Source organism: Triticum aestivum, chromosome 7B (assembly GCF_018294505.1).
Source record: "Triticum aestivum cultivar Chinese Spring chromosome 7B, IWGSC CS RefSeq v2.1, whole genome shotgun sequence".
In the NCBI taxonomy this organism is placed as follows: domain Eukaryota; kingdom Viridiplantae; phylum Streptophyta; class Magnoliopsida; order Poales; family Poaceae; genus Triticum; species Triticum aestivum.
In genome coordinates this window covers 727,377,465-727,521,643 of record NC_057813.1, presented here as the reverse complement: position 1 = coordinate 727,521,643, position 144,179 = coordinate 727,377,465, and the positions used below count along the sequence as shown (strand labels likewise).

The following is a 144,179-nucleotide window of genomic DNA, read 5'->3' as shown; positions in this document are numbered from 1 at the left end:
CAAACTCTACCGGGAAGCAGTTGCAGCAGCTGCCGCTAGGGCACTTGCTCCTGCTGCTGGAATCCCGGGAGGGAAGAAGACCGGCGAGACCTCTCACACCCACTCCGGCAAGTGCACCTCTCCGGAGTGCTGTGCTCTCATCGAGGACGTGCCAGAGAGCTCCACCGGCAAGAGCAAGAAGTCCAAAGCTGCACCACTAGAGACCAAGAAGGTATCCGTCAGAGAGGACATCACGGGAGGGGCTTTCACCATAAGCTCCACCCTCGACAACAAATAGGAAGGCGATCTCATCACTTTCCTGTGGGCAAATGTCAATGTGTTTGCGTGGCAAGCATCCGACATCCCCGCCGTTCCCAGGGAAGTGATTGAGCACCATCTTGCTGTCTGTCCTCATGCGCAGCCCGTCAAGCAGAAGGTCAGGAAGCAAGCTCTGGAGAGGCAAGAGTTCATCATGGAAGAGATCAGGAAGCTAGAGGCGGCAGGCTTGGTAAGAGGGGTACTCCATTCGACGTGGTAGGCCAATCCGGTGGTGGTGCGCAAGGCAAAAGGGAAATGGAGGCTGTGTATTGACTACACAAATATCAATAAGGCTTGTCCAAAAGATCCTTTTCCGTTGCCGCGCATCGACCAAATTGTTGGCACCATGGTCGGATGCAACCTGCTATCATCCTTGACGCCTACTCAGGCTACCACCAAATTTTCATGACAAGAGAAGATGAGAGAAGACATTATTCATCACCCCATGTGGTACGTATTGCTTTTTACGGATGCCTTTCGGGTTGAAGAGTGCTAGCTCGACCTTTGCAAGAGCAGTCCAAATTGGTTTTGAGCCCCAGCTACATAGAAATATGGAAGCTTATATGGATGACATAGTGGTCAAAACCAAGGACAAGGCGACACTTGTGCAAGATTTGGAAGAGACGTTTGCAAATTTGCGCAAGATCAACCTCAAGTTGAACCCTGAGAAGTGTGTCTTCGGTGTCCTGTCTGGCAAGCTTCTCGGGTTCTTTGTGTTGCAGCATGGGATTAAGGCCAACCCAGACAAGATCAAGGCCATCGAGCAGATTGAGGCACCTAAGCGGATCAAGGATGCACGTCGGCTCACTGGCTGCGTTGCCGCCATGAGCAGATTCATCTCCAAGTCCGCTGAGTGTGCCCTTCCCTTTTTCAAGATCTTGAAGAAGGCGGGCCCAATGGAGTGGACCCCGAAAGCAGAGGCAGCGCTGCAGGATTTGAAGAAATACCTCTCCTCCATCCCAGTGTTAGTTGCGCCCAAACCACAAGAGTCGTTGGTGCTGTATTTGGCAGCAACAAATCAAGTGGTTAGCACCGCACTGGTGGCGCAGAGGTAGATCGACGAAGAGGCAGCGACAATGGCAGAGTTGACGGATGGCGAGCCAGAACCCCCCTGGCAAGGTCTGGTCCCGGCAAGGCTGAGCCCCCGGCAAGATCTGATACCAGTGCGACAGGGCCCAAGCAACTAGGTGAAGTGGTGCAAGAGAAGAAGATGATGCAGCTCCCAGTTTACTTCGTCAGCTCCCTCTTGCATGGGGTTAGGTCGAAGTACTCCGGTGTGCAGAAATTGCTCTTCGGCCTCCTTATGGCCTCGAGGAAGATGCATCATTACTTCCAAGCACACGAGATCACCGTCATCACCCGCCTCCCGTTGCAACGGATACTGCATAACCCAGATGCAACGGGGAGGATTGTGGAATGGGCCTTGGAGCTGTCAAGCTTTGGGTTGAAGGTCGAAAGCACCTCGACGATTCAGAGCAATGTTTTGGTGGAGTTCATTGCCGAATGGACCTCGACGCCTGATGAAGAAATCCAGGAGACCACTCTCCCCGGCAAGGAAATGAGTCGCAATTGGATTATGTACTTTGACGGGGCTTTTTCGCTACAAGGCACCAGTGCTAGTGTGCTGCTTGTCGCACCCACCGGAGAGCACCTCAAGTACGTGATCCAAATGCAATTTCCCAGGGAGATGTCAATGAACAACACTGCTGAGTATGAGGGATTGCTTGCCGGTCTCAGGATCGCAGCAGACCTCGGGGTCAAAAAGCTCATTATCAAGGGCGATCCGCAACTTGTGGTCAGGCAGATCAACAAGGATTATCAAAGCTCGTTGATGGAAGCTTATGTGGATGAAGTGAGAAAACTGTAGGAGCGCTTTGACGGTATACAGGCAGAGCATGTCCTCCGAATGGAGAACGACATCGCCGACTACCTGTTGAAGCACGCCGCCCTCAAGCTACCTGTGGAACCAGGTACTTTTGTGCTTCGGTTAACTCAACCATCTGTTGAACCATCAACAGAGTAGAACAAGCGGAGGAAGTTAGGCCCCGACAAGTACTTCCCTGCTAAGCTCCCTGGAGCCGCCGGCGAAGATATTGCCGTGGATGCCGAGCCTGCCATGGGACAACCGACTCTGGCGGGGCGCCAAGCCCTTGCCGTGGAGGCAACCATTCCTGCGGCAGAGGAAATGCCTTTGGTCCTTGCCGTCGAGCCACAGGCTCCAGCATGGGCGCAGCATATCGTCTAGTTCCTCCAAACAGGGGAGCTTCCTGAGGAGCAGGAACAAGCAGAAAAAGTAGCCTGCCAGTCTGCCCTGTACCAGTTCGTTGACAATGTTCTGTACAGAAAAAGACCAAATGGAGTGAAATTGAAGTGCATCCCCCGGGAGGAAGGACTGGAGCTGTTGGCGAAGATACATGGAGGCATATGTGGCTCCCACATAGTGTCAAGGGCGCTTGCCGGCAAGGCTTTCCGGCAAGGTTTCTTCTGGCCCACTTCCCTCCAGGATGCGACGACACTAGTAACCAAGTGTGAAGCGTGCTAGTTCCATTAGAAGAAGCTTCATCAGCCAGCTCAAGCCTTGTAGACAATCCCTCTCTCCTGACCATTCTCGGTCTGGGGGCTCAACATACTGGGCCCTTTTCCCCGCGCCGTCGGGGCTTTGAGTACTTGTACCTTGCAATCGACAAGTTCACAAAGTGGCCGGAGGTGGAAGTAGTGAGGAAGATGACCGCACAGTCAGCCGTCAAATTCTTCAAGGGGCTAGTCTGCCTCTTTGGTGTGCCGAACAGAGTCATCACTGACAGCGGCACGCAGTTCACAAGACACACCTTCATGCAATACATTGGAGACCTCGGCAGCAAGGTCTGTTTTGCTTCCGTGGCACACCCACGGAGCAACGGCCAAGCAGAGAGGGCAGATGCTGAAGTGTTGCGTGGCCTGAGGATGAAGACTTTTGACAGGCTGCACAAGAGCGGAAGGCGCTGGATTGATGAGTTGCCGGCGGTCTTTGGTCGATCAGAACGACGCCAAATCGAGCCACTGGCGAGACACCCTTTGCCCTGGTATACGGGGCAGAAGCAGTTCTCCCCACAGAACTCATATACGGGTCACCTCGAGTGCTCGCTTATGATGAGCTTGAGCAAGAGCGACTGCGGCAAGATGATGCGGCGCTCCTCGAGGAAGATCGTCTTCGGGCGGCTATGAGAGCAGCACGCTACCAGCAAGCCTTGCGCCTCTACCATACCCGCAAGGTTCATGCCCGAAGCTTTGAAGAAGGCGACCTTGTTCTTCGGCACGTTCAATCGGCCAAGAATTCCAACAAGTTGATGCCGAAGTGGGAAGGCCCTTATCGGGTAACACGAGTCACCAGGCCCGGTGCAGTCCGCCTGGAAACCGAAGATGCCATTCTTGTGAGCAACTCCTGGAACATCGAGCATCTTCACAAGTTTTACTCATAAGGCGCGGCTGCCAGGCCCCCCGGCAAGCCACTTTTTGTACAAGCCTTGCCGACAAGGCATGTAACCCTTTGTACAAAGCCAGGCGTAGACCCTGAGCATAAATAAACGAAGCGCTGGCGCCCTAAGTTATAGCATGCAAGCTAGGATAAGTCTCTCCCTCGGTTAGGGTTGATAGTGCTTAGCGGCGACTAACCCCTAGCATGGAGGTCGAGTTTGCGTCTCTCTGTTCCTTTCCGTCTTCTTTGGTCCGCAGGGTACATGGATATTTCTGCCGAGCTATGTGGGAGAAAGAGAACAAGTCGGCGCTCCGGCCCCGACAAGCCAAGTTTGCCAGGGGCTAAAAACACGAGGGTCCACCCACGGCGAGGTAGGGTTGCCGGGGGCTGTGGGTTCAGATAAGTTTTCTTATCCCCTGTTATGAATTTCCGTATGAAATTGGGACGTATGAAGCCTCGTTTTATTCCAAGGCTGCCGTGCTCCCTTCATTCCTGCCACCCGAGAACCTCTTCTTGGTTCGGAATTTGGTTGTAGCCGCGGCGGCAAGGAAGCAAGCGTAGGGCCCACCCCTACTTCGCCCCTGCCTCCGCCAAAGGCGTGAGCATGGCCAAATGAAGTAGGGGAGCGGCAAGGCCTACTTCCGGGCAATGATGTTTATTTTAAAAATAACAACGATTTGTTCCTTGGTATGAGCTTTGCTCACACACCCAAGACCCGGCAAGCACCCTTTTTCATTAATATGTTCCATACAGGTACAGTTCATACGGAATGTAAACATGAGCAAGGGGATTACAAGTTTTAAATCAAACTAAGGCCCGTAGGCTTAGAAGCTAAAAAAAGATAAGGTGCCCATAATCCCTTTCTTGTCCCTCTCCTCAGGAAACGGAATAAGAAGGCAAGAGGGCAAAAGGAGTGCCTAGGCGTGGTACGAGCGGTAGAAGGCACCAAGAGAACATGTCGGTGGCCGCCCGAGGGAGGGCAGGTGATGATGGTGTCGGGGGAAGAGCTGGAAGATGAGGCATCGGTCCGTCAATACACTACTAAGGCGTCGGTGCCATCTTACTCCGACTTGACGGCCCGCCACCCGCCTTCTTCGCCTTCTCCGGCCTCCCCGCGCTAGCCGCCCAAGGAGGCGACCCCGAGAAGTTCAAGGAGCCGGCCCCACCGGGAGAAGGGGCATGCTGCAGATGCTGCTGCTACCGACACCGCCCTGGGACGGCGGGTCCGGCACCTAGTCGGACCCGTCATCCTCTCGCCTGCTACCCTCGTCGTCGCTGCCGCTGTCCTCCTCGTCACTCTCGCTCGAGGAAGAGTCTTCGTCATCAGAGGAGCTCTCCACGCAGCACTTCAGGCGAATCCCGAAGTCTCCAAAGACCTTGACGGAGAGGAGGCCATTCTCCATTAATTTGAAATAGAGAATGAGCCCCGCCATCAGCCTGTAGATGCGAGCGAAGGTTTTCCGTCCGCGAAAGAGATACATGACATGAGGAGCTGGGAAATCAACATTGGCCCATGTGCCGCTATTTCCACAGCCCCTCATATGCAATCTCATCGCTTGCGGCAGATCGAGATCCATCTCCTGAGCGAATGGGGTAGGGAGGCGAAGGTGACGACGTGTCGGCCGGTGCAGCTTGATGAAGAACTCGCAGGGCTGATCCCTGACGTGGCCCTCCATTGAGAGAGGGACCACCGGCGGAGGCGAGGCCGACGCGCTGCCCTGTCCTCCTCTTACCCGAGCGCCACGGCGGCCTCGGCCGCGCCCCTCCCCTTCTCTTCACAGCCGGCTCCGCCTCCACGGGCTCTTAGGGAGGAGGGACGCATTGTTGAGCGGAGACCCTCCCCGCTGTCAGGACCCCGATTCCAAGTCACATCGATCTAGCTGGTAACACCTCATATCATTTTGCGGCCTCACGCACAGTATTCCCACGGGTCTCGCCTTACCATGGCCCGGGACCGTTTGCGCCTTTTCGCTCACGTATATGATAGTGTCGCTAGCATCCATATGACAGAGAACCCGGGCCGACATGGCTAGTCGTGAACCCAAAGCGGCACTAACCCATGGGGACAGGCATACATGAATCAACCTCGAGCATGTCGGTCAGCAGCGTGTGAATCCGGGCTGTAGCACTGGGCTAACAGGACTCCGGGAACCCGGGCTGTAGCAGGCTAGGCAGGACTCCGGATGTCACCGCGTGACATTTCCCTGAAAGGACAGACACAAGAACGAAGTGAAACACATGCCGACCAGTCAAGTGTCCTGAGCAGTAGTGCTGGGCTAGCAGGACTAAGGTGAACCGGGCTGTAGCGGACTACTATGGCTCATGAAGCACTAGACTACATTTCCCCATATGAGAGGCTGCCAAGGATAAACAACTAGATTGTCGGATCCCACACATACCAAGCATTTCAAGCATACACACAATATGCCCGATATGTGTGAATACAACATGGCATCACAACATAACTCTATGACTCAAGTATTTCTTCATTAGGCTCCGAGGAGCGAGATATTACCAACATGGGTCTCATGACCCAACATTCAGAGCATACAAATCAAACACATGCGGAAGCTTAACATGTCTGAGTACAGACATCTACAAATGAAAAAGGCTGAGAAGCCTGATCCTGCCGAGGGCACAAGATCGTAGCTGAGGTATCAAGCTAAACGTCGAAGTCTACGCGGAACTACTAGCGAGACTGACGTGTCTCTGCAAAAACATAAAATAGGCAAACGTGAGTACAAATGTACTCAGCAAGACTTACATCAGAACTAACTACATATGCATCATTATCAACAAAGGGGTGGTGGGGTTTAACTCCAGCAAGCCAGCTTTGACTCGGTGGCTATCCTAAACTACGACTGCAAGTAACTCTTTTGAGGTGGCGCACACGACTCCACATATTCACCATATCAATACACCACTATGGATCCGCTCCCATCTCCCTACGAGAACGCCATCCATAGCACTCACGTTTATCTTGCGCATTTTAGAGTATCCACTTTCACTTGTCTATGAACTGTACAGGCAACCCAGAAGTCCTTTACCGCAGACACGGCTATTCGAATAGATGATGTTAACCCTGCAGGGGTGTACTTCATCACACACGCTCTCACCACTTACCGCCGTTTACACAACATGTACTCGACAACCTTCAAGCAGAAGCCCAACGTGGGTGTCGGCCACAGCCTACCTAAACACTCAAGACTCTAGTCTAGGTTTATCGCCTATTCAGGTTCCATCCGCAGGGAGTCCGGCCGAGGTTTCCACATACGGCCCCGAACGATGTGTGCAGGGTTCCCGAGATACCAAACGGGCATTCGGTACACCGGGCCACGGTGTATCTACCGCATCATAGCCCACCCCTAGGGTCAGCGCTACGCACGCCTCCAACACATATCCTACAAACACCAGAAACTAGTTGCAACTCCTAAACAGAGAACAAGGGTGGTTAAGAAGCCGAGAGGGTCCATTGGTTTCGAGCCCAATGCGTGGTAGTAACTGTTTCATGGATCACAAACACAGAACTCAGTTCCTGAGGACGGCTGCAATGATACAACCCACCATGTACTCCTACATGGCCTCTCACCGCTACCTTTACCAAATCGTGTTCACACACTTAGCTCATACACAGTAGGACATGTTCACACACCTCTGATTCATCCTCGATGAATCAGACCTGACTCAACTCTAAGCAGTAGCAGGCATGACAAACAAGCATGTATGAGTAGGCACATCAGGGCTCAAACAACTCCTACTCATGCTAGTGGGTTTCATCTATTTACTATGGCAATGACAGGTCATGCAGAGGATAAAGGGTTCAACTACCGCAGCAAGTAACAGATGATTCGTTGTTGTCCTAATGCAGTAAAAGAGAGCAGGAGCGAGAGAGTGGGATTGTATCGGAATGAACAAGGGGGTTTTGCTTGCCTAGCACTTCTGAAGATATTATAGTTCTTCATTGGTGTCATCGAACTCATCGCCGAAACATCGTGTACTAAGAGGGGACAAATACTGGCAAACAAGGGAGAACACAATCAATGCAATGTACAATATGATGCATGATCATGACATGGCAATATGAATGTGTTTTGGGCTAATGCAAGCTAGAACAGATTGAGATGAGTCCATTTGAACCAAAGATTCAAATGCAAACCCATTTTAAGAGGTCATATTAGTGCATTACCTTGTTTCACCTAAACAGAAAGGTTAAATTGTTCTAACATGCATGAAAATGGTACAGATGGATAGATTGCATTTTTCTGATCATTTTTCATATATAATTTGTTTGATTTGGAGCTACGGTTGATTTTCTATGAATTCTAGAAGTTTTGGGCATTTTCTGGAATTTCCTGTAAAAGAATAAATCCAGAAAATACATATTGCGCCAGCATGACATCACCCTGATGTCAGCAGGTCAACTGGGCGCCTCCAGGTCAAGCCTGACCAGTCTGGTCCACTGGTCAGTGACTGGGGCTGGTTAGTGACACTGCCAGGTGGGTCCGGTCAACGCCCACGTTAGCAAATTCAACATGACATGTGGGGCCAGTCAACATCCACATCAGCACGGTCAAAGCTGACGCGTGGGGCCACTGTGGTTATGAATTAATCTAAACAGAGATAAAACTGGGTTTGATTAGGGCATGGGCCCGTGTGTCAGTGAGCCTGGGTGGGTTAGTGGCGTCATTAGTCGCTAATGCTGACGCCACGTCAGTTCGCCAGCGTTTAGCCGCCGGTGACCGAAACCGTGGCGGAGATCTTCGGAAATCACCGTCAGGCGATGGTCCGATGCGCGGTTGGGCTTGCCCGACTCCTGGGAGTGCGCCGCATCCGGTGGTGCAAGTGGCTGGACGCGGGGAGGCCGGAAACGACACCAGCGAGTAGCTGGGCGGCGGCCGGAGCTGTGGCTTGACGCGGGTGGCGCTACGGTGCATGAGAAGGGGAGGTGTTCGTGTCTACGGGCACGTGAGGCCATTCTGAGCTTGGTGGCGTGCTCAAGTGGAAGCTCCAGTGGCTAAAGCCACGGCGGCGACATGGCCGGCGGAGCCGAGCTCACGGCTCTGGCGGTGACAGCGGCTAGAGGACAGGCTAGAGGAGGAGAGCAAGGGGGAATTGGAGAGGAGCTCACAGTGGAGCTAGCAGAGGCGACGGCGAGGTCGGAGAAGCGTTGTGGCCGGGGAATCGACGACGGCGGCCTTCGGTGCCCGTGGAAGAAGAAGGCGATGGAGCCGACGTTGCAGATCGTCCGGGCTCGTGGGACTGGTTGTAGAGGTGCGCCGCAGCGAGGCGGTGCTCGTGGGCTAGCTAGCTGGGCGTGGGGATGTCGCTGTCCGCGGTGGTGCTCGTCAGCGTTCTCAGATGCAAACCGGAAGAGAACGAGGGAGAGAGACAGAGGAGGGGGATGGGCGCGGGAAGAGTCGAGAAGGAGCCAGGGGGTGCGTGGCGTCGTCTGGGGTCGCTCAGGGTGTCGGCGGAAGCAGGAGGTGGCCGGCGCGGGGTGGCCACGCGCCTCTCTCCTTCTGGCGAGGGAGGAAGACGACAGGGAGGAGGCGGTCGTGGGCTGGGCCGGCCAGCTGCGGTGCTGGGCCGGTTGGTTGTGCCAGGTAAGTTAGGTATGCCTCTACTCCTTTTTAATTTTTCTCCTGTTTTGTTTAATTCACTTCCATTTTCGACTGTTTCTAAATAAAACAAATTCAAAAACAGTGACAAAATTCCCCTGAACATTTTATTTAGCACAATGGGATTATACCAAAGCACATAAAATTGTTTCAGTTATTTGAACATATATTCAGTATATATTTGAATATAAGTTCAAATTCAAAAATGGTATTGATTTAAATACAAAGTCCCAAGATAATTCCTTAAAAATGTTCCTAAATTTTGGTTTGATATATAGCTCTTGCCAAAATTCTCAAACATTGCCAAAGGACATCTTGGAACAAAGAATGAGATTTCTAGGGTTCTTTGCCCTTCTTTTAATTAAGTTTTTGAGGCTTCCAAAATTCCTCAATTCAAGTTTTCAGAAATTTAGACATGATGCATGGGTGCAAAGCCACTATTTACAAACATTATTCTAGGGCTGTGACAACTCACCCCGTAAACAAGAATCTCGTCCTGAGATTCAAGACGTGAGGTAAGAAGACAGAGAGACACAAGCTAATACAACCTTCACCATCCAGGTTGCATCTCATAAGAACGTTGATGCGATCACCATCTTTGTCTCGACGTCTAGCTCTGAGAACTCCAGCTATCATGACAACGAGAGGAAAGGGAGAACTCTAGAAGGATCGATCTTCTCGAAGATCGGATAACCGACGATCAACTCACGGAATGAGACATTGAACATTTCTCGAGTTGAGACATGAAACATACATCCAGAGGGATGGAGTGTAACAGATGACGAAGGTTCACTATGTAGACACAATTCCACACTTAAGAAGGTGGTGAACGGTTGTCAACGTAGCGAGGAGTTGAGTTGCCATGATACCATAACGAGACATCTTAAGGAAGGTGACTCGCATAAATATTCCCTTAAGTGGCAAAAAGAATTACTTTTGATTCGGAGATCATTGAAACTCTTAATACCAGCCTAAGGCAATCACAATCAATCGTTTGGCGGAGTTCAAAGGAATGGCATATCCGGATTCGAATGGATGATGTGGACTACCTTGTTGAAGACAACGCGATGGATGATTTTGCTTATCATCGGAAATGGATGGGACCCATGGTAGGACCACTTTTGAAGATGATCCTAAAAAGCAATTACTGAGAGGGCAGCCCATGGGCATTGGCACAATGGCGGTGCAAGCTAGGAACAAAATGCAACTGTTGGGAATGTTCCAACCATCATATCTGCCTGAGATTCAGATCCGATTGGTGATAGGATACTTCAGACTCAGCATGTCCGAAAAGAAAGGTTGCAACACAAATCGATGAGATGACGTTGCGAGATTCTCGGAATATGAACTACGATAGCAAGCTCCAAAACATGAGCTGGTTCTGCTACATACATGTGAGCATGTTGTCCAAGACAAGAATGGCCACATAGTAGTCTCATAATAAAACACTATCGAGTTCTGGTCGGGAACCATCATCAAGGATTTCAAAGTCTTTACGCAAGTCCATGGATTAGATCCCAAGCATAGACTTCTTTTCCTTGAACAAGTCAATCAGTGGCTTGGTGTGCTAGGGAATACATATGGAGTGGATGTAATTAATCTACCAAACCATAGAATACATTCGCACATGCATAATTGACTTGGGATGGTACCAGAGGAAATAAAAACCATCTTACTCGAACTCACGGCGGCAACTTGCACCAAATGCACATGAATTCGAGGAGGTCACTTCTTCCATCCAAGCATAAGCTTCATGAACGGAACACGAAGGCATTGCTTACAAAGTTTTCAACACTAGGTTGATGTTCAACATGAATCATAGGGGAGACAAAATGCTGCTGATGGGCTCAATAGCAACTCATCAGAATTTCCATATCACTGGACTTCCACCATCATGTGAACACGGTAATGGCATTGGTCAGACCCAAAAGATATAATGGTGTATGCTCAAGGGATCAACCACGAGTAAGACAACATTACTAACATCGCTGGTTCTGATTTGACTTGATGATAGCCCATACTCAAGTCAAAGTTTTGGCAGGACAACAGATCCAACAACTGATCATGAGGACCAATTGGTGAAGGTATCATCTTTCTTCAACACACACACAAAAAGATATCCCTTAAAATGAACTAAGTCAGACAAGCTTTTATCTTCCAACTCTCCAAGTTGTTGTTTGGCTTAACCAACTAGCTCAGGGCATCCCACACAGATTCTTGGAGAATGGGTGGTTTGGAGGAAAACCAACATGATCACGAGCTCAACATAACAGTCAGGGAACAACCTGGTAATACTTCCGAGAAGATATTCGGAAAATCACGAACCACCGGTATGTTACTAAGCTCGAGAACAACCTTGTTTTTCAGGGCAAGGTGATATGATCAAAAGAGCGAGGGATTGTCACAATCCTAACTCATTGATCGAAGAGTGCACTGGAAATAAGGACTAGGTAGCACGATCAATCTTAGGACGATGACTTAATATCCAACACGCTAAGAATGAGGATATTGTCCATTAACTACCAAGCAACGAGGTTGCTAGGAGTATCGATTTCACACATCACCGTTCACTTGTCGGCATTCTGTTACAACAACACGGGACCGAGGAATGAACGATGATGGCGAGAGTACCACTGCATCAAGAATTCATAAGAGAAGGTGCAATTCTCATGACGTTCCTGACATAAAGTGGGTAATACTTCAGGATAGAACAGAATCAAAAGCTTGATTGCATTTGATCTACGGATTACAACTGCTTTAACCCAATCCTGGATATGGATAAGGTACTGGAGTTTGTTTCTCCCAGTCATTCCGGAATAGAATGGCTTGACGGACCACAAGAATAATAGGCATCGATGACGAATGCATGCATACTCTTGATTACCAATTGATAGATGGAGGTCAGAAAACAACTAAAGAGGGACAACTCAAAGGAACATATGTTTTTCTGAGTTGTGGAGGCATAGATTAGTATGTCGAGCGAAGCTCAACATTTCATCCGGATAACCCATGCGGAAAGGGTAGAACTGGCAGATTCACAATTATGAATGGAGAATTCCTCAAGAGTACTCTGATTGTGATCCCTCGGTTCAACGAGGAACTTCTGCCATAAGCGGTTCATAGTATTTGGAAGGAGGAAATACCACGGACCTCGAGGACTATCGCAAAGTTACTAATATACTAAAGGAACTAGCAAACACTATCAACAGGAGGTAAGTTGGGTGAATCTCCGGTTCAAGAACCCAGGAATAGAATACCTACTAACTAATAACATCACAGGATGCTTTCGAGAATGCTGGCCAGAATCATCACACGGGGAACACAGAACATGGCTAGATTGCTAGGTGACTCCCTAAAACACCTAGGTTCATAATAATAGATCCAACATATATGCCGAGGCAAGGAGTACCTCAGCAGACGATTAGTGTGCTTATTCTGACCAAAAGGACACCGTGAACATGAAGGAAGAATTTGCAAATGCATCAGATAGTTTAGAAACCTGGGATGACTCGGATAGCATAACGGCTGTAAATGCTCAAAATGATTTGAGACATCCTGCAAAAATGGTGGCATAACCGCTCAGAAGCACAATATCAAGGTTCCGAGACCAACTATGAACACACAGAAGTGGTGGAAACTGAACTGAGATTTGAAACCAACAATCCTATAAGTCTATGGATTAGTAACACGCCAACCTAATAGAAAGATGAGAAGCCTAGTTCTTAATCCCCGTAGAAGAGAAGAGCTTGACTCAGATCAGAAGGCCATGAGGTATAAGGAGTAAAAAGAGCCTTACGTACCCTTCCCCAATCAATTCCCTTACATAACTAAAGCATTTCTAGACACAACTTCGACCGGTTTGGCTTGGTAATCCTACAGGCAGTCAGGCTCTGATACCAAAGCTGTCAGGACCCCGATTCCAAGTCACATTGATCTAGCTGGTAACACCTCATATCACTTTGTGGCCTCACGCACGGTATTCCCACGGGTGTCGCCTTACCATGGCCCGGGACCGTTTGCGCCTTTTGGCTCACGTATATGATAGTGTCGCTAGCATCCATATGACAGAGAACCCGGGCCGACATGGCTAGTCGTGAACCCAAAGCGGCACTAACCCATGGGGACAAGTACATGAATCAACCTCGAGCATGTCGGTCAGCAGCGTGTGAATCCAGGCTGTAGCACTGGGCTAACAGGACTCTGGGAACCCGGGCTGTAGCAGGCTAGGCAGGACCCCGGATGTCACCGCGTGACATTTCCCTGAAGGGACAGACAGAGGAACGAAGTGAAACACATGCCGGCCAGTAAAATGTCCTGAGCAGTAGTGCTGGGCTAGCAGGACTCCGGTGAACCGGGCTGTAGCGGACTACCATGGCTCATGAAGCACTAGACTACATTTCCCCATATGAGAGGCTGCCAAGGATAAACAACTAGATTGTCGGATCCCACACATACCAAGCATTTCAAACATACACACAATATGCTCGATATGTGCGAATACAACATGGCATCACAACATAAATCTATGACTCAAGTATTTATTCATTAGGCTCCGAGGAGCGAGATATTACCAACATGGGTCTCATGACCCAACATTCAGAGCATACAAATCAAACACATGCGGAAGCTTAACATGTTTGAGTACAGACATCTACAAATGAAAAAGGCTGAGAAGCCTGATCCTGCCGAGGGCACAAGATCGTAGCTGAGGTATCAAGCTAAACGTCGAAGTCCACGCGGAACTAGTAGAGAGACTGACGTCTCTCTGCAAAAACATAAAATAGGCAAACGTGAGTACAAATGTACTCAGCAAGACTTACATCAGAACTAACTACATATGCATCATTATCAACAAAGGGGTGGTGGGGTTTAACTGCAGCAAGCCAGCTTTGACTCGGTGGCTATCCTAAACTAGGACTGCAAGTAACTCTTTTGAGGTGGTGCACACGACTCCACATATTCACCATATCAATACACCACTATGGATCCGCTCCCGTCTCCCTACGAGAACGCCATCCATAGCACTCACGCTTATCTTGCGCATTTTAGAGTATCCACTTTCACTTTTCTATGAATTGTACAGGCAACCCAGAAGTCCTTTACCGCGGACACGGCTATTCGAATAGATGATGTTAACCCTGCAGGGGTGTACTTCATCACACACGCTCTCACCACTTACCGCCGTTTACACGACATGTAGTCGGCAACCTTCAAGCGGAAGCCCAACGTGGGTGTCGGCCACAGCCTACCTAAACATTCAAGACTCTAGTCCAGGTTTATCGCCTATTCAGGTTCCATCCGCAGGGAGTCCGGCCGAGGTTTCCACATACGGCCCCGAACGATGTGTGCAGGGTTCCCGAGATACCAAACGGCCATTCGGTACACCGGGCCACGGTGTATCTACCGCATCATAGCCCACCCCTAGGGTCAGCGCTACGCACGGCCTCCAACACATATCCTACAAACACCAGAAACTAGTTGCAACCCCTGGACAGAGAACAAGGGTGGTTAAGAAGCCGAGAAGGTCCATTGGTTTCGGGCCCAATGCGTGGTAGTAACTGTTTCATGGATCACAAACACAGAACTCAGTTCCTGAGGACGGCTGCAATGAGACAACCCACCATGTACTCCTACATGACCTCTCGCCGCTACCTTTACCAAATCGTGTTCACACACTTAGCTCACACACAGTAGGACATGTTCACACACCTCTGATTCATCCTCAATGAATCAGACCTGACTCAACTCTAAGCAGTAGCAGGCATCACAAATAAGCATGTATGAGTAGGCACATCAGGGCTCAAATAACTCCTACTCATGCTAGTGGGTTTCATCTATTTACTGTGGCAATGACAGGTCATGTAGAGGATAAAGGGTTCAACTACCGAAGCAAGTAACAGATGATTCGTTGTTGTCCTAATGCAGTAAAAGAGAGAAGGAGCGAGAGAGTGGGATTGTATCGGAATGAACAAGGGGGTTTTGCTTGCCTAGGACTTCTGAAGATATTATAGTTCTTCATTGGTGTCATCGAACTCATCGCCGAAACGTCGTGTACTGAGAGGGGACAAATATCGGCAAACAAGGGAGAACACAATCAATGCAATGTACAATATGATGCATGATCATGACATGGCAATATGAATGTGTTTTGGGCTAATGCAAGCTAGAACAGATTGAGATGAGTCCATTTGAACCAAAGATTCAAATGCAAACCCATTTTAAGAGGTCATATTAGTGCATTACCTTGTTTCACCTAAACATCAAGGTTAAATTGTTCTGACATGCATGAAAATGGTACAGATGGATAGATTGCATTTTTCTGATCATTTTTCATATATAATTTGTTTGATTTGGAGCTACGGTTGATTTTCTATGAATTTTAAGAGTTTTGGGCATTTTCTGGAATTTCCTGTCAAAGAATAAATCCAGAAAATACATATTGCGCCAGCATGACATCACCCTGATGTCAGCAGGTCAACTGGGCGCCTCTAGGTCAAACCTGACCAGTGGGGTCCACTGGTTAGTGACTCGGGCTGGTTAGTGACACTGCCAGGTGGGTCCGGTCAACACCCACGTCAGCAAAGTCAACATGACATGTGGGGCCAGTCAACATCCATGTCAGCATGGTCAAAACTGACGCGTGGGGCCACTGTGGTTATGAATTAATCTAAACAGAGATAAAACTGGGTTTGATTAGGGCATGAGCCCGTGTGTCAGTGAGCCTGGGGTGGGTTAGTGGCGTCATTAGTCGCTAATGCTGACGCCACGTCAGCTCGCTGGCGTTTAGCCGCCGGTGACTGAAACCGTGGCGGAGATCTTCGGAAGTCACCGTCAGGCGATGGTTCGACGCACGGTTGGGCTTGCCCGACTCCTGGGAGTGCGCCACGTCCGGTGGTGCAAGTGGCTGGACGCGGGGAGGCCGGAAATGACACCAGCGAGTAGCTGGGCGGTGGCCGGAGCTGTGGCTTGGCGCGGGTGGCGCTACGATGCATGGGAAGGGGAGGTGTTCGTATCTACGGGCACGTGAGGCCATTCTGAGCTTGGTGGCGTGCTCAGGTGGAAGCTCCAGTGGCTAAAGCCACGGCGGCGACATGGCCGGCGGAGCCGAGCTCACGGCTCTGGCGGTGACAGCGGCTAGAGGACAGGCTAGAGGAGGAGAGCAAGGGGGAATTGGAGAGGAGCTCACAGTGGAGCTAGCAGAGGCGACGGCGATGTCGGAGAAGCGTTGTGGCCGGCGAATCGACGACGGCGGCCTTCGGTGCCCGTGGAAGAAGAAGGCGATGGAGCAGACGTTGCAGAGCGTCCGGGCTTGTGGGACTGGTTGTAGAGGTGCGCCGCAGCGAGGCGGAGCTCGTGGGCTAGCTAGATGGGCGTGGGGATGTCGGTGTCCGCGGTGGTGCTCGTCGCCGTTCTCAGATGCAAACGGGGAGAGAACGAGGGAGAGAGACAGAGGAGGGGGATGGGCGCGGGAAGAGCCGAGAAGGAGCCAGGGGGTGCGTGGCGTCGTCTGGGGTCACCCAGGGTGTCGGCGGAAGCAGGAGGTGGCCGGTGCGGGGCGGCCACGCACCTTCGTCCTTCTGGCGAGGGAGGAAGACGACAGGGAGGAGGCGGTCGTGGGCTGGGCCGGCCAGCTGCGGTGCTGGGCCGGTTGTTGGCGCCAGGTAAGTTAGGTAGGCCTCTGCTCCTTTTTAATTTTTCTTCTATTTTGTTTAATTTACTTCCTTTTGCCACTGTTTCTAAATAAAACAAATTCAAAAACAGTGACAAAATTCCCCTGAACATTTTATTTAGCACAATGGGATTATACCAAAGCACATAGAATTGTTTCAGTTATTTGAACATATATTCAGTATATATTTGAATATAAGTTCAAATTCAAAAATAGTATTGATTTAAATTCAAAGTCCCAAAATATTCCTTAAAAATGTTCCTAAATTTTGGTTTGATATATAGCTCTTGCCAAAATTCTCAAACATTGCCAAAGGACATCTGGGAACAAAGAATGAGATTTCTAGGGTTCTTTGCCCTTCTTTTAATTAAGTTTTTGAGGCTTTCAAAATTCCTCAATTCAAGTTTTCAGAAATTTAGACATGATGCATGGGTGCAAAGCCACTATTTACAAACATTATTCTAGGGCTGTGACAGCCGCCACCGTCGAAGCATCAGCGCGCCCTCTCGCCATGGCAGAAGGGAGGAAGAAGCAAGGATGGGGAGAGGCGGATGGCCAAGAACTTAGAGGTGCCATATATCGTTCTAAGTATTGAGTTGTAATCCTTGAGTTGTAAGTAAATAAAAGTGTGATGATCTTCATTATTAGAGCATTGTCCCAAGTGAGGAAAGGATGATGGAGACTATGATTCCCCCACAAGTCGGGATGAGACTCCGGTCGAAAATTAAAAAAAAGAGAGAGAAAGGCCATAAAAAAGGGAGAAAGGCCATAAAAAAAGGAAAGGCCCAAAAAAATGAGAGAGAAAGAGAGAAGGGACAATGCTCCAATCCTTAGTAGCACCATGATCTTCATGATAGAGAGTCTCCTATGTTGTCACTTTCATATACTAGTGGGAATTTTTCATTACAGAACTTGGCTTGTATATTCCAATGATGGGCCTCCTCAAAATGCCCTAGGTCTTCGTGAGCAAGCAAGTTGGATGCACATCCACTTAGTTTCTTTTGTTGAGCTTTCATACACTTATAGCTCTAGTGCATCCGTTGCATGGCAATCCCTACTCACTCAAATTGATATCTATTAATGGGCATCTCCATAGCCCATTGATACGCCTAGCTGATGTGAGACTATCTTCTCCTTTTTGTCTTCTCCACAACCACCATTCTATTCCACATATAGTGATATGTCCATGGCTCACGCTCATGTATTGTGTGAAAGTTGAAAAAGTTTGAGAACATAAAAGTATGAGACAATTTATTGGCTTGTCGTCGGGGTTGTGCATGATAAAATATTTTGTGTGATAAAGATAGAGAATAGCCAGACTATATGATTTTGTAGGGATAACTTTCTTTGGCCATGTTATTTTGAGAAGACATGATTACTTTGCTAGTATGCTTGAAGTATTATTACTCTTATGTCAATATTAAACTTTTATCTTGAATCATTTGGATCTGAACATTCATGCCACAATAAAGAAAATTACATTGAGAAATATGCTAGGTAGCATTCCACATAAAAAAATTCTGTTTTTATCATTTACCTACTCGAGGACGAGCAGGAATTAAGCTTGGGGATGCTTGATACGTCTCCAACGTATCTATAATTTTTTATTGTTCCATGCTATTATATTACTTGTTTTGGATGTTTATGGGCTTTACTATACACTTTTATATTATTATTGGGACTAACCTGTTAACCGGAGGCCCAGCCCAAATTGCTGTTTTCTTGCCTATTTCAGTGTTTCAAAGAAAAGGAATATCAAACGGAGTCCAAATGGAATGAAACCTTCAGGAGAGTTACTTTTGGAACGGAAGCAATCCAGGAGACTTGGATAAGACGTCAGGGCAGCTTCGAGGTGGCCACGAGGCAGGGAGGCGCGCCCTACCCCCCTGGGCGCGCCCCCCACCTTCATGGGCCCCTTGTGGCTCCCCTGATCGACATCTTTCACCTATATATATCCATATACCCTAAAAACATCGGGGAGCACAATAGATCAGGAGTTCCACCACTGCAAGCCTCTCTAGCCACCAAAAACCAATCGGGACCCTGTTTTGGCACCCTGCTGGAGGGGGGATCCCTCACCGGTGGCCATCTTCATCATCCCGGCGCTCTCCATGATGAGGAGGGAGTAGTTCACCCTCGGGGATGAGGGTATGTACGAGTAGCTATGTGTTGATCTTTCTCTCTCGTGTTCTTGATTTGTCACGATCTTGATGTATCGCGAGCTTTGCTATTATAGTTGGATCTTATGGTGTTTCTCCCCCTCTACTCTCTTGTAATGCATTGACTTTACCCTTTGAAGTTATCTTACCGGATTGAGTCTTTAAGTGTTGGAAATATGCCCTAGAGGCAATAATAAATTAGTTATTATTATATTTCCTTGTTCATGATAATCGTTTATTATCCATGCTATAATTGTATCGATAGGAAACTCAGATACATGTGTGGGTACATAGACAACACCATGTCCCTAGTAAGCCTCTAGTTGACTAGCTCGTTAATCAATAGATGGTTACGGTTTCCTGACCATGGACATTGGATGCCATTGATAACGGGATCACATCATTAGGAGAATGATGTGATGGACAAGACCCAATCCTAAGCCTAGCACAGATCGTGTAGTTCGTATGCTAAAGCTTTTCTAAATGTCAAGTATCATTTCCTTAGACCATGAGATTGTGCAACTCCCGGATACCGTAGGAATGATTTGGGTGTACCAAACGTCACAACGTAAATGGGTGGCTATAAAGGTGCATTACAGGTATCTCTAAAAGTGTCTGTTGGGTTGGCACGAATCGAGACTGGGATTTGTCACTCCGTGTGACGGAGAGGTATCTCTGGGCCCACTCGGTAGGACATCATCATAATGTGCACAATGTGACCAAGGGGTTGATCATGGGATGATGTGTTACGGGACGAGTAAAGAGACTTGCCGGTAACGAGATTGAACAAGGTATCGGGATACCGACGATCGAATCTCGGGCAAGTACAATGCCGCTAGACAAAGGGAATTGTATACGGGATCGATTGAGTCGTTGACATTGTGGTTCATCCGATGAGATCATCGTGGAACATGTGGGAGTCAACATGGGTATCCAGATCCCTCTGTTGGTTATTGACCGGAGAACGTCTCGGTCATGTCTGCATGGTTCCCGAACCCGTAGGTCTACACACTTAAGGTTCGATGACGCTAGGGTTATAAAGGAAGTTTGTATGTGGTTACCGAATGTTGTTCGGAGTCCCGGATGAGATCCCGGACGTCACGAGGAGTTCCGGAATGGTCCGGAGGTAAAGATTTATATATAGGAAGTCTTATTTTGGTCGCCGGAAAAGTTTCGCACATTATCGGTATTGTACCGGGAGTGCCGAAAGAGGTCCGGGGGTCCACCGGGGGGTCCACCTGCCCCGGGGGGCACATGGGCTGTAGGGGGTGCGCCTTGGCCCATATGGGCCAAGGGCACCAGCCCCAAGAGGCCCATGCGCCAAGGAGACTTGGGGAGGGAAGAGTCCAAAGGGGGGAAGGCACCTCCGAGGTGCCTTGGGGAGGATGGACTCCTGCCCCCTCTTGGCCGCACCCCTTCCTTGGAGGAAGGGGCAAGGCTGCGCCCTCCCCCCCGCTCTCTTGCACCTATATAAAGGGAGGGGAGGGAGGGGAAGCCACACCTGAGTCCCTGGTGCCTCCCTCCCTCCCGTGACACCTCCTCCTCTCTCGCAGGTGCTTGGCGAAGCCCTGCAGGATTGCCACGCTCCTCCACCACCACCACGCCGTTGTGCTGCTGCTGGATGGAGTCTTCCTCAACCTCTCCCTCTCTCCTTGCTGGATCAAGACATGGGAGACGTCACCGGGCTGTACGTGTGTTGAAGGCGGAGGTGCCGTCCGTTCGGCACTAGGATCATCGGTGATTTGAATCACGACGAGTACGACTCCATCAACCCCGTTCACTTGAACGCTTCCGCTTAGCGATCTACAAGGGTATGTAGATGCACTCTCCTTCCCCTCGTTGCTGGTTTCTCCATAGATAGATCTTGGTGACACGTAGGAAAATTTTGAATTTCTGCTACGTTCCCAACAGTGGCATCATGAGCTAGGTCTATTGCGTAGATTCTTTGCACGAGTAGAACACAAACTAGTTGTGGGCGTTGATTTTGTTCAATATGCTTACCGTTACTAGTCCAATATTGTTTCGACGGTATTGTGGGATGAAGCGGCCCGGACCGACCTTACACGTACTCTTACGTGAGACAGGTTCCAGCGACTGACATGCACTTGGTGCATAAGGTGGCTAGCGGGTGCCAGTCTCTCCCACTTTAGTCGGATCGGATGCGATGAAAAGGGTCCTTATGAAGGGTAAATAGCAATTGACATATCACGTTGTGGTTTTGCGTAGGTAAGAAACGTTCTTGCTAGAAACCCATAGCAGCCACGTAAAACATGCAAACAACAATTAGAGGACGTCTAACTTGTTTTTGCAGGGTATGCTATGTGATGTGATATGGCCAAGATGAATGTGATGAATGATATGTGATGTATGAGATTGATCATGTTCTTGTAATAGGAATCACGACTTGCATGTCGATGAGTATGACAACCGGCAGGAGCCATAGGAGTTGTCTTTATTTATTGTATGACCTGCATGTCATTAAACAACGCCATGTAATTACTTTACTTTATTGCTAACCGGTAGCCATAGTAGTAGAAGTAATAGTTGGCGAGACAACCTCATGAAGACACGATGATGGAGATCATGATGATGGATATCATGGTGTCATGCCGGTGACGATGATGATCATGGAGCCCCGAAGATGGAGATCAAAAGGAGCAAAATGATATTGGCCATATCATGTCACTATTTGATTGCATGTGATGTTTATCATGTTTATGCATCTTATTTGCTTAGAACGACGGTAGTAAATAATATGATCCCTCATTAAAATTTCAATAAGGTGTTCCCCCTAACTGTGCACCGTTGCGAAAGTTCGTCGTTTCGAAGCACCACGTGATGATCGGGTGTGATAGATTCTTACGTTCACATACAACGGGTGTAAGCTAGATTTACACATGCAGAACACTTAGGTTAGCTTGATGAGCCTAGCATGTACAGACATGGCCTCGGAACACAAGAGACCGAAAGGTCGAGCATGAGTCGTATAGTAGATACGATCGACATGAAGATGTTCACCGATGATGACTAGTCCGTCTCACGTGATGATCGGACATGACCTAGTTGACTCGGATCATGTAATCACTTAGATGACTAGAGGGATGTCTATCTGAGTGGGAGTTCATGAGATGAACTTAATTATCCTGAACATAGTCAAAAGATCTTTGCAAATTATGTCGTAAGCTCGCGCTTTAGTTCCACTGTTTAGATATGTTCCTAGAAGAATATAGTTGAAAGTTGATAGTAGCGATTATGCGGACAGTAGAAAGCTTATGTCCTTAATGCACCGCTCAGTGTGCTGAACCCCAAACGTCGTTTGTGGATGTTACGAACATCGGACATACACGTTTTGATAACTACGTGATAGTTCAGTTAAACGGTTTAGTGTTGAGGCACCAAAGACGTTTTTTCAAAACGTCGCGGAACATATGAGATGTTTCGAGGGATGAAATTGGGATTTCAGGCTCGTGCCCACGTCAAGAGGTATAAGACCTCCGATGATTTTCTTAGCCTGCAAACTAAGGGAGAAAAGCTCAATCATTGAGCTTGTGCTCAGATTGTCTGAGTGCAACAATCACTTGAATCGAGTGGGAGTTGATCTTCCAGATGAGATAGTGATGTTTCTCCAAAGTCATTGCCACCAAGATGCTAGAGCTTCGTGATGAACTATAACATGTCAGGGATAGATATGATGATCCTTGAGGTATTCACGATGTTTGACACCGCGATAGTATAAATCAAGAAGGAGCATCAATTGTTGATGGTTGGTGAAACCACTAGTTTCAAGAAGGGCAAGGGCAAGAAGGGACACTTCATGAAACGGCAAATCAGTTGCTGCTCCAGTGAAGAAACCCAAGGTTGAACCCAAACCCGAGACTAAGTGCTTCTGTAATAAGGGGAACAGCCACTGGAGCAGAATTACCCTAGATACTTGGTACATAAGAAGGCTGGCAAGGTCGATAGAAGTATATTGGATATACATTATGTTAATGTGTACTTTACTAGTACTCCTAGTAGCACCAGGGTATTAGATACCGGTTCGGTTGCTAAGTGTTAGTAACTCGAAACAAAAGCTACGGAATAAACGGAGACTAACTAAAGGTGAGCTGACGATACGTGTTGGAAGTGGTTCCAAGGTTGATATTATCAAGCATGGCATGCTCCCTCTACCATCGAGATTGGTGTTAAACCTAAATAATTGTTATTTGGTGTTTGCGTTGAGCATAGACATGATTGGATTATGTCTGTCGCAATACGGTTATTCATTTAAGGAGAATAATGGTTACTCTGTTAATTTGAATAATACCTTCAATGGTCTAGCACCTAAAAGGAATGGTTTATTGAATCTCGATCGTAGTGATACACATTTTCATGCCAAAAGATATAAGATAGTAATGATAGTACCACGTACTTGTGGCACTGCCATGTAAGTCATATTGGTATAAACCGCATGAAGAAGCTCCATGTTGATGGATCTTTGGACTCACTCATTTTTGAAAAGTTTGAGACATGCAAACCATGTCTATTGGTGTATACGCATGAAGAAACTCCATGCAGATGGATCGTTTGGACTCACTTGATTTTGAATCACTTGAGATATGCAAATCATACCACATGGGCAAGATGACTAAAAAGCCTCGGTTTCAGTAAGATGGAACAAGGTAGCAACCTGTTGGAAGTAACACATTTTGACGTGTGCAGTCCAATGACTGCTGAGGCATGCAGTGAATATCGTTATGTTCTGACTTCACAGATGATTCGAGTAGATGTTGAGTATATTTACTTGATGAAACACAAAGCCTGAATTATTGAATGGTTCAAGTAATTTCAGAGTGAAGTTAAAGATCATTGTGACAAGAGGATAAAATGTCTATGATATGATCATAGAGATGAGTATCTGAGTTACGAGCTTTGGCACGCAATTAAGACACCATGGAAATTGTTTCACAATTAATACTGCCTGGAACACCATAGTGTGATGGTGTGTCCGAACGTCATAGTTGCACCCTATTGGATATGGTGCGTACCATGGTGTCTCTTATCGAATTACCACTATCGTTCATGGGTTAGGCATTAGAGACAACCGCACTCACTTTAATAGGGCACCACGTAATTCCGTTGAGACGACACCGTTTGAACTATGGTTTGGAGAAACCTAAGTTGTCGTTTCTTAAAGGTTTGGGGCTGCGGCGCTTATGTGAAAAAGTTTCAGGTTGATAAGCTCGAACCCAAAGCGGATAAAATGCATCTTCATAGGACACCCAAAACGATTGGGTATACCTCCTAATTCAGATCCAAAAGCAATAGGGATTGTTTCTAGAAATGGGTCCTTTCTCGAGGAAAACTTTCTCTTGAAAGAATTGAGTGGGAGGATGGTGGAGACTTGATGAGGTTATTGAACCATCACTTCAACCAGTGTGTAGCAGGGCACAGAAGTTGTTCATGTGGCACCTACACCAATTGAAGTGGAAGCTGATGATAGTGATCATGATGCTTCGGATCAAGTCACTACTGAACCTCGTAGGACGACAAGGACGCGTACTGTTTCGGAGTGGTACGGTGATCCTGTCTTGAATGTCATGTTGCTAGACAACAATGAACCTACGAGCTATGGAGAAGCAATGGTGGGCCCATATTCCAACAAATGGTTAGAAGCCATGAAATCCGAGATAGGATCCATGTATCAGAACAAAGCATGGACTTTGGTGGACTTGCCCGTTGATCGGCAAGCCATTGAGATAAATGGATCTTTAAGAAGAAGACGAACATGGAAGGTAATGTCACCGTCTATGAAGCTCGACTTGTGGCAAAGATTTTTTCACAAGTTCAAGGAGTTGACTACGATGAGATTTTCTCATCCGTAGCGATGCTTAAGTCCGTCGGAATCATGTTAGCATTAGCTGCATTTATGAAATCTGGCAGATGGATGTCAAAACGAGTTTCCTTACCAGTCTTCGTAAGGAAAGGTTGTATGTGATACAATCAGAAAGTTTTTTGTCGATCCTAAGGATGCTAAAAACTATGCTGGCTCCAGCGATCCTTCTAAGGACTGGAGTAAGCATCTCGGAGTTGGAATGTGCGCTTTGATGAGATGATCAAAGATTTTGGGTTTATACAAAAGTTTATGAGAAACTTGTATTTCCAAAGAAGTGAGTGGGAGCACTATGGAATTTCTGATGAGTATATGTTGTTGACATATTGTTGATCAGAAATGATGTAGAATTTCTGGAAAGCATATAGGGTTGTTTGAAAAGTGTTTTTCAATGGAAAACCTGGATTAGGCTACTTGAACATTGAGCATCAAGATCTATGAGGATAGATCAAAAAAACGCTAAATGATACTTTCAAATGAGCACATACCTTGACATGATCTTGAAGGTGTTCAAGATGGATTAGTCAAAGAAGGAGTTCTTGCCTGAGCTATAAGGTATGAAGTTGAGAGTTAAAGCTCGACCACGGCAGAAGAGAGAGAAAGGACGAAGGTCGTCCCCTATGCTTCAGACGTAGGCTCTATAGTATGCTATGCTGTGTACCGCACCGGAAGTGTGCCTTGCCATGAGTCAGTCAAGGGGTACAAGAATGATCCAGGAATGGGGATCATTGGACAGCGGTCAAAATTGTCCTTGGAGTAAATAAGGACATGTTTCTCGATTATGGAGGTGATAAAGAGTTCGGCGTAAAGTGTTACGTCGATGCAAGCTTTGACACCTATCCGAATGACTCTGAGTAGCAAACCGGATACGTATAGTGGAGCAACCATTTGGAATAGTTTCAAATGGAGCGTGGAAGCAGCATTTATAATATGACCTAGAAATTTGCAAAGCACACACGGATCTGAAAGGTTCACATCCGTTGACTAAAACCTCTCTCACAAGCAAAACATGATCAAACCCCAGAACTCATTCAGTCTTAATCACATGATGATGTGAACTAGTAAACTCTTTGGATGTTGGTCACATGGCGATGTGATCTGTGAGTGTTAATCACATGGCGATGTGAACTAGATTATTGACTCTAGTGCAAGTGGGAGACTGTTGGAAATATGCCCTAAAGGCAATAATAAATTAGTTATTATTATATTTCCTTGTTCATGATAATCATTTATTATCCATGCTATAATTGTATTGATAGGAAACTCAGATACATGTGTGGGTACATAGACAACACCATATCCCTAGTAAGCCTCTAGTTGACTAGCTCGTTAGTCAATAGATGGTTATGGTTTCCTGACCATGGACATTGGATGTCATTGATAACGGGATCACATCATTAGGAGAATGATGTGATGGACAAGACCCAATCCTAAGCCTAGCACAGATCGTGTAGTTCGTATGCTAAAGCTTTTCTAAATGTCAAGTATCATTTCCTTAGACCATGAGATTGTGCAACTCCCGGATACCGTAGGAATGATTTGGGTGTACCAAGCGTCACAACGTAACTGGGTGGCTATAAAGGTGCATTACAGGTATCTCCGAAAGTGTCTGTTGGGTTGGCACGAATCGAGACTGGGATTTGTCACTCCCTGTGACGGAGAGGTATCTCTGGGCCCACTCGGTAGGACATCTTCATAATGTGCACAATGTGACCAAGGGGTTGATCACGGGATGATGTGTTACGGGACGAGTAAAGAGACTTGCCGGTAACGAGATTGAACAAGGTATCGGGATACCGACGATCGAATCTCGGGCAAGTACAATGCCGCTAGACAAAGGGAATTGTATACGGGATCGATTGAGTCCTTGACATTGTGGTTCATCCGATGAGATCATCGTGGAACATGTGGGAGTCAACATGGGTATCCAGATCCCGCTGTTGGTTATTGACAGGAGAACGTCTCGGTCATGTCTGCATGGTTCCCGAACCCGTAGGGTCTACACACTTAAGGTTCGATGACTCTAGGGTTATAAAGGAAGTTTGTATGTGGTTACCGAATGTTGTTCGGAGTCCCGGATGAGATCCCGGACGTCACGAGGAGTTCCGGAATGGTCCGGAGGTAAAGATTTATATATAGGAAGTCTTATTTTGGTTGCCGGAAAAGTTTCGCGCATTATCGGTATTGTACCGGGAGTGCCGAAATGGGTCCGGGGGTCCACCGGGGGGGGGGGTCCACCTTCCCCGGGGAGCCACATGGGCTGTAGGGGGTGCGCCTTGGCCCATATGGGCCAAGGGCACCAGCCCCAAGAGGCCCATGCGCCAAGGAGACTTGGGGAGGGAAGAGTCCAAAGGGGGGAAGGCACCTCCGAGGTGCCTTGGGGAGGATGGACTCCTCCCCCCCTCTTGGCCGCACCCCTTCCTTGGAGGAAGGGGCAAGGCTGCGCCCTCCCCCCTCTCTTGCACCTATATAAAGGGAGGGGAGGGAGGGGAAGCCACACCTGAGTCCCTGGCGCCTCCCTTCCTCCCGTGACACCTCGTCCTCTCCCGCAGGTGCTTGGCGAAGCCCTGCAGGATTGCCACGCTCCTCCACCACCACCACGCCGTTGTGCTGCTGCTGGATGGAGTCTTCCTCAACCTCTCCCTCTCTCCTTGCTGGATCAAGGCATGGGAGACGTCACCGGGCTGTACGTGTGTTGAACGCGGAGGTGCCGTCCGTTCGGCACTAGGATCATCGGTGATTTGAATCACGACGAGTACGACTCCATCAACCCCGTTCACTTGAACGCTTTTGCTTAGCGATCTACAAGGGTATGTAGATGCACTCTCCTTCCCCTCGTTGCTGGTTTCTCCATAGATATATCTTGGTGACACGTAGGAAAATTTTGAATTTCTACTACGTTCCCAACATTAAGGATTTGAGAACACTTGATGTATGTCTTGCATGTGCTTATCTATGGTGACAATGGGATATTCATGTGATCTACTTGATGTACGTTCTGGTGATCAACTTGCGGGTTCAGTGACCTTGTGAACTTATGCATAGGGGTTGTCACACGTTTTCGTCTTGACTCTTCGGTAGAAACTTTGGGGCACTGTTTGAATTTCTTTGTGTTGGTTGAATAGATGAATCTGAGATTGTGTGATGCATATCGTATAATCATGCCCACGGATACTTGAGGTGACATTGGAGTATCTAGGTGACATTAGGCTTTTGGTTTATTTGTGTCTTAAGGTGTTATTCTAGTACGAACTCTATGATAGATTGAACGGAAAGAATAGCTAGCTTCTTGTTATTTTACTATGGACTCTTGAATAGATCGATCAGAAAGGATAACTTTGAGGTGATTTCGTACCCTACAATAATCTCTTCGTTTGTTCTCCACTATTAGTTACTTTGTAGACACTCTTTGTTGCATGTTGAGGGATAGTTATATGATCCAGTTATGTTATTATTGTTGATAGAACTTGCACTAGTGAAAGTATGAACCCTAGGCCTTGTTTCCTAGCATTGCAATACCGTTTACGCTCACTTTTATCGCTTGTTACCTTGCTGTTTTTATATTTTCAGATTACAAAAACCTATATCTACCATCCATATTGCACTTGTATCACCATCTCTTCGCCGAACTAGTGCACCTATACAATTTACCGTTGTATTGGGTGTGTTGGGGACACAAGAGACTCTTTGTTATTTGGTTGCAGGGTTGTTTGAGAGAGACCATCTTCATCCTACGCCTCCCACGGATTGATAAACCTTAGGTCATCCACTTGAGGGAAATTTGCTACTGTCCTACAAACATCTGCACTTGGAGGCCCAACAACGTCTACAAGAAGAAGGTTGTGTAGTAGACATCACTCCTCTCTCAACCCGGAACAGTAAAATCAGTGAAACGAACAATAACAAAATAAACCGAAAAGCAGGCTTCAAGGATGAATTTATGGTCCAAGCAGGCTTCAATGATGAATTTGATGCGTATGTGTGTATGATCTTGAGGACTTAGTATCAGATAAGTGCCGACAATACTATTACCTCACTAATTCCTTTGTGCGGAAGTTTGAATTTTCATCTAAGTGCAACACTCACACTGTTATATTTGACCTCTATGATAAATCATATACCATGGACCTTGAAGATTTTAATACTGCTTGCAAAATCCCATAGCGGGGCATCTTTAGTGAACCTCACAAATCTGAATATAATGATTTCGTTGCTAGCATACTGTGGGAGAAACTAGAAATATCACACAAGCTACCATAGGGAGCATTCATTTTCCTGCCATACATTACTTTGCTCTCTTTATAGGTAGATGCATTAACGGTAAGCACGAGTATAGCCACATTTGCGTTCCAGATCTTAGTGTCCTCAAGAGTGTGGTATTAGGTGATAAGCAATATAACTTGGGGGCCATTGTTGCACGGAGGTTACATCATAATGTAAAGTTGGAGATTTATTTGGTGGGATTTATGCAACTCGTTTAGCTGACTATCTTGGTGTATCCATAAGAGAAAATGATATTGAGTTGCCACCTGCTTTCCTAGATTATAATGGTATGGTTCGTTACCAGTTTGTTGAGAGGAACGATCAGTCCCTCCAGTACCGACTAATCTTTGACAGATGGTGTGCTATCATTATTACCCTTTCTGCTCCTGCCTTCTTTAACTTTCAGGCAAATGGGAGATATGTTATAACCAGAGAGGAGGCAAACAAGTATGAGAGATCAGCGGAGGCCGCTTGTCTCCAGGAAGCAGCTCGTCAGGCGGCAGCTGCCGCAGCACAGTACGACCCCAACTATGATGTCGGGTATCATCCGGGCCAGTGGTGGCCTTAGACCAACTTAGGCCAAAAGCCTAAGCTTGGGGGAGTATGTATTTCTCACCGACATTACATTCATGTTCACACACTCATTCTAGTTATCAGTGTTCATACTTTTTCATTGTATTATCCATGCTAGTTTATTTTATTTTCCTGCTTTCTTCTTTTGTGTTTGAAAAACTTTGAGAAAAACTAAAAAAATTAGTTGTAGCTTCTAGCTAGTTTACTTTCCATGCTTGTAGCAGTAGTAGTAAAGAAAACCCAAAAATATTTCTCATTCTTCTTTTGCTTGTTGGGAGCTTTGCCGTGTAAATAGTTTTTCTCGTTCTTTGAAATTCTTTTCTTTTCTTTGGGGGCCGAGAGGAGAAGACCACAGTGAATGTTGAGTGGCTCTTATATGCATTATTGTTGATCTAATAAAGAGCCCATATTACCTTCTCTTCTCCTTTGAATAAATGTTTGCAGATTCCAACATAATCCAATGCACATGCACTATTATTATTATCCACACCATTTGATCGTGCAAGTGAAAGGCAATAATGACAATATATGATGAAATGATTGAGACGAGGAAAAGCTGGTATGAACTCGACCTATCTTGTTTTCGTAAATATGATTAGTTCATCATTCCTGATTCAGCCTATTATGAATGAAACATGTTTGCAATGACCATTAGAGATTATAGTTACTCATTCCATGCTTAATTAGCTAGGAGTTTATAATGGTTTACCTTGCGCGCCAATATGCTATTAAAATGGTTGTGATGTAGTATGATAGGATGGAATCCTCCTATGAATGATTCGAGTGGCTTGACTTGGCACATGTTCACGCATGTAGTTGAAACAAAATCATCATAGCCTCCACGATATTTATGTTCACTGTGATTTATATCCTACTCATGCTTGCACTCATTGTTGGTTAAACCTAAATGTCGGTGTCAAAACCGGCGGATCTCGGGTAGGGGGTCCCGAACTGTGCGTCTAGGTGGATGGTAACAGGAGACAAGGGACACGATGTTTTTACCCAGGTTCGGGCCCTCTCGATGGAGGTAAAACCCTACTCCTGCTTGATTAATATTGATGACATGGGTAGTACAAGAGTAGATCTACCACGAGATCAGAGAGGCTAAACCCTAGAAGCTAGCCTATGGTATGATTGTTGTTCGTCCTACGGACTAAAACCCTCCGGTTTATATAGACACCGGATAGGGTTAGGGTTACACAGAGTCGGTTACATCGGTAGGAAATCTACATATCTGTATCACCAAGCTTGCCTTCCACGCCAAGGAAAGTCCCATTCGGACACGGTACGAAGTCTTCAATCTTGTATCTTCATAGTCTAGGAGTCCGGCCAAAGATGATAGTTAGGCTATCCGGACACCCCCTAGTCCAGGACTCCCTCAGTAGCCCCTGAACCAGGCTTCAATGACGACGAGTCCGGCGCGCATATTGTCTTCAGCATTGCAAGGCGGGTTCCTCCTCCGAATACTTCATAGAAGATTTTGAACACAAGGACAGTGTCCGGCTCTGCAAAATAATGTCCACATAACACCGTAGAGAGAATAATATTTACACAAAATCAATCTGCTGACGTATTCCGCAGCGTGCCATCACGACACGGCCAAGTCTTCGTTCGAATCGTTTTTACTGTACCACCTTAGCGCGTTTAGCGAGGCGGTTTCCTTGGCACGTCTTGTCAAAGCAGAGATCGTGTCCCCCTTATTCCGGGATTCTCATCAATACAGATGTGGGTAACCCAACCGCACCATTGATTACGACGCTTGGGAGATAAGCGAGTTTTACCAGGCTGGTGGGGGCGCTTAGTTGCGTCCGTCCATATAAGGGGATAAGGATCCACCTTTTCACCTACGCCTTCTTCCTCCTTTGCTTATCCATTCCTGCGCACTCGAGCTCCAGCGCCCAAGTCCGCACATCCTTCCTCGACCTTCTCCAGCCATGTCCGGAGCGGGAGGCAAGTGGATGGCCTCCTCCGTCACAGAGGGGCACATCGAAAGGCTGCGGGAGGCCGGATACTTGTCCGGCGACATCGCGTGTCGGCTCCCCAACAAGGGGCAGCTCATCCCCACCCCCAGGCCCCATGAGAGGGTGGTGTTCCTCACCCACTTCCTCCACGGACTAGGTTTTCCACTTCACCCATTTGTCCGGGGGCTCATGTTTTACTACGGCCTGGATTTCCACGATCTGGCCCCAAACTTCATCCTCAATATCTCGACGTTTATCGTCGTGTGCGAGGCCTTCCTCTGCATCCAGCCCCACTTCGGTTTATGGTTGAAGACCTTTAGCATCAAGCCGAAGATAGTGGGCGGCCGACAGGCAGAGTGCGGAGGTGCCATGGCGGGCAGGATGCCCAACGTTACATGGTTTGAGGGCTCCTTCGTGGAGACCATAAAGGGGTTCCAATCGGGGTGGTTCTACATCACCGAGCCGCGCGACTCCAAATGGGCGGCGGCCCCTGACTTCAGATCTGGCTCCCCCACACGGCTCACATCATGGAAAGAGACGGGCCTGACGTGGGGTGATTCGGAAGAGCTGACCGGACTCAAAACCTGTGTCCAAAACCTGGTGGACAAGAAGCTCAAGCTTGTCAACGTAGTCCAGGTTATGCTCATCCGCCGGATTCTCCCATGCCAGCAACGTGCCTTCAATTTTTGGGAGTTTGATCCGGCACAGCACCGGACCTTGAGCCGGCTCTTCGACACTACGTACGAAGATGCCTGTAAGGTGCTGTTCAAGGGCGCCGAAGCTCCCGCATCCGCTACCGAAGATCGCGGATTCAGCTCGCTGCATCAAGCCAGCGAGGTAAGTTATTTTACCCTTTATGGGATTCTTGTTTCATAGTTTGACTCTATGCGGGATCTAAAACTCCCTAACCTTTGACAGGACTGGCTGGAGACGTCCGGACAGATTAATTGTCCGGCTCCTTTGCCAGAAGAACCTGCGGACGCCCGCTTGACGGGGCTGCTGGTTCCGGCACCTCACGTGGTGACGGAGAAGAAGGCCAAGAAGGAGGCCACGGGAACTCGAAGGAGCTCCCGGCACCAGGTGCTGTTAGATTCTGAAGCAGAATCCTCTCCTGAGAACGAGGAGCAGGAAAAAGAAGCCTCTCCCCCAGGGGGGGAAGAGAAGAAAAGGAAGGCCGCCCCGACTGGGGAGGCCGGAGGGTCCAAGAAGGGAAGAACCCTTCCTCCGGACGTCTCCACCAACGCCAACGACGGCGAGGAGGAGTGGCCCTCGAGGGCCAAGCCCCTGGCGAGATCGTAAGTGTCCGGATACCCATGGTTTTTTTATTCATTGCATAGTGTTCTCTAATGCCGAACAATCATGCAGCCCACCCAAGGGCGAGCTCGCCGCTTCATCGAGCGGGTCCCTGAATTCGTCCGACGTGGAGAGCACTTCTCTTTCGGCCGCCTCCTCGCCTCACTCCGCCGACGACGCCGAGGTGGGGCCCCAAGGGGGGCCTGGTCAAGAGGAGGTGGCGCAGGAGGCACCACAAGGCAGCCTCCCGGACTCCAGGCGCGAGGGGAGCGAGACCCCCAGGGGCTCTAAGCCCGACCCTTGTCCAGACTCCATACCGGAACCTTCAGCGGTTCCGAAGTCCGGCAAGCGGCCCCTTCGTAAGAAGGGTAAGACGCCGGTGTCCTCCGTCCAACCGGAGGCATCGGATAGCTTTCTGGAGGCGCTTAAGAGCGCCTCCATCGAGGAGGAGCACCACACTGTTATGAGTGCGGTGATCCAGAAAGTTCGGTCCGCCAAGAGCGGGCTGACCGAAGCCTGTACCAGCCTTCTAACAGGCTTTGAGGTAAGTTTAGAATATGTAAAAATATTACTGCATAGACAGTAGCCCCTGATGCTTAGTTCGGTGTTCGGATAGAAAAGCCGGACTGAGGATCTAAAAAGATATACGCAGGAGTCTAACATAAATATGTCAATATGGGAATGCAGGCTGCGCTGCTGACCTCTGCCGCACTGACTGCAGAGGTCAATGCATTGAAGCAGAACCTCGAGCGGTCCGAGAACGAGCTCGGCCTTGCCAAGAAGCAGCTCGAGGACAAGGAAGGTAAGTAATACCTTATTAAAGTAATACCTTATAGAAAGGAGTTGGTTGCAAAAAAGACAGGAATAACATGGGTATTGTAGAGGCCACGAACGAGGTGGCGACCCTAAAGGAAGCAGTGTCCAAGGCCGAAAGCAAAGCGGTCGCGGAGCGCACCAAGCGAGAGAAGCAAGAGGCGCGGGTGGCGGAGGTGTGGCAAGAGCTCCAGGCTCTCGTGGAAAAACACGAGAGTTTGGAGCGTGACTCGAAGACCCGAGAGTCCGAGCTTGCCTCGGCTCTTGAGAGTGCCAAGGCCGCAACCCAGAAAGCCCTCCAGGAGATTGAAGCGATGAGGAATATAGCGGCGGGTAAGGCATTCTTTATGCAAAGCAAGAATGTAAAAGTCAATTATCTGTTACTTACCCGAATCCGGAGCTCTCCAGGAGCCTTCGCAGATCTGCCTCGTAGTGTATCCGATGCCGCCGCTTTCTACCGAGCCGAAGAGGGGAGCTCGACGGAGAAGGTGTTTTGGTCTCAGTATGCTGAGGCCGAACACCCGGTGCCCTTGAGCGACCAACTGAAGCAATTGGTCGAGCTCCACAAGGTCGCCGAACAGGCCATGAAGGGCCTTATAGCTCAGCTGTGGCCGAATGAGGCTATGCCTGGGAGCTACTTCGGGCTAGTGCGGCGGCTGGTGGACGCCTGTCCATGGATCGAAGTCATCAAGTGCTCCGTCTGTATTGAAGGTGCCCGTAGGGCCCTTGCCCGTGCTAAGGTGCACTGTGGCAAGCTGGATGGTGAGAAGCTTGTGAAGGACGGACCACCACCGGGCAAGGAGCATCGAAAGCCCGAAATGTATTATGAGGGCATCTTGGAAGGTGCCCGTCTGATAGCGGGTGGATGCTCCAAAGATGTAATTTTTGAATAGACTCGCATTTGTTATCCTGTACGCTGAAAACTTGTTCATATGCGCTAAGCAACGCTTGTGAATTTAAAATATTACCTTATGTGCGGTCGTTTATCAAAATCTGAGAGATGGCAAGTCGTTGGCTTCAGCCCCCATGCCACGAGTGCTGGGGTGTTCGGGATAAACTTGAGCGCTCTTGTTCCCATTCTTGGGTCCTTCGAGGGAGGCGCTCAACGCAACGAACCAGGCAACCGGACTTATAGTGCTTGAACACTCTCACTTAGCCATAGAATTCTATAATTTTAAATTTCGGCGAAGCCCCTAGTGTTCGGAAGACCGAGTTCGGGGCACTATCCACGCCTTGGCCGGACAATGCCAGCTCCTCGCTCTAAGCGGCATAAGTCTTTAGGGACCCGAAAAAACTCTCGAACAGCGACCAGCTCTCGCCCTATCATGACGGTTAGTTTTAGCTTTCTCCACTGAGGTGCTCAACCCGGCTTAACCGGGGAACAATCGCAGTGGTTCTCCCAGCGCTACCTTAGCCGATATAACGGAACATAAGGTACCAAAACATGGGAGCCGGGCAAACCCAACTATTGACCCAAGACATGATTCGGAGCCAATGCATATAATGCTATAAGTTCGGGGTGCTGCACTTGTGAAAGTGTTCGGACTTGTCACACCATGTTTTTGGGGTACATAAGCCCCTGGTGTGGTGGCCGTACCAAATTGTACGGTTGTGCAATGTCATAGATGAACATATACAATGGGAAAGAATGCAATATTAGGCAAGAGCTATATATTGTTTATTCAAAAGAAAATGCAAAAAAAAGCAGAACGATACAAATTTGGCGATAAGCAAGGTACGAGACTTTGACATGTCCCCTTCCAGGGGTAAGCTGCGGGATGGTATGTAAAACAGGTATAATGCTCGTAATAGAGACCACCTTGACACTCGACGTAGCTTTCTGCTTCCCTGGCTGTTGCATCGTGAGTTCGGCAACTCTAGTGTCGGACAGGGCTTCTGGAAGACGTAGTCCTAAAAGTAAGAGAAAAAAGGAAGAAAAAGAATGACACAATCGGGAGACCCTGGTGCGGTTGAGCCGCATTCTGGGCGTGCGGTGGTCGTGCCCCTCCCCTTACGCCCATGGTATCTCCATAGAGTAGTTATGTACGCTTAGTACTGGCTTCGCAATTTCGCGAGGGCTGGGGTTGGGGCCGCATTGCTACGCGTGCTCGGAACGTGCTAGGAGGTCTTGTTGTAGGTTACTCCGGGCGCGCTTGACAGTGTCCGATTGTTTATTGGCCGGACTGGAGGATTGCCTTAAGAGGCTTTTCTGCACTTCTGCCGCAAGGGCGGCCGTATGCTCCTCCGTTCGGAGGGAGCGTTCGGTGTTTCCATTGACCGTGATTACGCCTCGAGGGCCTGGCATCTTGAGCTTGAGGTACGCGTAGTGCGGCACCGCATTGAATTTTGCGAATGTGGTTCGTCCGAGCAGTGCATGATAGCCGCTGCGGAACGGGACTATGTCGAAGATTAACTCTTCGCTTCGGAAGTTATCCGGGGATCCGAAGGCCACTTCAAGTGTAACGGAGCCTGTATAGTTGGCCTCTACACCTGGAATGACGCCTTTAAAGGTCGTCTTTGTGGGTTTGATTCTTGACGGGTCTATGCCCATTTTGCGCACTGTATCCTGATAAATCAGGTTCAGGCTACTGCCGCCGTCCATCAGGACTCTGGTGAGGTGAAATCCGTCAATAATTGGGTCAAGAACCAATGCGGCGAAACCGACGTGCGGATGTTAGTAGGGTGGTCCTTTCGGTCAAAGGTGATCGGGCAGGAAGACCATGGGTTGAACTTCGGGGCGAATGGCTCCATCGCATATACGTCCCTTAGTGCACGCTTCCGCTCCCTTTTGGGTATGTGGGTTGCATATATCATGTTCACCGTCCGCACTTGTGTGGGAAAGCCCTTCTGTCCTCTATTGTTCGGCGGCCGGTGCTCCTCCTCGTCATCGCTATGCAATCCCTTATCATTGAGTTCGGCATTTAACTTGCCTGCCTGCTTGAACACCCAACAATCCCTGTTGGTGTGGTTGGCTGGTTTTTCGAGGGTGCCATGTATCTGGCACAAGCGATCGAGTATTCAGTCCAAGTTGGACGGGCCATGGGTATTTCTTTTGAATGGCTTCTTCCGCTGACCGGGTTTAGAGCCTCTGAATCCGGCATTTACTGTCGTATCTTCAGCTTTGTCACCGTTAATGCGGCGTTTATTCTTGTTGCGACGCGACCTGCCATTGCTGTCCTTGGTATCCGAACTACCAGGGTGTTTTGCCAAGTTGTTGCTTCGAGCTAGCCAGCTGTCCTCTCCCGCGCAAAAGCGGGTCATGAGTGTGGTGAGGGCTGCCATGGATTTCGGCTTTTCCTGTCCTAGGTGCCGGGCTAGCCACTCGTCGCGGATGTTGTGTTTGAAGGCCGCTAGCGCCTCTGCATCCGGACAGTCGACTATCTGATTTTTCTTTGTTAGGAACCGCGTCCAGAATTGTCTGGTCGATTCTTCTGGCTGCTGAATTATATGGCTAAGGTCATCGGCGTCTGGTGGTCGCACATATGTGCCCTGGAAGTTATTGAGGAATGCGGCTTCCAGGTCCTCCCAACAACCGATTGACTATGCTGGCAAGCTGTTGAGCCAATGCCGAGCTGGTCCTTTAAGCTTGAGTGGGAGGTTTTTGATGGCATGTAGATCATCACCGCGGGCCATGTGGATATGGAGGAGATAGTCCTCGATCCAGACCGCAGGATCTGTGGTACCATCGTATGATTCGATGTTTACGGGTTTGAAGCCCTCAGGGATTTGATGATCCATTACTTCATCTGTGAAGCATAGTGGGTGTGCGGCGCCTCTGTATTGGGCTATATCACGACATAGCTCATATGAGCTTTGTCTACTGTGTGCGGCCCGACCGGGGTTGCTGTATCCGGCGTGACGGTAATCATCCCGAGTCGTTGGGCGCCCACGCGATCTGTAGATCGATCTTGTTTGCTTTGCCTTATCCTCCAGTATATCTCGCAAGTCCGGCGCGTTCTCCCATGCCTTGGTACTTTTTGAGCAGCGTCGGGGCGTGGCTTGAGCGGAGGGCCGAGAGGCTTCTCTGTCGCGGCCACGGGGTGGCCAGTCTGCCATGTCGTGCGCTGGTGACGCGGGTCCTTCCTCCTCTGATGGAGGCAACGGCCTGCGTTTGGGGTAGCTTTTGGAGGGGCGTTCGAGTTCGTACTCTTCGGCTGCAAGGACTTCAGTCCATCTGTCAGCTAGCAAGTCTTGGTCAGCTCTAAGCTGCTGCTGCTTTTTCTTGAGGCTGCTTGCCGTGGCCACAAGCCTGCGTTTGAAATGCTCCTGTTCGGCGGGATCCTCAGGTACGACAAATTCGTCGTCATCGAGGCTTGCCTCATCTTCGGAGGGAGGCATATAATTATCGTCCTCTACCTCTCTGTCTGCCGCTCTATCATGAGGGCTAGCTTCTCCCTCCTGCACTGAATCCTGCTGGAGGGGGTTGTCTTCGGCACTGCCTGGGGTGTTATTATCTCCCGTGCCGGAATCACCGTTTTTGCTGTGGTGGGATTTAGAGCGGTGCTGTCAGGACCCCGATTCCAAGTCACATAGACCCAGCCGGTAACATCTCATATCACTTTGCGGCCTCACGCACGGTATCCCCACGGGTGTCGCCTTACCATGGCCCAGGACCGTTTGCATATTTTGGCTCACGTATATGATAATGTCGCTAGCATCCACATAACAGAGAACCTGGGCCGACATGTCTAGTCGTGAACAAAAAGCGGCGCTAACCCATGGGGACAGGCATACATGAATCACATCGAGCATGTCGGTCATCAACGTATGAATTCGGGCTGTAGCACTGGGCTAACAGGACTCCGGTATCCCGGGCTGTAGCAGGCTAGGCAGGACTTTGAATATCACCGTGTGACATTTCCCAGAAGGGACAGACATAGGAACGAAGTGAAACACATGCCGTCCAGTCAAGTGTCCAAAGCAGTAGTGTTGGGCTAGCAGGACTCCGGTGAACCGGGCTGTAGCGGACTACTATCGCTCAGGAAGCACTAGACTACATTTCCCCATATGAAAGGCTGCCAAGGATAAACAACTAGATTGTTGGATCCCACTCATACCAAGCATTTCAATCATACACACAATATGCCCAATATGAGTACATACAACATGGCATCACAACAAAACTCTACAACTCAAAGTACTTTATTTAAGAGGCTCTGAGGAGCCATACATAACATATCCATACAGATAGGGGTCACATGACCCAACACTCAAGTCATACAACATACAAGCACATGCGGAAGCAAACTAGTCTGAGTACAGACTCTAAAAAGAAAGAAAGCTTGATGAAGCCCTTCTATCTACAGTGGCCCTTCACAAGCCTTGGATCACCACCTGGGTGGCTAGTCACTCATCAATGTCGAGGTCTACGTAGAACCCGTCGGAGGGGTTGGTGTTGTCGTCTGAAAACATTAATTAAGCAAACATGAGTACGGGGCCGGGGTACTCGGCAAGTCTTACAACAGAAACCTATTATACATGCTCATTCTCAAGAAGGTAGTGGAGTTATTGCAGCAAGCCAGCTTTGACTCTTGGCTAAGCTGTCCTACGTGACACCACTTGAAAAGCATTTGTCGCACACGAGTCCACTACTCACCAACACAATACTCCACCGAGGATCCTCTCTCGTCATCCTACGAGAGGGCCATCCGCAGTACTCACACTTATCTTGAGGCTTTTAGTAGTATCCATTTACTTGTCTATGAACTGTATAGGTGACCAAGTAGTCCTTTACCGCGGACGTGGCTATTCGAATAGTTTTATACCCTGCAGGGGTGTACTTCTTCACACACGCTCTCACCACTTATCGCCGCTACACGAGATGTACTCGGCAACCTTCAAGCGGAAGCCCAGTGAGGGTGTCGGCCACGACCTGACTAAACACACGAGTCCCTAGTCCAGGTTTATCGCATATTCGGGTTCCATCCGCAGGGAGTCCGGCCGAGGTTTCCACTAATGTCCCCGAACGATGTGTGCAGGGTTCCCGAGACACCAAATGGGCGAATCGGTACACCGGGCCACGTGTCTACCGCAACACAGCCCACCCCTAAGGTCAGCGCTGCGTGCGGCCCCCAGCATGCTACAAACACCAGAAACTACTTGCAATTCCCGGACAGAGGACAAGAGTGGTTAATAAGTCGAGAGGGTCAATTAATGATCCCAATGCATGGTAGTAGTTGAGTCTTAAATCACACACACAGATCTCAGTTCTTAAGGACGGCTTCAATGAAACAACCCACCATGTACTCCTACATGGCCTCTCATCGATACCTTTACCAAATCGTGTTCAACACTTTCACTCTCGAACCCGACACAACCTTTCACTCCAGTTCATCTTCCCGATGAGCCAGACCGGACAAAACTCTAAGCATAGCAAGCATAGCATGGTAGGAAACACAAACATGGCTCAATCAATTCCTACACATACTAGTGGGTTTCATCTAGTTACTGTGGCAATGACAGGTCATGCAAAGGAAGTGGGTTCAACTACCCCAAGACACAACAGTTTGAATCGCATTGTCTTAATGCAGTAAACAAGAGCAGTAGCGAGAACATGGGTTTGTATCGGAATGATCAATGGGTTGCTTGCCTGATGTAGTGGTAGTAGGATACTGCCCTTCAGACGGATATTCGGGGTTATCCTCGGAGGCAGAACCTATCACGAAAGACACACCGAACATAAACAACACATGACAATATGCAACAATATGATGCATGCTATGACATGGCAATATGAATGTGTGTTGGCCTAATGCAAGCTAGAACAGAAAGGAATGAACTCATTTGAACCAAAGATTCAAATGTTAGCTCATTTAACATAGCCATAAAAGTGCATTATCTTATTCTTCTTAAACAGCAAGGTTAAGTTGTTCTGACATGCATGAATCCATTACCAATGGATAGATTGAATTTTTCTGATCAAAATTCATATATATAACTTTGCATTTGGAGTTACAGATTAATTTCTATGAATTCTTGAAGTTTGCAACAATTTCTGGAATTTCCTGTATAAAAATAAATCCAGAAATTAGTTATTGCGTCAGTAGTGCGTCAGGATGACGTCAGAGGTCAACGGGGGCATCCAGGTCAACCTGACCAGTGGGTCCCACATGTCAATAGCTAATTAAACTAACTAATTTTAATTAGACCTAAACTAGGTTAATTAGCAGAGGGGGGCCCCACTTGTCATAGACTCGGGAGAGTCAACCAGGGCCCACCCAGTCAATGTCAACGGGTCAAACACGCCGCGTTTAGCCGCCGGCGAGGCCAGACGCGGCGGTGAGAGTGGGTTAGCACGTTCCGGCGACCAAATGAACGGCGGAGACCATCTACGGGTAGCTAGGTGCATGTCGCGGCGTTTGGTGGTGGTGGTTGGGCTCGGGGTGGCCAGAAACGTCGCCGACGACTACCGTGGCGGTCGCCATAGTCGGGTGAAGATGGAATCGTGGCTACGGGGCACGGCGAGGCGCGTGGAGTGGTGCGTTGGACTCGTGGGGGTGCGGTGGAGTTAGTGGACAAGGTGGCGTGGCCAGTGGTTGGCCGGAGACACGTCGGCGACGAGCTCCGTGGCGGCGCATGCGGGTGAGCTTCGTGCGGTTGCTACGGTGCACGAGAAAGCAAACGGAGAGGATGGGGAGGTTGCTGAGCTCACGGCGGTCACGGAGAAACGGACGGCGCGGTCGGGGATGAGCTGATGCGGTGGCGAGGACGAAGGGGATCTCCGGCGGTGCTCGGTGAAGACGAGGTCGGTGGAGGCGTTGCAGAGCGTGCGAGCGCTCGGGGCTCGGCCTGCTCGATGTAGTCGGCGACGGCGAGGCGGATGGACAGGGTGGTGTAGCACGGGGTCGACGGAGGGCGCGACTACGTCGGCGGTGCGACGGCGGGTGCGTCGGCCATGGTGCGGGAGAGCGAGGGAGAGATGCAGGGGGGCGAATGCGGTGTCCACGGGGTCGGGGCGGCGACGTGGAGCTCACCCAGGTGCTCGGTGGCGCGGGCGGCAAGCAGCTGACGCCGTGGCGAGCTCACGCTCGCTGGCGTCACCTCTGTGCCTGCGTGGTGACGGCGAAGCAGCTGGCTGGCGTGGGCCAGCACAGTGCTGTGCCGGCCAGCTGGGCTGCCTGGTGGGCTGCGGCCAGGTAAGTCCTTCTCTCTTTTTTAAATTTCTGTTTTCTATTTTTCTGTAAGTGTTGGGCTTTTCTAAAAATACCTAGGCAACTCCAAAATTCACCAAACTGCACCTGGTCCTTAGTTGGAATATTTCTAGCATGGAACATTTTAGTTTGGGATTATTTGAGCATTTGAAATATTTTATATAATTTAAATGACCAAATTCAAATAGCTAAAGATTTAATCCAGTGACCTTAGAGTGACCTAGAAATTTGTGCATCACTTCTGACAGTGGTTTAGGACCAAGGCAAAGATGATGAACATTTTAGAAGGGCATTTCAGGTTCATTGAAAATATTTTTAGAAAACCCTAATTGAATTGAGAGAGGTTCTGGGGGTTCTGTCTTCCCCATTTCAACTTTCTGATGAAAAGTAAACATGATGCAACACTCTAATGCATGGACTAGCTAGGATGTGACAACTCACCCCCACTCAAAAGAATCTCGTCCCGAGATTTAGGATCCGTCGGAAAGAAGGTGTGATACTCAAGTCGAAGACGATCCTCCTTTTCCCAAGTAACTTCTTGCTCGGAATGGTTTGACCATTGAACCTTGAGAAACTTGATATTCTGACGTCGAGTGGTACGCTCGGCTTGATCAAGGATACGAACGGGATATTCACGATAGGTAAGGTTATCTTGGAGATCAAGCGTTTCGTGGTCCACTCCACGGATAGGATCCGAGAGGCAACGCCTGAGTTGAGAAACGTGGAAGACATCATGAACTCTGGAAAGATGCGGATGTAGTTCCAATTGGTAGGCAACTTCTCCTTGTTTGGCAAGAATGCGAAAGGGTCCAATGTAACGAGGAGCCAACTTGCCTTTGATACTGAATCGATGGGTTCCCTTCAAAGGAGTAACCCGAAGGTAAGCCTTCTCGCCAACTTCATAAGACATAGGCTTATGCTTACGGTCATATTGACTCTTTTGACGAGATTGGGCTGTTTTCAATTTCTCACAAATAACGTGAACCTGCTCTTCTGCTTCCTGGATCATATCTGGGCCAAAGAGTTATCTTTCCCCGGTTTCTGACCAGTTAAGAGGCGTTCGACATTTCCGTCCATAGAGAACTTCGAAAGGAGCTTTGCCCAAACTAGCTTGGTAACTATTGTTATAAGCAAACTCGGTGAATGGAAGGCATTTCTCCCAATTCATTCCGAAAGAGATGACAGAAGCTCGAGGCATATCCTCCAGAATTTGATTGACTCGTTCTACTTGACCACTTGACTGAGGATGGAAGGCGGTGCTACAAGAGAGACGAGTTCCCGTCGCATTTTGGAAACTTTCCCAAAATCGAGAGGTGAAGAGACTTCCACGATCTGAGTTAATATCCAATGGAACACCATGAAGAGACATTATTCAGGAGATGTACAATTCAGCTAGCTGGCTAGCGGTTATACTCTCACGAACGGGTAGGAAGTGGGCTACTTTGGAAATATGATCGACAACAATGAAGATAGCATTATTCCCTCTCTTGGTCCTGGGAAACCCGGTAATGAAATCCATACCGATTTTATCCCATTTCCACTCAGGAATTTCCAAAGGTTGATGGGTGCCAGTAGGCCGTTGATGCTCTGCTTTAACTCGACGACAGATGTCGCAATTAGCAATGTATTGAGCGATTTCTCTCTTCATCCTAGTCCACCAAAACCTCTGGTGTAGGTCTTGATACATTTTAGTACGACCGGGATGAATGGTGAGAGGGGATTCATGAGCTTCCTTAAGGATCAATTGCCGCAGTTGTTGTTTCTTGGGAACCACCAAGCGGTTCTCGAGAAGACAACACCTCGCTCATCTATGGAGAAACACTTAGCAGCTCTGCTAGCAATGTTCTCCTTGATCCAAGATATACCTCTATCATACCGCTGAGCGGTTATGATTTGATCCGTAAGGTTGGGCTTCGCCACCAGGGTGGAAAGGAATCCTCGAGGAACAATGTGAAGATTAATCTTACAAAATTCCTCGTGGAGAAGCGGTTGACCTTGTTGTAACATTAGATTGTTACAATAAGATTTACGACTTAGTGCATCAGCCATGACATTGGCTTTGCCTGGGGTGTAAGATATTCCTAAGTCGTAATCTGTAATCAACTCGACCCAACGTCTTTGCCTGAGATTCAAATCCGGTTGGGTGAAGATGTATTTTAGACTTTGGTGATCAGTGTAGATTTCGCAATGATTACCAAGAAGGTAATGTCGCCAGGTTTTGAGTGCGTGGACCACCACTGCAAGCTCTAGATCATGTGTGGGATAGTTATCCTCATGTGGACGCAACTGCCGGGAAGCGTCACATGACGATCTTGCATGAGTATGCAACCTAGTCCTTGTCACGAGGCCTCGCAGTAGATAATAAAGTCCTTAGAAAAATCTGGAGGAATCAGTACGGGAGCAGATGTCAGGTGTCTTTTCAGTTCCTGAAAGCTGAACTCGCACTGTGGCGTCCATTCGAACTTTTATCTTTCTTGAGGAGTTTGGTTAGAGGCTTAGCAACTTTGGAGAAATTCTCGACGAAGCGGCGGCAATAGCTCGCTAAACCGAGGAAACTCCGAACTTGCTTGACCGATTCAGGTGGAGTCCAGTCAAGGACGGCTTGAACTCGCTCGGGATTGACAGCAATTCCCTTACCAGAGATTACATGTCCTAGATAGGTCACTTCTGGCAACTAGAACTCACACTTCGAGAATTTGGCATAAAGGCGATGCTCTCGAAGTTTCATCAACACTAGCCTTAGATGTTCGGCTTCCTCATTCTTGGAGTAGATGAGTATATCATCGAGGTAAACCACGATAAATTTATCCAAATACTCCATGAAGATCGAGTTCATTAACCGAGAGAAGGTGGCTGGAGCGTTGGTTAGACCATAGGACGTGATGGTGTACTCGTATTGGCCATAACGAGTTACAAAGGCCGTTTTGGGAATGTCCCTGTTCTTGATTTTGATTTGATGGTAGCCCAACCTCAAATCCATCTTGGAAAAGACTGAGGATCCAGCGAGCTGATCATACAGGTCGTTGATCCTGGGGAGCGGATACTTGTTCTTGATGGTGACCAAATTGATAGGTCGGTAATCTACAACCATCCGATCCGTTCCATCCTTCTTCTTGATGAAGAGGACGGGGCAAGCCCATGGAGAAGATCTAGGACGGATGAAACCCTTTTGCAAGGACTCATCGAGTTGTTTCTTAAGCTCGGCTAGTTCTAGGGGTGCCATCTTATAAGGTCTTCTAGAGATTGGGACGGTACCTGGAACAAGATCTATCACGAACTCGACATCCCTGTCAGGTGGAACACCTGGCAGTTCTTCTGGAAAGACATTCGGGAAGTCACGGACTACCGGAATATCTTCAAGGTCTAGAAGGGGGTTGGCATTTAGGGAGTAAAGCTGACGCTTAGACACTCGGGTCGAAACATTGACTGTCTTGCCCAAAGGGTGGGTGAGTTGAACAGTTCTAGTAGAACAATCGATCTTAGCATAATGGGCTGACATCCAGTCCATACCCAAGATGATGTTTATGTCCGAGGACTTGAGAGCTATTAGTGACACAAGGAAGACTAATCTGTCGACAAGGATTTCATTCCCATAACTTATTCTAGAGGTTTGCCATCTAGAACCCGGAGTCTGAATTTCCATGGACGTGTGCATGTCACAAAATGTGGTGTTGTGCAATCGAGAATAGCTCTCAAAAATAAATGAATGAGATGCTCCAGTATCAAAGAGAACAGTTGCCAGATGACAATTAACAAGGAGCGTACCGAGAATTACGTTGGGATCCTCATGGGTTTCCTCAGCTGAAACATAGTTGACGTGGCCACGAGCAGTGGCAGCTGGTTTGGCGTAGAGCACCTTTCCTGCTGGCTTACCACGGCCAACAGACTTTCCAATCTGGTTGGGGTTGTTCTGGGGACACTCACGGATGTAGTGACCCATCTCTCCACACTTGAAACAAGTTATCACATTGGGACGTGGAGCAGCATTAGCAGCGGGGCCACCATAGGCCTTGGGCGGTGCATACTGCTGGTTGGGGCGAGGCGCCTCAAAGGATGGCCTCGGGGTGAATCTGGGTGGCAGAGCGGTGCTTGGGATCCAGACTCGGCGCTTCTGAGATCCAGAGCCGGATGAAGAACCAAAGTCACGGGAGTGCTTGCGCGAAGCTTCAAAGTCAGACTGTCCAGTTTCAGCACTGATAGCCTTGTTGACTAACTTCTGAAAGGAGGGGCACTCGTGCAGACGAAGATCACGGCGAAGCTCGGGGCTAAGTCCCTTGCGGAACCTTGCTTGCTTCTTGGCGTCGGTGGATACCTCTTCAGGAGCATATCGTGCTAGATTTCCAAACTCACGACTGTATGCATCCACAGTCAGCCTACCCTGGGTGAAGTTGCAGAACTCTTCCCTCTTACGATCCATGAGACCTTCCGGAATGTGATGCTCACGGAAAGCCGCACTGAACTCAGCCCAGGTAGTGATTTGGCCAACCGGGCGCATAGCCTCGAAATTTTCCCACCAAAGGCTAGTAGGGCCTTCGAGATGGTAGGCAGCAAAGGTAACCTTATCAGCTTCAGCCACGTTGGCAGAATGTAGCTTGTGGGTGATGCTGCGAAGCCAGTCATCCGCATCGAGAGGCTCAACGGAATGTTTGAACTTCGGTGGATACAGCTTGACAAAGTCATTGAGTGACACCAGATCGTTCCTCGGCTGGCGTGCGGTATTCTGCTCAATCTGCTCCAGCAAGCGATTGGTCTCACACTTGTTTCGTTCTGCCTCCAGCATAACTTCGGCCAGAGAGGGGGTTGAGGCAGGTTTACATTCCTAGCTGCACTGGCTTCACCCTGCTCCGGAGCAGCAGGGTTGTTGCGGGTGTTGACCATCCTAGGAAAACAAGACAATGGTTTAGACAAAAATGGCAAAATCTGCGCAACGAAGTGCGGAATGTAATGGATAACACGGAATGCAGAGATGTTCATCCGTATGACATGGTAATATAGAAATTGCCATATATATACCAACGGTCATACACGCCATTCATAGTTTAGTACAAGCCCGACTAAGTACAACTACGAAGAAAGACGTTACATCTCATCGGAAGCATTCCAAAGTCCTATACATTATTTTTCTACACTTCCGGAATGGATACACACTAAGTCATATTCCACAGGTCACGCAAGACGATGGAAATACAACTATTACAATACTACAGATACTACTACTACTCAGACAGCTCCGTAATAGTCCTCATAGAAGTCACCTCCATAGCCTGGAAGCTCTACATGGTTATCCGGAAACAGACAATCCTGAGGAGCTTGTGGACCATAGGGGCTAGGATGAGGTCTTGGACCAACAAACGGTGGCCTGCGGGGACCACGGGGTGGGGTTATGCCTCCCACATCACGCCAATCCACCATATCCGGCAGAGCAGATCTCACAGGGTACAGATCCCTAGTATCCATACATCCAGCTTGCACAGCCGGTGCAAACCGAGTCAACATGGCCCAATGATCGGCGCGAGTGTTGAAAAGCTCTAGCCTCAAGGCCCAATTCTCTCGGTCCTTATTCTCGAGCATCTTAGCAGTGGTGCGAGTAAGTGAGTCCTCATGTGTGGAGTCAGCATAGATAGCCTGGAGGTACCCCTGCGCCCCCGGAAGTGAGGCCGGCATATAACGGAAGTCGGTGTTCTGAAGTAGGCCGGTCCTGACTCGCATGATGGTCATCATAGAGTAGGCAGCATCCTGTACCGCCATCTCAATAGTAACCCCAAGTCCATAAGAACAGTGAAGGGGCTCAGTAGAACCAGGATAAGACGGAAAGATTCTGATAGTACAGAGGTACTGGCTTTGGTTAAAGTCTCGGAACTGCTCTTTGACAGTGTATTCGGGATACCAGCGATAACCCGTCTCAATCATTACCCGGACTAGCATATCCATATGACCGGGCACATCGATGCACCTGGTCAGGCGAACCACTTGGTTTTGAGAACGAGTGGCCATCTGAAAGCACAGCCACAATACAAGGACATTAGAATTTCTAGGGAGAATCGGACAGCATGACGACTGTAAATGCTCAAGACTAGATTTGAGACATTCAAAATCAGATTGCAAAGCCACTCAACAACATCATATCAAGGTTCTGGTTCAACTGATAACATACTAAAATTAGTAGAAACCGAACTGAGGCTGGTAACCAACATTCCTATAAGTTACTACGGATTAGTAACACGTGAACCTGATAGAGAGAAGAGAGCCTAGTCCTATACCCACGTAGAATGAGAAGAGGATGACACAGATCAGAGGGCATAAGGTAAAGGAGTAAAAAGAGCCATACGTCCCTCCCACAATCAATTCCCCTACATATAACTAAAGCATTTCTAGACTCGACATCGACCAGTTTGGCTTAGCGAACCTACAGGCAGTCCGGCTCTGATGCCAACGCTGTCAGGACCCCGATTCCAAGTCACATAGACCCAGCCGGTAACATCTCATATCACTTTGCGGCCTCACGCACGGTATCCCCATGGGTGTCGCCTTACCATGGCCCGGGACCGTTTGCGTATTTTGGCTCACGTATATGATAATGTTGCTAGCATCCACATGACAGAGAACCCGGGCCGACATGGCTAGTCGTGAACCCAAAGCGGCGCTAACCCATGGGGACAGGCATACATGAATCACATCGAGCATGTCGGTCATCAATGTATGAATTCGGGCTATAGCACTGGGCTAACAGGACTCCGGTATCCCGGGCTATAGCAGGCTAGGCAGGACTCCAAATATCACCGCGTGACATTTCCCCGAAGAGACAGACATAGGAACGAAGTGAAACACATGCCGGCCAGTCAAGTGTCCAAAGCAGTAGTGCTGGGCTAGCAGGACTCCGGTGAACTGGGCTGTAGCGGACTACTATCGCTCAGGAAGCACTAGACTACATTTCCCCATATGAAAGGCTGCCAAGGATAAACAACTAGATTGTCGGATCCCACTTGTACCAAGCATTTCAATCATACACACAATATGCCCGATATGAGTACATACAACATGGCATCACAACAAAACTCTACAACTCAAAGTACTGTATTTAAGAGGCTCCAAGGAGCCATACATATCCATACAGATAGGGGTCACATGACCCAACACTCAAGTCATACAACATACAAGCACATGCGGAAGCAAACTAGTTTGAGTACAGACTCTAAAAAGAAAGAAAGCTTGATGAAGCCCTTCTATCTACAGTGGCCCTTCACAAGCCTTGGATCACCACCTGGGTGGCTAGTCACTCGTCAACGTCGAGGTCTACGTAGAACCCATCGGAGGGGTTGGTGTTGTCGTCTGAAAACATTAATTAAGCAAACATAAGTACGGGGCCGGGGTACTCAGCAAGTCTTACAACAGAAACCTATTATACATGCTCATTCTCAAGAAGGTAGTGGAGTTATTGCAGCAAGCCAGCTTTGACTATTGGCTAAGCTGTCCTACGTGACACCACTTGAAAAGCATTTGTCGCACACGAGTCCACTACTCACCAACACAATACTCCACCGAGGATCTTCTCTCGTCAACCTATGAGAGGGCCATCCGCAGTACTCACACTTATCTTGAGGCTTTTAGTAGTATCCATTTACTTGTCTATGAACAGTATAGGTGACCAAGTAGTCCTTTACCGCGGACGCGGCTATTCGAATAGTTTTATACCCTGCAGGGGTGTACTTCTTCACACACGCTCTCACCACTTATCGCCGCTACACGACATGTACTCGGCAACCTTCAAGAGGAAGCCCAGCGAGGGTGTCGACCACGACCTGACTAAACACACGAGTCCCTAGTCCAGGTTTATCGCATATTCGGGTTCCATCCGCAGGGAGTCCGGCCGAGGTTTCCACTAACGGCCCCGAACGATGTGTGCAGGGTTCCCGAGACACCAAATGGGCGAATCGGTACACCGGGCCACGTGCCTACCACAACACAGCCCACCCCTAAGGTCAGCGCTGCGTGCGGCCCCCAGCATGCTACAAACACCAGAAACTACTTGCAATTCCCGGACAGAGGACAAGAGTGGTTAATAAGTCGAGAGGGTCAATTAAGGATCCCAATGCATGGTAGTAGCTGAGTCTTAAATCACACACACAGATCTCAGTTCTTAAGGACGGCTTCAATGAAACATGGCCTCTCATCGATACCTTTACCAAATCGTGTTCAACACTTTCACTCTCGAACCCGACACAACCTTTCACTCTAGTTCATCTTCCCGATGAGCCAGACTGGACAAAACTCTAAGCATAGCAAGCATAGCATGGTAGGAAACACAAACATGGCTCAATCAATTCCTACACATACTAGTGGGTTTCATCTAGTTACTGTGGCAATGACAGGTCATGCAAAGGAAGTGGGTTCAACTACCGCAACACACAACACTTTGAATCGCGTTGTCTTAATGTAGTAAACAAGAGCAGAAGCGAGAACATGGGTTTGTATCGGAATGATCAATGGGTTGCTTGCCTGATGTAGTGGTAGTAGGATACTGCCCTTCAGACGGATATTCGGGGTTATCCTCGGAGGCAGAACCTATCATGAAAGACACACCGAACATAAACAACACATGACAATATGCAACAATATGATGCATGCTATGACATGGCAATATGAATGTGTGTTGGCCTAATGCAAGCTAGAACAGAAAGGAATGAACTCATTTGAACCAAAGATTCAAATGTTAGCTCATTTAACATAGCCATAAAAGTGCATTATCTTATTCTGCTTAAACAGCAAGGTTAAGTTGTTCTAACATGCATGAATCCATTACCAACGGATAGATTGAATTTTTATGATCAAAATTCATATATATAACTTTGCATTTGGAGTTACGGATTAATTTCTATGAACTTTTGAAGTTTGCAACAATTTCTGGAATTTCCTGTATAAAAATAAATCTAGAAATTAGTTATTGCGTCAGCAGTGCGTCAGGATGACGTCAGAGGTCAACGGGGGCATCCAGGTCAACCTGACCAGTGGGTCCCGCATGTCAGTAGCTAATTAGACTAACTAATTTTAATTAGGCCTAAACTAGGTTAATTAGCAGAGGGGGCCCCACTTGTCATAGACTCAGGAGAGTCAACCAGGGCCCACCCAGTCAACGTCAACGGGTCAAACACGTCGACGTTTAGCCACCGGCGAGGCCAGACGCGGCGCTGAGAGTGGGTTAGCACGTTCCGGCGACCAAATGGACGGCGGAGACCATCTACGGGTAGATAGGTGCATGCCGCGGCGTTTGGTGGTGGTGGTTGGGCTCAGGGTGGCCGGAAACGTTGCCGGCGACAACCGTGGCGGTCACCTGAGTCCTTTGAAGATGGACTCGTGGCTACGGGGCACGGCGAGGCGCGTGGAGTGGTGCGTTGGACTCGTGGGGGTGCGGTGGAGTTAGTGGACAAGGTGGCATGGCCAGTGGTTGGCCGGAGACACGTCGGCGACGAGCTCCGCGGCAGCTCGTGCGGGTGAGCTTCGTGTGGTTGCTACGGTGCACGAGAAAGCAAACGGAGAGGATGGGGAGGTTGCTGAGCTCACGGTGGTCACGGAGAAACGGACGGCGCGGTCGGAGACGAGATGATGCGGTGGCGATGTCGAAGGGGATCTCCGGCGGTGCTCAGTGAAGACGAGATCGGCGGAGGCGTTGCAGAGCGTGCGAGTGCTCGGGGCTCGGCCTGCTCGATGTAGTCGGCGACGGCGAGGCGGATGGACAGGGTGGTGCAGCACGGGGTCGACGGAGGGCGCGACTACGTCGGCGGTGCGGCGGCGGGTGCGTCGGCCATGGTGCGGGAGAGCGAGGGAGAGAGGCAGGGGGTGAATGAGGTGTCCATGGGGTCGGGGCGGCGACGTGGAGCTCACCCAGGTGCTCGGTGGCGCGGGCGGCAAGCAGCTGACGCCGTGGCGAGCTCACGCTCGCCGGCGTCACCTCTGTGCCTGCGTGGCGACGGTGAAGCAGCTGGCTGGCGTGGGCCAGCACAGTGCTGGGCCGGCCAGCTGGGCTGCCTGGTGGGCTGCGGCCGGGTAAGTCCTTCTCTCTTTTTTAAATTTCTGTTTTCTATTTTTCTGTAAGTGTTGGGCTTTCCTAAAAATACCTAGGCAACTCCAAAATTCACCAAACTGCACCTGGTCCTTAGTTGGAATATTTCCAGCATGGAACATTTTAGTTTGGGATTATTTGAGCATTTGAAATATTTTATATAATTTAAATGCCCAAATTCAAATAGCTAAAGTTTAATCCAGTGACCTTAAAGTGACCTAGAAATTTGTGCATCACTTCTGACAGTGGTTTAGGACCAAGGCAAAGGTGATGAACATTTTAGAAGGGCATTTCAGGTTCATTGAAAATATTTTTAGAAAACCCTAATTGAATTGAGAGGGGTTCTGGGGGTTCTGTCTTCCCCATTTCAACTTTCTGATGAAAAGTAAACATGAGGCAACACTCTAATGCATGGACTAGCTAGGATGTGACAGGTGCCACTGACGTCGGCGCTTGGGTTGTTTCTTGGAGGGGTCATCCTCCGCTGTTCCATCGCCATTCCCATCTTTTGGGATGTCCACCATGTATATGTCATATGACGAGGTAGCCTTCCAGTGCCCTGTGGGCGCTGGCTCTTGATCGTCTCCGGCACAGTCGTCCATACCGTCGATGTCTTCGGAGTCGAAGTCGAGCATGTCGGTTAAATGATCGCCAGTGGCTACAAAGTGGGTGGTGGGTGGGCGTTGAATTTCTTCGTCGTCCGAATCCCAACCTTCCTGACCGTAATTCGGCCAGGGCTCCCCTGACAAAGAGAGAGACTTTAATGAGTTCAGGATATCGCCAAAGGGCGAGTGCTGAAAGATGTTCGCGGCGGTGAACTCCATAACCGGCGCCCAATCGGATTCGACTGGCAGGGGCGCGGGAGGTTCGGAGTCCAGAGAGGAGTCCGGCACCTCGGAGTCACGGGCTTTGCAAAGGACAGGGATGGTGTTCGGCTCAATCGCCGTAGAGATCGTAGCCCACGAGGCGGTGTTCAGCCACTCATACTCGATCGGTGAAGTCGGCTCCGAACTAAGGGTTGGAGCGGACGTTGGTGCGGCCTCCAGGACACTGTTCGACGGCAGAGCTAGATCATACCCATCGAGACAGTGCGGCGCGCTTGGCTGTGGCTCGAATCCGTCGAAGATCAAGTCTCCGCAGATGTCAGCCGTGTAGTTCAAACTCCCAAATCTGACCTGATGGCCAGGGGCGTAGCTTTCGATCCGCTCCAGATGGCCAAGTGAATTGGCCCGCAGTGCAAAGCCGCCGAATACGAAGATCTGCCCGGGGAGAAATGTCTCACCCTGGACCACGTTGTTGTTGATGATCGAAGGAGCCATCAGGCCTATAGGTGACGATACAGAGGAACTCTCAACGAAAGCACCAATGTCGGTGTCAAAACCGGCGGATCTCGGGTAGGGGGTCCCGAACTGTGCGTCTAGGCGGATGGTAACAGGAGACAGGTCACGATGTTTTTACCCAGGTTCGGGCCCTCTCGATGGAGGTAAAACCCTACTCCTGCTTGATTAATATTGATGATATGGGTAGTACAAGAGTAGATCTACCACGAGATCAGAGAGGCTAAACCCTAGAAGCTAGCCTATGGTATGATTGTTGTTCGTCCTACGGACTAAAACCCTCAGGTTTATATAGACACCGGATAGGGTTAGGGTTACACAGAGTCGGTTACATCGGTAGGAGAACTACATATCCGTATCGCCAAGCTTGCCTTCCACGCCAAGGAAAGTCCCATCCGGACACGGGACGAAGTCTTCAATCTTGTATACAGGAGTCCGGCCAAAGATGATAGTTCAGTTATCCGGACATCCCCTAGTCTAGGACTCCCTCACTAATGCATGTTTACGACTGTGTCGCTCTCTAGTTGGTCGCTTCTCACTCTCTTTCTAGACTTCACTTGTACTAAGCAGGAATACTGCTTGTGCATCCACTTCCATAAACCCCAAAGTTGTTCCATATGAGTCCACCATACCTACCTATATGCGATATTTACTTGCCATTCCAAGTAAATTTGCATGTGCCAAACTCTAAACCTTCAAATGAAATTATGTTTTGTATGCTCGAATCGCTCATCTAGCAACTAGAGTTGTCTATATCTTCCATGCTAGGTGGGTTATTCTCACGATGAGTGGACTCCGCTCATCATTCACGAGAAAATGGCTGGTAACCGGGATGCCCAGTCCCATGCTCAAATCAAATCAAAATAATTGCAAACAAAACTCCCCCAAGATTGTTGTTAGTTGGATGGTACCCGTTGTTTTGTACTAGCCGTGAAATGTGATTGTTGGTGGTGAGGGAGTATAAACTTTACCATTCTATTTGGGAACCGCCTATAATGTATGTAGCATGGAAGATATTGAGATCTCTTAGTTGTTATGTTGACAATGAAAGTATGCGCTCAAAATATTATTTATCTCTGTTTCAAACACTCGAGCTTTGGCACCTCTGCAAATCCCTGCTTCCCTCTGCGAAGGGCCTATCTATTTACTTTTATGCTGAGTCATCATCCTCTCATAAAAAGCACCAGTTGGGGAGCACCACTTTAATTTGTATGCATTATTTTAATTTATACTGAGTATGACTGTGACTGGATCTCTCTTGCCATGAATTACAATGTCTAGTCAGTCCTTGATCTTCAGGGGTGCTCTGCATTTATGTTTTGCAGTCTCGGAAAGGTCTAGTGAGATACCATCTTGTTATATCATATCATGATTGTTTTGAGAAAGTGTTGACATCCGAGATTTATTATTATTACTCGCTAGTTGATTATGCCATTGATATGAATAAACATGAGACCTAAATGTTATGGTGAATATGGTTAGTTTATAATCTTTGCTAAAAACTATTAATGTTGTCTTTACATATTTGCAACAACAAGATCAAACGGAGTTCGTAAAAGTTTTTCTTTATCACTTTTAGTTTGTCAACTGAATTGCTTGAGGACAAGCAATGGGTTAAGCTCGGGGGACTTGATAGGTCTCCATCGTATCTACTTTTCCAAACTCTTTTGCCCTTGTTTTGGACTCTAATTTGCATGATTTGGACGGAACTAACCCGGACTGATGTTGTTTTCAGCATAATTGCCATGGTGTTACTTTTGTGCAGAAATAAAAGTTACTTCTCCATTGTCACGGTTACGATTGCTACAAAACTGCTACTGTCACTTTTGCCACCGTTACCATTACTTCCATACTACTTTGCTACTAAATACTTTGCTGCAGATATTAAGTCTCTAAGGTGTGGTTGAATTGACAACTCAACTGCTAATACTTGAGAATATTCTTTGTCTGCCCTAGTGTCGAATCAATAAATTTGGGTTGAATATTCTACCCTTGAAAACTGTTGTGATCCCCTATACTTGTGGGATATCAGTGCAATTTATTTATCGTTATTTTATTTTGTGTTTTTGTTTATCTATCTACCATTATCAGACTTCATCCTTGCAATTAACTACTGGGACTGACAACCCCTTGTTTGCATTGGGTGCAAGTATTTGTTCTTTTGTGTCTAGGTGTTGTTCACGAGGTCTTGCGTGGTTCTCCTACTGGATTGATAACCTTGGTTCTTAACTGAGGGAAATACTTACCTCTATTTTACGGTGTCGTCCTCTCATCTTCAAGGAGATCCCAACACAGCTCACAAGTAGCATAGCTCTTCAGTGCAATTAGGGTTCCAGACGGACCTGAGGCTCACCGGAGTTGTCTAGCAGTGGTTGGTCGAGTGGTGCTTGGGGTTGCTGGAATTTCACTAGAGAAATTCTAGGTCAGAGGCGGAGAAGAGGGGGTCGCGGTGGAGCAGCTTGGGGAGGGGCGTGATACATCTCCATCGTATCTACTTTTTCAAACACTTTTGCTCTTGTTTTGGACTCTAATTTGCATGATATGAGTGAAACTAACACAGAGTGACGTTATTTTCAGCAGAACTACCATGGTGTTGTTTTTTGTCCAGAAATAAAAGTTCTCGAAATTGGACGAAACTTTTTGGAGAGTTTTTATGGAATAAAAGAAAAATATTGTAGTGAACACCCACCAAAGTGGGGCCGCCTGTTGCCCACAAGGCAACAGGGCGCGACCAGCCTTGTGGGGACCACAAGGCTATGCTGATCCTAATCTCAACTCCATAAATACAGTCTTCTCGAGAAAACAATTAGAGAAGAAGTTTCATCGTGCTTCACAATACAGAGCCGCCGCCACCTCTTGTTCTTCATCGGGAGGGATGGTCTGGAGTCCGTTTGGGGCTCCAGAGAGGGGGTTTTGTCGCCATCATCATCACCAACCCTTCTCCATCAACAATTCCATGATGTGCACCACAGGGAGTGAGTAATTCCTTCGTAGGTGTGCTGGACGGTGATGGAGTTGGATGAGATTTGTCATGTAATCGAGTAAATTTGTTAGGGCTTGATCTCTAGTATCCACTATGTTGTGAGATTGATATTGCTATGACTTTGCTATGCTTAATGTTGTCACTAGGGCCCAAGTGCCATGATTTCATATCTGAACGCTTTCATGAAAATATTTGATTTCCTGATCCTATCTGCTAGGTATGTGCAGTTGTTATTGTTCTGGTCTGTAGACCCCAAAATGACAATAATTTGGATACTCTCTGGGTATGACTGTAATTTGAGGAGTTCATGTATATATTCACCATGTGTTAATGCTTTGTTCCGGTTATCAATTAAAATGAGGCCTTAATATCCTTAGTTCCTTTTGGACCCCAGCTACCAAGGGAGGGTAAGACAGAAGATGTCATGTAAGTTCTTATTACAAGCACACATGACTATGTGGGTGGCGGAAATCACCGACCAGGAGACCCACGAACGGCGGTGGATCGGCCCGTTCCACACGTCCGAGCTCACGGCCTTGGAGTACGACCGATGGCAGGTCCGGTTCCACGGCCGCGAGTCAAGGCTCAAGTTACCCATTGGTACAGCTCCGATTCACCTCATCCCACCGGAGCCGGGGGTGGCGAGCGCTCGGATGGCGCAAGAGGGCTGTAAGGCGAGGGAGCGCCTCGAGGCAGAGGAAGCCGCCGAGGCCTACATGGATGACCTCCCCCGGCAGTACCGGGAGCTCGTGGAGGCACAGTGGGCGATATTCGCCTTCAATGACGGCGAAGATATCATCATCTCCGACGACGAGGGCGGCAATGAGGGCAGCGAGGAGGAGATCGACGCCGAGGAGTAGCGGAGCGTCTTCCCCAACAATGACGACGGCGGCACCGGTCCCGGCCCAACAAGCACCGAGGGTGGCCTTGCCAGGAAGGACTGTCTTGACCTCCAAGGCCGAATTTAGTTCAAGTTTTTAGTTTCTTTAAATCTATGTTTAATATTCGGTTGCGAGGATTATCTATGTTGAACTTATGTTTACATGCATGCATATTTCGGTTAAACTTTGTTTGAGTTTATGCAAATTTACTTTTACTCCGCTAACTTTAAGGATTCGACTAGGCCCGGCGAAATTTTACTGAAGTATATATACTCCACTAAGAGCATCTATAGCCCGGCGCCTCAACCCAGCCGGACGCTTAAACGCGGCCGCCCGGTCACTGACCGGTCATGTTTTTTCAACCCAGCCGGACGCTTAAACGGGTCTCAAACGCCTGGGCTGACCCGCAACCCCCATATCCAGCCCAAATATGGGGGGGCCCGGACACACCCGCCACGTCAGACTGACGAAGGGGTCCTATGCGGAAATGCCCTCCAACCCTACGGTCTGAAGCTCGTCTCCTCCGTGGGACTGGTGGCGCTGCATGGCGCAATTCTGGCGGGCCGCGTATTGCATTTCCCGGCTATTTAAGTCGACCGGCGGCACCGAAACCCTACCATCCATCCACATTTTCCTCCTCATGTCCGCTGCCGTCGCCACTTTTGACTCCACCCGTGCGCCTAGTAGCCATGCCCCCACAACGCCGGGTGAGGAGCGAGCCATTTCTGACGTCGGAGCGCCGGCTCGAGCTCCTTGAGCATATCCGGGCTAGATGCGAAGCCCGGATCGCAACAGGCTACCTCCGGATGCAGTGAATCCGGAAGAGGAGTTGGAGGAGGAGGACGAGGAGGAGGAGGTGGAGGAGGACGACGATGCCGATGAGGAGGAGGAGGAGGAGGAAGAGGACTTTGAGGAGGAGGGGGATGAGCCAGAGGAGGAGGATATGAGGGACGCTGGCGATGGGGATCTGCAGGCGGAGTAGCAGACCATCCTCAATTCCCTCCGGTCGGAGTCGGCTGCGGAGTCAAGACGCCGTCGCCGGCAGGAGATTGAGGCGCATGAGGCCACGGAGGAGGCAAAGATGTTCGCCTACATGAATGAGGTCGAGCAGGAGGAGGATGAGCCGGAGCCCTCCTACCCGCCCGTCCAGCCGGCGCCCGGCACCGTCGTCGTGGACATCTCCGACGACGAAGAGTAGCTAGGGTAGTACGTAAATGTACTACCTATAATTTCTTTTGCAGGCTTTGTATGAATTTAGGGGATAAAATATGAGAGAGTTGGATGCAAAGTGGCTAATTTAAGACGTGTCCGGTCAGTGCCAGTGGACGCGCCCGGGCGCGTTCAGGGGCGTTTGAGGTGCTAGATTTGCAAAGTTCGGCTGTAGATGCTCTAAGGTATACTAGGACGCTTACTCCACTATTTTTTAAGATCGATTAGAAATGCCCTCAATACAATACAGTTGCCCTTTGTCGATGCTTGCCTTGACTGGCCAGGTTGGAGAATAACGAAGGAACCGTATCCGTCGTATGTACGTACATGTGTCGATCCTATCTGTACCCACTAGTATATATATAACGTGAATCATGCCATGGTTACCTGTTGGGGTAGGTGAGTCCCCCGCAAAAAATAAATAAAGAGAGAGTAGGTGAGTCGCCGCCGTGTCGTCGATCATCGGCGCCGATAGCTCATGACCAATGCAAATAGATTAGCAGTCAAGATCACACGTCTTTTTTGGCAAATATGATTAGGCCTTTTTTAGACGAAAGCAAACGGCTTACAACAAAAGTAATATGCAAACGATACTAGCTGGGACGAAAATTTGACGATAATGAATCCATTGGCGTGGCACAGTTTGCTCAAATGCATGGACGGCTTGATTAGCAGGGTCATGAAAGAATCGGCCACCGTGTGTCGTCTGCACTCCTTTTAAGAATGCGCTAACTCTAGCGCATTCTCTATACCTCCACTATACCAAAAGGGCTAAAACTGTTGTAGTGCAGTCTATAAACATGCATCTAGCCTTTATTTTATATTTAGAGGAAGGAGGAGGTTTTTTTTATGCTGTCTATCCACAAACTTTTTGGCGCCACAAATATTTTAGGACAGGCCTTACCTCCCGCCACCGCCCACCTCACCGCGTTGCAAAGGGTACCCCTTAACCAATAATTTCGCCCAATCGCACATGTATTCGCGATCCCATTTCTGCACACACGGTAGCGACTCGAGGAACTGTAGGACTCACTTTCCTTGATGTCTTCAAAAAAATTCCTGAATAACTACATTTATTTGAAATTGGGACCAATTTCTTAAAATTAACAATTTTAAAATTCTAGACATTTTTTGGATCTGCAACATTTCTAAAATTCCAAACATTTTTAGAAAACACAAATATTATGAAGTTCTAAAAAAATGGTAAAAGAACTAACAGGAAATAGAAAAGAAAAACAGACCTGAAGCAAACCAAAACCTTCCGGAAGGTCCCAAAACCAGTTTAAAATATTTTGAATTCAAAAACGTCAAATTGTTCACGAATTTTAAAAATATTTTATTATTTAAAATATCATGACAGCAAGAATAATTTCACAAATTTAAATAGAAAATAAAAATAAATATGGAAAAGATATAACCAGAAGAAAATCAAAATAAAAAACAGAAGAAAAAGAAGGAACAGGCCAACGTTCTGGGACCTTTCCAAAGCAATCGAACACACCAAACGGCAAATGGGCCAGACAATATAAGTGGCAGGAGTGCACATGAGGGTGCGTGCGTGGGTGTTATCCAACGAACCACGCACGGAAAAGGAATTGCCCGGTGAAATTACACGCCAAAAAAAAAGGAATTGCCCGGTGAAATATGCTAAAATAGCAGCAGCTTCTTCTTCTCATTCAATGTTATGTTTAAATATAAGTTCATTTGAAATATAAATATCCTAATATTTTCATGAATGTTTTTCTAAACTGTTCATTTACTTAAAAAACACTCCAAGTATTATTCTTAAATACCTGTATTTTCAAAGTGTTCTTGCATTTTTAAATATGTTCATCGTGTATTTGAAAAGTGGTTGCGGTGTATTTAGAAAAAATAACAGCGCATCTGAAAACCAAATGTACACAACGTATTCTGAAAATGATCTTCACATATATGAATGTTTTTATCACATATTTGAAAAAAGTTCTTCACGTATTTCAACAACGTCCATAGCATATTTGAAAAATGTTTGTCAAACATCGGAAAATCATTTATCACATAGTTCAAATGTTCGTCCGGAATATGTAATAGTTGTAGCGTATTTGAAGAAAATGTCCATTGAATATTTTGGGAAATGTTCGTGGCATATTGGAAAATGGTTTATCACATACCTAATTTTTTTCGCATATTTGAAAATAAATATATGCTGTTTATATAAAAATGTCCACCACATATTGGAAAATATATATGCCATGTATATAAAATTTTCCAATGCGTATTTGAAGATAACTATTCATTGCATATTTTAAAATTTTACATTACATTTTGAAAATGTGTTAACCGTGTATTAAAAATCATAGCTTATTCAAAATAAATGTCCCTCGGGTATTTGAAAATATCCGTTGCATACTGCAAAATTGGTCATCACGTATTTTCGAAAATATTCATCGCATATTAGAAAATAGTGTTTTCTGCGTGTATATAATTTTCCATCGCATATATAAAAATTTCACCATCTATTTAAAAAGAATATTCATCTGTATTAAATATACTGTTCATCACATACAGGAAATGATTCATCAGGTATTTAATGTTGTTTATGTGTTTTCTTTAGAAATATAAATATAAGGGAATTGGTTCAGGTAATTAAAAAATATTCATCATGTATTTCAAAAATAATAATTTATTAAAACATCTTCTGCATTATTTTAAAAATTATAAACCATGTTTTTTAATTAACATGTATTTAAAACATCCGCTTGTAAAGTTTTTATTTATTGAATAAATATTTTTTCTTAAAAATACTTACATTTCTTTTAAGTACTAAACATAATAATAAAAATGGAGAAAATGGGAAAAGAAATAAAAGTTGAAAGCTTAATGGAAATTCGGAAAATTAATAGAAACTAAAAACAAAGAAAAAGGGAAAACAAAAAGTAATAGAAAAATAGAAAAATAATGGAACAAAATATAATTTTCATTTTGGTGAGGTTTTGAGAAGGAAAACAGTTCTAGTACACTGGCCTGACAGAGCGTCGGCTGTAAGCAAGTTGTTCCTAGCGTTCCTTACACTTGAGATATGGCATTTGCGACTTCAATGAAGCTCCACCACTGCCATGCTCAAGTTATATCTGACGATCCCCTTTACTACCAGGCTTCTCTCTATATATGGATTGCGAATGTACTCCCTCTATAAAGAAAAGGGTGTACAACTTTAAGAAGTGATCTAAACACTCTTATATTCCTTTGCCGGTATACAAATCTGAGGTGTGATTTTCCGCGGAATATGTGCTTCAACACACGAAATTTTTGATAGTCATGTTATTGTTTAACAATGGTATAGCCTTGCAGGGTTAGCCGTGTCAGTGGTTATGGATGACGTGGACATTACATACATGACCATAGAACAACTTCAACCTTTAATAAATCAAACTTGACCAACATTGTGAGTGCCTTGGTGATTCTTCTTTGTAGGGATGCGCAGAGGAATGCAAGGTTATGTTATGATTGTAGTCAGGTTAGGTGAATGGAGTAGTTGGTTCAACATACACTATCTTATCTTGTTTTGTGCTCTCTTACCTTATTTCTCAATAGACGCAAGGTGTAACATGTTTCTATAAATGCTTAGTGCTTGCTGCCGCTGAATCATATCCCCTTGAGAATGATACATAATTAGATAGATATGATTTTAGTTTTGTGGAGTATGTCATCTAGTCACCTTGCTTTTCAGCAACACTGCCATAGAGGACTTCTCCAGCTTCGATGGTGCATTCTTCGTGGAGTTGGCTTGCCACTAGTAGATATAGGTTTCCACTTGTCAGCTTGCTTAACCACCGGGTTGGATACATCGTTCATCTTCCTGGCCTCTTAGGCCTATTTGTCTTTTGTCTATAGTCAGCCCATTCATACTTTCATCATGTATGATGTAATGTTGGATTGTGCTGGTCTCTTGAGGTAATGATTATATCTAGCTCATGTGAGCCCTGTTGTATCTTATATAAGTACAATTCGAGTCCTATGATGATATCGACGATGTATTTCTCGAGATATGTGCTAATGCGTGTATGATACGAAAGCATATATCAAGGGCAACGTCATGGATATGCGCCTATTCTAGATCTTGGCTGGAAAAACCAGATTTAGAGTAGTTCTACATCTGGCGCTTGACATAGTCCATTCCGTCCATATCTAGGTTTGTGGCTGAACAATCCATAGTCGACCATCATGGGGCTATGTCTCGCTTATTGCGAGATGCACACCCACCTCACCTTTGTCACTCCTTTGAATGGATTAGCCCAACAGTTAGCCCCCGCAACAATTTTGCGAGGGTTCTATGCATCGTTTCTAGAACCTTCCATGTGTTTTTTCTTATTTTGTTTCTATGTGTTTTTATCGGTATTCACATGTTTTCTTTCTTATTTTGTTTCTACTGTTTTTTATTTTCAAATACATGTCAACTATTTTAATGCACATTGTAAATTTTTTGTATCTGTTGAACATTTTCTCACATACATGTTTGAACATTATTTATTTTTCAATAAATGTTAAAAAAATTCAAATAAACGTTAACATTTTTAATGACACAATTGTTTTTATTATGCGAGCATTTATTTTGCATTATAATATTTTTCAGGAACATATTTTTGAAATGTCACTTGCATATTTGAATGGTGCAAAATATTTCTTTAAACTTCCTCAAACAGTTTTTGCATTGATAAACATGTTTTCAAAATATCATTACCATATTTCAAAATATGTGAACTTTTTATACATGTCACGGGCGTTTTTCTTGATGGTACGGAACAATTTCCAAATTATGTAAACATTTTTTTAATTTTTTTCTAAAATATCAAAAAACATTTTTCTGAACACATCTACATTTTTTTAAATGTCACAAATATTTTGTTGAATGGTACAAACATTTTCTAAGAACCAACCAGCGAAAGAGACGAACAAAGAGCTTCCGACTAGGCCTTCCCACTTCAACGGTTCTTGAGGCGAGTGATTGTTTGGTCTCACGCGAGGTGAGACAAAGCCTCTCCCGTCGGCCATTGTCTGGTAGCAGGAATGAAAATCGAAATAGCAGAGCTAAGACCTGGTGGACAAATAATTGAGTGTTCTCATGCATACCTACTAAAAAATATAGAGAGATAACTTAATTTTAACTTTTATTTGGGAAAGCAAAAAAAAATAGAGAAATGTGTAGGCATCTATTGTTGTTTATGCCGGTTATGGCTTCTTTGTTTTATTAGCGTTTTGTGTGTATTGAACTTTGCTATTTGTCATTTTGTTAATGCGGTTGTGTCCATTTCCATGATGAAGAGGCTGGAGGTTGCCCTCCTTTTCAAATGTAACTAAATATGGAGGCAGAAGGACAGGGCAGCAGTGGCCTAAATCAAGCTTTCGTCGCCCGTCATGGCTCTACGGGGAAAGTTGGGGAGATTGGAGGAAAACATTTTGGGGAGATTTAAGCAAATATGTAAGAAAACTGGTGCGACTGAAAAACAAGATCGACGGGCGACGAGGCCATGCGAGGGAATGGGTGGAGATTGTAGCGAAGGAAATGAACGACGTACAAACTCTTTAATAGTAAATGTTTGAACATTTGAAATTACAAGATGTATATAGATCCTTAGCACGCTGGGAAGATAGACGAGATCTGGGTCAATGCTTTTATTTTTCCTCCTTTTGTTCATAGGATAGGATTATCATAGGAATAGGAAACTTGTCTGAAATGAGATGCCATGTATCTCATGTCTTATAAGTAGGAATACGAAAAGAGATGTCATTTGATTCACATCATAGGAAAAAGTTTCAATTGAGTCTAAGCTCATGTTTATCTTCTTTTGAAATGTGGAGGATAGGAACCAACCATGTGCAGGAGTAGGAGTCCATTCCTATGAACTAGAGGGCTCTGAAGGAAAAATTCCAACAAAAATCCTATCGTATGGAATTCCTATGAAATTCCTCCAAACCATAGGAGGCCTAGAATGCTAGATAGCGGCAGTGGTGCATATGTGACTTGGCTTCTGAAATAAGCTGGAGTAAGCTGTCTTCTAAAATAAGCCTACTAATTAAGAGTTAATTAATAGGATTCTGAAAATATATTTTTGATTCGGCTTCTAGAATAAATTGGGTAGGAGGCAGCTTATTCTAGATGTCTAAAAAATCTACCAAAAAGAACTGGCCCTTACGTGGAAGCGGAACAAGGGTAATTTGACTTGACTGGGGCCAACTTGAGTCGTCTTTCGATCCCACAAGGTCCATGTGAGTAGATGCCTTGCTAATAATGTACCTGGGAAACGGGTTCCCTGCCTGGCTAGATCCATGTAACGAGTATAATTTTCCTGATTTAGTACCACATGATAACGTGTAGCTTGCAATGGTGGTTGCCGCATTGGACTACTGAAATTAACTCGGCGACCGAAGTTTTGAACGGGCATATGTTCGCGTTTGATACCAGTGGCACTTTGACAGGTTAGATACGAATATGTCTTCCGCTTGTCTTCGCGTATCGTACTACTAAAAATATGGGTCCTTTTGTCCGACGACACACAGGCGTTGCCAAATGACTGTTTGATGTCGCGGTTATGCTGTTGCGTGTCGTTGATTACCCCGCCATGTTTTCGGGGTCATGTCCTTTGTTTTTTATTTCCTTACTAACTTTTTTTTTGCGGATGAATTTTCTTACTAATTTTGTTGTGCGTATTCTCAATATCTGGATTTGGTATAATTTTTGTATGAACTTAATATTAATACTTCCTCTATTCTGAAATATAAGTCTTTTTAGAGATTTCAATAAGAACTACATATGCGCCGTTCCTCTCGTCCCTGGCGGCTCCAACCCTAGCTGCCGCCAGGGGCGCCAATTTTCTAGCGCCGTCCTCCGGCGGCTCCCCTCCGCTGGTGACCTCGGTCGTCCGTGGTGAGGGGGTCGCCGGATCCACGCGTGTGGATCGTTTTTACCCCCTCGTACTCTAGTTTTTAGACTGTTCATTGTCTTGGCTTCGGCGGTGACGATGACGGTGTTAAATAAAGATTCTTCGGATCCTTCCCTAACAAGGCCATTGGCCCTATGGTTGGAGATGGATTTGGAAACCAGTCTGTTCAAACAAGGATGGCGTGGCGGCGGCGGCATCCTCGTGGTGGACCTGTGTCCTCGGGCTCCGCCGTTGCGACGGCGTTTGCTCCAGCGTCGGCGCGGAGCTTGGGAGGTAGTCCAGGAGCGGATGCAGATTGTGGTCTGCATCGACGACATCTGGAAGACGGAACGTGTGCTGAGTTCGTGGTTCGTGGATGGCAGGTATGGTTTCCTCCTTCGGCGTCTTAGTCATGGTGGGGTGCTACATCTGGAGTTCGACAGCGTGTCCGTGGTGTTGCCCCGGTCTGATTCGTTCAACGGCAATGGCTTGACTTTTGGTGAGCCACCTTGGAGGTCCGCAAAGCTGCATATCAGCGATGGAGCCGCGTCGAGCTCGGGTGGGGAGGTGATCTGTCATTCTTTTCTTCGGTGGCTGCTGTGGTGGTGTCGGAGGCAGGTGACGAGCGTTGGTGTCAAGATCAGAGATGTTCTGCTATCTTTTTAGTTTTGTCATGTCGGTCATTATGTGACTTGTACTTTGATTTTTATGATATGAATGAGACACGTATTACCATGTTAGAAAATAAGAACTACGTACAGATGTATAGACATATTTTAGGTTGTAGATTAACTCATTTTGCTCCGAATGTAGTCCGTATTGAAATCTCTAAAAAACTTATATTTAGGAATGAAGGGAGTATGTTTCCTTTTATCAAGAAAATATGTACGTTCAATAAGAACATAAACAGTGTAGCAAGAACGGATTTAACATACCGTAGATACCATCAAGTTCACTAATAATGTCAGGTATTAGTTTCGGAATTAATTACTACCTCGTCGCAAAATAGGCATTCGCCCCACTTTATAAATCATAACAAATGGCTGAACTGATACAAGGCGATGAGGAAATCTTCTTACAAAGCAAATCAAAAATAAAAACAACAGTCGAGAGAGTGATGCAAACACCATCAACTCAAAGTCGAGCATGAGTATAGGAGTAGCCCCACAACACCAGGAAGCATCCAAGACCACTAACTAGTAGGAACGAAACCATGCCTCCTTGGGAAATCATCAGACCCCATTGCACTGCACACACCAAGCTATCCTTGGAGAGAGCCAGCTGCCCTCTCCTTGTTGGTCGTGGAGTGTCGATCTTGCGTGCAGACAACAAGGAATGAGGTCGGTGGCAAGCGAGACCGCCGCACCAAAGTGGAAGAAGCTTCGTCCTGGGATCAAAGCTTGCTTGAAGACCCTGAGTGGAAAGTACCTGAGATCCCTGAAGACCCTGAGTGGAAGGTACCTGAGATCCACACCGATACCCCAAACAGGATACACGACGCACCACCACAGAGGCAATGGGAGGGTAACAACAGTGCCACTCCCAAGAAGGATGTGGCACCCACAAGCATCATCACCACCAGAGGGCGGAGATTTCACTAAAAATTTCATGCCACACCGAGATAGCAAGATTGCCAACCCAGCCCAAGGAAAGGATAGCTGCCACTAGATCGAGGTCTCCAGATCAAGACTAGGTAGCCGCCATCGCTGAAGAAATGACAAAACCTAGATCACCCCTGCCACACCTGTCGCCATCCACACAACCAAGGAAAGATCCACCAATGCTACACGTTGCTCACCATAGAGATATCTGCGCAGCCTCACCATCTGGGGTTGTCGCCCTGGCACCCAAGGATCTGCAATACCCAACCAACATCTGGAAACCAAGACAATACCCACCCAAGGAGCAGCAGAGGAACCATCTAACCCTGGATCGCGTCACTAACCGGATCTGTTGCACATCTACAATGTCCAAATTTGATCCATAACGGGCGGGCGGTTACACACAGGCGGACGGGCAGTGATTTCATCCCACCTAGTCGTAGTCACCAAATACTAAGGCTACCCACAATGGGAGTATCATAGGTAGTATCATGCATGCCAGCTAGGCATTTTTGCTGAGGTGGCACCAAACTAAATGAGAAAAGAGATGATTGAGTATCATGGTATGATACCATATCATATTAAATAATGTACTAGTGTGTGTCATGCATAAAAATAAATGTGGGCACTATGATACCAAACTATAATACTATGTACTGTGAAGGTAGTACCATACACCAGTATCATGTGCATAGTACTACTCCGGGTAACACATACATGCCAAAAGATCCACCGCAATGGCACCGCAATGGCACAACCATGACTAGATATGGCTGGCCCATAACCCTCTTGGAGATGGCCGCACCTATAGTGACAACCCCAACGAGTGGCGCGGGGGAACCTAGCTGGTAGTGATTCTATAACCGCCACCAACTCCTCCACGAGGATGAAGAGGACGGGGTCATCGGGGGTGGCATGCACCACCACCGAGACAACCAGATCCAGCCAGTCCCCAGTCGAATCAAAAACCCGGGAAGCAGATGGAGGTTAGGGTAGTGCAATGGGAGCCTGCGCTAGAGGGGGTGCGTATAGGATCAGTGGGAGGGGTGAGATCGAGGAGGAGAAGGGAGAATGGGAGAACCCCACTGCTGCTGCCTACAGCAAGGGCTTTACCCGGCGACATCGACCAACGGCGGAGAGGGGAGGGCCGCCAAAGTGGCGGCAACAGGCGGTGGCTGCGAGGCACCACCCGTGTCACCCAAGGAGGACGATGCGGGCCTGAGTGTTTTTTTCCTAATTACCACCTCATGCACTCCACACTATCAAGAGTCACATATACTTAGAATCCCGAAAAAGTAGGATCGCACGAAGCGATCTTTGAAGGCGACAAGGGTTCCTTGCGTACCGCCGGTGGTGCCGCCGGTTCCCTCTCTCTTCGTCGGCCGCTCCGGCGGTGGGAGGGAGGGGGAACCTCGGGTCTGTCCGCTACGTGGGTGTGTGGTAGGGTTAGGGTTGAGGGTGACACTGTCGAGGCCGTTGCAGTGGTGTCGCGTCGGAATAAGTTTCTCCAGGCTTCGTTCGCGGCCAGGCGAGGCTTTTGCCTTCGTCTAGGAGCCAGCGGGGTGGGGGATCCCCGGATCTCGTCGAGGTCGCGGGCTATGGAGGCTGGAGGGCCATCGGCACTGGCCGTTTGGGTCCTCAGATGGGTGATGGATTCAGGGAGACGAAGACCCTTCTTCTTCCTTGTCGGTATGATTTGCTGCTGTTGTTCTTCTTCTTCCTCTGTGCTGATGCTGGAGGGAGATCCTGCTTTGCCCAGGTGGATGGCCCGGCCGCGGTGCTGGACCGGTTGGATGACTCGAGTTCTCTTCCTTCCGGAAGGGACATTTTTTGCGGTACTCAAAGCCAAAGATGATGACGGCTGTTGCAGGTGTGTTGGATTGTCCATGCCCTCTCAGCGCTGGTGTCAGGAAAGGAGGAAGCAGCGTGACGGCAATTGTTCCGTGGTCGAAGATGATGACATGCTTGTGCTTAGTTGCAGATCTTTCTGTTGCAGGGGTCTTCTCTCAAGATTTAGGGATGATAACGCAGGGCTTCGGAGATCTTCTTGTGTTATGGTTGTCTTAGGGTACTCTAGGTGTTCATGGTCCTTTGTGTTTGCGTTTCAATGTGCTTGTAAGGGTCAACTATTTTGTACTGTTTCGTGATTTGAATGCAAACAATTGTCAAAAAAAAAGTCACATATACTTCAACTCAAAAAACAAGTCACATATACCTGGGATACATTTTATGCCATTATTACCTCATGACCAACTCAAGACTATCATTTGGGATCCATTTTGTACCATGCAGAGCAAGGAAGCATGGCGATCATAATTACACACGCGAGCACGCACACACGTGCATACGCGTGCAAGAAAAGAGGGACTGATTGTCCTCTCGCACATGATTTTCCTCGCAAGGCGCTCCAAGTTTCAGCTTTCTAAGAGTAAGTACAATAGAGCTGAGTCAGCTGGCTATAAGAAATAAACTAGTATATTCTTGCTTAGTTGAAGGAAAGAGAAGAGGAGAGAGAAGATAAGCGGGCTTTTGGTGAAGGGTCAGCTCTAGCACGTGCTCCTAGGCACTTTGTGAGAGTGAAAGGTGGGCCATATAATAAAAAAGTAATACACTCTTCTAATCAGCTATTGTATATATTGGCTATAAGATGGGCTATAGATGACATGGCAATGGCTTATAGCCAGCAGTGGGCTATACTATTAACCATGCTCTAAGAGCAAGTACAATAAGGTGACATAAGTAGGCTATAAGAACTAAAATATTATATCCTTGCTTAATTGAAGGAGAGAGAAGATGAGAGAGAAGAGAAGCTGGCTCGATGTGTAGCCAGCTGCAGCACGAGACACAAGATGCTTTGTGAGGTTATAAGATGGGCCAACTACTAATAAAGTAGTACACATCTAAAACTTATTATTGTATATGCCGGCTATTAGGTTGGCTCTAGATGATATGGCAACTTCTTATAGCCGATTGTTGGCTATATTATTAACCATGCTCTAAAGTTTAGTTAGCCAGATCTGTACTAACTGGTAACCGGTCATTAAACGATCTATCCTCCTTGAAATAGACTTTCGCCCTGCTATATAGATATAGCAACTTAAACGATCTATCAACACGTTAACAAAGTTGCTCTTTGTCTATGCTTACCTTGACTGGCTAGGCTGGAGATATTTGGGATGAAGGACCAGTATGTGCGTACATGTGGCGATCCTTTCTTGACCCAGTAGCGTATATAACGTGTGAATCATGCCATGGCATGGTTGCCTATTGGAGAAGGTGAGTCGCCGTGCTTCGCCGCGTCAGCCATCGTCGGCGCTGGTAGCTCATGACCATGCAAACACACTCTTTTTGTTTTTTGGCAAACTTAAAACGCAAATTTAGCAGTCAAGGCCACACATCTTTTTTGTCATATAATACATGAAAGCACAAGCCTTTTTTGAGAGGAAAGCAGACTGATTACAATAAATGTCGAGCAAAGTTAGCATTGAATCCCACTAGGTTTAAATCTTACTACTAGTACAAGACACGATCTTCCCACAGGCTTACATAATCGACCTCGTGAGACATGCCTTGGCCAAAGAGAGACAGGGGGGACATGATCGCGCACGCCCTCGTGGAGCATACTCCAGCTGCACGTTTACAAAGTGGAAAAGGATACACATTCGGGCTCAACGAAATGGGCACCCATTATTATTTATCCAAAGTACGGAGAGGGCATCATTACGACATTACCTGATCAAAGGTCGTAAGCACGTACATATATACTTCCCTCTAGCGCCCGATTTTTAACAGGGGGGAATCTCGTTGATGCCAGGTTCATGGCACACTCCACCAACCTTCAAGCATGAGGCTACACAGCGTGTTGCAGCAGCTCTTTTTGCACCCACCAGCTCAAACGGCCATAAAATATCTGGTGCAATCCCAAATGATGAAACTGTTTCGTGTCAAAAAATAAAAAATTTAGGCCCCAAGAATCTAATTTTGATTTAGCGCCGAAAAAAGAAACAGTTAGTGCAACTCTAGCGGATTCTCTAAATCCCGACCGTCTTTAAGAAAAAAATGATATTATAAATAAAAAAGGTAAAAATCCAACTCTAGCGCATTTTATAAACATGCCACTGGCCTTTATTTTATATTTAGAAAAAGGAAAGAGGGCTTTTATGATGCACTATATCCACGAACTTTTCGACACCGCAAATATTTTAGGACGAGTCTAATCTACTGTCACCGCCCACCTCACCATGCTGCCACCATTCTAACCATCTCCATCGTTGGAACACTGCCATCCAGCACAACTCTATTCTGGTTGTCACCACGCCTCACTGCCACCTCCCTGTCTACCCCCATGGCCGTGCCATGGGGGCTCGCCGCGGTGTGTGCCACCACACAGTTCCTTTCTACCCCGGCTTGTCAGGGACACCACTGTCACACGAAGATCGCCCTCCTTCGCCAACTCCACCATCCGAAGCTAACGAATGGTAAGGGCCAATTCTTTTGATGACTTGTAGAATAAGCTGGCACCTACCAAGTTTATTCTAGAAACCCAACAAAAAAAAATTAGAAGCCTACTAGTCAAGTCTTCACTAGTAGACTTCTAACAAAATTGTTGGGCTTCTAGGATAAGCTGGGTAGGGGGCGCTTATTCTAGAAGCCAGAAAAAGGCACCAAAAGAACCGGCCATAATTCACGTTGCGAATGAATGCAATTGGGTAAATATGGTTTAGTGCATTACAAAGGTTTCTATAACTTTCGAAGTTTTCATGCAAATTTATAGTATCTTATATCAATATTTCATATTTACCAGACTAACCTATGTATATATGTATGTATATATATATATATACTGAACCTCTAAAAACATCAAGATATTCATGATCCGAGGTGGATCCATGTTGTAGTTCTTCTGAAGTATTAACCATTAGGTTTTTTGTGTTTCAATCTACTGAAATTTTGAACCTACTACATTTATAACATGATCCTATCACCATCTGGGGACGAAAGCCAAAACTAAAAACCCCACCCTACCATCACTGGTCATAAATAACGGGGTCCTCGTTATCTCCCGCCGCGTAAGGAGGAAGAAGAGTAAGTTGACATGAGTCGAGCCTAAGTTGAGTCTTTCGATGGGTCGAGATAACAAACGGCACTTATGGTGGTTGCAGTATATGATAACTTTTTTAGGTGCTTTGATTACTAAAATTAACAACAAGCATGTACGAATTCTTCCATCTCTCCAATGTAATATATATCACACAGGCTATACTTTGGCAGGTTAGTTCTATCATGCAGTATCAACTTTTTAGTCGATCGCTTATAAGGGGTTAATGTAATTAAGTTAGTGAAAACACACTTAAGTTGACATATTAGTGGCAATTAGCTAATTGCCCGTGCGTTGCAACGGGGGTATACATAGATTTTGGTAAGATTTGATTTTGATTTATGTATGTGTAGGGGAAGATAAAGAAATTTTATTTAGTTGAGACTTGGTAAGATTTGATTTAAGTTGGGTAAGGGTAGGGGAAGACAGGAATTTTTATGATTTAGTTGAGATTTTTTGTAAAAAAATATATTTTTATTTGATTGAATTAATGCATGATGGGGATGGGGGAGTTGGATGTACCACCGCACAATGACCAACTCCCCTTTAATAGTAGAGATTAGCGTTATGAAGTTAACTAATACATATCTTAGTCATAGTCAAGTGGCATCAAACATAATCGGCTTAGGTACAGGGCATATAAAATTTTACTTCTTTCATTGATAAAGAAATATTGTATGTGCTGCTTAGTGCTTAAATGCATTCGACTGGGTTTTTTACAACAGCTGGAGACCAGGCTATTATATTAAGAAAATACAGACCCTCAAAAAAAATATTAAGAAAATACAGTCTGCATTTTCGTCTCTTCCCAAAGAACTAAAACCTTTTTTAGGGTGTATGACTTAGCATATCCGTATAATAGCTACTTGATGACGTGGGGTGTTGTAGATATTGTCCTAAACAAGGAGACGGTGATGCTCAGCTTAGTCGTTGCACTCCAGTGGGTTTAAATTACGCTAGGTGGTCCGGCTATTGTGTTATCACAAGATAATCTTGCAATTTTGTCTCCTCCAAATCACAATGGGTTATATATGCTTTCTTTGGAGGCGTGCATGTGACATAGCCATACATAGGTGTAGACCTTATCTGGCCAAGCTAACGTGCAAATAAAGAAGGAAAGGAGCAGGACTTCAGATAGGAAATGATTTTTGGCTCTCAAAATTCAAGTGAATCTCCATTTTTTTTTTCTCTCTATAGAAACTCTTGAAGGGTCCAGTGTTCCTTGCTTGGAACGGCCGGTCTGCGAGTGGCGGAGCTACTCAAGGCTTGAAAGCAGGCCCAGCAATGTGAAAAAAAATAGTCTTGAACCTTGGAGCCCACCAACTTAGCAGACAAGCCCATATAGTTAGTCAGCCCAGTGTTGAAGACACACAACCAGCTTGTTGGTCCTGCAAGCCGATGACAGATTGTCACGGCCTGTTTTTTGGGGTTATTTCCTCTGTTTTTTCTTTGTAATAATTCGCTTATCTGCATCCTCAATGGCCCAATGCCTAGACTAGCTCTTGACATTCTGTTATTGTATAGGCTGGGTATAGTTTTCAATGAACTTGGTATTAATATGTTGCCCTTTATCAAGAAAATATGTGAAATGCAATAGGAACGTAAATACATTGGCAATGATAAATTTAAAATATCTTACATACCACGGGTTCAGAAAATATCTTAAATTTAAAATATCATACATCACCGCTTTTGAGTTCGCGCAGACAAGGGTTTTCACCTGAAGCTCCGGTCACCTAAAGTCTCTAGCCATAGGCCCCAAGCCACCGCCTGCACCAGAGTGCCACCAGTCCGCACCAGCGCCAAGGCCAGCGGGCGTTGCCGGCAAGGAGTTATGCAGCACTTGCAGCAGCTGAAGACCCTAGCCGATCCAGATCGAGCTGCCGCCGCTTCCATGGACGCCACAACTGCACAGCCCACCACACCAACACCGAATGCTCACGCCCCCACCGCCAGTGCCCGCCACCAGGTTCACCACACCCCACGGCAGCGCGTTGCCACCAGCCTACACCTGCCTCCCACGAATGGGAGGAGAGAAAGCCCCACTGCAGCCGACCGGGCTTCACTCAATGACGACAAGATGGCTAGGGTCCCCCCCACCCCACCCCCGCGCGGCACTTGCGGGAGGGGGAAGATTTTTTTCTCCTCATGACCCACTCAACACAATCGAAACGCAACTACATGCTGTACCATACACAGTCATGCCGACCATAATTATGCGCATCAAGAGCGAACTGAGTGAAACTCAGATTGTTAGCTTCCTTGTGGTGAAACCAACCCATTAGGATTCAATTCCTAAACTTGACATTGGTGGTCGCATTTTTCTTGATTTATTGCAGGTCCTCCAGTGATGTGCGTTTAGTGATAGTAGACATTCCCGTCGACTACGAAAACGTCTGTGACGAATTCGTTAATATGAAGGTGATGTATCGGCTCAGTCTCTCGAAGGTGCTCATAGATGCAGGGTGCATGCGTGCGTTCATAGAAAAAAAATATGCACACTAAGCAACACCTGCGTCCGCGTGGGGAAAAATGGGGGAAAAGAGGGGTCCATTGACCACTTGCACATGATTTTCCTCGCAAGCCGCTCCATGTTTCAGCTTTCTATAAATGTAGTCGCTCAGATCTACAGATCTACTGCTCACTTGTGATTAAACAAGCTACCAACGGGTTAATAAAGTGTAGCTCTTTGTCGATGCTTGCCTTGACTGGCTAGGCTGGAGAATACTTGGAAGAAAGGACCCGTATGTACATACGTACATGTGTCGATCCTATCTTTACCCAGTATTATAACGTGAATCATGCCATGGTCGCCTATCGGAGTAGGTGAGTCGCCACGTCGGCCATCGTCGGCGCTGATAGCTCATGAGTCATGACCAATGCAAGCATACCCTTTCTTGGCAAACTTAAAACTCAAATTTAGCAGTCAAGGCCACACATCTTTTTTGACATATATATCGTGAGGCCTCGCAAATGCAAACCCCCCGTCCAGTTGACTCTGTGATAAAATTCTCCAAATTATGAACTTTTACTTTCCAGTTATTTAAAAATACAAAAGAGTTCATGCCACATTATGCACTAGTTACATGTTGCAACTACCAAAACTAGTTAGATTGGCAGCCTCACTAGAAGTGTTGTGGGCATAAGTAGATTTTTAATTGTATTGCAGTTCTACTTGACAAAGGCTCGGGTGTGATATTTATGGATTTCTAACTTAGGTTTCTTTACGGTGGGAAACTTGCTGCTAGCTAGAAATCCTTGCGCTTGATGGCCCAACAACTATCGTCCAATTTATTTGTTATTGCATCATCAAGGAATTTATGGTGTTGTTACCGGGAGGTAATCTATGGTTCTACTTTACATTAATTTTACCTTATGAATATTTAATTTGTTTAGTTGCATTTTATTCACCATGTTTCCTTTTGAATTTACCAAATACAACTCCATGTTTTTCTCCAGATACTCCTAAATTGCCTCCAATCATCTTGATAACCACGTGCGAGATAAAACCACCGCGACACCTACAAAATACAAAGAAAATGAAACAAACTAAAACTAGCAATTGACATTTTCACGGCGCTGACTTCTTCATTTGAGATGATCTTGAGGATTTTCCTTTTGAATGTATAAAATATAGCTACATTGTTTTTACACCGAAATCGGCTGCAATCTTCGTTATAAGTACATGGGAGACACAAACAACCTATAGAAACCTATGAAACACAAAACAAAGGAAAACAAAAAATTAGGTAATAGTTAATCATTTCATGGTCATGAAATTTTCACTTGAGATCATCTTGACGATATTACTTCTGAGTGTATAAAATAAAGCCGATGATTAATATCCATATTACACAGATATTGTCTCCAATCAACCTGATAGGCTATGAAAGATAGAAACCACCTAGAGATGCCTACAAACACAAAAAAAGGTCAATGGAATATTATAAAACCCAAGAATATTATGGTTAACCTCATGAAAAACATGAGTACAAAATGAACCCACCAACCTCCCTAAGATTAAACCTTGATCTTACTTGAGCAAGAACCAACTGGAAGGAATAAAGATTTTAATCTTCATATTCAAGAGGTTTAAAGTTCACTTAGATATGATTCGGACATGACCCTTTAATATCAGACTTTTCCCCTGGAGACCCTAGGGTATTGAATGAGGGGAGGTGTAGTGCTAGTTAAGGGACTTCTTGCAAGTGCCCAGTCTCCCAAACATTCTTTGTTTCCTGGACAAAAAGTGTTGCAAACGTTAACAAGCAAACATTATCATACCGTCGTCCAGTGTTTAGGATAACTTGCCTTGTTTAGTTTGGGCTGGTAAGGGTGCCGGTTTAAGCGCGCCTGCTTGTACCATTGCATGTTTTTCACTATAGAAATAAGGATCTGTGTAGTCTCAGTTGTTATGAGTCCTAGTATGGGCGCATCTGTCCATACCCCTGCCCGTATGACATTCAGGGAAATGGATTCGCATGGCCATAGATGGTATGAGTGTCAGTGAGACAACTTGTTACAGGTGGAGATAACATCGGGTACACTTGTATTATGTACCAGTGCTCGGTTGTTGTATTCCAAGATCTATAGACCTTGGTACCATCCCCTTTATTTCCAGTGGACGACATACGTGCAACAAAAATACAAGGAGATGTGCAACAAAACAACAAAGAGGGGTGCAGCAAAATCATGATAAATAACGGAGTCAACCAATTGTTTATAAAATTGGCCTTTGAAGGTTATCCCAAACCAACTCCAAAACAACTTCATGCAAAAACAAACCACAAAACAAAAAAGACGCAAAACTGATGAATACTATTTGTTGACTTAAAGGTTGCCTCCACTGCGATGTTATCCGAAACCAGTGATTTGAATCTTGTAACCATATAGCTTGGTGTTGACGTTCCATATGCTTCGCTAGGATCCCAAGGTATGTCGATCCATGTTGCATTTGTTCCCACATACTGAATGTAGGAGAACCTCGAAGCAAAGGTCGCTAGGACTCAAAGACTCTTATGGTACATCGTCATTGTGTAAGAAAATAAGTGCTCGCCATTGACCAGGAGCCGGTGCACTGAGCGCGGTTTAAGATCAAAGTTGAATGTGTTTTAGAACTACAAAAAATATATGTTTTGAAACTGGAATGAAACATTGATGAAATTTTCTGAACCAGTTCTTATCGATGTAAGTTTCATATAGTTTTCGTTTGTGTTTCAGTAGATTTTTGAAAACTACAAAAATTGAACGTAACTTTATCAAACCATTCTTTTTCATATATGCATGTTTCATATGACTTTTGGTGACTTATGTTCTGTTTCCAAGGTTTCATTTAGTTTCCATACATGTTTGGATGTCATAGTGGTTCGAGACCCACTCAAACTATTTCATTAGTTTCTACAATGGTTTCATATTTCATATCGATTTTTATGAATTTCGGAATAGCCTTTCAGGAGTGGGAGGAAGAGAAGGGAGAAAGCGGGAATAGCACCACACACACACACACACACACACACACACACACACACACACAGAGAGAGAGAGAGAGAGAGAGAGAGAGAGAGAGAGAGAGAGAGAGGAAAAGAGTGATTCATTGTCCTCTCGCACATGATTTTCCTCGCAAGGCGGTCCAAGTTTCAGCTTTCCAAATTTAGTTGCCCAGATCTGTACGTCAACTGATCACGGGTGGTTAAACAACCTAGCAAATGGTTATTAAAGGTTCTCTTTGTCGATGCTTACCTTGACTGACTAGGCTGCGGAATATTTGGGACGAAGCACCTGTCGATCCTATCTTTAGCCAGCTGAATAACGTGACTCATGCCATGGGTTACCTATTGGCGTAGGGGAGAGTCGGCGTGCTTCGCCGCGTGGGCTATCGTCGGCGCTGGTAGCTCATGACCAAACCGATTTATTTTCCCGCAAGCTTATATCACAAATTAAGCAGTCAAGGTCACGCATCTTTGTTGACATACTATATGATGAGGCCTCACAAATGCAAGCACTTAGCTCTTGTGAGGCAAAAGCAAACAATAAACATAGAGCAAAGTTAGCATCGAATCCCACTGCTAGGTTTAATGCTTAGAAGACAAGATCTTCCCCCAGGCGTACATAATCGACCTCGTGAGACATGCATGCCTTGGCCAAGGACAGACAGGGCGACATGATTACACACGCCCTCGTGGAGCATACTGATCCAGCTGCACGTTTACAAAGTGGAAAAGGCAACACATTTGAGCTCAACGAAGTGGGCACACATTAATTATCGTTAGTACAAAGAGGTCATCATTACCTGATCAAAGCTCGTAAGCACGTACGTACTTCCCTCTATCGCCCGTTTTAACAAGGGGGGCAGTCTCTACTGTGATCTCGTTGATGCCAGGTCCATGGCACACTCAAGCCTATACATCGTGTTGCAGCTGCTCCTTTTGCACCCACCAGCTCCGACGCCTATAAAATATCTGGTGCAATAACAAATGATGAAGTTATTTTGCGGATCAATTTGTGGTTGGATGGTTAGAGGGACTGTGGTATCCCCAGCCCACCAGGGTTCAATTCCTGGTGCTCGCATTTATTCCTGGATTTATTTCAGGATTCTCGGCGATGCGCATTCAGTGGGAGGAGATGTTCTCGTCGACAGCGAGGTGCCTACGGCGACTTTGTAAATTTCAAGATGATATGCCGGCTTAGTCTTTCGAAGGTGCTCATAGCCGGGGGGGGGGGGGGGGTGCGCGTTCATAGGAATGTGTGTATGCGCGTGTATATGAGCGCTTGCGTCTGTACTGTGTTAAAAAAAGTTATTTTGTGTCAGGAAAAAAAAAGTGGTATGACATTCGGGGAAATGGACTCGCATGGCCACAGATGGTATGAGTGTCAGTGAGACAGCTTGTTACCACGACCAGTTGTGATAACAGCGGGTACACTTGTATTACGTACCAGTGCTCGGTTTTCTTCCTAGATCTATAGAACTTGGTAACATCCTCTTTATGTCCAATGGATGACACAAGTGCAACAAAAATACAAGGAGATGTGCAGCAAAACAACAATGAGGTGTCCAACAAAATCGTGATAAGTAACGGAGTCAACCAATTTTTTAAAAAATTGCCTTTTGAAGATTATCCCAAACCAATTCCATAAGAACTTCATGGAACAACAAACCAGGAATGCAACTAAAAAAGACGCAAAAGTGACTTACCGGTTGCCTCCCCTGCGATGTGTTCTCCTTATAAGAATTAATATAGCTAGGTGTTGACGCTCCATGCTCAACTAGGACCTCAAGGTATGTCGATATGTGTTGCATTTGTTCTGACATCTGACTGAATGTAGGAGCACCTCAAAGCAAAGGTCGGTAGGACTCAAGACGCTTATGGAGCATCGGCATTGTGTAAGAAAATACGTGCTCGCCATTGAGCATGAACCGGTGCACTGAGCATAGTGTGAGACCAAAGTTGAATGCGTTTCATTTGACTTTTGGTGACTTATGTTTTGCTTTCATGGTTTCATGTAGTTTTGGTACATGTTTGGATGTCATAGTGGTTCGAGACCCACTTTAAGCTATTTCATTAGTTTCTACATGGTTTCATTATTTTGTATCGATTTTTAAGTATTTTCAGAATAGTTTGACTTCCTCTTGCATTTATGTCAAAGTTGCACATGGACTTTTTGGAAATTAATTGAAACCACAACAAAAACTTGGTGCAACATATAGGAAAATAGAAGTGGCTATTGTGCAGAACGGAAAGGGACTTGACAATTAAAGTTGGACCAAACTGGAGGATATGATTTCTTAGAAAACATGTGCATGAATATATTCACAAAGATGAACTGTCTAGATAGACAGGGACGGGGACTTGTCTTTTTGAAGGTAAGGGCCCAAGGATTGAGTTGGTCAAACCGTTTGTGCTATAGTCACACAATATTATTCTCGGCCGGCCGGCCGGAGCATGTCGTAAGGTAATGTTGCTTCCGAGCAACCCACGTTAGCCAAGAATAACTTTACTAGTAGCTTGAGAGACCCCCGCGCCCCGTCGCGTTTTGCACCGTTTCTTTATATACACTTGAACGACGGACCACCATCCTTCAACACAAGCTAGCTAGCTAGAAGTATCCGAGCTTCGTGAGAGAGAGAGAGAAAGAAGGAGAAGGATGAAGCCCTGCACGGCCATAGCTCTGCTGCTCGTCGTAGCAGCACAATGCGCCGCCCTGGCCACCGCCGCCGGTCCCAGAGTCATCATCGTCGGCGCCGGCATGTCCGGTAAGCTATACGCTACATACATGCATTTTGCATGGACATGGATACATGCATGGGGGAGGCTGGTTTGAGTGCACATGTAACTGATGCAAGTTCTTGTGCTTGGTGGTCTTAGGGATCTCGGCTGGGAAGAGGCTGTCCGAGGCTGGGATCACTGACCTGGTGATCCTGGAGGCGACGGACCGCATCGGCGGGCGCATCCACAAGACCAAGTTCGCCGGGGTGAACGTGGAGATGGGTGCCAACTGGGTGGAAGGGGTGAACGGCGACGAGATGAACCCCATCTGGACCATGGCCAATGGCACCGGAGGACTCAACCTCAGGACCTTCCGCTCCGACTTCGACCACCTCGCCAGCAACACCTACAAGCAAGAGTATGTGCGGGTGCTGGTTTTTGAATTTCAGTTTCAGAAATATTTCAGTCATGGCCGAAATCAAACCGTATCTCCCTCAAATTTAGTGATTTTTTCTGCCAAAGGGCGGAAGTATCCGCTTAGATTTAACTTTGATCCAACCAAATATTATGAAAATTATTTACATTTTGTTCACAGCGGAGCTGATTAATTTTCTTGTATGGATGCAGCGGTGGCCTCTACGACGAGAAAGTTGTTGAGAAGATAATCGAGAGGATGGATGAAGTGGAGGAGAGTGGGAGCAAGCTCTCCGGCACCTTGCACCACAGCGGCCAACAGGACATGTCGGTCATGGCCATGCAACGCCTCAACGACCAGTACGTATCTATACCCTTCATCTTCCTCCTTGCCCCTTGCAGTAGCTAGCTAGTGATGTGTTCTAGTTTTTAACCATGAACTCTGGGAGATTTGTTAGGGATTTAGAGCGAATGGATCTTGCCTTTCGTGGTTCCTCCACGCCCATAAGCCACATTCTTTAGTGCAAGGGGTTGTATATGGCCGTCGGATGCAGCCCGCCAGATGGATCTGATGGTGTGACGTTAACCCATAATCCTGCACTAGAAGGCAATGATCCGTCTAACACAGGATTTTTCACAAGTTGGAGTGTATGAAAATTTCATATGAAATACAGTTCAAATGAATTGATTGCCAAAATTCTGGTGGAATGCAATCCTATGAATAAACCCACTCCCGTAAAAAAAAACTACTCACATAAGAAACAATTCCTGGGATAAATCCTTTGACAATTCTCGGAATTATATACGGGCCCTAACCAGGGACTGGGGGGTTGAAAGTCTTTTTTGTTTATGCTACTAAGAGGAGTCTGTTTCCAACAAATTGAAAGTCATATGATGGTTCATGCTCAACCTTATCTCTAACTACTACTCTATGTACATGTCTCCACCAATGCCTGAACAAGACTTATCAAATGTATATTCTTTATCCAACAAGTGCATTCCAGCAAATTGCGTAGCACAATCATCAAATTGCGTAGCCACTGCCGAGTCCAAGATCCAAATTTCATGTAAAAGTGCCCCAGGTTTTTAAAATCACTAACTATTTTTTCCGTTTACCCACTCCATTTTCGTCTACGGCGACCTAGCTAGCATCTTGAAAGGCATAGTGTGACCAGTAGTCTAGCATCATTAGCACCTCATGCCTCTGATCGAGCGTGACAGGGCAAGATTCTTCAAGTGTGATATCACCAACTATTTTACTACTCCTAAAGCTTGCTCACAGCTACACAAAATAACGCCTCAGGCAAAGTGCTAAATATCTTAATGGAAAGTGTACCTCCCGGCCGACCGTTGCATCGACCGGATCAGCCAGATGCGCACGCCTGCTTCTCCCTTTTGCAAGCAAATTATTTGTAACTATCAAGAGAGAAATGTACTACTCCCTCTGTCCCATAATATAAGAGCGTTTTTAACACCAACGCTCTTTTATTATGAGACGAAGGGAGTATCTTTATTTTCCGGTTCATTGATTCGTGCAACCTCCATTGTGTTGCAGCATGCCTTCGGGCCCTGCGAGGCCGGTGGACATGGTGATCGACTACTACCAGCACGACTTTGAGTTCGCGGAGCCGCCGCGCGTGACGAGCCTGCAGAACACGCAGCCACTACCGACGTTCAGCAACTTTGGCGACGACGTCTACTTCGTGGCCGACCAGCGTGGGTATGAGTCCGTGGTGTACCACGTCGCGGGGCAGTACCTCAAGACCGACCGCAAGTCCGGCGCCATCGTCGACCCGAGGCTCAAGCTCAACACGGTGGTGCGGGAGATCAGCTACTTCCCGAGCGGCGTCACGGTGAAAACCGAGGACAACAAGGTGTACCGTGCCGACTACGTCGTCGTCTCGGCCAGCCTCGGCGTTCTCCAGACCGACCTCATACGGTTCAAGCCGCAGCTGCCGTCGTGGAAGATCGTGTCCATCTACCAGTTCGACATGGCCGTCTACACCAAGATCTTCCTCAAGTTCCCCAAGAGGTTCTGGCCGGAGGGCACCGGCAAGGAGTTCTTCCTCTACGCCAGCGGCAGGAGAGGCTACTTCCCCGTGTGGGAGCAGTTCGAGCAGCAGTACCCCGGGTCCAACGTGCTGCTGGTCACGGTCACCGACGACGAGTCGAGAAGGATCGAGCAGCAGTCCGACAACCAGACCATGGCCGAGGCAGTGGCGGTGTTGCGGAAGATGTTCCCCGGAAAGGACGTGCCGGACGCCACCGAGATCCTCGTGCCGAGGTGGTGGTCCAACCGGTTCTTCAAGGGCTCCTTCTCCAACTGGCCCATCGGCGTCAACCGCTACGAATACGACCTCATCCGGGTACAAAAATCTACTACTACAGCATTCTTGCATTTTCTCCATGCATTGACAACAAGCCAATTTCATCATTTTCTATGATGTAATTCAGGCCCCCGTTGGGAGGGTTTACTTCACGGGTGAGCACACGAGCGAAAAATACAACGGATATGTCCACGGGGCGTACCTTGCAGGTGCATTTACATCAAAAGCCGTTCTCCTCATGCTCTGCACTCTACATTGTGTTTTTAGATGCTCATTCTCTGCATTGTTCAGAGTGTTTTGCTTTCACTTTTTGGTTTCCCGGGGTATTCACGTGTGATGTGTCGGTGTTTCCTAGGTATTGATTCTGCTGACATCCTGATCAACTGTGCCAAGAAGAAGATGTGCAAATATGATGTCAAGGGAAAGCATGACTAATCTCAAGGTATTCATGTCCTGCTGGGACTAATATGTAACCCATAAAAGCATGACTAATCTCAAGATTTTGATATCTTATTTTAATACTTTTCGATTGCCTAATAATACCATCGCAATTCTTCCCTGTGTTGCAGATTAATCGTGGAGTCACCAGCTAAAACAGCAGAAGTAACGGGTTGAAACCGAGTCAGTGCACTGCATTATTCCGGTGTTCATCTGTGTCGGGTCATTGTTCAATGGTTTTCTGGGCAATCCATATTTTTTCTCTTTGCGACATGTTTGTTGTTTGGCTCAGTTTGGAGTTGTTCTCATTTAATTATTTATTTATGAAACTTCTACGAAACAGGAGTTGACAATAATGTCTTTTGCCCATTTGTTGTACAATAACATTTTATGAGAATATTGTGGGAAGCAAAGATATATTCATATGCAATAAAGAGCAACATAACATTGATCAGTTGACTAAATGTCAAGTATATGAAATGGCAGTTCGACGAATAATCAAGCTTAATTGCTTTCTGAAACTCGAGACAAAAATCTTTGTCATTTTCATTTATTAAGAAAAAGTTGGTGCCTAGTTAATTTAGAAAATCAGGAGGAAATCGACCAACACCTAGCATGATGAAGGAACAAAGCACCACCAGCCTTCTTGAAATATGTATTGTAGCATGCACAGATTGTATTATAGCACCACTTCGGTCTAGGAAGATTGGTATTAAGCATGAAAGATCTTATATTTGCTAATTGGAAGCACCATACGAGGTTCCACGTTAATTCTAAATGTTAAGAAATTATGTCCATCTGATTAAAGTATAATGTATTTCTAGCCGTTCATCATGCTTAACAAGCCCCTTTGCAGTCCCACGTACGAGAGCCCCATCAAGTCCTTGGTCTCTATCTCTTATTGTCCCTCAAAAGCACGTGAGACTGTCCAAAAAAAACATGAGCCATATTGTCCTTGATCTCTGTCTCCCAATGATTCCCCACAATTGAATTTTGTTGCCCACGTGTGAGATATATGCCACACCAAGAAGCAACTCGCAAGTCACCAGGGAATAATTTCCGGCTTGTGTTGTGGTGCTGCCCAAAGCTGACCCCCAATTATGTGCTAATTGATGATGCTTTTGGCCTTGACTAAGACAGCTAGATGAAGCTAGCACGAGGCCAGGAGAAGAAAATTCCGGCTAGATGAAGCTAATATAAAACATGAATTTTATGAAGTTGTCAAAATCATTATAATCTCTCACAAAGTGAATACCTACACACACAAAAAAAAAACAGACTAGCAGCTGACCCAAGAAAAAACCCAAGACCTCCACTGGATCGGGCACGCCACAAGACTGGAGGTAATATTGACTCGGTTAAATGAGTCGACCCAAGAGGTTTTTAGCAAACCCGGTGACCCAGGGAAATGCTAATCTAGTCTTGGGTAGATTTGATCCCAGTAAGGAATTTGGCCAAAAAACACAGCTTTTTTTACAAGAGAGAAAACACACTATTTTAAGTTATGAAAACTAAAAAAAATCATGCATGTAGAGAATGGATACAAGTATGTATGTGCTAAACATAAAAACTAAAACATTGTTATTTTGTGACCTGTGCAAAAATCACCAGCTGGTTGTTTTTCCAGCAAGTTGTTATAAGCTTACATTGTTTCTTTGAATCTCTGATTATTCTTTCATTTTTGCATGTGTCGCAAATGGAAGGTTTAAGTTTAGAAAAAACTATCTGCACATAATTGTTGCTAGATGCATGGGGCATACCCTGTGCCGGGCTTGCAAAAGCATGCCCTGAAATGCAAGCCTGGGCCTGGCCCCACCATAGAGAAAATGGCTATGTTGTTATTCAAAAATTATAAATAATTATTCTCGGTAGTAAGATGAATTATTATAACTATTTTTCTGGAAAGTCCAGTAATCATTCATTTCAGGCTTTATTTGAAATTCGGTAGAAATGTGAGGCCCAAGATCTGCAGGATGTTGGGCTTTGGGCCCGGCCGTTCTATTAAAAATGTGCTCTGGTAACCCAGGCCGGTTTCCACTGGGCCAGGTGGATTGTCTCCACGAGGCCTAACAGAAATGTGCTCTTACCTAAAAAAAACAGAAATGTGCTCTCGTGCTCTGTTGCCTTCCCATAAAAAAAACCTTCTGTGTTGCCTTCCCCTAAAAGGAAATCCCTTCGGTGTTGCCTCCAAACAAACAAAAAAACGTATTGTGTGTAGCCTCACTGACTATGTCTTCCTGAAAAGAAAAAGGTCTTGGGAACAGAGCTCCTACCTGATTTTCTTTACTGCATTTTAGCCGTGTGGTAGCCAAATAAAATTAGTATTTGGGAGGCGTGTTATTATTCTTCTTTTTTCCAATTCATATCGAACGGCTATGCAGGCGTCCTACTTTTGCTCTGGATAGGACGTCCGAGCTAGATAGTCTCCCCCTTTTAAATATTTGAAATCAACGAACGTAATTCTTACAAAACAAGATTAACTTGTACCATCTTAGTCAACGACTTTGCATGCTAGAGAAACAGATTCTCATTTCAAACTGACATAAGCAGAGACAACGCTAAAACTACTGTTGCATGATTAATAATAATAAAATACATTACACATACAAAATTACACTTCAATATTTCCAAAATGACATGGCAACAAAGGGTCTTCTTTCCAAATTAAAGTTACAGTCTTCCAGCAATAACAGGGCGTGCATGTTTCATTTCTTATGACCAAAAAAGGAGCTAATTGACTTCTTGGTAGTTGTAGACGGACGGGCGACCTAGAAGTTCGTATATATAGCAAGTTAGAATCATTTGAAATGTCCAAATATGCTCATCCAGATGTTTGATTTACTTAGGAAAAATATGTTTAAGTAATACAGTAACATGTGTAATAAAAATGAGAGGAAACAAAGTAAATTGTGCATTTAGTTGACACCATTATAATAAACAAGCAGATTATGCAGATAATGGCCAGGTTGCATATATCTTATTCAAAACATTTTATCCTATACACCTGAAAATGCAAAAAAAAAATGTGTTTTTTCTAAACTTTGAGGACATGAAATTAAATTTGTTCACTCAAAGATTCCTACATCCAGAACAGTAATATTACCTCGGTAACCCTTTGGCTTGGATGTAGTCCTTTGAGCGAGTTAACGATTTCTTCTATCCGAGGTCTTTTTGTTCTATCAATCTCAACACATTTTGACCCAATATCAATGCATGTTTTAACTTGTTGGAGGCTTTCATGATCCAGTGATGAATACTCGGATGTTATGTTCTCCAGCGTCCATTCTTTACGCACCTACAGAAGTGGAGTCAAGATGCTTAGTCACAATAAACAAACAAAATGTATGAAATATGCTTTGCTTATCAAATAACAAAGTGATATTTCCTCTTACTTTATCGACAAAACTTCTCGCAGATGGTTGGTCTTTTTCGCGAGGATTCTGCTCTCTGGTGGCGATCTCGATTATCACTAGGCCTAAACTGTATATGTCTGACTGAGCCGAGATTTCACCTCTGTAAAGATATTCTGGAGCCATGTACCCACTGGATCACATTAACATCAAAAGTTCATTAGGCAAAGCTGAAGCGGCAGAAGGCATATACATTGTAACCAAGGAACAACTACTGATATGAAATTTCATGGTGAGCTTACTATGATCCGACAACTGTTTGTGTGCACAGTCGGGTTTGTTCTTGGCCAAAGACCCGTGAGAGTGCAAAATCGGCGATCTTTGGCACCATATTTGCATCCAACAGTATATTTTCAGGCTTCAAATCCATATGGACAATGGGAATGTCCAACTTGTGCAGAAAATATAAGCCCTGGCAAATCCCCTTGATTATTTTGAAGCGTGTGTCCCAACTAATATCTTGTTTAGTCGAATCTTTGGGCTCTGCATATCATCAGGGTAACAAGATAAATACGGTAAACATACACTATGAGAAGTTACATGGGGTGTTGACTTGAAACTATAAACAGCATAGCAAGAATGTGATTTCCTAGCTCCAGTTTGAAATGCAAACATCAAGGACTAGTAAAAAAGAAATGCAAGATACGTTGGCATACCAAAAAGATTCTCCTGAAGGCTCCCATTAGGTAAATACTCATAGCAGATCAAGCTCTCAGTGATGTCTGCCTGGATGTATCTCTTATCAAACTGCACCAGTTTCTTCTGCGTCTCGCTGCAGAACCCAACGACCTCCACAATGTTCTCATGCTTGAGAGACATCACATTCTGGACCTCCTTGTTGAACTGCTTGTCAGCCGGCATTGGCGCGTTCTCCTGAAGCTTCTTCACCGCAATCACTCTGCCGTCATCCGGCACAATCCCCTGTTTAACCGCGTACGTGTGCTCTGTATTAGCACAGCATAAATTAACAGGAGGCAGAGGAAAACAGCAGGGGAGAAAGAGAAAGCAGACCTTGTAGAGTGTGCCGAAGGGGCTGCCGCTTATCTTGCGGTCTTCGGCGAAATCGTTGGTGATCTTCTTGAGAAAGTCGAACGGCAGCTGCTTCGGCAGCTCCGGGCTTGGCTGCTTGCTCTCCTGGGTTTGACTCCCGGAGGCCATTTCTGACGAGCTAAGAAATGTGTGGATTCATTTCGCCAAAGCAGTGCTAGATCTGAAAATAAGTAACAAGATTCACAAAATTAGGCGCTAACCTTGAGAGGAACAGTTTGGGGGGTTCCTGCGGGGAAGAGATAGGCCAGATGAATCCTTGATGTGAAGAGAGAAGCGAGGTGAATCTTAGCTAGCCGCGGGCAGGTGTGGATTTATACGGAGCTAGCAGCCCGAGGAGGAAGAAGGGTGGGTAAGTTGACCGGACTGGAGAGGCAGTTGGGTGGGTCCATGTGGATAGATGCCTAGAAAAAAGGGAAGCGCGTCTGTCACCACCTAGATCTCTTCGCCATAATCTAATTTTCTCACATGCTAACGCGTCGTTCCTGTCGTAGCGTACGTCCGCTGGATATATTTTTTTTCTTTTTTTAGCACAGCTTGTCCACTCGCGTGGTTGCAGTCTTGGATTGCTTGTCGCAGGGCCCGCAGTTTTGGGCCGCATATGGCCTGTTGGCACTTTTTCAAGTTCTTTTTTCTTTTTTGAATTTGAACTTGGCTCCTTGGCATCTGAATCTATCGCATGGGGATGGGGCTTAGTGTAATTAAGTCAGCAGCAAACACGCTCAAGCCATAGGCGTAATACTCAAGGGGCAACTTGCATTAATCAATCCCTTAATCAACAAAGTAATATGTAGCTGTTAGTTAGGCGCACTCAGCTGGCATCAAGCATACCCGGGTACGTATGCAGCTGTGCAGCTTAGTAGCTGCACTACCATTGCGTTTAAATTGCACCAGGAAGTCAGGCCATTAGTTCAGTTTTGTGGTTTTATCTCTCCCAACGAACAAATTTGGCCAAAAAAGGAAAGTGCCCAGAATTTCTGTAAAAAAAAATTATCAAAAATCCAAACTACCCATATATTCAATCTGGGAAATTTTCAACAAGTTATTCTTGAATATAAATGGAAATAAAAAAAAATTAAATACAGTCATTCTAGGACAAATTTCACCAAAAAAATGGAAGTGACAGCTTTTTTTTGCAAAAAATCTAAAAAATCCACACTACCCTCATATTCATTCTGTCAAAGTTTCAACAAGTTTTACAGAATAGAAAAAAGCCGAAACAAAAATGCACATTCAGAGCAATTTTCAGTCAAAATCTGGCGGAAAAAAAATGCCCTGATTTTTGGGGGCTATCAAGCATGGGCAGCCCAGCTAGCCGTAACCTCACCCCTCAAAAGAAAAAGAAAACTAGCGGTAACCTCAAATTTATCCCGTTATGCCATCTTGCAGCCGAGTTATTGTAGCTATATAGTTTTCCTGCTGCTATGATGTTTTGAGATTTGATACCTTGAAACATATGCAATTTGTTTCAAAATACATACGAGGGGTACTAGAATGTGGTGACGTCAAGATATGGGTCTGAATCTACAAATTCTTGCATATCATCGCCAGGGTCGCTTGGATATGGTGCCTCTGCAAGTGCTAGGATCTGTATGATCCCCTCCATGCTCTGTATCTGCTCTGCCTCCTCGGTGCTCATCGTGCTATCATCAGCCAGGAGATTCATCAAGAACCATGGATGGTTTCTTATCTCGGAGACCGTGATTCACTGTGTTTCACAATCAGCACGACAGTTATTCGGTAGTAGTAGTATCTAAAAGGAAATAATATAGAACTATGCAAAAAAAAATCGTCAGACAACGTTACATACACATAGCTAGGTAAACAAGTACTCACAGCAGCTGGGTCAGCAACAGAGATCTTAGAAATGAGGTCCCGGCACTCGCCAGATATATGCAGGTCATCTGGAACAGAGTACTCCACGCTCTGTATCCTCTGGCAATATGAAGTTCCCCTTAGTTTTGTGATCAGAATGGGTGGAGATGGAACAGAGAGTTAGATGCTGAAACAGAGAAATTAATTAACCTGAATTATCTTCCTAAAGTTTATAGGCACGTCGTCAGGACACTGGAAGGGGTAAGCGCCGACTAGCATGGCGTAGAGCGTCACTCCACAGGACCACACATCGGCGATCTGCATTTGTATGAGAAATTAACAGAGAAATAGTTCCAGATATGTATGAGCTTTCAATCGAATCCATGTATGTATGTGTAACATATCAACATTGAACGTAATTCCAATATGTATGTATGTATGTATGTATGTATGTATGTATACCTTGCCATCATATTCCCTTTGCTGAAAAACCTCAGGAGGGATGTATACCGCCGTTTGGTCAGACGCTCTGGGCGCTCCCGGCTGCGACTGACGCTACGGACCAATGAAGCAACAGAGGTTCAGGCAGAAAATATAACTCTCGAGTTTGGCATCTAGGCAGCGCAAATATGAAGCGGACTACTGCTGAAGTGAGAACGAATTCTCTGTCTTTGAGTACCTTTGAAACGCCGGGGCCGCATATCTTGAGGCGAGGAGGAGGCCCGGTGCAGCTCCCGTCCAGCAGAATGTTCTCCAGCTTCAGGTCACGATGGCATACTTGCTACACAAAATCAACACGGCACAGTTTCAATATTCCTAGCCTAGCTACTGTGATTGATAGGCCCGGTGTAAGAGCAGTAGAGCACTACTCTGTATCTACCATGGAGTGGCAGTAGCTGACCCCTGATACCAGTTGCCGGAACAGCAGACGCGCCTGAAAAAATGGCACAAGCTTTGACGGTCGGTAGGTAAAAAAACGAATTAGACAACTTACGGTGGTGAATTGGTATGCCCAAATAACTAAATGGTAAAGACCCTAATTCACACCCGAAAAGTTGTCTATAAGTGTCTTGCTCGTCTTTGGCCTTCCCAAAACAAAACAACTCACTCTTGTGAAAGTTTATCTTTAAGCCAGACAATTGTTAGAAGAGGCATAATATAAGTTTCATATTACGCGCAATAGCAATGTCATGTTCTATGAATAAGACAGTGTCGTCAGCATATTGCAAGATGGAGACACCACCATCGACCAAATGAGGAACTAAGCCCTCCACTTGACCATGCTGTTTTGCTCTGCCAATAAGAAACAGAAACAGGAACAGGATAGCACCCGCAGGATATCCTGTTTAGACTTGAGTTCCACAGCCGATCAACCGGAGTAAATAACTGATCGAGTCAGGCTAATTGCTCACGTTCTTTCTAAAGGAGAAATAAGTTCTTGATCATTTGTTTAGTAGCCTGGCTCGATCAGCTATTGCACGTACGGCATGACAAGTACGCACACAAAGTTTTTTTTTGGACAGCAAGATGCAGCCATAGTTTACTACAACCATTTGGCAGAAACCAACGGTTTTATTTAGTTTTGACAGGCAACAGAAGACAAAGTTTAGACACGCCACAGGCCGGATAGTTCAAACTGCTGGCATCACGCGCCACCACGACTTGACGAACAACAACAAAAAAAGGATCTTCAGCCACAAGAGTCTACTAAAACAGATAGCAAATGGGTAATCGACAGACTTGCAGCAAGCAGAGTAAGAAAAGCGAGCGATCAGTATCTCACTGTGATCTTGAACTCTTTAGGGTGTCGCCTGTCATTCTCTGCCTTTAGCTTCTCGAGGGCAATCTTCATTGCAGAGTAGTCTCTACCACCAGAGAGGTGCACCTCTTTGAGGTTCGTTAAGTGCTCGATGCCGTCAAAGCTGTTGTTATTGTCACCTATATACAATGAAAGGGTCTCGAGGGTTGTCATGGCTCCTTGCTCGAATCGCAGAACTTCGGGAAATTCACCAGCAAGGGACACACACAGACTTGTGAGCGCCTTAAACTTGTGTGAGGTCCGTGCAACATCTCCCTTTGAGTCCAGAAATTACGGTGCAAAATGATGTTCTTCAGGTTGGGGGACTCGCACAGAATTTCGAATAGTTGGTCATCAACAAGGAATGCGCACAAAAGCTCAAACTCTTCAAGATATGTGAGTGACCCGATCCAGGAGGGCAACCCACCCATGCTGCCAGAAATCCATATCTTACGAATGAGCCGTGGCGGCGAGACGTAATGTAGAAAGTCCAATGTATTAGCCGTGTTACCTATCTGCCCAATGTTGAGTGACCGCAGAGAGTATATCTTGCTCAGAGAGATGGCAAGCTCCCGAAGGACCTCCTCACTAGGTACGATCCTTTTCACGAAGATGTGTATCAGTTGCAGCTGTTGCATTTTACCAATCTCTTTAACAACCTCAATGTCGTCTGTGACACCAACTTTAAGCACCTCGCGCAGCGCCTTCATTTTGGAGACACCCCTGGGCGGCATCCACAGAACGTCCCAGTGACGGCTGCTGCCAAAAAACAGGCGCTCAAGTTTAAGCAACTTGATCGCAGTTTCTGGAAGGCCTTCAAGGAGCGTGCCACGCGCGTCAAGTGTCAGTAATTGCTCCAGCTTACCAACTTCCGGAGGCATCACACTGACATTTGTTTCCCTCATACTCAAGTACTTTAAGAAGGTACAACCGGCAGACATCTCTCATATGCTTGTTTTGTAGTCCTTCGCAGTGATCCAGGTCAAGTACCCTTAGTAGGGTGAATTCACCCAGTCGGTCAAGCACGTGGTGCCCTTGATTATTGAACATGCTCAGTGATCGAACATGTTTTACATTCATCTCCACATTCCTCACACCCTTTTTTTTGGATGTGAAGTCCACAGGTTCCTCTTCACCATGGATAGAGAGGCGACGAATCCTATCATATGACATCCCTTCGTACTGCCCACCTATCAGGCTAACAAAGTTAGCTTCTAGTGATTTGGACACCATGACCTCAAGTACCATGTCGTGCACTTGGCATGTCTCCATGTTAACCTCGTTTCTAACTTCCTCTTTTGCCTGAACAATCATACTCCTACTGAGAAGTTCTTCATAGTAGGCTTGGGCAACCTCCAGCAGGGTCAACCCCCGCACCTCAGTAACCAATCCTTCGGCAATCCATCTATGCAACAGACGATTCTTGTTTACCATATAATCCTCTGGGAAAATGCTAAAATACATCATGCAGCACCTTATGTCATGAGGCAGATGGTTGTAGTTGAATGTGACTATTTGCCTCATTCCCTCAAGGCTAGGTTGGCTCTCCATGTGAGATCCAATTGACTTGGAAACTCTTTCCCACATATCTTTTCCATCTGCTGAATTATAGTTTCTCAATAAGCTGGCCATGCTGATAATGGCCAGTGGAAGCCCACCACATTTTTTCAAAATATCAATCATTGCCATTTTCAGGCTATCAGGGCAAGTGGCATCCATGGACCCAAATGCTCTACTGAGGAACAACTTCTTGGAGTCTTCTGGTTCCAGCGGCTTGACCGTATAGATATACTCATTTTTATTACTGCATGCTTTAGCCACTGTTGCTATGCGAGTGGTCACTATGATTCTCCTTCCACAGTTGTTCTCTGGTAAGTTGGCTAGGATTGCGTCCCAAGCTGCTATGGTCCACACATCATCGATCACAATAAGGTACCTGGATTCATCATATGTATTCTAGAGTTAAAAAGAGTTGTGCGTGCCAAGAAGGGAAAATTTCCATGCATTAGAACAAAAAATGCATCATAGAATGTTTAATCGATACATATTAATATGTTAACCACTATTTTGGAATGTTAGCTCCGAAGTTGTTCTTATCTACTCCCTTCATTCTTAAATATAAGTCTTTTTTAGATATTTCAATAAAGACTACAAACGGATGTATATAGACATATATTCCTTCCCTTCCTAAATATAAGTCTTTTTAGAGATTTCAACACGGACAACATACGAAGTAAAATGAGTGAATCTGCACTCTAAATGTCTATATACATCCGTATGTAGTTCTTATTAATATATCTAAAAAAGACTTATATTTAGGAACGGAGGAAGTATTAGAGTGTAGATTCACTCATTTTGCTTCGTATTTAGTCTGCATTGAAATCTCTAGAAAGACTTATATTTAGGAACGTAGGGAGTGCGTATCAATACAATGAAAACCCTCGTCCCAAAAAGCCATCGCTAACGGCTCACCAAAACACCTCTTTGAAAGGAATTATCATAGGTATCTTGGCTTCCAAACCGTCTATGAGAGTGATAAACAGTTTCCAAACAAAACAATTTTTCTATGTCCAACCAGCGCATTGAGAAACAGTATAATGGGGCTACCTAGGAGCCTGCACAGCGACTTGACACTCTGCATCGTCCGATTAGCTCACCCAACGATCTGGATCCTCCAGTCGTCCTTCCGTTTCCCCACGGTCTTTTCTACCGCTTCCACCTCGAGCATCCCTGCCGGCCCAAAAGCGTTAGTGGGCTGCTGCTCCGAGGATCGATCTGGGAGCTCTCTCCTTTACTGATGCAGCCTAATGTTACGATCCGCGTGGTAGAGGAGCGAAAGAGGCGAGCCTGCGGTCATTGATCTGATCACCTCCTCCTACAGGCGACGGCGGCGGCCTCCCTAGGCCCTAGAACCGACCACCGTGTCCTCTCCCCTCGTCCGCACAACGGCGACACTCCTAGCGGCTCACAAGAGCAGGCCCACACAGTCCCTGGCTGACTATATCAGCAAAGCTGAGAGCGAGCCGATGAGGTGCCTCTCACGGGTACTAAAGGTCCTTACGAACCGGTACTAAAGGTCGTTTTTCTACAAGTGGCATAAGGGCGGAGACAAGCCATCGGCGTCATTCTCAAGCATACTTTTCAACCTGCAGCAAAGAAACAAGAGGTTGGGGAAAGGGGCGCAGCCACCGAAGTTGCCCAACGCCATGGATCTGGCGAGGTTGCATCGGTATAGAAGCCTCCTCCGACCACAAATCGCCCTTCCACATCGTTACCCTCAATAGTGACTCGAGAAAGAAGAGCTGAATCAAAGAAGGGGGTGAATATTGATCAAAATGCTACTTCATTGGGCATGTAGATGAAATGAAAACCATGTGGACTAAAGCCCCCCCCCCCTTTAGTCCCGGTTCAACACGAACCGGGACCAAAGGCCCACCACGTGGCACGACACGCGCCGTGGTCTGTGGACTAAAAGATTTTTTTTGAATTCTTCTATGAAATAAAGCAAAAACAGCCCGCCTACTGGGCCGGCAAGGCCTGCATATGACTAGAAACCCAACCTCTAGTTGGGCCAGGATGCAGGCCCGTACGACCCAGTAGGCCCCACAGGGCAGAAGACTTGCAATAGGCCCACAAAGGCCTGCTTAGAGAGGAGCTCGACACAGTTGCTGCGGCGGGGTTATAAACCGGCGTGAGCTCCTCTCAACTAGCGAGATGGGACTAAACATTATGCACTGCAGGTGGCAGCGCACCACCTTTAGTACGGGTTGGTGGCTCCAATCGGTAGTAAAGGGGGGGGGGGGGTCTTTAGTACTGGTTGGAGCCACCAACCCGTACTAAAGGCCATGACCCCTTTAGTGCCGGTTGGAGCCACCAACCAGTACTAAAGGTCACAAATAAACCGAGACTAATGCATAACCGTTCGAACCGGGACTAATCATACCATTAGTGCCGGTTCATTTACAAACCGGGACTAATGTGTCTCACGTAAAGTAGTTTTTCTACTAGTGTGCCCGTTATCTGTGTTGGATAAAGGAGATGGGTGGTGGATTGTGAATAAGCTCGATTGGTCCACGGTGCAGTGGTGGAGCTAGGGGGAACGAGCAGGGGTCACCCCCCCCCCCCCCCCCCCCCCCCCCAAACTTTTTTGGTTCACCCCAACATTACTGTTGCTAAGCAACTTCAGGATACTAAACAGACATTCCCACATGGTAATCTTAAAGTAGCTGATTTACCCTCTTTTGCAATGTAAAACTAGGATCTATCAGGTACATTCAGGATATGCCGTCAAATATTCCGTCCAAAAAAAACATATTTTGACATTATGATATTAAGGACCAAGAGGTACTGGATTCACATTTTTGTTGAAAAAAATTATTTTGTAATTCCTCGCATTGGCAAACCATGGGTTCCACATCTGTGTCTCACGTTTCCCGATGGGATTGTACAAATTTCAAAATACCCCCTCGCAGACGGTTTTTCCCAGTTACCGATGACCTCCGTCTCTGCCCCTGTTATGACGTACACCACGTCGCTTTGCCCATCACAAGGGAGAGCAACCTGTTACCTCCTACTCCAGACTTCCTCACCATGTTGTCCATGCGTATACACCTTTCTTCTCCCGCCGTGGAATCAAAGACGGCATTCTGCACTACCATGATCTCATGTGCCACCAACGATCCACCATTCCGAACTAGGACCACAAATTCCATGCGTGCACGGTGGCGTGCGAGTGCGAGGCCGCAGCATCCCTGAGCTGCATCCTCGTGAGCACAAAACTATCGGTTGCGCGCATAAATCCACATCGCCGTCACCGAGTACACGAAGAATGATTCTTTTGCTATGGAGTACTCGTTGCTATGAGATTTCACAAATAGAACCGGAGGTGGACACCAAAACGAAACTTCAGCTCACCTCCTAGCTTTTTAGAACCGCTCTCATTCTCTCCCTAACCTTCTCTCGTAGACTGCCTGTAGCGAGGTCGGCCATGTACCGTGGATTCAAGTGAACCTCCTTCCTCTATTCTCCATCGGCGTTGCCGACCGGAGTGGGAGCGAAGGGAGTAGGTTTGGTTTTTTCTTTTCATCCACATGCCGAATGAACTAGCATTTTGATCAATATTCACCCCCTTCTTTGATCCAGCTCTTCTTTCTCGAGTCCCTGTTGAGGGTAACGATGTGGAAGGGCGATTTGTGGTCGGAGGAGGCTCCTATACCGATGTGACCTCGCCAGATCCATGGCGTTGGGCAACTTCGGTAGCTGCGCCCCTTTCCCCAACCTCCTGTTTCTTTGCTGCGGGTTGAAAAGTATGCTTGAGAATACTGGATAGGCAGCCCACTACATTGAAGACAAACAGGCAGATCGGCCTGGAAAATCCTATCTGCCGCATTCTACGGCAGTTTGTGGACACTTCGCACAGGACGGGAGCGACCAGCGATCGACATGGGCCGGCCCAATTATCAGCAAAGTACGAGCTACAGTACCGGGCGGTTTTGGGAAGGTTCCAGTCGGTTTTTTCTTGTTTTAAGAACCTTCTAGAAGGTAAGGGAAGGTTCGTGAACTTGTTTTATGCCTTTCTCTGTTTCTTTTTCGTTATTTTCCTGTTTTGCCTATATTTTTTTTTCAGTTTTCTTTCCTTTTTCGTTTTTTATTTTCTTTGTTTCTTTTTTCTTTCCTTTATCTTTTCATTTTTTAACAAATCTTTAGAAATATTTTTTTTCAGTTTTTCAAATTTTGTTCAAAAAATTAAATTAATGTTCAGAAGTTCAAAGATTGTTTACTTCATTTTAAAAAATGTCCTAAAACTTGAAAACATTTAGAGTTTCCAAATTTTAAAAAAGGTTCAATTATTTCATTTTTTTATGTATTAAAAACTGTCCGCATTCTCAAATTTTGTTTAGGATTTTCAATTGTTCTTGATTTAAATCTTTTGTTTTGTAAATTCAAAAAATGTTCAGGATAATCAATTTTTTGTTCCCATGCTCAATGTTTTTCTCTAGATTAGAAAATGTTCAATGTTTCAAAAACATGTTCGGGATTTCAAATACTTTTTGTTCCCATGTTCAAATTTTGTTCCCAATTTCACAAATTTTGTTCTCACTTTCATAAATCAAAAAATGTTCGTGTTATAAATTTTTGTTCACGAATTAGAATTTGTTCGGATTTAAAAAATTCCATTTTCGAAAATTGTTCTCAAATTCGAAAATGTTCCAGTTTTCCAAATTTGTTCACAAATTCAGAAAACTTTCTTGTTTTTAAATATTTTTACAAATCAAAACATGTTTGAGAATTTTGGAAAATTGTTCCTGTTTTCCAAATTTGTTCACAAATTCAGAAAGATTCATGTTTCCAATTTTTTCACAAAATAATATATGTTTGGGATTTTTCAGAAAATGTTCCTGTTTTCGAAATTTGTTCAGAAATTCCGACAATGTTCTTTTTCTGAAAAAAATTCAGTTTTTTTTGGAAAAAATTGTTTACAAAGTTGAAAAATGTTTCCGTTCCATAAAACACTCAGGGTTGTTTCAGAAAAAAAATGCGTTCTGAATTTCTAAAAATATATCGGATCTTTGATGGATGTTTGGTATTTATTGGTTTACGTTGCTCCTTGTTCAATAACCTTCGTTGGCCTAACTGGTTGTGTCGCGTGAACTATTCCAATTGATTGTGTGGTCGATCCTATGCACGGGCGGCTTAATTGTTAGCTACTACAGTACGTGCTCGCAGCCTGTTTCCTCCGTGGGCCTGCCCAGATAGACACCCGCCTATGCGAACCTGCGGCTGTTTGCCGCAAACAGCGGCATATAGGAGTTCCCGATCGGCCTGGCTGACGACAGATCGTCATTTATTTCGACCCCGACACACGAACTCGCAGCTCCTAGGGCAGTTTACCGATTGCAAAGGGCGGCGGGGCGGAACAGCGCCTCGCAGCCGATCAACACCGATGGCCGAAGCTGTCACGGCGCGTCCGTGATTGCGGCGATTCGCTAGAAAATTTGTGGTCTGTCGCTCCTTCCTTAATTTGCTCGGTGTGATAGTACCGATCCGCATTAGGATTTACCAATTTAGGTTGTAGCAATTTCTTGATTTAGATGAAATTAGTTAGGTGCAACAATCTCTTGTTTTATCCTCACGGATTGACACCACAAATTACACATGGCACACTGATTCTATCATTTGGATTTAATTTTTCACCATTTTCTCTGTGTTTGTATAGTCGTGATGATGAAAAGAAAAATGTATCACACACTGATTCTATCATTTATATTTAATTTTTCACAGATTTTGTCTGGGTTTGTGTAATCGTGATGAGGAAAACAAAATGCATTCGTAGGTTCCAGCAAACAACAAGAGCCATATAGAGCTATCAAAATCATTCAATATATTTGCAATGTTAAAAAAATTGGTTGTTGGCTTTCGCCCCCCCCCCCCCCCCCTATGTCTAATTCCTGGCTCCGCCCCTGCCTCGGTCTGCTGGAAGATCCTCTCCTCCTCTTCTTTAAGGAAAGCCACCATATTGGTGGATATAGGGGAGAAGCAAGGTGGAGCCTAAGATGCAATTTTAGGGGAAGTGGTTCATATCCACTAGTGTGTCCTTATGGAAAAATATCCATTAGTGTTAATGGTAGTGCTATGGCGCCTTCTTTGGATGCGTGCTCCATGTACGCCCTCGGTGAATCTTCTCACTGAAAGGCGGACATGTAGTGTGTTGGTGTCTGGTCATGTTATTCGTCATTGCTTGGATGCGGAAAGGAAGGCAGTGGATCGGTAGCTTTGATTCATTCTCTTCCTTCTTGAACGGTACAAGGAGCGGTGGGAACCCGGCAGTCCCAAGTGGTCACTTTGCCGATGAGGACGTGAATGTTTCCAAGTTGTTGTTGTTGTTTGGACCCTTGCGTTGTTTCAATTTCTGTTCGTACTCTGATTGCTGTGGCTGCAGCTCGATCTTGGCAAATCTCTCAAATGGATGTCAAAAATGCTTTCCTTCATGGTGATCTACATGAGTTTTTTCTATATGCAGCCACCTCTGGGTATTGAAGTTCCTGATGGTCATGTTTGTCGCCTTCGAAAGGCCCTCTATGGGAAAAAAGCAACCACCTCGTGCTTGGTTTGAGCGGTTCAGCTCTGTGGTTCAAGCTGGAGTGTAATTCCAGATATTTTGCTAGGGTCCTTCCTGTATGTTTTAGGGATTTTTATGTGAATTTATGTTTTTCTTCCAGTCTCGCTGTCAGATGTTCTGTACCACCGCTTGACGGTTAATAAAGTATCTAGGGCCTTAGAGCCCCTACTTGTGCTAAAAATGGATTTCAGTAAAAACCTGATGTTTTTAAGCTTGTCAAATCCAATGCATTTTTTAAGGCAACTTACATTGTTGCGGCATGGAAATTTTCTTTGGTGTGTATGGCAAATCCTTGCCATGATCAAATTTTTGCTAGGATTTGCCATGCTCGCGGAAGGAGATTCCGTGCCACGACAAAGTAATTTGGCATAAAAAATATTTGATTTGCCGTCAGATGTTTAACATTCTAGTAAAAAAAGCACCCAAACAGCTCGGGACATGCTACCACGACCAACAATTACGAAATGACCAAGGTTTTCGTACAAGTCATGTACACAAACTTTGACCAGGTTTATAGAGAAAATAATTTATATGTACAATACCAAATGAAAATATGGTCCATGATGAATTTAATGGTATTGATTTTGTATTCTAGACTTTTTTACTATAAATTTGGCCAAAGTTTACAAGGAACTTAGAGAAAAAGGTGGTATCACAAACAGGAGAAACTCTGGGAACTAACTTATACTAAAACAAGCTACTGTGGATTCCCTTGAAATGAAGTGTGTGAAGCTAAAAAAACTGACAAGTAATTAAGTACTCCCTCCATTTTTATTTACTCTGCATATTATGTTTCTCTAAAGTCAAATATATACTTTCAACAAGTTTGTAGAAAAACATATACACATATATACCACCCAATCAATAGAATTGGATTCATCGTTGCATATATTTTCATATCATAGAAATTTGTTTCTGTAAATGTTCATATTGTTTTCTGGAACTTGGTCAAACTTTATAAAGTTTGATTTTAGTCAAAGCTAATATGCAGAGTAAATAAAAAGGAGGGAGTGTTAACTAAGCAAGTATTACCTCTTGTCCTGGAGCGCCTTTTCCAAAGTCATACTTTCTTCAACCTTGATGCCTTCCTTGTTATGTACTTTCGGCTTCAAGATCTGCCGAGTGATGCGCTCCAGAAGCCCCAGCATGTCCTTCTCGGCATCGAAGATCTGGGATACAGAAACTTGTGCTTGGCGTTGAAATTCGGGCTCCAGCTGCCGGCACACCTCCATCGCCAGCGTAGTCTTTCCAAGCCGTCCAAACCCCACGATGGAGATCACCTTAAGCTTCATGTCATTATCTGGGTCATCCACCGCCTTCACCCTCTCTCCAAGGATGTTAGCCTGCCCGGTGATGCCGACGAGCTGGCCTGGGTCGTGGGCAGGGCCAAGCGCATACGGGGATGAGGACCCTGCCCGCGGAACGGGGGCTAAAGCTAAAGGAGAGCGGCGCAGTGCCTCTCTGCTGACGCCATACCGCGCATGGCGCTCACTGATGGCTGCCGCACGGGCGCGAAGGTCCTTGATGTCGCCTGCTAGGCGATGTCGAGGAAAAAGCGTGGCAAGCACGCGTTTGGACCAAGCGACAAGGCCGTCGCTACGCCGGCACCTGATCCGGAAAATGTAGAGGTGGATGCAGTCCTCCGAATCGTACGCGAGCTCGCGCACCTGCTTCATCCACTCCCGGACGAAGTGGTCCACGCCGCCCTCGTCAGCTTCGGAGTGCATGCGGAGGATGGCGTTCATGGTGGCCAGCTCGTCTCTGAGCTCAGCCACCTCGCGGCCGACGCCGCGGAGCTGCCGGTACTCCTCACCCACCACCAGCCCGACGGTGGAAACAAGCTCCGCCGCGCCTTCCATTCTCTCTCCGTATTCTCTCTTGATGGCTGGATATGCAGATCTAGTTTGAGATGCTCTTCTAGCTATGAAGGGGACATATATACAACGCAGACATTAAAAGAGGTAGCCTCGTACGTACTAGGAGTATATTGCAATGTTCACAGCCAACAGCAACGGCGAAACGCCCACGTGATCGACTATCGAATACAGCATAGTCTTTGTATGGAAAGACACGAAATGAACTTAGAATACTGTCCATCGACTGGCTCGAAATATTCGACCCGCACATTTTGATCGATCTCCTGTCTCTTTTGTCAGTTAACTATACGGTGCCCCACGCATCTACGTTGCTGTGCTTATCTTTTTATAATCTTATACATTAGCCCCTCTGGCAAACATTTGTAATTTTAGAAAAAACTTGTAGCCTTTGTAGATATAAGAACACATATTTGATTATCAGTGGCGGATCCAGGATTTGAAGTTACCAGGGGCGGACTTCTGAAGGAAACAAAAAATCGAAGCCACAATACAATCAAATAAGACAATCAAAAAAATAATTGGCCAAGAGTATGCATGCAGGCAAGACGGTCAACACAATAAATTTATCAAAGTAGTTTACGTCTCAAGAACTAGGCCAACACGACAACAAATTAAACATATAGAAGATAGAACTGGATAGAAGACTAGGGGCGAGCGAAAGAACCTGGTCCTTGTTGCCTCTGTTGGCTGCTCGTTTCTTATTTTGAGCAGGGACAGTGGCGACCATGGCGGCAGCGGCGACTCCGCTTCCCGTGTGGACGGCATCGCGAACAGGCGGACTCACTTCTCCTTCTTCCTCTAGCACCATCGGCTGGACAGACCTGCGCAGCGTCGGCGACTGCGAGACGGCAGTGGAGGCGGCGCCGCGTCGGCAGGGCGTGATCGCTCGAGGCATGAGTTCAGGACGACCGGTTCCACGATCGATAGAAAAGTATATTGTGTACGTGAAAATCAGGCTGCCGAACATAGCATAACTAATGGGCTCATCTAATTTTTATTGGGCTTACTACTTGATTGGCCCATCTATAGCTAGCGAGCAGTTACCTGCCCAATCGTTTTCCTCTTCCCTCGTTGACAGCTTGAGACCTGATTCCTTCGAGCGAACCTTCCATGGTGGCCGCCGGGCAAAATCAGTAGGGGGGTATCCTAGGTTTCAAAAATTTACCCGGGGCGGCCGCCCCTACACGACCCCACGGTGGAGCTGCCCCTGTTGATTATCACTTTGTCATATACTTGACGATACGCATCCTGCGCATTTGTTGCGGCCTGCGGAGATATTTGTTAGAAAAAGAGATGCTATAAAAAAACTAGGAAAAAAAGTTTATACACCCATTATTAGTTGTTTGCTGACTTACTTTTCGCGGGCACTCAACAAACAGTGTATTTGCCAAATTTTGTATTAAAAACATCCGGCAAACAAAACGAGATTCCATAACGCAGGGCATCGGTCAAGAACATCATGAAAACAACCAAAACAAATGGAAGATTCGACCCCTGTATGTCAATATATATGCTGTCTCTTTTATCAGTTTGACTATATGCATAATGACCCACGCACATCTATGTCGTTATGTAATATGAATGCATGCATCTTACTGATGCAGAGGTCGGGTGTCACTAGTAGAAAAACACTTAATAGTCCCGGTTCGTGAGGGCCTTTAGTCCCGGTTCATGAACCGGGACTAATGGGCCGTTACTAATACCTCTACCCATTAGTTCCGGTTCAAACTAGAACCGGGACTAATGTGCCTCCACGTGGCTCTATGCGCCGAGCCCAGTCAGGGGGGCTTTGGTACCGGTTGGTGGCTTCAACCGGGACCAAAAGTCCATGTTTTTTTTTGGAAATTGACTGCTTTAGGGGTTTTGGGGGTTATTTTTAGGTTGTTATATTAGCTAGCTAATAGAGAGAAGTGTCCTCTCTTATATCTTCGTCCTTGGTTTACCAACGCTGCTGCTATATATGTTCATTTTACCCGCTGATATAATAACTCATGCATGCTCGCATACATCAGCATATATAATAACAAGTACTCGTCCTACTAATCATGCATCATCATACAACCTCTACTCGTTATTAATAATAAGTCATACGATCATCATCCTCATAGTCATCGAACCCAACCCTACATAATTGTTCTTAACACATGATCATCAGTATCAGGTAGGACATAAACACCCTTAAGGTAAAATATCATAAAACAATATAGACCCTGACTCTCCATTATGAAGAATGGCGATCATCCTGTCTCCAATTTTTGCCCTTCGCTGAATGTCGCTTCCAAGAAGCTCCTTACGACTGTCCATACATTTTTTCCATTCTTTGATTCTCAGGTCTCCACTTATTTTAGTAACCCGGTATGAACAGTTGAGATTCGTAGGATGACCTGGTTGTATGTTCAAAACATGAAGGCTACCGTGTGTATACATCAGATGAGGCACACAATCATTCGGGATTATCTATTGAAAAACATAGTAATAACTTCGTAGCTAGCAATGATATGATGTACTAGTTTTAGAAGTGTGCAAAAAGATGCACGGATGTTGTAATAGTACAAAAATCTTACCAGGGTATCTCCATGGTAGTTACCATAGTTCAACACGTGCACTAGTGGCACATATTGATCATAATGTTGAGGAGTTCGATGGTAGGCATTGTAATTGTCAAGATCAGTACAAAATGCGACCAGATGATTTTTCTCTTGATAAGTTAGTTCGGAGCCTTTGGTGTAGTAGGTTCTGTCTACCATCTTCCGCACATTCTTTGAAGAATGAAAATAGGCTATCAATGGAGAATAAGTTGTCAACTATTTTGAAATAAACAATATAAATTACTTAATAACTATGTTAAGCTCACATGGGGGAAAAATTGGAGGTGTATCCACAAGGACGAAAATCGTAGGTCTCTCTTGCTCGATTGTAGGATCACCAAGATCCATGGTAACAAGCATACCCTCATCAAAACCATACATCTTGCAAAGTGCTTCCCAATTTTTGCAACCAAAATGGGTTACACTCTAAGCATTGTACAGCTTTACTTGAAAATCCACACCATGATGGGTACTTAGGATAATTTTTTTGGTTTCGAAACTTTCATGGTTTTCAAAACCCATCCTCTCCAAGACATAGCGTCTTGCAAAGCATGGGATAAGCTAGTCGAATTGGAAAAGATGAAAAATATTGTCATGATTAAAATAGTTGAAGTCATGAGTAATTACGAAAAAAAACTTTTATCGTCGGTTGCGTACCGTATGAACATCGAAGGTCTCCTCGAGCTTAATGCTGAAGCGACAATCTTCGTCCAGCACAATGAACCTGTCGCAGATACCTCGGTCGTCGTGGCACCAGTCGCACTCCCCCGGGCGGTTTTCATCATCCGATGAGTACGACATTTCCGGCCTACGTTCATAATTCAAATATTAAACTAGATCATTATTATTAATCACGGGTTGACTATCGATGATCGATGTACGTAGCTCCTCCTTTCATTCCCGAATGCATTATTATATCAAATTGTCTAGCACACGGGAATGAAGGAGAACTTATCCAATATGAGCATTCAATAAGCAAAACCAAATCATAAAATAAAGTATAGTAATCAAATTAGCATGCATTCAATAATTATAAGCAAAAGTACATCATCTCTTGGTGTCCGTACATCGTCGAATATTATCACTAATACAACTAGAACCATAGTGCCCGACGGGTATCGACGCGAGCGGTGGACACCCAAAGATAAGGAACCATCACAGGATCATCGCTCCAATGAGATCCCTGAAGAACCTGCCAGGCATTGTCGAATCTGCCCTCCAATGCAACCATGTAGCGACGGACGTGCTCGTCCTCCTCGCTGACACGGTGACGTACCACCTCCGGGGTGTCCGGATGCCTCACCACCGTCACTGGCCCACGCGACCGCCACCAAACAAGGATCGGGTCAACAACGGGCTGCCTCGTCACCAATCTACGTCCCCCGGAAGGTAGCACCTCCCAATACCAGCCCGGCGGAGCCCAGTCCCGAACATGGCCCCGATCAAGCAGGCCTCCACCGCCTAGTCGACGACGACGAGGATGCGGGATAGGCATCGCCGACGTTGATGCGGCAACTACTTCTATATATAGTTAAATAAAAGTAGTTTTATTAATTAAATCAACTATCTAGTTCAACTACTAAGCACTTACTAAAAACAAACTACTTCTATATATAGTAAAATAAATTAGTTTATTAAATCAACTAGCTAGTTCAACTATATATAAGCTACTTCTTATTACTACACATCTAATCTAACAAAAAATCATTAATTGCTACACATCTAATCTAACAACTATATATAAACTACTTCTTATTACTACACATCTAAACTATATACAAAAAAATCATTAAAATTCTATGAACAAAATTAATTACTACACATCTAATCTAATCTAACAAAAAAATCTAATCTAACAAAAAAAATCTATGAACTACATATCTAAATTACAACACACATCTAATCTAACAAAAAAATGTAATTAATCTAACAAAAAAATCTAACATAATATAAACAAATTAATTTCTACACATCTAATCTAACCAAAAAAAATCTAATCTAACAACAAAATCTATGAACTACATATATCTAAATTACTACACATCTAACCTAATAAAAAAATCTAATTAAATCTAACAAAAAAATCGAAGGCGACGGCAAGGTGCTCACGTACGGCGACGGCAACGGCGACGGCGACGGCGAAGGCGACGACGAGGGGGTGGCAAGGGCCGGGGCGACGGGGCGGCGCGGGCCGGGGCGGCGGGGCGCGGCGCGGGCGGGCTGGGCGGGGCGCGCGGGCGGCGACGGCGCGGGGCGGGGCGGCGCGGGGCGGCGACGGCGTCGGGGCGTGGCGGGGCGGGGAGGCGACGGCGAGGTGGCGGCAGGGAGACGCGCGGCGACGGGAGTGGAGCAGGAGAGATCGAATACTGCCAAGTCCTGTATATATAGGAAGAGCATCGGCCCCGGTTCATGGCACCAACCGGGACCAGTGGCCCCTTTAGTCCCGGTTGGAGCCACCAACCGGGACCAAAGGCCTCTTTTCAGCAGCCCAAAGGGCGGGAAACGAAGACCTGTGGTCCCGGTTGGTGGCTCCAACCGGGACTAAAGGGGGGGATTTGGTACCGGTTGGTGCCACGAACCGGTACCAATGCAACCCTTTAGTTCCGGTTGGTGCCACCAACCGGGACTAAAGGCCATGTGCTGCCCGCGTCGCATCACGAAAGTTGAGTCCCACCTCGCTAGCTGAGGGAGCTCGAGAGTGGTTTATAAGCACCAGTCCCGCTGCCCTCTTGAGCTCCTCTCAAATGCAGGCTTACGGGCCTAAACGCACTATATGTGCCTGTGGGCCTATTGGGCCTATTGCGGGCCTGAATCCTGACCCATTGTTGGGTTTCTAGTCGTATTCAGGCCGTGGTAGCCCTTTAGGTAATCCTTGACCATATCATGTACATCAGCACCAGTACGGTGGCGAGGCTTCATTCGGTGATCCGCCTCACCTTTGAAATGCTTGCCTTTCTTTCTTATGGGATGCCTGCTCGGAAGAAATCGACGATGTCCCAGGTACACATTCTTCTTACAACTATTCAAATATATACTGTCGGTATCATCCAAACAGTGCGTGCATCCGCGGTATCCCTTGTTTGTCTGTCCTGAAAGGTTACTGAGAGCAGGCCAATCATTGATGGTCACGAACAGCAACGCCTTTAGGTCAAATTCTTCCCCCATGTGCTCATCCCACGCACGTACACCTGTTCCATTCCACAGTTGTAAGAGTTATTCAACTAATGGCCTTAGGTACACATCAATGTCGTTGCCGGGTTGCTTAGGGCCTTGGATGAGCACTGGCATCATAATGAACTTTCGCTTCATGCACAACCAAGGAGGAAGGTTATACAAACATAGAGTCACATGCCACGTGCTATGGTTGCTGCTCTGCTCCCCAAAAGGATTAATGCCATTTGCGCTTAGACCAAACCATACGTTCCTTGGGTCACCTACAAACTCCTCCCAGTACTTTCTCTCAATTTTTCTCCACTCCGAACCGTCAGCGGGTGCTCTCAACTTTTCGTTTTTCTTACGGTCTTCTGCGTGCCACCGCATCGCCTTCGCATGCTCTTTGTTTTGGAATAAACGTTTCAACCGTGGTATTATAGGAGCATACCACATCACCTTGGCAGGAATCTTCTTCCTGGGGCGCTCACCCTCGACATCACCAGGGTCATCGCGACTGATCTTATAACGCAATGCACCGCATACTGGGCAAGCATTCAAATCCTCGTACTCAACGCGGTAGAGGATGCAGTCATTAGGGCATGCATGTATCTTTTGCACCTCTAACCCTAGAAGGCAGACAACCTTCTTTGCTTCATACGTACTCTCGGGCAATTCGTTGTCCTTTGGAAGCATATTCTTTATCATTACCAGCAACTTTCCAAATCCCTTGTCAGATACACCATTCTCTGCCTTCCATTGCAGCAATTCGAGTGAGGTGCCCAACTTTTTTTGTCAGCTTCGCAATTCGGGTACAACAATTTCTTGTGATCCTCTAACATGCGCTGCAACTTCGTCCTCTCCTGATCACTTGCGCAGTTTCTCTTTGCATCGGCAATGGCCCGACCTAGATCATCAGCGGGCTCATCTGATGCCTCTTCTTCAGCTTCTTTCTGCATTGCCGGCTCAGCTTCTTCCCCCATTGTTGTATCATCGTATTCAGGGAACCCATGGCCAGGATAGCCGTCGTCGTCCTCTTCTTCTTCATTGTCTTCCATCATAACCCCTATTTCTCCGTGCTTTGTCCAAACATTATAGTGGGGCATGAAACCGGACTCAAATAGGTGGACGTGAATGGTTCTTGACATAGAGTAATTGTGACCATTCTTACAGCCAGCACATGGACAAGGCATAAAACCATCCGCCCGCTTGTTTGCCTCAGCGGCAAGCAGAAAAGTATGCACGCCATTAATGAACTCGGGAGAGCATCTGTCATCATACATCTATTGTCGGCTCATCTTCATTACACAACACCGAATAGACCAAATTAATACAAGTTCATACATAAAGTTCATACATAAAGTTCATATACAACACTTAATTAAATGCAACATACAAATAACTCTCTAGCTAAAGAATTTAAATGCAACAACAAATGCGATGAAGATCACAATTAAGGTAACAATTGATCCAACAGCATAATGATACCAAGCCACACTATCAATGGCATATTTTCTAATCTTTCTAATCTTCAACCTCATTTTCTCCATCTTGATCTGGTGATCATCGACGACATCGGCAACATGCAACTCCAATTCCATCTTCTCCCCCTCAATTCTTTTCAATTTTTCTTTCAAATACTCGTTTTCTCTTTCAACTAAATTTAACCTCTCGACAATAGGGTCGGTTGGAATTTCCGGTTCACATACCTCCTAGATAAAAATATCTATGTCAACTTGATGGGCATAATTTGTCATAAACACGAAATGCAACAACTAGTTTTAAAAGAGAATATGCCACATCCGAATCATAACAAGGATGAGGGCCGACGGGGACGGATATCAAAACCATGGCACTATGTATAACAAACAACGTACGGGTAAGATAATTATACGAGTAACTATATATCCAAATCACATAAACATCAATTTGGTAATGTAAAACATTCATGAACAAGAGCCTCACCAGAAGGTGGTGCCGGCGACGGGACGGTGCGGGCGATCGACGGTGGTTACGACGGAGATTTAGAAGGCACTAAGTAAACCACACCTACATATGCAAACTAAGTGTTATTTTTGTGCTCAGATTGCATATAAATCCAATACTAGCAAATATAATTATTCCTCCCAAATTAATCACTATACAAAGCATTGCAAGAGCTAATCTAGCAATGAGAGTTGAAAGGACAAAGTTGCTAACCTTTGTGATCATTTGAATGGATGGGGGCCTTGAAATCTTGACAAATTTTGGGCAAAATTTGTGAGGAGCTCGAGGAGAGAGGGGGAAGAACAGAGGAAGTGAGAGGAAAGGGGAAGAACAGAGTGGCTCGGGGGGGACGAAGGGTTTATGTACGTTGCCTTTAGTACCGGTTTGTGCCACGAACCGGTACTAAAGGTGCTGGAGGGGCCCCAGACTGACAACACCCTGCCACCATCCTCTTTAGTACCGGTTTGTGCCATGAACCTTACAATAGGTTCGCCACGAACCGGTACTAATGAGAACGGCCGGCTAGCCGTTGGAACCGGCACTATTGGACACATTAGTGCCGGCTCAAAACCAAACCGGCACTAATGTGTCTCGTATTAGGTCCTTTTTCTACTAGTGAAAAAGAGCTGATTCTTTTGATGTATAGCTTACAGTGTTCCACAACGGCCTTCAATCATGGTTTGTGATTTTTCATCTAGTCTTGACAGGCCAAAGTCCGTAATCTTTGGCACCATATGATTATCTTGTAGTATATTGGCAGGTTTCAGATCCATATGATATATATGTTTTTCTTTGTGCAGATGATGCAACCCTTCACAGATTCCCTTAATTATTTGGTAAGGTATATTCCAATCAAGTCCCCTTAATTCATCTGCAGAGAAACAAAGAGTAGCAGCAAAGCATGAAATCATCCAAATTTGATTTGTTCATTGCAACATCTGTGTTGTTCTAATCTTATCTCCTACTGACGATACTGACTCAAAAGGTAGAAGTGAACGAAAAAGATATACTATAAGCAAAGATAAGAGCTCCATAACATGTAAGATTGACAAACCGGTAATATGTTCTTGTAGGCTTCCATTGCTGATATACTCAAAACAGAGCAATCTTTCTCTTATTTCAGCATAAATATGTTGCCTTGATCCTTCGATTTTTATTGCTGTCTGTTCTGTGCTGGCACAGAAGCCGAGAAACCGTACTACATTTTGATGGTTAACCGTCAACAGGCTATCAACTTCACGATAAAATAGCTTCTCGTCGACTGAATGGTTGTTTCTAATTCTCTTCACAGCAACACACCCATTTGGAAGGATGCCCTGAGCATTTCAAGCATTTTAGAGCCATGTTGTAAAATTTGATGGTGCAGTGCAATAAAAACATGGAGATAACTGGATATGTGGCAACTGATTTAACAATAACCTTTTCTTTCTGAGAGAGTACAAAGTAGACGCACCGAAACATGCACAGTTTGTAAAAATGCTACGAAAATATTCACTAGTAGAAAAAGGGCCTAATGTGAAGCACATTAGTCCCAGTTTGTAACAAACCCGACAATAATGTGATCGTTAGTGTCGGTCCAAACAGCTAGGGGGCGGAGATCATTAGTACCGGTTCGTGGCGCCCCTTTAGTACTGATTAGTGCCACGAACCGGTACTAAAGTGGCTGTTGCAGGCTGTGGTCAGGCTGGGGGCCCAACAACATCTTTAGTACCGGTTCATGCCACAAACCGGCACTAGAGGTTCCTAGTTAACAGCGGTTTTTTAGTCCCACCTCGCTCCGCTAACAGAGTTTTTACCACCTTAAATATGTTACTTCTCAAACTATCGCAACCACTTGGTCTTCATTGAAATCTATGTGTAGAATTTGTGGCCGCAATATGAGTCTTCAATTCAGATTGTACACAAAAAGATCATTGATGATCAATGTATTTTTGATGTATTTCTCTGTAGCAGTAGTGCGTTTTGGTTGAAAGGCGGTACTGATCAATGTATTTTATGTATATTTTTACATGTTTACGCAAGAGCCGGTTCGAACTGGAGAACATCCTAGAAAGTATATCAGGGGTTCGGGCGAAAACTCATCTGCTACACCGGCTATTCAATATTTTAATAACTTAGTACAACTACGGACTTTTTTTGCGTTCAGATGCACAACTCAAATCCACGTCATCAACTTTCAACCTTTTCTGACATAATTTGCTATTTTCCATGCATTTACTGATTTGTTTTGAGAGTTAAATCACCGTGGAAGTGAAAGGCAATAGAAAATGAACTCTGAAAAGATTGAAACTTGGCAAGATATCATCATTTCACCCGCATAGCATGTGCAAAAAAGTAGAAAGGGTTACGACAAAAACTGGATGCACTTCGTGTACAAACTGAACAATCTCTTAGGAAGTACCAAGGTTTCAGACGAAAACTCATCTGTTACACCGGCTATTCAATTTTTTAATAACTTAGTACAACTTCGGACTTTTTTTGCGTTCAAATGCACAATTCAAATCCACGTCATCAACTTTCAACCCTTTCTGACATAATTTGCTATTATCGATGCATTTACTGATTTGTTTTCAGAGCTAAATCACCGTGAAAGTGAAAAGCAGTACAAAATGAACTCTGGAAAGGTTGAAACTTGGCAAGGTATCATCACTTCACCCGCATAGCATGTGCAAAAAAGTAAATAGGATTACGACAAAAACTAGATGCACTTCGTGTACAAACTGGACAATCTCTTAGGAAGTATCAGGGTTTCGGACGAAAACTCATCTGTTACACCGGCTATTCAATATTTTAATAACTTAGTACAACTCCGGACTTTTTTGCGTTCAGATGCACAATTCAAATCCACGTCATCAACTTTCAACCCTTTCTAACATAATTTGCTATTTTCGATGCATTTACTGATTTGTTTTCAGAGCTAAATCACCGTGAAAGTGAAAAGCACTGCAAAATGAACTGAAAAATCACTACAAATATGAATGTAATGATAAAACACACTAATATTAAATATAAGAAACTCTAAATACAGCAAAAAACTACTCACAAATAATTAAATAGAAGAAAATATATGAACCACAAAAGAAAAAAACTATATGAAAATATATTTCCGCACTGCCCAGTGGGGCTGCCCGGCCTTGGGCGTCCATATGCAGGCCCATAAGGCCCAGCAAGCTCACAGGGCAGCGCGGCAAAGTTAGGCCCAGAGGCCTGCATTATAGAGGAGCTCGAAAGAGCAGCCACGGCTGAGTTTATAAACCAGTGCGGTTGCCCTTCGTTCGGCGAGGTGGGACTAAACAATGAGCAGCGCGGAACGGGAGCACATCCCCTTTAGTACCGGTTCGTGGCTCAACCCGGTACTAAAGGGTGGGTCTTTAGTATCGGGTGGAGCCACGAACCGGTACTAAAGGGCGTCGCTTCCCGCCGCTTCGCCTGCCAAATTTAACCTTTAGTACCGGTTCCTCTCTCCAACCGGTACTAAAGGCCTCACCTATATAACCAGCACTTACGAAATTTTTCAGTTATCATCTTTAACGCCCCCCGTCCCCGCGCGCGCCGCCCCCGTCGCCGTCATCAACGCCCCCGCCGCCGTCGTCGTTGCACGCCCCCGTCACCGCCCCCGTACGTCGCGCCGCCCCCCGGCCCGCCGCCCCCGTCGCTGTCCCCGTTGCCGTTGTCGCAACCCCCCCCCCCCCCCCCCCGCCCCCCGCTGTAAGATCGATTGCCGCTCGCCGGCGGCCTGCACACACACACACACACATACGCACACACGCACACACACACGCACACAGACAAACACACACACACACACAAATGTTTAATGTCAAAATGTTAGATTATATAAATGTTAGATTACATAAAAATAAGGTAAAGTTAGATGAAAGTTAGTTTTTTATACTTTTAGTTATAGATGAATTTATATTAATGTTAGATGAATTAATATATACTAAATTTAGGTATATGAGATTTGATCATCTAATAAAATTTTTAGTATATAGAACTAGCTACTTTATTTTTAGGAAGAAAATTAATAGAACTAGTTTAGTTGAATTAGTTGAACTAGAAGAACGCCCGTGCGTTGCAACGGGGCCACATTAACTTTAAGAGTTCAATATTATGACATTGGTGACCTTTTTTACCATCAAATCCTCACACACACACTCTCCCCCCTCCATCTTCCTCACTCTCTCTCCCTCTCTCTCTCTCCAACACACACACATAGCCTATTCTCCCCGCCAATAAGACTTACTCAATTGGCAATAATGTGTGGACTTGTGGTGAGCTTGACTGAACTAATGGATAGTGTGATATATTCCTCAATCATTTAACAATGAAATTTCAGAAATGGGAAAATTATGTAACACCTCAAGTCGTTAGCTGCGGTGACCTCCCCCTAATGATGACATGTCATCAGGCTTGCTAAGCCAGACTGCCACTTGATAAAAATCAAAGCCCAATTCAAATTTAAAATAAAGTCAAATAAATTATTTCATCAAACATTAAAACTAAAAAGTTCACCATATTCTATAAATTCCACTGATCTTTGACATGTTGAGCCCAACATTATTTGACCCAAAAATTAAATCTTGTCAAATTAATAAGACGTCCAATAGTAGTTAAAATAACCAATTAAATATAAACCTATTTTTATGTATTTCCTTTTGGCCCCAAACTTTTTGTGCCACCTAAAAATATTTTGCTCGAATTGTGTGCATAGTTTCACAATTAACAAAATCCATTTAGTTGATATAAGAATAAATAGAAAATGGTGTTAAATAGAAAACTTATTTGGTCGTGATGTTGTGTTGCAATTTTGTGCATGTGTCGCCAGTCTATACATTGGTATCACCCTCCACAAACACATTATTTTAGAATATGTCTGTTCTTTTGTGGTTTCCTATCTTGCAAATGAAACACTTCACTGGTCCCAACTGATGATCTTAAGATAGAAGTGCTTAGCATCATCAAGCTTATTCAAAATTTTAACATCTTGAAGATCAATCCCAGGCAAATATGGTGGCTCATGAGATGACAAAGTTTAGTTTTGACAATAGAATAGACAGCGTCCTTGATAGCGTTCACCCTACATGGTGTATGCTGTAATGAACGGTTGTATGAACATTCTTAATCAATTGAGGAGCTCACTATGCTTTCCGTGGCGGGAGAGGAGGGGGGCGCCGCCCACCTCCACCGTGGCCTCCTCCGCCGCCGGCTGATACGACCGTGGTGGCTACTGTCGTGCCTATTGTGACTGAGCAGGAACCCTCTCCTGCGCTCCCCGAGGTGGATGTAGACACATTCTAGGCTTTGGCTGCAGTCAGTATTCCGGCGGCTAAGGCTAATGATGCTGTTTCTGAAAAGGCTCGGGATAAGCGTAATGGTGAAAATTTATCTAAGTGGGATATTAAGAAGAAGAAGAAGTTACCGTGCTATAGATGTGGAGAGCCAGGTCATTTTGTGGCAGAGTGTACCACAGGACTGTGTGATTACTGCTGTAGATCGCAGGATAAGTCCGCTGACTGCCCTCTTCTTTCTGGCCCCAAGCCGGTGGTCACCATTTATGGAGTCTGTTGTCAGGAACTTATGTTTTTGGGTCACCTGATGTGGCACCTTTGACGCACGTGCATGAGAGTTCCTTTCCCGCAGTCGTTAAGGTGAATAATGGGAGTTTTATAGAGGCACAGATTGTGCGTCAGCTGCAGGATCTTGTTCCAGGTAATCACCAGTGGGACCTTGTCAAGTTGGAGACCCAGACTTACAAGGTTGATTTTCCCACTAAGGAGGACCAGCTACATATCCTCAAATGGGGCATGTGTAGAGTTCAGAGTACGAACATTGTCCTTACATTTGATGAGTGGAAGGAGAAGGAGCCTGAGGGTACACCTTTGGAGAAGGTTTGGGTTCGTTTCTATGGTGCACCACGCAAATATATTAATCACTTCCTGGTAGCTTGGAGTATGGGTTCTCTCATTGGGAAGACAGAACAAGTGGACTTGCCTTTCACTCAGGCACATGGTGCAGCGAGATTGCTGGTCAGTGTTGTCAGCTTGGAGTTTGTTTCAGATGTGCTCAAGTGGACACATGCCAGCGTCTATGTGCTTGAGCTTGAGATTGAGGATACTCCGATCCCTCAGGAGGGCGAGGGGAATGACACCTAGGACATGAATATGACTGAGGGGGATGGGGCCTCCGGAGATCAGAGTAAGGAGTCAGAGAGCACATCACGGGAGAGGCTAAGGGGCCGGATTCGCTGTTGGATAAGGCGGATAAGTCTTCTACGGGGCCGTCTGGCTCCTCGACCCCGATGAACACTCTTCGCTTTGGGTCTTTTGATGCGTGTTCTGCGCCTAGTCGTCTATGGAGTATTCGCGTGGAGATGGACAAGCCGGTGGAACTTGAGTTACCACCAGTGTTGGTTTCTGGCAGTGTGTCTCCGATGATATCTCAATCTTCGGGGACGGACTCGAGGACGTTCGTTGGTCCAGAGATGGAGTTTGGTCGGACTACGGAGCTTCGCTGCGAGGGTGGGGAGGATTGATACGTCTCCAATGTATCTACAATTTTTGATTGTTCCATGCTATTATATTATGTGTTTTGGATGTTTACGGGCTTTATTATACACTTTTATATTACTTTTGGGACTAACCTATTAACCGGAGGCCCAGCCCATATTGTTGTTTTATTGCCTGTTTCAGTATTTCGAGGAAAAGGAATATCAAACGGAGTCCAAACGGAATGAAACCTTCGGCAGCGTGATTTTTTGGAAGAATATGATCCCGGAGACTTGGAGTTCACGTCAGAAGATCCTCGAGGCAGCCACGAGATAGGAGGGCGCCCTCCTGTAGGGCGCGCCCCCTGTCTCGTGGGCCCCTCGAGCACCTCCTGACCGACTTCTTTCCTATATAAGCCTACGTACCCTAAAAACATCGAATATCAAGATAGATCGGGAGTTCCGCCGCCGCAAGCCTCTGTAGCCACCAAAAACCTCCTGGGAGTCCGTTCCGGCACCCTGCCGGAGGGGGAACCCATCACCGGTGGCCATCTTCATCATCCCGGCGCTCTCCATGACGAGGAGGGAGTAGTTCACCCTCGGGGCTGAGGGTATGTACCAGTAGCTATGTGTTTGATCTCTCTCTCTCTCTCGTGTTCTCTCTATGGCACGATCTTGATGTATCGCAAGCTTTGTTACTATAGTTGGATCTTATGATGTTTCTCCCCCTCTACTCTCTTGTGATGAATTGAGTTTCCCCTTTGAAGTTATCTTATTGGATTGAGTCTTTACTTTGAGAACACTTGATGTATGTCTTACCGTGTTTATCTGTGGTGACAATGGAATATCACGTGCCACTTGATGTATGTTTTGGTGACCAACTTGCGGGTTCCGCCCATGAACCTATGCATAGGGGTTGGCACACGTTTTCTTGACTCTCCGATAGAAACTTTGGGACACTCCTTGAAGTACTTTGTGTTAGTTGGATGAATCTGAGATTGTGTGACACATATCGTATAATCATGCCCACGGATACTTGAGGTGACAATGGAGTATCTAGGTGACATTAGGGTTTTGGTTGATTTGTGTCTTAAGGTGTTATTCTAATACGAACTCTTTAATAGATCGATCCGAAAGAATAACTTTGAGGTGGTTTCGTACCCTACCATAATCTCTATGTTTGTTCTCCTCTATTAGTGGCTTTCGAGTGACTCTTTGTTGCATGTTGAGGGATTTTTATATGATCTATCTATGTTATTATTGTTGAGAGAACTTGCACTAGTGAAAGTATGAACCCTAGGCCTTGTTTCCTATCATCGCAATACCGTTTACGCTCACTTTTATCATTAGTTACCTTGCTGTTTTTATTATTTCAGATTACAAAAACCTATATCTACTGCCCATATTGCACTTGTATCACCATCTCTTCGCCGAACTAGTGCACCTATACAATTTACCATTGTATTGGGTGTGTTGGGGACACAAGAGACTCTTTGTTATTTGGTTGCAGGGTTGTTTGAGAGAGACCATCTTCATCCTACGCCTCCTATGGATTGATAAAGCTTAGGTCATCCACTTGAGGGAAATTTGCTACTGTCCTACAAACATGTGCACTTGCAGGCCCAACAACATCTACAAGAAGAAGGTTGTGTAGTAGACATCAAGGATCATGGGCAGGAGGCTCTCTGATCCCCCGCTCTCCTCGATCGGGATGGTGCTTTTCTGCGGATGAGAAGTCCGGCGATGCCGGGCTGCGTTGTTGATGTGCTTCCCGCACCTCGAGGGATTCCGGACCCGGTCTTTGATGGTCTATGGATGAGCTATCGTCTACAAGATCAGTCGGATGTTGATGACATGCAGCTATGGTGCGCCATGCGGGCGGCCAAGCTTCGTGATATTGAGGTCACTACTGGTATGTCAATCAACACTTCCAGTATTATCTTGCATTTTTCTAATGATGAGATTATTCATAATGCAAATAAGTTGGGTGTTTCTCTGGGTAGAATTGACGTTGAAGTCGCTAAGTCTGTTAATGATCTTTTGGATCTTGAAGCAGAGCGTGCTTTAGAGATGATTAGAAACCTAGCGGTTGTTAAACCTATGAATGATTCTGATGTAGATGCTTTGGGGGTCAATGTGCTTGATAGCTTTTGCGTGGGTCTGGCACCCTCACTTCCTGAGAATGAGGAGGACGCCTATTCTATTTCCCCAAGGGACTCCATTATTGCTGATTGCCAAGTGGATGTGTCCATCGAGCTCGGTTGTGAGGACCGGGTAGAGGAACAAAACAAACCTAAACGCAAATGGAATCGTAGGATTTATCCGGCATCGGCCGTGCGTAGAAGTGCTAGGATCCGAACAACTAAAAAATTTCATGATGAAATATGAAAGGATTTTTTTGGAATAGTAGAGGTCTTAAGGACTTGGCTAAAAGAAGGTTTCTAGTGGATGCTTCTATTGATCACAAATTGAATTTTATTGCCCTGTCAGAAACTGGTAGGGACAATTTCACCCCCCCAGTTCCTTAGTACTCTGTTAGGAGGGGTTGACTTTGATTGGCATTGACTACCTCCAAGAGGAAGATCCGGTGGGATCTTACTTGGGGTTAAATGCGACTCATTGGAAGTTAGGAATGTGGTTATCGGAGACTTTGCGGTCAAGTTTCGGGTTCGGTCTAAGGCAGATGGGTTTAATTGGGCCTTGGTGGCGGTATATGGTGCCGCACAACCAGAACTCAAACCAGACTTTTTGGCGGATTTAGTCCGTATTTGTGGTAACGAGCAGCTCCCAATCCTAATTGGGGGGGGGGGATTTTAACATTATCCATAGACGGGACGAAAAAACAATGATAACTTTGACGGCAGATGGTCGTTTATGTTCAATACAATTATTGAAAGCTTAGACCTTCGAGAGATTGAGCTTTCTGGTAGAAAGTTCACTTGGGCTAACACACTACCAGTCCCGACCTTTGAGAAGCTAGTCCGGGTCCTAGTGAGCGTCGAGTGGGAACAGAAGTTTCCCTTGTGACGGTCCAAGCGCTCTCTCGCACAATCTTCGATCATACCCCACAACGCACGTGGGGAACAAGAGTACGTTTTCTTTCGAATTAGCGTGGTTTGAAAGAGAAGGGGTTTCTAGATCTAATAGCAAGAGAATGGGCTAAAGATTCAGGAGGGAGAACGAATGTTGAGCGTTGGCAAAATAAGATTAGACATTTACGACAATTCTTGCGGGGTTGGGCTAAGCATCTAGGTGGGATTTATAAGGCTGAGAAGGAAATGCTCCTTTTGCTTATTCAATCCCTAGATTTAAAAGCGAAGTCCTCCATATTAGATACCAGAGAACTGGAAACTAAAGTGGAGGTGGAGTTAAGATTGAAAGAACTGCTCCGTGAGGAGGAGTTGAATGGGCACTACGAGCTAAAGTTCGCAAAATCGTCCAATGGGATGATAACACACAATTCTTCCACATGATTGCGAATGGCAAGCACCGAAAGAAGAGAATTTTTCAGCTTGAGCAAGATGAGGGAATGATTTTAGGGCAGGAGATCCTAAAGGCATATATCACCAATTACTACAAAGAGCTGTTTGGGCCTCCTGAGGACAATTTTGTTTCTTTGGATGAGTCGAGGGTTGAGGATGTTCCTCAGCTCGCAGTTGATGAGAACGATATTTTGACAGCCCCATTTTCGGAGAAAGAGTTATTTGAATCAATTTCCCAAATGAAAAATAATAAAGCTCCAGGACTGGATGGTTTTTCGGCGGAGTTTTATAAGAAGTGTTGGCACATTATTAAGGGGGACTTGCTCCCGTTGTTCCAGGACCTTTTCTTGGGACAGTTGCAGCTGTTTCACTTGAACTTCGGTACTATCACGCTTCTTCCTAAGAAAACAGAGGCTGTGAAGACTGAGCAATTTAGGCCGATCTCTCTTCTTAATGTTAGCTTTAAAATATTTACCGAAGTTGGGACTGATAGGCTTACACAGATTGCACATTCTGTGGTTCAGCCGTCCCAAACTGCTTTCATGTCGGATAGAAACATCCTAGAAGGGGTTGTGATTCTGCATGAAACGCTCCATGAAATCCACACGAAAAAACTTGACGGGGTGGTTTTTAAAGTGGATTTTGAGAAAGCGCACGACAAGGTAAAATGGTCATTTCTTCAGCAGGCTTTGCGTATGAAAGGTTTCGATCAGGCCTGGAGAGACCAGGTAGATTCGTTCACGCAAAAAGGGAGTATTGGAATCAGGGTTAATGATGACATAGGTCATTATTTCCAGACTCACAAGGGCCTGCGACAAGGAGATCCGATGTCGCCGATTCTGTTTAATATTGTCGCTGATATGTTGACAATCTTAATAGGAAGGGCCAAGGATGATGGTCAGGTTGGTGGCCTCGTCCCGCATTTAGTTGATGGGAAAGTGTCTATCCTACAGTATGCTGATGATACTATCATCTTTATGCAGCATGATTTGGCTAAAGATAGAAATATGAAGCTTGTTTTATGCTTATTCGAACAATTATCGGGGTTGAAGATTAACTTCCACAAAAGTGAATTGTTCTGCTTTGGAAGAGCTAAAGAAGAACAATAAGCTTACAAATAATTGTTTGGGTGTGAATTGGGATCTTTACCCTTCACATATTTGGGTATACCAATTCACCATCGCAAGCTCTCTAACAAAGAGTGGAAGAGCATTGAAGATCGATTTGAGAAAAAAACTGAGCTGCTGGAAGTGCAAGCTTATGTCATACGGAGGACGATTGATTCTGATTAATTCGGTTCTCACGAGTATGCCTATGTTTTTATTGTCTTTTTACGAAGTACCAGTTGGAGTACGGAAAAGGCTAGATTTTTCTCGATCGCGCTTCTTCTAGCAAGCGATGAATTAAAAAGAAAATACAGACTCGCTATGTGGGATATAATTTGTAGGCCGAAAGACCAGGGGGGTCTAGGCATTGAAAATTTAGAGGTAAAGAACAGATGTCTTCTCAGCAAATGGCTGTATAAGTTATCTGTAGAGATGGATGCCACTTTGGCACAGATTCTTCGTGCTAAGTACCTTCAGTCCAAAACTTTGTCCCAGGTGACGGTAAGACCGACTGATTCGCCTTTTTGGAAAGGACTCATGCAAGTGAAATCAGCCTTCTTCAATAGGACAAAGTTCGTAGTTGGAAATGGTACTTCCACAAGATTCTGGGAGGATACATGGCTAGGGGAGGCACCCCTTGCGATCCAATATCCTTCTCTCTATAATATTATTCAGCGAAGAGACGCTTACGTTGCAACAGTATTACAGTCAAATCCTCTTAATATTCAATTCAGGAGGACGCTAGTAGGAAATCGTTGAGAAGCTTGGCTCCATCTTATGAGACGATTGATGGATGTCCAACTCTCTCAACAGTCAGATTAGCTTCGCCGGAAACTAACTAAGAATGGGGAGTTTTCAGTTAAATCCATGTATTTGGATATTATCAACGCTAGCGTTGTTCCTAGTTCGAAACATGTTTGGAAAGTCAAACTGCCTTTAAAAATCAAAGTGTTTATGTGGTTTGTCTACAAACAAGTCATCTTAACTAAAGACAATTTGGCGAAGCGCAACTGGACGGTCTCTAAAAGATGTAGTTTTTGTGATAGTGATGAATCAATCAGACACCTCTTTCTTGATTGCCCTTTGGCAAAGATTTTGTGGAGGTCCATCCATATAGCTTTTAATATAACGCCTCCGAATTTTATCAACACGTTATTTGGGACGTGGCTCGATGGGATTGACGTAGTAACAACGAGACATATCCATTTAGGAGTATGTGCTTTACTCTGGGCAATCTGGAACTGCAGAAACGATTTGGTTTTTAATAGAACAAAAAATATTCATTTCTTGCAGGTTATCTTCAGGGCCACTACACTCATCCGTATGTGGTCGCTACTCACTTCGACGGAGGCCAGAGAGCATTTGGGTACTGGTTCTATCTGATGGGAGACGGTAGCTCGGGCTATCTTCAACCTGTTTGGATGGCGGTCATGTAATAGGATAGGTGTTTAGTTTTCTATCTGTTTTTGCCTGCCGGTTGTGGCTGTCCCTTTTTGTGCTTTCGTGCTCCTTGTTGAGCACTTGTTTCTTTGTTTGAGACTACGGGACCTCTGTTGAATCTTTTGCTTATTAATAATATGGTCGTATGCATCTTTCTGATGCAGAGGCTGGGGCAAACCCCCTTTTCGAAAAAAATATGGGGGGTGTTTTAAAAGAAACCTCCCGTGTCAAAGACTACAGACCAAAATCATTGCTCATAGAAGATATCCATACGTTTACTTATATAAAAGGATAAAAGGGATGACCGTTAAATGGTGCTATGTAGCTAGTTCCATGAACTCTGCAACAAGACGTTGCAAAACAGGGTTGAATGCATACCACATGGGTCATAACCTAAGTAATCCAAGCTTCTATTTACGTGATTACAGGTTCGCGGTATTGCGGTGGATCATCACAATTTTCCCACCATTTTTAGCTTATTTAGTGTTTCGTTAACAGGGTCTTACCTACTTCGATGGTCAATTTTGCATGAAAAATTATTAAATAACAATCACAAATAGTATAGCACAATACAACTTGATTAGCAACGAGAGCCTAATACACTTCAAGAGAAGGTAACTTATTCAACAATGAAAATGCTGATAAGGTGACTTATTCAGGAAAGAAACGTTTCTGCCACCACACATGCTCTCCACTAGTATGGATCATGTGGTGGTGTTGATAGGCATGCTCCGGATGACGACGGTCTCGAGGGTGATGCCGGGGCCAAATCCGAAGAGGACGCCCCAGTCCATGCCCTCGCCAGTAGTGGCATGGTTCTCCTCGGCAGAGCGCTTACGCATCTCATCCAGAATGAAGAGGACAGTGGCGCCGGCAATGTTGCCGTATTCGGACAGGACGTGCCTGCTGGCACTCATCCGCTTTTTGTTCAGGTTGACCTTGGCCTCGATCATGTCAAGAATTGCCGGCCCACCGGGGTGCGCCACCCAGAAGATGGAGTTCTAGTCATCGATGCCGAGTGGCGCAAAGGCGTTGGTCAACGCATGCTCAATATTTTTTGAGATGATCCTAGGCACGTCCTTGTCGATGTGGATGGTGAGCCCAACCTCCAAGAGGTTTACTTCGATGAGACCATCCGACTCGGGCAGGATGGTCTGGCTTGTTGAGACCAACTGGAAAATTGGCTTCTCCATGGGCTCCTTGGGGTCAGCACCAACAACCATCGCGGCGGCGCCGTCACCGAAGAGCGCCTGGGAGACGAGATTATCAAGGTGGGACCCCGTGGCTGAGGGGCCACGGAAGGTGGCGGCTGTGATCTCCGAGCAGACGATGAGGACGCGTGCTCCATGGTTGTTCTCGGCAATGTCCTTTGCCACACGGATCGCTGTAGCGCCGGCGAAGCAGCCTTGTAGGTACAACATGACGCGCCTCACCGACGGGTTGAGGCCAAGCATCTTTATGAGATGGTAGTCGGCACCCGGCAAGCCCACGGATTGCCGGGTGCAGAACACAAGGTGTGTGATCTTCGACAACGGTTGGCCCCACTCCTTGATTGCCTTCTGCGCCGCAGCCATCCCGAGCTTGGGGACATCGGTGAGGAGGATGCCCTGGCGCACGTCCAGTGACGGGGCGTTGAACTCGCACATGCTGGGGTTTTGCTCAAGCAGCTTCTCGGTCATGTGCATGTGCCTCTTCCGGATCATGGACCCCTCACCTGCACTCACCCAGAAGATGGAAACAGTGAATGAAATTCACAGAATTTCAGTCAGTTCCAGTAGACACCGATATAATTACCTTTTGGTAAGATATTTCAGCCAGTCCAACAATACATGAAAAAAATTATAATTTTTTGGCTGAGTTTCAAGTGGAAGTTTCTCTCTTGGTCGAAATGCAGACCAAAAGCACTTGCTTTTCCTGAAACCGAAACTTAAAACAAGATGTACTACTTATGGGCAACTAAAATACTACTTAGAGTAGTAGTATTCTATTTACCATCCATATATACTTATAGTTCTTTATTCTAATTGCTCAACCAAACTTACATATCTGCTTGAACTTCTGCTTGAGCTCGGGGAGGTGGTCGCTGTTGGTGACCCGGAAGTAGTAGTCCGGGTAGTCGGCCTGGTACACGCAGTTGTCCGGTGCCGCCGTGCCGATGGCCAGCACCGTCGCCAGGCCCTCCGCCCGTGGCGCCCTCGCGTCCAACGCCGTCAATGCCGCCGGCGCCATCTCTCCTCCAAACAACTGCTGCCTACTATACTAGGTATGTACCACTTAGACGTCTCATTACGTTCACAAAGACGATGAGCAAAGATAAGATAATTACCGGGAGCATAAACTAGATGCTGAACTAACCTGGATGGTTTGTAGAGATGCAGCTAGCTGCTCCGAGGGCGTCCAGGTACAAGAGAGACGCAGGAAGACCGGGCTGTGTCTGTCACCTGTACAAGCTTTGGGGCTGCTTATATAGAAACGAAGAGATCGTGCATAGTGCAGATGAGGCAAGACCGGGAGGGCTTGATACTTTTGCACAAAACCCCTGCGCTTATCTCATAATGCTGCATGCTATCCACCCACTCATCCAGGTGAAACCATCTCTACAAACATCATTTCGCAAAAGAATCACTCACCTGAATAATCAGCCACTCCCATCCACATTCAAAATGTACTTGCTACTACCCATTTAAAGAAATATAGGTGTTTTTAGTTTTTTAGATCACTGCTTTACTGATCTAAAGGCTCTTATATTTCTTTACCGGGGGATTAGTAATTAACGTGCTGAATACCGAATATCCATTTCTGAGCCCGTGTTGAAGAATTTTTATTAAAAAAATACTAGAAAAATTCAAAAATATCCATTTTTTCCATGGTAGATATTTTGATGCATGAGGTCCGCTCCAATTTTCTGATCATTTGGACATTTGGGTAGCTCTCAGCAAAAAAGATAAATTTGGGGTTTGTAAAAAGTTTATTGTTCATGTACTGTTCTGACTGTCTTTTTTGCTGAGAGCCATCTTTTGGACAAGAGTTTGCAAGAACTTTCATGAGCGAAGAAAGTTTGCCCCCCTACCAATTCACAAGCACCCGCGGCATCAATTCAATCCAAAAAAGGTGGGGAATCATCCAACAAGAATGCAACAAATATGGTGCCGCGCTTGAGAGTGTCAAAGCCCGTCCCGTGAGCGGCCTAGGCCTTGGTGACTTGGTATGAACCTCTCCCTTTTCCAGCATGCATCCATTCATGTTGGCATGACATTTAAGTTTCATGCATTCTATGTCCTTTCATGTTGGCCGCATGTTTGATTGTGTAGGCATTCCAAATTTTGGAGGCGTTCAAGACCCGACACAAAGACAAGCCATTCACTCTCACGCATTGTTGGGTGCCAGGGCTGTTTCCAAAAAATTGGGGGCCCGGGACGAAATGCAAAATGGCTTCCTAAATTTTAATATACTCATATAACTGAAGTTCTAAGCTTATCATTTCTCAAGATAATAAAAGAAAAAGGTTTCACCTTGAAGTTTGAATTAGAAATTATCTTCAAAAATAGTTTGCATCAATCCATCAAAAATAGTAATATATATCTTGAAAATTTGATGCGGTCGAAGAAGAAGCCGCGCGTTGCCAACGCAAACCCAAATCCGAGCGGATACGACCCCATCCTCATTCCTAAACAGACGAAATCCGAATAAAACGGACGTCTGTTTGGGGTAGTGTATTGGAGTTGGCGTACTCCAGACCTCGCGGTGCCATTTCGTCCGTGCGTTGAAGAGTAGTGTTTTTTTGAACTGCATGCATGTGTATCACTGGAACAACGAATTAATGTATTGATTGACTGATCTGTATTTGATGTGCATCGACCATACTGTGTACATGGCCATGCAAGCAGCGCCAGCAGCCATCATGTGCATCATTTATGGTGAGATACAAATATAGACCCGAGAAGCACGGCACATGCATTTCTGCAAGAAAATAAATGATTGAGCCGGTTGAGTATTTACTGCTAGCGTGGCCAGATTCAGCCAGCATTTGTCATGTGTTCCGTTGGAGTAAGGGGATGTTTGTTTCAGAAGTCCTAAGACTTTTTCTAGTCCCAGGGATTAATTTAAAAGGACTCTTTAGTAGAGTCTTTTTCTAGTCCCTGTAGAAAAAGTCCCTTTCATTTGGTTCCTAGGGACTTTTTAGGGACTTTTTCTAGTCTCTGGGACTAAAAGGTCCCTGAACCAAACACCCATTAAATCTCTGTCCGATTTAATCTGCCGACATAATAATGTTGACACACTATTTAATACTTCATCGCTATCCATCTCTGTGACCAATAATTCGGGATGGAGAGAGTAAAATGCAATCTTGACAACATGATTGTCATTTGAGTTAATTACAACCACAATACATAAATTTGAACGGTGATACCAAAACTTAACTCCGTAGAAGTGGTACAATAAAAGAAGTAAGGCTTTAGTGGTGTCAAGTTTCCTATGTTTTCTTTCAGATGCTTTATCTCTGATTTTGCATTGAAAGAAAAGTCGTCTATATTTTTCTTTTTCGCGTTACTAACTAAATGATGCCACAATGAATAATCAATAGAAATTTCACTCATTTACACCTCAAAATTTAGCGGGGGCAGCTAGGCCTCAATGGACTCAGACTGGGTTAAGTCTCAGTCGGCTGATGTCAGCCAATTTAATCTTTGCAAGTTTCTTTAATTTAACTCCCTATTGGCTCTTGTATTAGAAAAGTTCGACTGCACATATTCTTCTGAATTTATATCCTTTGTCTACTGTATGTTACTAACACAAATGTCTGTGCGTTGCAACGGGAGAAAACAATGGTTCCTATGGATCAAGGTTGGTCGGGTCGAGGAAGCACTACTAGAAAAATGGCTATAGCTAATATGGACATTAATGGCGGACCACACCCTCGGTGCGCCACTACTCACAATTTTGTTTTTTCGAAACTAGTAATGGCACACCACACCCACGGTGCGCCTTTACTAACTTTGACCAAAAATTTCAACAAATGCATCAACCCCCCCCCCCCCCCCCCCCATGGACCGCCTTCGGTTTTTAAAAAAATAATAGAAAATGATGGAAATGTCAAGAATATAAAAGAAAATAAGTTTCCCATGTGATATGTGGTCTAGTTGTTGGGAAAATTTACAAATATGAATTTCGAATTTATTTGCAAAATCTCTCCAGAATTTAGTAAAATGGGTATAACTTTTGCATACGAACTCGGATTAAAAAGTTTTTATATGAAAAATCATCTACTCGAAAAGTTACATCCGAATTCAACTGGGGGAACCTCGTTGAAGATTTTCAGAATCCCAAAAACCTAACAGAATAAAAGTTACGATGCTTTTAAAATCTGGAGGCAAAAAAATTCAAAAAAAATGCAAAAACAAAAGCAATGGCGCATCAGTGAATAGTGCACCACTACTATTTTCCCGCCTTCACAATTCAAAAAAATAGCAATGGCGAACCAGTGCACGGTGCGCCACTGCTAAGTTGGGACAGAAGTAGAAAAGGGGCGGCCAGCCACTTACCCCTTTATTTTTCTCCTCCTCTCCTCCACTCCATCTCCTCCTCTCCTCCTCTCCTCCACTCCATCTCCTCCTCTCCGGTGACCTCCTCCTCCTCACGGTGCTCATCCTATGGCGACCTCCTCCTCCCTCCTCTCCTCCTCACGGTGCTCCTCCGGCGACCTCATCCTCCCTCCTCTCCTCCTCACGGTGCTCCTCCTTCCTCTCCTGCTCACGATCCTCCTCCTCCTCTCCGGCGACCTCCTCCTCCCTCCTCTCCTCCTCATGGTGCTCCTCCTTCCTCTCCTGCTCACGGTCCTCCTCCTTCTCTCCGGCGACCTCCTCCTCCCTCCTCTCCTGATCCTCACGGTCTCTCCTCCCTCCTCTCCTCCTCACGGCCTCTCCTCCCTCCCCCTCTACTTTAGGCCACATGTGGAGCTCCCCCGGCACAAAGAACGTACCAGATCTAGGTCGAGAAAGAAATTTGAAAAAAAATTCAAGCAAAAAAAACGAGCAAAAAAACAAGCCAAAAAATGATCCAAATTCAAAATTCAAAAATAGCTCGGTGTTCGATACCCAGCCGAAACATACATTTTAACTCTTTTTTTGTCAAGGTGGCAGGAGCAGGCCCATCAAAGGAAGGTCCAGCCCAGCCGGTTGAGGCATTGCGCCTTTGACTATTGTTTTCCCAACGCACTAAAAGACCGACAGAATTTCACATGAATAGTACCACCTCATCAGATAGTAAAAAAAGTACAAATAATAAAATCATTTAAGCAGGACGAAACTAAGAATATCACCTTGCTTTATTATGTAAAATGAAGATTTTTGAAATGAAAAGAGATGGAGTCTATGGCATTGGGTCCATTGACCCAAATATTGTTAATGAAACTATGTCAATAAACCACAAAGATGACACAGAGCATAACTAGCTAATGTTTTTGAAGGAACTAAATACACAACCAGAAATAGTATTTCCTTACAACTTCAGACAAGTGTTACTGTCTTGTACTACAAGTTCTTTTTTGCTTACTTGATGTTAAGTGTAGTACTTGATGAGTTATGCATGCCCGTCTATACAAACGTGTGCGTAGTTTTCACTGGATCCTTCTAATCATTAGAGTTGACGAGGGAAAAGTTTAAGTACTAGACTCGCTAAATAAAGACCCTAAAGATTACACCAACCTAAAATTGATGCTCGACAGGTAATTTCAATCATTATCGCATTATGTTGGTCTCTTTAGTTCATTTCCTGGTATCAAGTAATTAATAACTCCTTTATACTTTTTTTCCGGGCAGGGTTTGGAAAATGTTCACCAAAGAGGTTATCGGTGCATAAGAATCAAAGCTGAAATGGTCGCGACACAGGGTAATTAAGTACTATTAGCTACGTTCGTGCATCTCTTTAATTCTAATTTCAATACCATTATCATGCTTTATTATTATCTGATTGAATTCTATCCTCGTAAAGTGCATGAGGTAGGCACCAGGAAACAATTTATGTGCATACTACGATTTGCGAGAACATTCACTTTATAACTGAAAGGAGCAGAGATGGAAGAAATATTTGGGTACGTAAACACTATTCATAATTTTTTTATCATGATCTAATATATATACACACAACTAATATATTCATATTGATCTCCTTCCTTCAAGATGGTGGAGATGCGGGATATGCTCCTACCAAAGGACCACATACGAGCACTTCAATAGGAAGTGGTGAGTTTTTTGCTTGAGCAGGTCATAGCTCCCGACGGAGAATACCATTTCACGTAATGCCTGGATGTAATGATCTGCAAATTGTGGAAGAAATTGTGTAATGATCTGAAAATTAATAGAACTAGTTTAGTTGAATTAGTTGAACTAGAAGAACGCCCGTGCGTTGCAACGGGGCCACATTAACTTTAAGAGTTCAATATTATGACATTGGTGACCTTTTTTACCATCAAATCCTCACACACACACTCTCCCCCCTCCATCTTCCTCACTCTCTCTCCCTCTCTCTCTCTCCAACACACACACATAGCCTATTCTCCCCGCCAATAAGACTTACTCAATTGGCAATAATGTGTGGACTTGTGGTGAGCTTGACTGAACTAATGGATAGTGTGATATATTCCTCAATCATTTAACAATGAAATTTCAGAAATGGGAAAATTATGTAACACCTCAAGTCGTTAGCTGCGGTGACCTCCCCCTAATGATGACATGTCATCAGGCTTGCTAAGCCAGACTGCCACTTGATAAAAATCAAAGCCCAATTCAAATTTAAAATAAAGTCAAATAAATTATTTCATCAAACATTAAAACTAAAAAGTTCACCATATTCTATAAATTCCACTGATCTTTGACATGTTGAGCCCAACATTATTTGACCCAAAAATTAAATCTTATCAAATTAATAAGACGTCCAATAGTAGTTAAAATAACCAATTAAATATAAACCTATTTTTATGTATTTCCTTTTGGCCCCAAACTTTTTGTGCCACCTAAAAATATTTTGCTCGAATTGTGTGCATAGTTTCACAATTAACAAAATCCATTTAGTTGATATAAGAATAAATAGAAAATGGTGTTAAATAGAAAACTTATTTGGTCGTGATGTTGTGTTGCAATTTTGTGCATGTGTCGCCAGTCTATACATTGGTATCACCCTCCACAAACACATTATTTTAGAATATGTCTGTTCTTTTGTGGTTTCCTATCTTGCAAATGAAACACTTCACTGGTCCCAACTGATGATCTTAAGATAGAAGTGCTTAGCATCATCAAGCTTATTCAAAATTTTAACATCTTGAAGATCAATCCCAGGCAAATATGGTGGCTCATGAGATGACAAAGTTTAGTTTTGACAATAGAATAGACAGCGTCCTTGATAGCGTTCACCCTACATGGTGTATGCTGTAATGAACGGTTGTATGAACATTCTTAATCAATTGAGGAGCTCACTATGCTTTCCGTGGCGGGAGAGGAGGGGGGTGCCGCCCACCTCCACCGTGGCCTCCTCCGCCGCCGGCTGATACGACCGTGGTGGCTACTGTCGTGCCTATTGTGACTGAGCAGGAACCCTCTCCTGCGCTCCCCGAGGTGGCTGTAGACACATTCTAGGCTTTGGCTGCAGTCAGTATTCCGGCGGCTAAGGCTAATGATGCTGTTTCTGAAAAGGCTCGGGATAAGCGTAATGGTGAAAATTTATCTAAGTGGGATATTAAGAAGAAGAAGAAGTTACCGTGCTATAGATGTGGAGAGCCAGGTCATTTTGTGGTAGAGTGTACCACAGAACTGTGTGATTACTGCTGTAGATCGCAGGATAAGTCCGCTGACTGCCCTCTTCTTTCTGGCCCCAAGCCGGTGGTCACCATTTATGGAGTCTGTTGTCAGGAACTTATGTTTTTGGGTCACCTGATGTGGCACCTTTGACGCACGTGCATGAGAGTTCCTTTCCCGCAGTCGTTAAGGTGAATAATGGGAGTTTTATAGAGGCACAGATTGTGCGTCAGCTGCAGGATCTTGTTCCAGGTAATCACCAGTGGGACCTTGTCAAGTTGGAGACCCAGACTTACAAGGTTGATTTTCCCACTAAGGAGGACCAGCTACATATCCTCAAATGGGGCATGTGTAGAGTTCAGAGTACGAACATTGTCCTTACATTTGATGAGTGGAAGGAGAAGGAGCCTGAGGGTACACCTTTGGAGAAGGTTTGGGTTCGTTTCTATGGTGCACCACGCAAATATATTAATCACTTCCTGGTAGCTTGGAGTATGGGTTCTCTCATTGGGAAGACAGAACAAGTGGACTTGCCTTTCACTCAGGCACATGGTGCAGCGAGATTGCTGGTCAGTGTTGTCAGCTTGGAGTTTGTTTCAGATGTGCTCAAGTGGACACATGCCAGCGTCTATGTGCTTGAGCTTGAGATTGAGGATACTCCGATCCCTCAGGAGGGCGAGGGGAATGACACCTAGGACATGAATATGACTGAGGGGGATGGGGCCTCCGGAGATCAGAGTAAGGAGTCAGAGAGCACATCACGGGAGAGGCTAAGGGGCCGGATTCGCTGTTGGATAAGGCGGATAAGTCTTCTACGGGGCCGTCTGGCTCCTCGACCCCGATGAACACTCTTCGCTTTGGGTCTTTTGATGCGCGTTCTGCGCCTAGTCGTCTATGGAGTATTCGCGTGGAGATGGACAAGCCGGTGGAACTTGAGTTACCACCAGTGTTGGTTTCTGGCAGTGTGTCTCCGATGATATCTCAATCTTCGGGGACGGACTCGAGGACGTTCGTTGGTCCAGAGATGCAGTTTGGTCGGACTACGGAGCTTCGCTGCGAGGGTGGGGAGGATTGATACGTCTCCAATGTATCTACAATTTTTGATTGTTCCATGCTATTATATTATGTGTTTTGGATGTTTACGGGCTTTATTATACACTTTTATATTACTTTTGGGACTAACCTATTAACCGGAGGCCCAGCCCATATTGTTGTTTTATTGCCTGTTTCAGTATTTCGAGGAAAAGGAATATCAAACGGAGTCCAAACGGAATGAAACCTTCGGCAGCGTGATTTTTTGGAAGAATATGATCCCGGAGACTTGGAGTTCACGTCAGAAGATCCTCGAGGCAGCCACGAGATAGGAGGGCGCCCTCCTGTAGGGCGCGCCCCCTGTCTCGTGGGCCCCTCGAGCACCTCCCGACCGACTTCTTTCCTATATAAGCCTACGTACCCTAAAAACATCGAATATCAAGATAGATCGGGAGTTCCGCCGCCGCAAGCCTCTGTAACCACCAAAAACCTCCTGGGAGTCCGTTCCGGCACCCTGCCGGAGGGGGAACCCATCACCGGTGGCCATCTTCATCATCCCGGCGCTCTCCATGACGAGGAGGGAGTAGTTCACCCTCGGGGCTGAGGGTATGTACCAGTAGCTATGTGTTTGATCTCTCTCTCTCTCTCGTGTTCTCTCTATGGCACGATCTTGATGTATCGCAAGCTTTGTTACTATAGTTGGATCTTATGATGTTTCTCCCCCTCTACTCTCTTGTGATGAATTGAGTTTCCCCTTTGAAGTTATCTTATTGGATTGAGTCTTTACTTTGAGAACACTTGATGTATGTCTTACCGTGTTTATCTGTGGTGACAATGGAATATCACGTGCCACTTGATGTATGTTTTGGTGACCAACTTGCGGGTTCCGCCCATGAACCTATGCATAGGGGTTGGCACACGTTTTCTTGACTCTCCGATAGAAACTTTGGGACACTCCTTGAAGTACTTTGTGTTAGTTGGATGAATCTGAGATTGTGTGACACATATCGTATAATCATGCCCACGGATACTTGAGGTGACAATGGAGTATCTAGGTGACATTAGGGTTTTGGTTGATTTGTGTCTTAAGGTGTTATTCTAATACGAACTCTTTAATAGATCGATCCGAAAGAATAACTTTGAGGTGGTTTCGTACCCTACCATAATCTCTATGTTTGTTCTCCGCTATTAGTGGCTTTCGAGTGACTCTTTGTTGCATGTTGAGGGATTTTTATATGATCTATCTATGTTATTATTGTTGAGAGAACTTGCACTAGTGAAAGTATGAACCCTAGGCCTTGTTTCCTATCATCGCAATACCGTTTACGCTCACTTTTATCATTAGTTACCTTGCTGTTTTTATTATTTCAGATTACAAAAACCTATATCTACTGCCCATATTGCACTTGTATCACCATCTCTTCGCCGAACTAGTGCACCTATACAATTTACCATTGTATTGGGTGTGTTGGGGACACAAGAGACTCTTTGTTATTTGGTTGCAGGGTTGTTTGAGAGAGACCATCTTCATCCTACGCCTCCTATGGATTGATAAAGCTTAGGTCATCCACTTGAGGGAAATTTGCTACTGTCCTACAAACATGTGCACTTGCAGGCCCAACAACATCTACAAGAAGAAGGTTGTGTAGTAGACATCAAGGATCATGGGCAGGAGGCTCTCTGATCCCCCGCTCTCCTCGATCGGGATGGTGCTTTTCTGCGGATGAGAAGTCCGGCGATGCCGGGCTGCGTTGTTGATGTGCTTCCCGCACCTCGAGGGATTCCGGACCCGGTCTTTGATGGTCTATGGATGAGCTATCGTCTACAAGATCAGTCGGATGTTGATGACATGCAGCTATGGTGCGCCATGCGGGCGGCCAAGCTTCGTGATATTGAGGTCACTACTGGTATGTCAATCAACACTTCCAGTATTATCTTGCATTTTTCTAATGATGAGATTATTCATAATGCAAATAAGTTGGGTGTTTCTCTGGGTAGAATTGACGTTGAAGTCGCTAAGTCTGTTAATGATCTTTTGGATCTTGAAGCAGAGCGTGCTTTAGAGATGATTAGAAACCTAGCGGTTGTTAAACCTATGAATGATTCTGATGTAGATGCTTTGGGGGTCAATGTGCTTGATAGCTTTTGCGTGGGTCTGGCACCCTCACTTCCTGAGAATGAGGAGGACGCCTATTCTATTTCCCCAAGGGACTCCATTATTGCTGATTGCCAAGTGGATGTGTCCATCGAGCTCGGTTGTGAGGACCGGGTAGAGGAACAAAACAAACCTAAACGCAAATGGAATCGTAGGATTTATCCGGCATCGGCCGTGCGTAGAAGTGCTAGGATCCGAACAACTAAAAAATTTCATGATGAAATATGAAAGGATTTTTTTGGAATAGTAGAGGTCTTAAGGACTTGGCTAAAAGAAGGTTTCTAGTGGATGCTTCTATTGATCACAAATTGAATTTTATTGCCCTGTCAGAAACTGGTAGGGACAATTTCACCCCCCCAGTTCCTTAGTACTCTGTTAGGAGGGGTTGACTTTGATTGGCATTGACTACCTCCAAGAGGAAGATCCGGTGGGATCTTACTTGGGGTTAAATGCGACTCATTGGAAGTTAGGAATGTGGTTATCGGAGACTTTGCGGTCAAGTTTCGGGTTCGGTCTAAGGCAGATGGGTTTAATTGGGCCTTGGTGGCGGTATATGGTGCCGCACAACCAGAACTCAAACCAGACTTTTTGGCGGATTTAGTCCGTATTTGTGGTAACGAGCAGCTCCCAATCCTGATTGGGGGGATTTAAACATTATCCATAGACGGGACGAAAAAACAATGATAACTTTGACGGCAGATGGTCGTTTATGTTTAATACAATTATTGAAAGCTTAGACCTTCGAGAGATTGAGCTTTCTGGTAGAAAGTTCACTTGGGCTAACACACTACCAGTCCCGACCTTTGAGAAGCTAGTCCGGGTCCTAGTGAGCGTCGAGTGGGAACAGAAGTTTCCCTTGTGACGGTCCAAGCGCTCTCTCGCACAATCTTCGATCATACCCCACAACGCACGTGGGGAACAAGAGTACGTTTTCTTTCGAATTAGCGTGGTTTGAAAGAGAAGGGGTTTCTAGATCTAATAGCAAGAGAATGGGCTAAAGATTCAGGAGGGAGAACGAATGTTGAGCGTTGGCAAAATAAGATTAGACATTTACGACAATTCTTGCGGGGTTGGGCTAAGCATCTAGGTGGGATTTATAAGGCTGAGAAGGAAATGCTCCTTTTGCTTATTCAATCCCTAGATTTAAAAGCGAAGTCCTCCATATTAGATACCAGAGAACTGGAAACTAAAGTGGAGGTGGAGTTAAGATTGAAAGAACTGCTCCGTGAGGAGGAGTTGAATGGGCACTACGAGCTAAAGTTCGCAAAATCGTCCAATGGGATGATAACACACAATTCTTCCACATGATTGCGAATGGCAAGCACCGAAAGAAGAGAATTTTTCAGCTTGAGCAAGATGAGGGAATGATTTTAGGGCAGGAGATCCTAAAGGCATATATCACCAATTACTACAAAGAGCTGTTTGGGCCTCCTGAGGACAATTTTGTTTCTTTGGATGAGTCGAGGGTTGAGGATGTTCCTCAGCTCGCAGTTGATGAGAACGATATTTTGACAGCCCCATTTTCGGAGAAAGAGTTATTTGAATCAATTTCCCAAATGAAAAATAATAAAGCTCCAGGACTGGATGGTTTTCCGGTGGAGTTTTATAAGAAGTGTTGGCACATTATTAAGGGGGACTTGCTCCCGATGTTCCAGGACCTTTTCTTGGGACAGTTGCAGCTGTTTCACTTGAACTTCGGTACTATCACGCTTCTTCCTAAGAAAACAGAGGCTGTGAAGACTGAGCAATTTAGGCCGATCTCTCTTCTTAATGTTAGCTTTAAAATATTTACCGAAGTTGGGACTGATAGGCTTACACAGATTGCACATTCTGTGGTTCAGCCGTCCCAAACTGCTTTCATGTCGGACAGAAACATCCTAGAAGGGGTTGTGATTCTGCATGAAACGCTCCATGAAATCCACACGAAAAAACTTGACGGGGTGGTTTTTAAAGTGGATTTTGAGAAAGCGCACGACAAGGTAAAATGGTCATTTCTTCAGCAGGCTTTGCGTATGAAAGGTTTCGATCAGGCCTGGAGAGACCAGGTAGATTCGTTCACGCAAAAAGGGAGTATTGGAATCAGGGTTAATGATGACATAGGTCATTATTTCCAGACTCACAAGGGCCTGCGACAAGGAGATCCGATGTCGCCGATTCTGTTTAATATTGTCGCTGATATGTTGACAATCTTAATAGGAAGGGCCAAGGATGATGGTCAGGTTGGTGGCCTCGTCCCGCATTTAGTTGATGGGAAAGTGTCTATCCTACAGTATGCTGATGATACTATCATCTTTATGCAGCATGATTTGGCTAAAGATAGAAATATGAAGCTTGTTTTATGCTTATTCGAACAATTATCGGGGTTGAAGATTAACTTCCACAAAAGTGAATTGTTCTGCTTTGGAAGAGCTAAAAAAGAACAATAAGCTTACAAATAATTGTTTGGGTGTGAATTGGGATCTTTACCCTTCACATATTTGGGTATACCAATTCACCATCGCAAGCTCTCTAACAAAGAGTGGAAGAGCATTGAAGATCGATTTGAGAAAAAACTGAGCTGCTGGAAGTGCAAGCTTATGTCATACGGAGGACGATTGATTCTGATTAATTCGGTTCTCACGAGTATGCCTATGTTTTTATTGTCTTTTTACGAAGTACCAGTTGGAGTACGGAAAAGGCTAGATTTTTCTCGATCGCGCTTCTTCTAGCAAGCGATGAATTAAAAAGAAAATACAGACTCGCTATGTGGGATATAATTTGTAGGCCGAAAGACCAGGGGGGGTCTAGGCATTGAAAATTTAGAGGTAAAGAACAGATGTCTTCTCAGCAAATGGCTGTATAAGTTATCTGTAGAGATGGATGCCACTTTCGCACAGATTCTTCGTGCTAAGTACCTTCAGTCCAAAACTTTGTCCCAGGTGACGGTAAGACCGACTGATTCGCCTTTTTGGAAAGGACTCATGCAAGTGAAATCAGCCTTCTTCAATAGGACAAAGTTCGTAGTTGGAAATGGTACTTCCACAAGATTCTGGGAGGATACATGGCTAGGGGAGGCACCCCTTGCGATCCAATATCCTTCTCTCTATAATATTATTCAGCGAAGAGACGCTTACGTTGCAACAGTATTACAGTCAAATCCTCTTAATATTCAATTCAGGAGGACGCTAGTAGGAAATCGTTGAGAAGCTTGGCTCCATCTTATGAGACGATTGATGGATGTCCAACTCTCTCAACAGTCAGATTAGCTTCGCCGGAAACTAACTAAGAATGGGGAGTTTTCAGTTAAATCCATGTATTTGGATATTATCAACGCTAGCGTTGTTCCTAGTTCGAAACATGTTTGGAAAGTCAAACTGCCTTTAAAAATCAAAGTGTTTATGTGGTTTGTCCACAAACAAGTCATCTTAACTAAAGACAATTTGGCGAAGCGCAACTGGACGGTCTCTAAAAGATGTAGTTTTTGTGATAGTGATGAATCAATCAGACACCTCTTTCTTGATTGCCCTTTGGCAAAGATTTTGTGGAGGTCCATCCATATAGCTTTTAATATAACGCCTCCGAATTTTATCAACACGTTATTTGGGACGTGGCTCGATGGGATTGACGTAGTAACAGCGAGACATATCCATTTAGGAGTATGTGCTTTACTCTGGGCAATCTGGAACTGCAGAAACGATTTGGTTTTTAATAGAACAAAAAATATTCATTTCTTGCAGGTTATCTTCAGGGCCACTACACTCATCCGTATGTGGTCGCTACTCACTTCGACGGAGGCCAGAGAGCATTTGGGTACTGGTTCTATCTGATGGGAGACGGTAGCTCGGGCTATCTTCAACCTGTTTGGATGGCGGTCATGTAATAGGATAGGTGTTTAGTTTTCTATCTGTTTTTGCCTGCCGGTTGTGGCTGTCCCTTTTTGTGCTTTCGTGCTCCTTGTTGAGCACTTGTTTCTTTGTTTGAGACTATGGGACCTCTGTTGAATCTTTTGCTTATTAATAATATGGTCGTATGCATCTTTCTGATGCAGAGGCTGGGGCAAACCCCCTTTTCGAAAAAAATATGGGGGGTGTTTTAAAAGAAACCTCCCGTGTCAAAGACTACAGACCAAAATCATTGCTCATAGAAGATATCCATACGTTTACTTATATAAAAGGATAAAAGGGATGACCGTTAAATGGTGCTATGTAGCTAGTTCCATGAACTCTGCAACAAGACATTGCAAAACAGGGTTGAATGCATACCACATGGGTCATAACCTAAGTAATCCAAGCTTCTATTTACGTGATTACAGGTTCGCGGTATTGCGGTGGATCATCACAATTTTCCCACCATTTTTAGCTTATTTAGTGTTTCGTTAACAGGGTCTTACCTACTTCGATGGTCAATTTTGCATGAAAAATTATTAAATAACAATCACAAATAGTATAGCACAATACAACTTGATTAGCAACGAGAGCCTAATACACTTCAAGAGAAGGTAACTTATTCAACAATGAAAATGCTGATAAGGTGACTTATTCAGGAAAGAAACGTTTCTGCCACCACACATGCTCTCCACTAGTATGGATCATGTGGTGGTGTTGATAGGCATGCTCCGGATGACGACGGTCTCGAGGGTGATGCCGGGGCCAAATCCGAAGAGGACGCCCCAGTCCATGCCCTCGCCAGTAGTGGCATGGTTCTCCTCGGCAGAGCGCTTACGCATCTCATCCAGAATGAAGAGGACAGTGGCGCCGGCAATGTTGCCGTATTCGGACAGGACGTGCCTGCTGGCACTCATCCGCTTTTTGTTCAGGTTGACCTTGGCCTCGATCATGTCAAGAATTGCCGGCCCACCGGGGTGCGCCACCCAGAAGATGGAGTTCCAGTCATCGATGCCGAGTGGCGCAAAGGCGTTGGTCAACGCATGCTCAATATTTTTTGAGATGATCCTAGGCACGTCCTTGTCGATGTGGATGGTGAGCCCAACCTCCAAGAGGTTTACTTCGATGAGACCATCCGACTCGGGCAGGATGGTCTGGCTTGTTGAGACCAACTGGAAAATTGGCTTCTCCATGGGCTCCTTGGGGTCAGCACCAACAACCATCGCGGCGGCGCCGTCACCGAAGAGCGCCTGGGAGACGAGATTATCAAGGTGGGACCCCGTGGCTGAGGGGCCACGGAAGGTGGCGGCTGTGATCTCCGAGCAGACGATGAGGACGCGTGCTCCATGGTTGTTCTCGGCAATGTCCTTTGCCACACGGATCGCTGTAGCGCCGGCGAAGCAGCCTTGTAGGTACAACATGACGCGCCTCACCGACGGGTTGAGGCCAAGCATCTTTATGAGATGGTAGTCGGCACCCGGCAAGCCCACGGATTGCCGGGTGCAGAACACAAGGTGTGTGATCTTCGACAACGGTTGGCCCCACTCCTTGATTGCCTTCTGCGCCGCAGCCATCCCGAGCTTGGGGACCTCGGTGAGGAGGATGCCCTGGCGCACGTCCAGTGACGGGGCGTTGAACTCGTCGCACATGCTGGGGTTTTGCTCAAGCAGCTTCTCGGTCATGTGCATGTGCCTCTTCCGGATCATGGACCCCTCACCTGCACTCACCCAGAAGATGGAAACAGTGAATGAAATTCACAGAATTTCAGTCAGTTCCAGTAGACACCGATATAATTACCTTTTGGTAAGATATTTCAGCCAGTCCAACAATACATGAAAAAAATTATAATTTTTTGGCTGAGTTTCAAGTGGAAGTTTCTCTCTTGGTCGAAATGCAGACCAAAAGCACTTGCTTTTCCTGAAACCGAAACTTAAAACAAGATGTACTACTTATGGGCAACTAAAATACTAGTAGTATTCTATTTACCATCCATATATACTTATAGTTCTTTATTCTAATTGCTCAACCAAACTTACATATCTGCTTGAACTTCTGCTTGAGCTCGGGGAGGTGGTCGCTGTTGGTGACCCGGAAGTAGTAGTCCGGGTAGTCGGCCTGGTACACGCAGTTGTCCGGTGCCGCCGTGCCGATGGCCAGCACCGTCGCCAGGCCCTCCGCCCGTGGCGCCCTCGCGTCCAACGCCGTCAATGCCGCCGGCGCCATCTCTCCTCCAAACAACTGCTGCCTACTATACTAGGTATGTACCACTTAGACGTCTCATTACGTTCACAAAGACGATGAGCAAAGATAAGATAATTACCGGGAGCATAAACTAGATGCTGAACTAACCTGGATGGTTTGTAGAGATGCAGCTAGCTGCTCCGAGGGCGTCCAGGTACAAGAGAGACGCAGGAAGACCGGGCTGTGTCTGTCACCTGTACAAGCTTTGGGGCTGCTTATATAGAAACGAAGAGATCGTGCATAGTGCAGATGAGGCAAGACCGGGAGGGCTTGATACTTTTGCACAAAACCCCTGCGCTTATCTCATAATGCTGCATGCTATCCACCCACTCATCCAGGTGAAACCATCTCTACAAACATCATTTCGCAAAAGAATCACTCACCTGAATAATCAGCCACTCCCATCCACATTCAAAATGTACTTGCTACTACCCATTTAAAGAAATATAGGTGTTTTTAGATTTTTAGATCACTGCTTTACTGATCTAAAGGCTCTTATATTTCTTTACCGGGGGATTAGTAATTAACGTGCTGAATACCGAATATCCATTTCTGAGCCCGTGTTGAAGAATTTTTATTAAAAAAATACTAGAAAAATTCAAAAATATCCATTTTTTCCATGGTAGATATTTTGATGCATGAGGTCCGCTCCAATTTTCTGATCATTTGGACATTTGGGTAGCTCTCAGCAAAAAAGATAAATTTGGAGTTTGTAAAAAGTTTATTGTTCATGTACTGTTCTGACTGTCTTTTTTGCTGAGAGCCATCTTTTGGACAAGAGTTTGCAAGAACTTTCATGAGCGAAGAAAGTTTGCCCCCCTACCAATTCACAAGCACCCGCGGCATCAATTCAATCCAAAAAAGGTGGGGAATCATCCAACAAGAATGCAACAAATATGGTGCCGCGCTTGAGAGTGTCAAAGCCCGTCCCGTGAGCGGCCTAGGCCTTGGTGACTTGGTATGAACCTCTCCCTTTTCCATCATGCATCCATTCATGTTGGCATGACATTTAAGTTTCATGCATTCTATGTCCTTTCATGTTGGCCGCATGTTTGATTGTGTAGGCATTCCAAATTTTGGAGGCGTTCAAGACCCGACACAAAGACAAGCCATTCACTCTCACGCATTGTTGGGTGCCAGGGCTGTTTCCAAAAAATTGGGGGCCCGGGACGAAATGCAAAATGGCTTCCTAAATTTTGATATACTCATATAACTGAAGTTCTAAGCTTATCATTTCTCAAGATAATAAAAGAAAAAGGTTTCACCTTGAAGTTTGAATTAGAAATTATCTTCAAAAATAGTTTGCATCAATCCATCAAAAATAGTAATATATATCTTGAAAATTTGATGCGGTCGAAGAAGAAGCCGCGCGTTGCCAACGCAAACCCAAATCCGAGCGGATACGACCCCATCCTCATTCCTAAACAGACGAAATCCGAATAAAACGGACGTCTGTTTGGGGTAGTGTATTGGAGTTGGCGTACTCCAGACCTCGCGGTGCCATTTCGTCCGTGCGTTGAAGAGTAGTGTTTTTTTGAACTGCATGCATGTGTATCACTGGAACAACGAATTAATGTATTGATTGACTGATCTGTATTTGATGTGCATCGACCATACTGTGTACATGGCCATGCAAGCAGCGCCAGCAGCCATCATGTGCATCATTTATGGTGAGATACAAATATAGACCCGAGAAGCACGGCACATGCATTTCTGCAAGAAAATAAATGATTGAGCCGGTTGAGTATTTACTGCTAGCGTGGCCAGATTCAGCCAGCATTTGTCATGTGTTCCGTTGGAGTAAGGGGATGTTTGTTTCAGAAGTCCTAAGACTTTTTCTAGTCCCAGGGATTAATTTAAAAGGACTCTTTAGTAGAGTCTTTTTCTAGTCCCTGTAGAAAAAGTCCCTTTCATTTGGTTCCTAGGGACTTTTTAGGGACTTTTTCTAGTCTCTGGGACTAAAAGGTCCCTGAACCAAACACCCATTAAATCTCTGTCCGATTTAATCTGCCGACATAATAATGTTGACACACTATTTAATACTTCATCGCTATCCATCTCTGTGACCAATAATTCGGGATGGAGAGAGTAAAATGCAATCTTGACAACATGATTGTCATTTGAGTTAATTACAACCACAATACATAAATTTGAACGGTGATACCAAAACTTAACTCCGTAGAAGTGGTACAATAAAAGAAGTAAGGCTTTAGTGGTGTCAAGTTTCCTATGTTTTCTTTCAGATGCTTTATCTCTGATTTTGCATTGAAAGAAAAGTCGTCTATATTTTTCTTTTTCGCGTTACTAACTAAATGATGCCACAATGAATAATCAATAGAAATTTCACTCATTTGCACCTCAAAATTTAGCGGGGGCAGCTAGGCCTCAATGGACTCAGACTGGGTTAAGTCTCAGTCGGCTGATGTCAGCCAATTTAATCTTTGCAAGTTTCTTTAATTTAACTCCCTATTGGCTCTTGTATTAGAAAAGTTCGACTGCACATATTCTTCTGAATTTATATCCTTTGTCTACTGTATGTTACTAACACAAATGTCTGTGCGTTGCAACGGGAGAAAACAATGGTTCCTATGGATCAAGGTTGGTCGGGTCGAGGAAGCACTACTAGAAAAATGGCTATAGCTAATATGGACATTAATGGCGGACCACACCCTCGGTGCGCCACTACTCACAATTTTGTTTTTTCGAAACTAGTAATGGCACACCACACCCACGGTGCGCCTTTACTAACTTTGACCAAAAATTTCAACAAATGCATCAACCCCCCCCCCCCCCCCCCATGGACCACCTTCGGTTTTTAAAAAAATAATAGAAAATGATGGAAATGTCAAGAATATAAAAGAAAATAAGTTTCCCATGTGATATGTGGTCTAGTTGTTGGGAAAATTTACAAATATGAATTTCGAATTTATTTGCAAAATCTCTCCAGAATTTAGTAAAATGGGTATAACTTTTGCATACGAACTCGGATTAAAAAGTTTTTATATGAAAAATCATCTACTCGAAAAGTTACATCCGAATTCAACTGGGGGAACCTCGTTGAAGATTTTCAGAATCCCAAAAACCTAACAGAATAAAAGTTACGATGCTTTTAAAATCTGGAGGCAAAAAAATTCAAAAAAAATGCAAAAACAAAAGCAATGGCGCATCAGTGAATAGTGCACCACTACTATTTTCCCGCCTTCACAATTCAAAAAAAATAGCAATGGCGAACCAGTGCACGGTGCGCCACTGCTAAGTTGGGACAGAAGTAGAAAAGGGGCGGCCAGCCACTTACCCCTTTATTTTTCTCCTCCTCTCCTCCACTCCATCTCCTCCTCTCCTCCTCTCCTCCACTCCATCTCCTCCTCTCCGGTGACCTCCTCCTCCTCACGGTGCTCATCCTATGGCGACCTCCTCCTCCCTCCTCTCCTCCTCACGGTGCTCCTCCGGCGACCTCATCCTCCCTCCTCTCCTCCTCACGGTGCTCCTCCTTCCTCTCCTGCTCACGATCCTCCTCCTCCTCTCCGGTGACCTCCTCCTCCCTCCTCTCCTCCTCATGGTGCTCCTCCTTCCTCTCCTGCTCACGGTCCTCCTCCTTCTCTCCGGCGACCTCCTCCTCCCTCCTCTCCTGATCCTCACGGTCTCTCCTCCCTCCTCTCCTCCTCACGGCCTCTCCTCCCTCCCCCTCTACTTTAGGCCACATGTGGAGCTCCCCCGGCACAAAGAACGTACCAGATCTAGGTCGAGAAAGAAATTTGAAAAAAAATTCAAGCAAAAAAACGAGCAAAAAAACAAGCCAAAAAATGATCCAAATTCAAAATTCAAAAATAGCTCGGTGTTCGATACCCAGCCGAAACATACATTTTAACTCTTTTTTTGTCAAGGTGGCAGGAGCAGGCCCATCAAAGGAAGGTCCAGCCCAGCCGGTTGAGGCATTGCGCCTTTGACTATTGTTTTCCCAACGCACTAAAAGACCGACATAATTTCACATGAATAGTACCACCTCATCAGATAGTAAAAAAAAGTACAAATAATAAAATCATTTAAGCAGGACGAAACTAAGAATATCACCTTGCTTTATTATGTAAAATGAAGATTTTTGAAATGAAAAGAGATGGAGTCTATGGCATTGGGTCCATTGACCCAAATATTGTTAATGAAACTATGTCAATAAACCACAAAGATGACACAGAGCATAACTAGCTAATGTTTTTGAAGGAACTA

At 45.6% G+C, this 144,179-nt stretch overlaps 3 protein-coding genes and 2 pseudogenes across 6 annotated transcripts; 1 reads left to right on the top strand and 4 right to left on the bottom strand.

Annotated features, from left to right (window-relative positions):
• The first annotated feature begins 80,204 nt into the window (after window positions 1–80,204).
• LOC123159095 (polyamine oxidase 1) lies at window positions 80,205–84,024 on the top strand. Its single transcript, XM_044576898.1, has 7 exons — window positions 80,205–80,438; window positions 80,551–80,809; window positions 81,019–81,165; window positions 82,361–83,171; window positions 83,260–83,341; window positions 83,488–83,574; window positions 83,702–84,024. Exons 1-6 carry the CDS (start codon window positions 80,330–80,332, stop codon window positions 83,565–83,567), a joined length of 1,488 nt encoding a protein of 495 aa, XP_044432833.1. The 5' UTR covers window positions 80,205–80,329; the 3' UTR covers window positions 83,568–83,574; window positions 83,702–84,024.
• A 2,055-nt stretch (window positions 84,025–86,079) lies between these two features.
• Window positions 86,080–88,443, bottom strand: LOC123160658 (cysteine-rich receptor-like protein kinase 6). Of its 3 annotated transcripts, none has more exons than XM_044578486.1 (7): window positions 88,231–88,443; window positions 87,992–88,148; window positions 87,637–87,901; window positions 87,223–87,463; window positions 86,963–87,113; window positions 86,674–86,865; window positions 86,080–86,338 (listed from the first exon to the last, which is right to left on the bottom strand). In XM_044578486.1, exons 2-7 carry the CDS (start codon window positions 88,136–88,138, stop codon window positions 86,276–86,278), a joined length of 1,059 nt encoding a protein of 352 aa, XP_044434421.1. In that variant the 5' UTR covers window positions 88,139–88,148; window positions 88,231–88,443; the 3' UTR covers window positions 86,080–86,275. The 3 variants fall into 3 exon arrangements, with proteins under 3 accessions (XP_044434421.1, XP_044434422.1, XP_044434423.1); XM_044578487.1 differs by having other exon boundaries at window positions 87,992–88,140; XM_044578488.1 differs by having other exon boundaries at window positions 87,637–87,924; window positions 87,992–88,390.
• Window positions 88,444–89,383: 940 nt separating this feature from the next.
• LOC123160657 (serine/threonine-protein kinase SAPK10-like) lies at window positions 89,384–102,539 on the bottom strand (annotated as a pseudogene).
• Window positions 102,540–122,397: 19,858 nt separating this feature from the next.
• Window positions 122,398–124,298, bottom strand: LOC123159651 (chalcone synthase 2-like; annotated as a pseudogene).
• Window positions 124,299–138,236: 13,938 nt separating this feature from the next.
• On the bottom strand, window positions 138,237–140,165 carry LOC123159113 (chalcone synthase 2). Of its 2 annotated transcripts, none has more exons than XM_044576919.1 (3): window positions 140,064–140,165; window positions 139,751–139,962; window positions 138,237–139,431 (listed from the first exon to the last, which is right to left on the bottom strand). In XM_044576919.1, the coding sequence occupies exons 2-3, from the start codon at window positions 139,935–139,937 to the stop codon at window positions 138,419–138,421; spliced, it is 1,200 nt and encodes a 399-aa protein (XP_044432854.1). In that variant the 5' UTR covers window positions 139,938–139,962; window positions 140,064–140,165; the 3' UTR covers window positions 138,237–138,418. The 2 variants fall into 2 exon arrangements, with proteins under 2 accessions (XP_044432854.1, XP_044432855.1); XM_044576920.1 differs by having other exon boundaries at window positions 139,751–139,967; window positions 140,064–140,131.
• Between the last annotated feature and the right edge of the window lie 4,014 nt (window positions 140,166–144,179).

Excerpts from the sequence above, each read along its gene's own strand:
- LOC123159113 (XM_044576919.1), bottom strand. The coding sequence starts at position 139,937 with ATGGCGCCGGCGGCATTGACGGCGTTGGACGCGAGGGCGCCACGGGCG. Across the intron at positions 139,432-139,750 it reads GCAGAAGTTCAAGCAGATAT|GTGAGGGGTCCATGATCCGG; the intron begins GTAAGTTTGGTT and ends GGGTGAGTGCAG.
- LOC123159095 (XM_044576898.1), top strand. The coding sequence starts at position 80,330 with ATGAAGCCCTGCACGGCCATAGCTCTGCTGCTCGTCGTAGCAGCACAA. Across the intron at positions 80,439-80,550 it reads CGTCGGCGCCGGCATGTCCG|GGATCTCGGCTGGGAAGAGG; the intron begins GTAAGCTATACG and ends TGGTGGTCTTAG. Across the intron at positions 83,172-83,259 it reads ACGAATACGACCTCATCCGG|GCCCCCGTTGGGAGGGTTTA; the intron begins GTACAAAAATCT and ends GATGTAATTCAG.
- LOC123160658 (XM_044578486.1), bottom strand. The coding sequence starts at position 88,138 with ATGGCCTCCGGGAGTCAAACCCAGGAGAGCAAGCAGCCAAGCCCGGAG. Across the intron at positions 87,902-87,991 it reads CCTTCGGCACACTCTACAAG|GGGATTGTGCCGGATGACGG; the intron begins GTCTGCTTTCTC and ends GCGGTTAAACAG. Across the intron at positions 87,114-87,222 it reads CAAACAGTTGTCGGATCATA|TGGGTACATGGCTCCAGAAT; the intron begins GTAAGCTCACCA and ends AATGTGATCCAG.